Here is a 144,179-nt window from a genome sequence, read left to right on the forward strand (position 1 = left end):
TATTTTATTTTTTGTTAATTTTCAGGTACATTTTCTTGTAGTTCAGTTTTTCTTTTCCATTACTTCACCACCCAGGTACGCCCTACTTCTCCCATGCACAGTTTTTCTATTTCCCCTATGCTTTCACATTGAGGACAATGTTCGACTTTAGTTAAGGAGTGAGCATTTGCATGTGCAACTGTGCACGTATACTTGCTGGGTTTTATATATTAATTTGAAAAAGAAAAAAAAATTCAAAACAAGAAAGAAAGAAAGAGCATTGAGGAATTACACGACTATGTCATGGTTAACACTGACTTATATCCTTCACATACTTGCATATAACCTAAGAATTACACACTTGAGTCATTTATGTGTAGTTTCTCTTTATTTGACTTTGTAATTCCATGAAGAATTGATTGGTATTACACTCATGTTAATCTGGATATATAATTTCTTGTATTTACATGACATCTCATGAGGCTGAATAGACACATTCGTGTGATTCATTGCACTTAGGGTTCCCTGTGAGCATTCAAAGAACACCCATGGTGACTATGACATCTTGTGAGATATCTTTGAGCTATTTATCATCTTTTTGAGTGTTAACATCAAATCAGAGTTCACAAAACTTAATTCTCTTTTCTTCTGGACAATTCTTTGTACACTAGTCTCTGTTTTTGACTTGCTAGCCTAGAGGTGACATCTTGTGGGGAGATAGAAACCTAGGTCTTGTAGCCTACTCAAGATGTGAAGGCTGAGCCACCCCTAGAAATAGATTTAGTTCATGAAATACTGTTCGAGCTTAATTCCCATTGATGGTATGAAGACAACAAAAGAAGTGTAATGATTATCCTAATTGATCAAGAAAAGACTGAAAATGAAGAATGAGCAGAAGAAAGCATAAGTAATAGAAATGCAAATGAAATGAAATGCTAATGCCTGCTCCATAGAAATACCACAAAAAAAGTCAAGGACACGACACATGTTCTCCATATATGAAGATTCTTCAACCATTTAATGCCTCAGATGTATTCACACCAAGTTTTTGAATAAGTTGATCTAGTGTGGTCTCAGTTGGACATGACGAGTAGATGAGAAGATTCTTGGGTGAAGGACCCAACACCTCATAGATAGGATAGATCCTTTTTAGACTAGTCCACTCCATATATTTAGCGTTTGTTCCTTTTAATATGTGAAATGTTTGATCGCGACACTCCCCCTCATATATAACGAGTGAACCCATTCTTTTTGAGTGTTTTTTAGGGTATACCAATTAGGCCAAGTCAAAATGACCATTCTATAGGTGTCTACTGGTATCCTAGATGTAATGAGTCACACACATCACACACACCTCGAGAGTTTACCTGTTTATACTCGAACTTATATGACCGCATTAACTCTAAATTGTACCATTAGTTAACTTCATGTGAGTATATTGTTTTTAAATGCTATGTAATGATGAAATTTTCATGAGTGACATGCTTCGGAGTTGTGTGTGTTAAATATGAACAAACTTGTGTGAAATTCAGTTATATTCTTATATGTGAAACGATATGATTGTGTTGCATGGGCATTAATTTCATGTTTTCTGGAGTTAATGATTGTGGATACCGCCCTTGAATTCATTCACGTTATTTGCTAGAGACTAGCAAAACGTTAGTCGGGGGGTGTGATTATGCGCTTAAACTGCGTAATTAAGCATTTTAATTCGGGCATTAGGACTTATATTTTTAATTAAATGCTTAATTACTCTCAATATTTTAACAAGGTGTCCTAATTATAATATTTTGATTTTATTAAGCAATTTATGAATTTTTTGCATTTTTTTATCGTAGAAAAATTATCGGGAGCTAAAACCGGCATCAGTTCGTAATTTGTGCACAACTTTTTCATCCAAGATCCAATCGATATGATTCAAAATTCTGGAGAAAAATGAGAAGATTATCTACAATTTCTGTGTTTTTAGCTTCAAAATAAATCGGCTCTAGGAGGGTCAAAATCACCCTTGTTCTCCAAGAAACAAAAAAAGAAGAAAAAAAGAATAAATATATAAATTATACTGATGTGACTCGGCCATGCAGCCGGGTCGAATTCACTTGTTCAGATCTCCTATGGGCGTAGGGCTCCCCCTTCCCCTATTTATTTTCTTCTTTCTTTCTTCTTCAGTAGAGGCAGCCCCCACGGCCCTCTCCTTCTCTGCCATAGCTGCACTTCCTTCTCCGTTTCTCTATTCTCTCCTTCTCCCTCTCTCTCCCACAGACCTCTCTTTCTCCTTCCTTTATCCTCAGCTCTCCCTTATCTTAGACACAGTTTCGAGCCTTTGCTTCTCTTCCCTCTCTCACTCTCTCTTTTCTCCTGTTCCCTTTCTTCTTTGCCAACCCCTCCTTCCAGCACTTTCTCTCGCTGCTACACTTCGACCACCCTGTGTTGCTGCAACTCAAGAGTAGTCGAGCCACCACCAGCTGCCGCCATAAGCCAGCCAACAGCCACTCAAGCTCCTACTACTTCTCCTAAAGCTTTCTCCTACAACTCTCCAACCACAGCCATCCTCCTACCTACTACTGAATGAACCCAATCCGAGAAGCTCCACTAGTTGCTGCTACTTCTCCAAGCACTGCTCCAGACCTCTAGCCATAGCCACCCCACTCCTGCAGAAGCTGCCAAGCACAGCCTCAGCCACAACTCTCTCTCTCTCTCTCTCTCTCTCTCTCTCTCTCTCTCTCTCTCTCTCTCTCTCTCTCTCTCTTATTTTCTTTTTTTTTTTTGTTTATTGTTAAGTTGAATATTGTTATTTTTTTTATTGAGTTTATTTGATAAGTTTTAATTTTGAGTATTAGTTAAAGTGTTTTTATTGAATTTTTTTACTGTCTCAAGTAATTTTAGTAGTAGATTTAATTGGAGTTATTTGATTAATTAAGTAGGGTCCGGTTTGGTTCTAAAGAAAAAAGGAAAAAAGAATAAAATAAAAAAAAAATATTTTTGTTTTTAGAAATTAAATTAGTTGTCTTTTTTTAAAAAAAATTTAATTTTTGATTGAAACTTGATTTAGTTTAGGGTCCATCTTATTAAAGTTTGTATTTTTATTGTGTCTGGTTATTGTTTAAGTTGTTAAGGCATTAAATTTTTGTTCGAGTTCTTGGTTGCAATTAAATTTTTATTTTGGTTCAAGTTCTTGATTTTTCTTAAAGGTTCGGTTTTTATCATTCACGTATGTGTTTGATTGAGTTTCCATTATTGCGTATTTTAATTACGTGTTTAAGTTACTGTCTTTTCTATTTCAAAGTTTAATGCGTGTTTCGATGTCGGTCTGATTAGGAGTAGGTTTTTTGTTCTTGTTATTTAATTCAGTGCATGCTAGGATTAGGGTTTAAATTACATTTTCATTAATTTGTCAAAAGAAATCTCAAACAATCTAGAGAAACCGAATTTGAATTGAGTTCAGTAACTTTTTAATTTTGATTGAAAAAACGTAAAACTTGAGATTAAACCACATTCTCTGAGAAGACGTTCTAGCCTTGGGGCTGAATATTTCATGAAAGGACTCTTATACTTAGGATAGCTTCCGAGCTACTTATTTTTCGAGTGAGTCATAGCATTGACTTAAACGTTTTTGCTAAAAGATCGAGATGAATCACATTGGTGTATCCCCATTTGGAGAGGGACACTCACCTTCTAGACCTCCAATATTTTGTGGTGTCGATTACACCACCTGAAAAATTAGAATGAGCGTATTTATAAAATCAATGAATTGGATGGTCTGGCGGGTGATTGTTAACGAAATTCGTATACCCTTGGATGAAAATGATAGTAGGTTAATGCATGTGAATTCATATGCCATGGTCATATTATATCTTGCATTAGATTCTAATATTTTTGTTGAGTTTGTGGCATGTCATAGTGCACAGGACATCTGGGATGCACTAGAAAAGAAATATGGAGAATCCCAGGAGACGGAGATCGTAACTCCTCTAAATGCTCCAAGATCAAATGATTAGGAGGTGGTAAATCATGAGCTAGTAATCAATGAGGAGGTATATGATTCTAACTCAAACTCAATTGATGATTCTTACACTAAATGTTGTGATATGTCAAATGCTAAATCATCTGTTGAATACCATGATAATTTTGTTGATGATGCATGTGATGATTCTTATGTTGAATGCTGTGTTGTGTCATATGATGAATCATCTAATATTCCCTGTGATAATAGTGTTGACATTGCATGCAATGATTCATATAATAACTATGATATGTCTTATGATGAATCATGTGCTGAATTGATAAATGAAAGCATGCCTTCGTATGAAAAGTTAGATAAAACTTTATTGAAAATGAATAAATTTCTAGCTAGGTTTTATCCATGTTTGTGTAAATGTGGCATTGTAGCTTTAAGGGATTTTTCATTATGTGCATGAGGTCCTAAGGTCAATCTATGGTCATTGAACTTATTCAACCTATTATGCATGCGATGCATTAATTATTACAGACCATATTAGAGACCCAAATATTTTATATGCAATTACAATAAATAATAAACGTCATCTTCTTCTTTTTGCTCTTCTCTTTATGGAATACACCAAGCTCTTATGTGGGCTTTAAGTTCTGTCTTGGTTTTCATTTCTCCTGTATCTTATGTCCGTGCAAACATGGAAACCTATTCACACACTAAATACACACATAAGATACATGTGATTTGTCAGCATCAAAATATGGATCGGACTGAAAAAACCAATAAATATTTTTTGAGAGAAAATTTTATTAGGGTCAAATCTTTGAGTATTTATCATATACATTATTTTCAAAGATTGTAAAGATTATGTTAAGAAAAACACCCTTAATTTACTGAGCATATTTCATATCATACAAGAGTGCATATAGGTTTTAATTTGTGTACATCTCTGCTTGTATTTAGAAACATTTTATATGTACAAAAATGGTTTTATTATAAAGGTTCGGCTCAACATATGAATTGAGTTAGGGAGTCTCTGCCCCGTAAGGGAGACCAGCCGGTTTGGTTTAGTCTGGTAAATTAAACTAGGGAGTCTCTGCTCTATAAAAGAGACCAGTTGGGCTCAGCCTGGTAATTGAGCTGAGGTGTCTCTACCTCGTAAGGAGATCTGGTTATGGCTCAGCCCCGTAAGGAGATTGTAAGTGGCGTCACTCCGTCCGGTTAAAGTGAGCATATAGTGAAATTTTAGAGCTGCTGGCTTAAAGCGGGGACGTAGGCACTATAGACCAAACTTCGATAACAAATTTGTGTGTGTGTAGGGCCGGCCTAACCATAAGGAGGCTGAGGTGTTCACCTAGGGCCCCAAAATTTTTGGAGACCCCAATTTGTTTTTTTAATGTAATAATGTATTTTTGGGGTCCCAAATTTTTTTTAATGTAATAATGTTAACATTATTTATTATGCTCTCTTCCCACACATTGACTTCCCAATTAACAAGTAAATAAAATTGTATTTTAAAATGTAAAATAAATGCAATTTAATTCGTTTTTTTTTCAAGTCTTATAGACTTCCCAACTAACAACTTTATTATGTTTCTAACTCTCTATTACTCTTATCTCTTTCTTTCAGCCTCTCTTAAAAAATCTTTTCATCTCTCACACTCTCTCACTCTCATCTCTCGGTTTCTCTATGATTTTTGCTCTGGCTCTTGTGTTCATCATCTTCGGGCATCCGATTCTCTGTAATTTTCATCAACCCTAATTTTGATTTCAGTGTTTGTGCATTATTTTTCATTCTGAATTTTTTTTTTCTATTTTTTCTTAGATTTTGGAAGCTTTGAGGTTAAAGCATTGTATCCAGTAAAAATTTGATATCTCTAATGTAGAGACCCAAACCTGTATAAGCTGGATTCGTCGACGAAGGGACACGTTCGTTGACAAAGTCCTTCAGAGCCTCGTCGATGAGCAAATATTGAGTGGATCAGAGAAATATCCGGAACTTGAACTCTGCAACGAAGGGATGGCCTCCTCGACAAATTATATGGCGGATTTGTCAATGAAGATGCCACCTCGTTGACGAATTTGACTTAGTTAAAGGCCCTATATATATATCCATTTCAGTTGCTTAGAAGCTAAGTTTGCTTCCAAACTCTCCTCTTTCTCTCTACCAACAAAATTCCTTTCTCTCTCTAAGATTCTTTGCTGTTCGTCGTCCATTTTAAAAAATGGAGGGTACTGCGTGGATCAGAAGAGAAAACTCTACAATTTTAGCGGATCGGATCGTCGTTTCGAAGATTTTTGGATCTTTCCCAAAAATCGAGGTAGCGATCTAATCTTAGTTTTGATTAGATATTTGGATAGTAGTAGAAAATATAGTAAGGTTATGTTCTGTGGTTTTAGGTTTTCGGGATCCCGGGTTGTCGATTTGGCCTGTGTTCGTACCAAGTTTCATTTCGAGTGTAATGTAAGGGGAACTTGATTACAAGAACATTTTTTTTGAAAAACCAAACTGCTAAAAAGCTAGTTTATGTTATTATGTATGATTTAACTGTTTATTTGCTAAATTCTACCGAGTAGAAATGCCGGTCTTACAATTTTTACAAATTTTGGTAAAAACGAGGATTTCAGCGTATGGTCTCCAAACTTTACAAAAATCATTTATTTGTATTTATACTATAATAGGAGATGCTCGAATCCTTTACTTATTCATTTAAATAATTTTTAATTGATTTCTATCATTTAGCGGGTTTTTGGAATTAAACTTGTGTGATATATGTTGAAATGGAAATGTATGAATTTTCTATACTATTGATATAGATTATGGGAATGGAATTCAATTTGTTATACTGAGAATGTGAAAACGGAGGCCGGTGATACACCGGGCTGAATCAGCAAACAAAGAGGGGAAAATTGAGTGGAAAGGCGCCGATTTGAACCCAATGTGATTATCTGAATTTGTGAAAAATACTAGAATTGCACAGGCTACTGTTTTGCTATAAATTGTATATATGATACTGGAACCACAGCTTGTGACCAAACGAGGTTGAAAGAAATTTCAGTAAAAGGGGTTGAAAAATACTCCAGTTCGGGTGTTGAAATAAACTCCTAGGGCTAGGTATCGATGCTGACAGTGCAACCATACATGTGTAAAATTAGTATGGGTATATTAGATGGTCGACCTACGAGGAGTTAGTAAGTTTCTGGTAAAAATAAACCAGGGGTGGTTGGATCATAAAATATGCTCGACTTTGTCTGCACAAATAGGACACTGTCAGAGGCTATCAGTGCACAACCCGTGCCACGGGTTAAACAAGCAAATTGTCATACCAAGCTGGAGGTGTTCTAATAATCATATGCATGAATGTTATGTGCAGATAAATGTTATGTGATACAGTATTATAAACAAATGTTTCAAATGTATGAGTTCTTATGAAAATGTGCATATATGTAGTCACACACTATTGTAACTCTTTCTTCCTTAGTGAGAGGTGTCTCACCCTATTATACAACCTTTGTTTTCAGGTCCATCGGTGCATCATTCCTAGTAGCTAAAGGGACTGGGGGAGATTGTTTTTAGTTAGCTTACGTAAGCATTTGAATCTTGTAATAAACCTAGATGGGAGTCCTTTTTGGAGGGTTGTAATAACGAGAACTTATGCTATGTCTAGTTTTATAAAATTGTGTGGATATATAAGTAAACTCTGGTATAAGATTATTAGAAATCCCAATGGATGTTTATGTTTTTCCGCAACATTTACATCAAAGTTATGTATGATTTATACTCGTATGTCCCTATTTAGGGCGGGTTGTTATGTATCTTGAACAAGTACAGACATTTGGTATTAGTGAGTGACACCTGGGTCTATATGAAGGGCCAGGCCGTTATAGTTGGCATCAGAGCCCAAAGCCAGTCGGAAGTATGATTTGATTCATACTGTCTGGTTAAGGATATTTGCTAAACTTAGAAGTTGCTAGTTTTGATAGTCTAGAATATACCAGAGTATAGGATATGGATCTGACCTGAAGTTTTGCTTTGTATACGTGGAGACATAAGTCCATTGATAGACTTCTATGTTTTTCTAGATCAATCGAAAGGTTTAAGAAAATCACTGCAATCCATTGATGGTTTTGTTTCCTAGTAGAAGAGCAGAACTTGAGTTAGAATGGGGAGGTCAAATTTATGGAGTATGTCAATGTTAAGAATGTGAACTTGGAGAATTGACCTTATAATATGATAGTAGTAGTTGATGGGTAGGTTATTACCTTTCTAATGGATTCTCGTAAATGTTTTCAAGATGGAATCCAGGGACATCACTGCCAACGTAGGAGGCAGTAGTAGTGAGGGTGCCGGCCCTGAGGCTAGTAATGATTCCACTAGTGTGCTGCGTGACTTCGCACAGCAGCTTATAGCTGAGGTAGTGCAGACGAATAGGGGGCAGGATCGTCCTACGACTGAGTTGGGTTGCTCCATTGAGTAGTTCACCAGGTTGAAGCCCTCTGCTTTTGTGGGCGGTACAAATCCAGTTCATGCAGAAAATTAGATCCAAGAGATTGAGAAGATCCTTGATGTGTTCAACTGCACTAAGAGGCAGAGAGTCACCTTCGCTAGGTTCAAGTTGGCAGGGGAGGTTGAGAGATGGTAGGTATCTGTAAAGCAAATGGAAGAGCATCGACCGATACCAATAGCATTGACATGGGCCCGATTCAAAGGGCTCTTCTTTGAACGTTATTTTCTGGCCATAATTAGAAACGCAAAAATGGAGGAATTCATGAATCTGACGTAGAGATCGTTAACAGTGCAGTAGTACGCTACCAAATTCCAGGAGTTGTCCCGATTTTCTTCATTCGTGATTCCTGATGAAGCGAAGAAGGCCTGGAAGTTTCAAAAGGGTTTGAGAAGTGAGATCCATAAGAAGACGACGATCTTGCAGTTGTAGGACTTTGCTACGTTGGTTAATAAAGCCACGGTAGCAGAGGAATGTTTGCTAGAGGTTGCAGAGGTTCAGGTTACGAAGAAGAGGCCAACGCCTCCTAATTCTTCATCTGGAGCAGGACAGGGTAAGTGGAAGAAGAACAGTGGTGGTACGTCCCAGAATAGCATGCGTATTCCACGTTACTCTTTATGTGGTAAGAAATGCCACGGGCAGTGTTGGTTGTCTACGGGAGCCTGTATGCGGTGTGGTAGACAAGGACATTAGATGAGAGACTGTCAGATGTAGAGGAATAGTGGAGCCTCGCAGCAGCAATACAGAGGGAATGCTCCGACACAGCGTGGCGGACAGTAGGGGGTACGACCTAGGCTAGGGTGTATTTTCTAACTCCTGGTGACGTTGAGAACGCTGGTGACGTAGTCACAGGTACCATTTACATGCTTCCTCATAAAGCTGTAGTATTGTTTGATTCCGGGGCAACACTTTCTTTTATTTCCTGAAGTTTTGTTAAATTGTGTGAATTAGAAGTGCAATTGTTAGATTTTGAACTAGTGGTGGCTACACCGTCTGGATCTATGGTCGAGTGTAGCAAGGTAGTTCGGGACTTCCCGATTGAAATACAGGGGAGGATACTACTAGTTGATTTTGTGGTATACGACATGTATGGCTTTGATATCATCCTAGGGATGGACTGGTTGTTTGCCTGTTATGCCAGTATTGATTGCCACAGGAGGGAGGTGTTGTTTAGACCGCCAGGAAAGCAGGAATTTCAGTTCCTTGGATTGTGTGTGCGTTCTACACCATGTATCCTTTCTGCTATGAAAGCTAGGAGGCTACTTCTTAGGGGGTGCCAAGGATATCTGGAATTTTTGAAAGACACACCAGTAGAAAAACGAGAATTGGAGATGATTACTGTGGTACGTGAATTCCCTGACGTGTTTCCAAATGACTTACCAAGATTACCTCCGGATCGTGAGGTGGAATTTGCCATAGAATTAGCTCTAGGTACGGCACCGATATTGAAAGCTCTGTATTGTATGGCTCCAGCTGAGCTAAGAGAATTAAAGGAACAGCTTCAAGTGCTACTTGACAAGGGGTACATTCGGCCCAGTGTTTCTCCTTGGGGAGCACCGGTGTTATTTGTGAAAAAGAAGGATGGGTCGATGAGGATGTGCATCAACTATCAAGAACTGAATAAGGTGACGATAAAGAACAAGTATTCGCTACCCAGGATCGATGATTTGTTTGATCAATTTCAGGGCACGCAGGTCTTCTCTAAAATTGACCTACGGTTTGGGTATCATCAGCTGAAGGTGAAAGCGGCAGACATCTTGAAAACTGCATTTCGAACTCGGTATGGCCATTTTGAATTTATGGTTATGCCTTTTGGTTTGACTAATGCACTTGCATCATTTATGGATTAGATGAACAGGGTCTTCCATGAATATTTAGATCGGTTCGTTGTGGTATTTATCGATGATATCCTAGTGTATTCTAAGAGTGCTGCAGAGCATGAAGTTCATTTGAGGCTAGTATTGCAAATGCTTAGGGATAAGAGGTTGTATGCTAAGCTAAAGAAGTGCAAATCCTGGCTAGAACAGATTGCATTTCTGGGGCACGTGGTGTTTAAGGAAGGTGTAAGTGCGAATTTTGGCTGGAATAGATTGCATTTCTGGGGCACGTGGTGTTTAAGGAAGGTGTATCAGTAGACCCGAGTAAGATAGAAGCAATAGTGGACTGGGCGAGACCAAAGAATGTTTAGGAGATTAGAGGTTTTCTGGGTCTTGCGGGTTATTACTGACGGTTTGTGGAAGGGTTCTCCAGTTTAGCAGGTCCTTTGATGAAACTCACGTGGAAGAACGTGAGATATGATTGGACGGATGAGTGCGAGCTGAGTTTCCAGGAGCTGAAACGGCAACTGGTCACTACTCCATTTCTGACTCATCCATCCAGTAATGATAGTTTTGTTATATATAGTGATGCTTCGAAAAATGGTCTTGGATGTGTTCTAATGTAACAGGGCAAAGTGGTTGCTTACGTTTCTTGTCGACTCAAGGAACATAAGAAGAACTACCTGACACATGATTTAGAATTAGCAGCGGTTGTGTTTGCACTGAAAATCTGGAGGCACTACTTATATGGTGAAAGGTGTGAGATTTTTACCGACCATAAAAGTCTTAAATACTTTTTCACCCAAAAGGAGCTCAATATGAGACAGCGTAGATGGCTTGAGTTGATTGAAGACTACAACTATGTTATTAGCTATTACCTAGGAAAAGCTAATGTGGTAGCTGATGCTCTGAGTCAGAAGTCAGTTGATGCGATAGTCTCAGCAATGCAGGTTCAGCATCAGATCTATATGGAGCTTGAGAGATTGAGTTTGGAGATAGTGGAAGGAAACCATCAAGTTGTCTTTGCTAGCTTGTTGGTACAGCCGACTTTGTAGGAGAGGATCCGTGTGGCGCAGAAGGAGGATCCCGAGTTGGTTGAGATTACGGAAGGAATCCAGAAGGGGTTAAAGCTGGATTTCAGTATCTTTGGCAATGGGATATTGAGATTTCACGGCAGGGTCTGTGTACCAAATGATGCCGTGATTAAACGGGTCATTCTAGAGGAGGCACATCGTTCACTTTATACTGTACATCCTAGTAGTATGAAAATGTACCGAGATTTGAGGGTATCTTTCTGGTGGACCAACATGAAAAGAGAGATCACCCAATTTGTAGAGCAGTGCCTGACATGTCAGCGATCAAAGCGGAACATCAGAGGCTGGCAAGACCACTTCAACCACTTGACGTCCCTGAGTGGAAATGGAGACACGTTTCAATGGATTTTGTGACGGGTTTACCTGCGGCGGTGCATGGCCAGAATGCTATATGGGTTATAGTGGATCGGTTGACGAAGACTGCACATTTTATTCCAATCAAAGTCAGCTGCTCTCTAAATAGGCTGGCAAAACTTTATGTGCAGGAGGTGGTACGACTCCTTGGGTTCGCGATTGACGTTCAGTACGTTTTTTCACCCACATACGGATGGACAATCGAAGAGGACTATTCAGATGTTAGAGGATATGTTGCGGGCTTGTATACTAGATTTTGGGGATAGTTGGATACGACATCTACCGCTTATTGAATTTGCATATAACAATAGTTGCCAGGCGAGCATAGAGATGACACCTTATGAGGCTTTGTATGGTCATCGGTGTTGATCGCCGTTGTACTGGGATCAGGTAGGTGAGTGGCAGATACTAGGTCCAGAAATGGTTCAGCAGACCTGTGCAAAGGTCGCATTGATTAAGGAAAGAATTAAAGCAGCTCAGAGTCGACAGAGGAGTTATGCTAATATGCGTTGACGAGGGTTGAAATTTGAGGTAGGAGATATGGTATTCTTGAGAATCGCTTCGATGAAAGGGGTGATGAGATTCGGGAAGAAGGGGAAGCTAAGTCCTCGGTATGTTGAGCCTTTTGAAATCCTTGAAAGGATAGGTTCGGTTGCCTATCAAGTGGCTTTACCTCCAACATTATCCAGAGTCCATGATGTATTTCATGTGTCTGTACTGAGGAAGTACGTACCAGATCCATCACACGTACCGAGTTACGAACCTCTAGAGATCAGCGATACCTTATCGTATGAGGAAATACCAGTGCAGATATTGGATCGGAAAGTACAGCAGTTATGGACTAAGGAAGTACCTCTCGTGAAGGTATTATGGCATAACTATACAGTAGAAGAAGCTTCATGGGAATTAGAATCTGAAATACACCAAAAGCACCCACAATTATTTGATAGTACATGAATATGTAGTAGATGATATAGATTAAATGGTATAACCTTTGGGAGATTTTTGTCTATGTATATAGTCTTCCGATGTATCTTTTGTGTAACCACAATATTCTTTCGCCATATGTGAGGGTATGTAATGAATTTAGGTCAAAGTCACTTTGTAGGTGACGGTCGACTCTTTTATAAAGCCGAATTATAAGAAAAGGTTATGTTAATAATTGTTAGTAAATTTCGAGGACGAAATTCTTATAAGGAGGGGGAGATTGTAGAGACCCAAACCTATATAAGCTGGATTCGTTGACGAAGGGTCACGTTCGTTGATGAAGTCCTTAAGAGCCTCGTCGACGAAATTTAGAGCCTCGTCGACAAGCAAATACCAAGCGAATCAGAGAAATATCTGGAACTTGAACTCGGCGACGAAGGGATGGCCTCGTCAACGAATTCTGTGGCGGATTCGTCAACAAAGACGCCACCTCGTCGACAAATTTGACTTGGTCAGAGGCCCTATAAATATCCATTTTAGTTGCTTAGAAGCTAAGTTTGCTTCTAAACTCTCTCTCTTTCTCTCTACCAACGAAATTCCTCTCTCTCTCTCTCTCTAAGATTCTTCGCTGTTTGTCGTCCATTTTCAAAAACGGAGGGTACTGCGTGGATCAGAAGAGAAAACTCTACAATTTTAGCAGATCGGATCGTCGTTTCGGAGATTTTTGGGTCTTTCCCAAAAATTGAGGTAGGGATCTAATCTTAGTTTTGATTGGATATTTGGATAGTAGTAAAAATTATAGTAAGGTTATGTTATGTGGTTTTAGGTTTTTGGGATCCCGGGTTATCGATTTGGACTGTGTTCATATGAAGTTTCGTTTCGAGTGTAATGTAAGGGGAACTTGATTACAACAGCATTTTTTTTTAAAAACCAAACCTCTAAAAAGCTAGTTTATGTTATTATGTATGATATAACTATTTATTTGCTAAATTCTACTGAGTAGAAATGCCGATTTTACGATTTTTATAGTTTTTGGTAAAATTGAGGATTTCGGCATATGATCTCCAAACTTTACAAAAATCATTTATTTGTATTTATACTATAATAGGAGATGCTTGAATCCTTTACTTATTCATTTAAATGATGTTTACTTGATTTTTATCATTTAGCGGGTTTTTGGAATTAAACTAGTGTCATATATGTTGAAATGGAAATGTATAAATTTTCTATACTATTGATATAGACTATGGGAATGGAGTTCCAATTTGTTATAATGAGAATGTGAAAATGGAGGCCGGTGATACACCGAGCTGAATCAGTAAACAAAGAGGGGAAAATTGAGTGGAAAGGCGCCGGTTTGAACCCAATGTGATTATTTGAATTTGTGAAAAATACTAGAATTGCACAGGTTACTATTTTGCTATAAATTGTATATATGATACTGGAACCACAACTTGTAACCAAAAGAGGTTGAAAGAAACTTCAGTAAAAGGGGTTGAAAAATACTCCAGTTCGAGGGTTGAAATAAACTCCTAGGGCTATGTACCGATGCTGGCAAAGCAACCATACATGCGTAAAATACGTATGGGTATATTAGATGGTCAACCTGCGAGGAGTTAGTAAGCTGCTGGTAAAAATAAACCAGGGGGCGGTCGGATCATAAAAGATGCTCGGCTTTATCTGCACGAACAAGACATTGTCAGAGGCAATTAGTGCACAACCCGTGCCATGGGGTAAACAGGCAAATTGTCATACCAAGCTGGAGGTGTTATAATAATCATATGCATGATTAAAATATTGATGTGAAGATAAATGTTATGTGATACAGTATTATAAACAAATGTTTCAAATGTATGAGTTCTTATGAAAATGTGCATACATGCAGTCACACACTATTGTAACTCTTTCTTCCTTATTGAGAGGTGTCTCACTTTATCATATAACCTTTGTTTTCAGGTCCATCGGTGCGTCGTTCCTAGTAGCTAAAGGGACCGGGGGAGATTGTTTTTGGTTGGCTTATGTAAGCATTTGAATCTTGTAATAAACCTAGATGGGAGTCCTTTTTGGAGGGTTGTAATAATGAGAACTTATGCTATGTCTGGTTTTATGAAATTGTGTGGATATATTAGTAAACTCTGGTATAAGACTGTTAGAAATCATAATAGATGTTTATGTTTTTCCGTAACATTTACATCAAAGTTATGTATGATTTATACCTGTATGTCCCTGTTTAAGGCAAGTTGTTATGTATCTTGAACAGGTACAGACATTTGGTATAAGTGAGTGACACCTGGGTCCATATGAAAGGTCGGGTCGTTACATCTGAAGCCTCGCTCGCCGATCGATTTGCAATAATAATAATAATAATAATCAGGTTATATTGTTTCAATCTATTATTTCTATTGATTTATTAAATTTATTTTTATTTGTTTACATAATTTGTCAATTTATAGTTAGTGTTAATTTTGAGATTTAATTATATCAACGAGAAAATATGAATCCGGATAAATTTATTTTTAGTTCTAAACAAAATATAAATGAGAAAGATGAAAATCCTCCAAGAAATGAGCAATCAATTATAGAGATGGAATTAAAATCTAGTATGATGATAGATGATGATAATAATAATAATAATAATAATAATAATAATAATAATAATAATAATAATAGTGATAAAGATAACATTGATATACAAGAAATGCTGACTAATGATATTTCTTTTGAAAGACATTTTAAAAATATAGAGGAAAAAAATAATAATGATGATAATATTTATGATCCAAAATATTAGGAAAATATAGATACCAAATTACGAAATTTATTAGTTGAAAAAGGTCTTATTAGGGATAATGATTTAATTTTTCCAAAAGATGAAAATTCAAGACATTTTTCAAATATATATTATATTCGAAAATTATCAAATGGAGAGAAACATGATAGAAAATGACTTATATATTCTAAAGATTTAGATAGAGTATTTTGTTTTTGTTGTAAGTTATTTGGCCAAAAATTAAATAACCAAAAACTAGCTAATGAATGGTGTAAAGATTGGAAAAATCTTAGTACTAAGCTTAAAAGTTATGAAATTAGTAAAGAACATATTTTCATTATGAGTAAATGGACTGATTTAGAGTTAAGATTGTTAAAAAATACAATAATTGATAAAAATATGGAAGAACAAATTAACAAATAAAAAGAACATTGGAAAAAAGTATTATTGAGAATTATTTCTATTGTGAAAACTCTTGCTAAAAATATTTTGACATTTCCTGGGAAAAATGAACGAATTTATCAAGAGAATAATGAGATTTTTTTTTTAAGTTTAATTGAAATGATAGTAAAATTTGACCCAATAATGAAAGAACATATTCGACGTTTTCAACATGGTGAAATTCATAATCATTATCTTGGTCATAATATGTAAAATGAATTGATAAATTTGTTAACTCTTAATATTAAAAAGAAAATTATGAAGCAAATCAATGAAGCAAAATATTATTCAATCATACTTGATTACACTTCGGATGTAAGTCATTGAGAACAAATGTCTTTAATAATACAATATTTGAATCTTTCTACAAGTCCAATTAAAATAGAAAAACATTTTATAGAATTTCTAAAAGTAGATGATATGTCAGGAGAATGACTTTTTAATGAATTAATAAATATCATACAAAAATTTGAACTTGGTATTGAGAATATAAGAAGGTAAGGATATGATCATGGATCTAATATGAAAGGAAAATAATAAGGTGTACAAAAGAGACTATTAGATATAAATTCTAACGCATTTTACATTCCGTGTGGTTGTCATAGTCTTAATCTAGTTCTTTGTGATATGACTAATTGTTGTTCTAAAACTATAACTTTTTTTGGAGTAGTACAACGAATATTTACATTATTTTCTTCTTCTACGAAACAATGGAAAATTTTAACCGAATATGTACCAAATTTAATTGTAAAATCATTATTACAAACACGTTGGGAAAATCGATTAAAGAGTGTTAAGGCAATAAAGTTTCAAGAGATGCTTTACTTCAATTAGAAAAAAAACTAGCGATGATCCAAAAACAAAGAGTGAATCTTATTGTATAGCAACTTATGAAATGGAAAATTTTGAATTCTTACTAGGAATGATTATTTGGTATGACATACTATTAGCTGTTAATTGTGTTAGTAAAAATTTACAATCAAAAGATATGCGTATTGATGTCGCCATTAATCAATTAAAAGGTCTTATTGTTTTTTTAAAAAATTATAGGGAGAATGAATTTATATCTTCTATGATTTCAGCAAAAGAGATTGCACTTGAAATGAATATTGAACCTATATTTCATAAAAAAACGCATAATTAGTAGGAAAAAACAATTTGATGAGAATGCTAATGATGATACAACACACTCAGTTGAAGAATCTTTTAGGATTAATTTTTTCTTATACATAATAGATCAAACTATTATTTCACTTGAGAGTAGATTTGAACAATTTCAAACATATGAGAATATTTTTGGTTTTTTATATAATTTAAACATATTAAAATCATTAAATGAGAATAATTTGAAACAAAAATGTTTGATACTTGAGAATATTTTAAAATGTGGAACACATTCAGATATTAATGGTTTTGATTTATTTTCAGAATTGAGAATTTTAAAAGAAAGTTTGGAAGAAATGAGTACACCAATTGAAACATTAAACTTTATAAAAAAGATAGATTGTTTTCCAAATGCATTTATTACTTATAGAATTTTATTAACGATACTGTGACAGTAGCTTCTGTAGAAAGAAATTTTTTGAAACTTAAACTAATAAAAAATTATTTGCGATCAACTAATAAAAAATTATTATGCGATCAATCCATTTATGCAGAAAGATTAAATGGATTGACTATATTATCAATAGAAAAAGAAATACTTGAAAATCTTAAATATAAAACTTTAATTAGTGATTTTGCATCTCAAAAAGTTAGAAAAATTAATTTCAAATAAAAGTAAAAATTAAACAAAATATTAAGGGTCCCTAATTAAATCATTCATCTAGGGCCTCATATTGTGAAGAGCCGGCCCTGTGTGTGTGTCTCTCCATCTCATTTAGTTTCTACATTTTAAATTTCATATGTGTGTTAGAGTTTTACAAGAAGTCTGTTATGACTGTTATGAGTAGTTAAGTAACAACTTGCTTATTTTACCGTATTTATTTATTTTTCTTTCATAACAATAAAACCAATAAAATAAACCCAGCAGATCATAATCAAACTGAATCAGTGGGTACTAGGGATACATTAGAAATACATCATGGAAGCCTAAGCAGTAGGAAACATAAAATCATATACAACTCATTGTACCATTCAACGCAATACTAGAGTTTTCTACAACCATCATATAGATACATGCATCTCAAGAGTACCCAAAATAGACCTAGGGCCTCCACCCAAAATCGGTTTGACCCTAGCAAAAACATACCCTTCAGAAAGGGTAGATCAGCTGTAACTATCTCTGCGGAGCTTTATCCGCTCTGCTATCTGGGGCTCCTGAAATGTTCATATAATTTAGGGTGAGACACCTCTCAGTAAGGGAAATAAACTAATACCAATGTGTGGCAACATGAGTAATTCCGTATACATAAACCATATATAAACATATTTAGTGAAGCTGTTAGTATCATATCTGGGAAAAACATGTATAATCATAGCTTGGCAGAACATACTAGATTTCCATAAGCATAATTTATCTCATATAATAATAATATAAAAACAACCCTAGAAGGTTAGCTGGCTGGTGTCATGTCTTACCCCCACATGACTAGGTTGTATGGCCCGAAGGTGGGACCTGACAATGGCTGGCCAACCATTGTCAAGTCAAAGTAAATGTCTATAAGTACGATGGGTCTGCCAGACCTGATCCGTACACTAGGGGAGCCAACACTTCAATAAACCACATGGACTATCCATCCTTATGCTGCCCCGTATGAAAGCGATAATACAATATCATGATGATCATGAACACATAGCTACGGTACCGTGCAAGTGCAAGCCTAAACCAAGCCAACCAGGTTCTGATAATATATAACATATTTCAAAATTTGATACATTGCTATTCCATAATAATAATTGTCAATTCAATTTCATCATATCACATTTCATATAAATAACGTGAAAATCATTGGTCCTTTACGTCGACATTTCATATTTTATCAATCACGGCCCGTACACCATATCACATATCAATAAGAGGCTCGGCCCGTACACCAACATATCATATAAATGGCTCAGCCCATACGCCGTAATATCATGCAAATGGCTCGGCTCGTACATTGGCAAATCATATAAGAACATCCTCAGCCCGTACCTTGGTATATCATATAAGAACATCCTCGGCCCTTACGCTGGTATATCATATAAAACTCTCAGGCTGTATGCCGGTATATTATTTGTAAAACTTTGTATCATTTAACATTTTCCCAGAAAATAGTAATTCATAGAAAATACAACTCATGCCACTCAAATTGGGTATTACACATATTTAAAACATATCATTATTTGCAGTAGTATTTCCTGAACTTAATGCATATATATATATATATATATATATATATTTTAATTTCCCAAAATCAAATGTTGTAAGATTATACATATATTTTTATAAAACAACTAGCTTAATTTATCCCCTTACCTGATTCCTGAAAAGCCCCTAAAATAATCAGTCCTGTACTTGCAAGGTTTCCCATTCAACACCCTAAAAATGATATCCCCCAAAATAAAACTTCAGCATTTCAACGCATACTACATTTTCTACAACTGTAGAGAAGGCTAAATATTGAATAAAAGTCTTACCCTGAATTTGGGATGGAATCCAAACTAACCCCACCAACAATCCACTCCAGTAGTTTTGTAGAGAACTTCCCCAGGAGTGTTGTGGTGGCTTTAGATAGATCGTCAATCCGGCGAAGAACGGATCCAGAAATTAAGAGAGAAGGGTAGGGAACCGTAGAGGAGAGAGAGTTTCTACGCATGAAATTTTGGCCAAAAATGAAGTTTTTGCCTATTTATACACTGGCCTTCGTCGACAAGCCACGTCACTTCATCGACAAGGTCAAAAAGAGAATTTGTTGACGAGTGCTCCCCTTCATCGATGAAATTCAGACTTGTGTTATACATCCTCTTGGTATCTTCTTGTTGACGAGACACATTGTGACGCCCCGAAACCCACCAAGTGGGGCTTGAGTGTCACGTGTTCCAATCACCTACATCTGATACCATAATTATCATGCACACAGCAGAACATAAATAAATAACCTCAAATAAATACCAAAGTTCTATATAGTAACCCAAAAACAAATACTACAACATCCAGATATCTATACATATATCAATATCTCAAAATACCCCAAAAAAAGAAACTACCACAAAGACAGTCCCTACCTAGGCCTTCAAACCCGGTCTCCAGAAGAACCTGAAAAATTGTTAATCCACTAGGGTGAGACATTTCTCAGTAAGGGTGGAATAAATTATAACAGTCTGTGACAAATGAGTTTTAATATTTACATATCAAAATAAACTGATTCTCATATAATATCAATAATAACTGAGAAAATGTATCATTAATAACATCCCCAACATCTAATATCACACACATCCAATATGCACAAGTACATAATTTTTATGCAGGCGAAAGTCCCCAAGGATAAGGAAGATTACCCGCCCATACAAGTAACTTCCCTCAGCTCTGGTACTAAAAACTACCTACCAGAGCATTCACCTTACTCAGTAAGCCCTTAGGTGAAGTATTACCTCGCTGCTAGTACACACATCTTTATTATTTTAAAGGTGAAGGTTTCCGAGGATCAGGATGTCTACCCACCCATACAAGTAGCATCCCTTTGCATTGATACCAAGAAACTACCTCGTAGAGCACTCATCTTTCTCAGCAAACCCCCGGTGATATGTTTACCTCGCCGCATGCACACACATGCATTCACAATATGCTATACCATTATTTTTGTGCTATAATTAAATTCACATGCGCACAACACATCCACACAGAAATCATGCATCTCATACTTCATCTTCCAATGTCCTCAGTACGTGGCCCACACAGAACAACTGCGTACATGTCAGTACGTGGCCCACACAGGCACCTACATACTTCTTATCTACACGTGGCACACATAGGCACCACTCCCGACACAGGGTACATAACATGGCCCACATAGGCGCCATTATTCACACAGGATATAACGTGGCCCACATAGGCACCACTACCCACACAGGGTATATAACATAGCCCACACAGACGCTATTATCCACACAAGATATAATGTGGCCCACACAGGCACCACTACCCACATAGGGTATATAACATGGCCCACATAGGCGCCATTATTCACCAGTATCCAATCCCCATGACCTACCCATCATACATCAGTAGAATAAGCTCCTCGACCTGCCAATGTCCTATCCCATATAAATAACAATATGATGAGCTCCTCGACCTGCCAACGTCACATCATCATTTATATATAGGCAACATAATATAATAACCTCCTCATGCCAACATCATATTGAGATGCATACGAATAACCACACCAGTTAGTTCACACAGACGCATCAAATCATTTCCACACAGGAATCCAACAGATTAATACATTCTCACACAGTAATCCAACAGATCAATATATTTACACACAGTATCCCCACAGATTAATACATTTCCATACAAGATTCAAACATAATAATACATTCCTCATGTTATCATCATTCCAAACAACCCCTCATGTAAGCCCTAATACCACAGAAATTCATATTCAATTTATTAGAAAGTAATTGTTCTCATGCCACACGATTTTAATATCATAAGCAATTATCCCTAAATATAACCTTAAACCAAAATCATCATTTTTCCAATAATCACGCTATTCCGAAAATAATATAGATAAATAATAAATTTCATACACTCGTAATTAACCGGTTCACCTTAATAAAATACTGTTATAATTTTATTTCCCCTTACCTGATTCCCTGAATCACGCTTGCAGGGCTCCCAAACTTATACCCGCGACGCTCACCCGAACCCTGATTCAATCAAATCAATCCCAATAAAATATTTTTTTTAACCTTTCCTAATTTACAATAATTAAATATCAATTAATTTCTAAATAACCCATTTATTTCAGTTTTGGGGCTATTTCTTACAACCCCACGAGAAATTCGCTCCGCTAGACTTATAGAGAATCATCCCTAGATTCTCATGGTGGTGTCCGATTGCCCATTTGACTTAAAATTTAAGAAAAATTGAGGTAAGAATGAGAATTTTGCTTACCCCAAGAGATATGCCCACGTTACTCCTACGACAAATCCACTTCGGTAGATATGTCGGTAGCGAAGAATGGAGTTTGGTGGTATCTTCAGATTTCCGATTGGGCAAGACTCCGCAACGAAATCGTAGAAAGAAGAGGAGTGGAGAGCGTGAGAGTATATATTTTTTTCTTTCTCTCTTTCTTTCCTTTCTTATCTGTGCGTGAGAAGGAACTTTTTTTTTTCTTCTTTCCTTTTGTTTTGTTCCAGCAAGAAAACTTAAGCACTAAGTTTTTTTTTTTTTTCTATCCTTTATCCTTTCTTTAACCTTATCATATACTTATATATATATATATATATATATATATATCCACAATCCTCAAATTTCTTAATTTAATTAATTTTCTTGATAATAATAATTTTATTTATTTATTTATTTTTTTTATTTTTTATTTTTTTGGGTCGTTACACACATCCTCGTCGACGAGCCCCTCATGTGTGCTCGTCGATGAATGTAATTCAATCTTTCAAGAAAAGAAATATTTTGATTTTTGTTTTCTTTCATTTTTCTTCCTAAAGCTTGTTAATATACAACTTCTCATATTTTACATGGTATCAGAGCTTACTGCCCTTATGTAGAGCTTGTCGTCTTCATCAATTCTCTCGCCGGAAACTAGGGAAGAGAAAAGTAATCACAACTCTTCAATTCTCTTACTGAAAACTAGCGAAGAAAAAAAAATAATTACAAACAAAGCAGATGTGATTAGCCAAAGGGGATTTTGAATCTCAGAGACTAGTTAATTAAATTTCTGCCGCCTTCTTCAAATTTTCTGCATTTTTTTCTAGGATGGAAACTGAATCTTCTTTACATTATGTTTCTATGGAAAATGCTGATGATTCTTCAAGAAATCCATCGGATGATTCTTCAAGTGTTTATTATTTGCATCCATCGGATAATCCCAGAGCTCTCCTAGTAGTTTCAGAAATTTTAACTGGTGAAAACTATATTGCATGGAGTAGATCAATCTCTATTGCTCTTACAGTTAAAAACAAGATTGCATTCATAGATGGTACTCTGCCTCAATCTAATCTTAGTGATTCTCGGACTCAAATTGCTTGGTCGAGAGCCAATAATCTTGTTCTATCTTGGCTAATGAATTCTATAACAAAAGAAATTTGTGGGAGTCTGCTGTACTTCACTACTGCATATGATATTTGGGAAGAACTTAAGACAAGATATCTTCAAAGTGATTGTCCAAGAGTCTTTATTTTAGAAAAGTCCCTTAGTTCAATTTCTCAAGGATCAAGATCAGTTACTAACTATTTTAATGAGTTCAAGACCCTCTGGGATGAATATATCAGTTACAGGCCAATTCCTAGCTGTAGATGTGGAATTCTCAACTAGTGTTCTTGCAATCTTTTAAAGAATTTTTTAGACAGACATCAATCAAATTTTGTGATGAAGTTTCTCATTAGCCTGCATGATTCCTATTATATGATGCAAAGTTAGTTATTTCTTCAATCACCTATGCCTTCTATGAGCAAAGTGTTCTCCTTATTACTGCAAGAAGAAAGCCAAATGTCTCTACCTATGCTATTGGTATTTCCATAGACTCTCATGCAAGGGTTGCTACACAAACACATAGACTTGTTGCCACGAGTGGTATTCGCTTCACAAAACCAAAAACCAAAGGAAATGTCACATGTTCTCATTGTGGATATAATGGTCATCTTGCAGACAAGTGCTTCCACTTAATTGGATACTCACCTGGATGGAAAGGATCATGAGGAAAGAAAATTTTTCCTGTTCAACAAGGAAATACAAACACCAATTTACCCAATGCAAATGTTGTTTCTTCTTTGGAGTCAAATTCAAGCATCTCAATCATATTTTCTTAAGAGCAAATTCAAAACTTGCTGTCATTTGCAAATAGTTTGTCTCATACAACCATAAGTTCCAATTCCATAGCAAATGCTGCTTTTACATTAGGTATTATATCATGTCATATTGTCTCTACTGACAAAAATAGTTCCCAATGGATCATTGATACAGGAGCAACATATCATATGATTTGTTCTCCCCATTTTTTCAATTCCATTCTGTACCAAACAAATTGTCTATGGTCTATTTACCAAATGACCATTCTGCTCCTGTTGTCTTTACTGGAAATGTAAATCTTTCAACTGATATTATCTTACATAATGTCCTGTACATTCCTTCATTCAATGATAATCTCATATCTACTTCAAAACTTACTAAAGATAATTCCATTGGTTTGTTTTTCCTTTAATCCAAATGTATTTTGTAGAATCTAATCAGCTAGAAGATGATTGGTCTTGCTGAAGTGGAATCTGGCCTATATCACCTACAACAACCTTCTGTTCCAGCAAGGAGCAAAACTGATTTCAATTGTGCATCTTTCGTTCCTTTAGCAAATAATTGTAACACCAGTGCTGATATTTGGCATCTTCGACTAGGACATATTCCTCCTACCAGATTAAAAATCATTAGTGAAATAGATTCCAATGTATTAGCACCTCAGAATCATATCTGTGAAGTCTGTCCTTTAGCAAAACAAAAGAAGATTGCATTTCCTGTGTCAAATAGTTATTCAAATAAAGCATTTCAGTTAGTACATTGTGATATTTGGGGTCCTTTTTCAACTATTTCGTATTCTGGTTTTCATTATTTCTTAACAATTGTAGATGACTATTCAAGATTTACTTTGCTTTACCTCATGAAAACCAAAATAGAAACTCGCACCATTCTTACAAAATTTGTTTCTTATGTTCATACTAAATTCCAAACAACTATTAAAATTCTAAGGACTGATAATGGCCAAGAGTTTAACATGCCTAATTTCTATAATGACCATGGCATAATACATCAATTGTCTTGTGTTGAAACACCCCAAAAGAATGGTAGAGTCGAAAGAAAGCATCAACGCCTTCTTAATGTTGCTAGATCCTTGCTTTTCAATCAAAACTGCCACTCTCTTATTGGACAGATTGTGTGTTGATAGCAACACCTCTTATAAATCGAACCCCTTCTTCTATTCTCAATAATCAAACATCATACTTCCTTTTATTCCGGAAACATCCTGATTACAATTATCTTAAATTTTTTGGGTGTTTATGTTTTGCTAGCACCCTTACAGCTCATAAAGGAAAATTTCAACCAAGAGCTTCAAAATGCATTTTTTTAGGATATCCACAAAATATAAAAGGATATAAACTTTTGGATCTTGTTACTCTCAATACACTTATTTCCAGAAATGTAGTTTTTCATGAAACTATATTTCCTTCCATACCAAATAAAATTCATACACCTTTTGTCTTTCCCAATTTTCCTCAGTTTTTTGAATCTTCAGAACCCAATAATTCTTTACTTCCTTTTACATCAACTCCTCAACAAGAAAACACTGCAATTATAACCACTCAATATGAAAATCTTAGAAGGTCTCAAAGGATCAAAAATCCTCCTGCATACTTACAAGAATTTCTATTGTGGTAATATGGCCCAAACAACTTCACTTTATCAATCATCTCCCACTTCTACTCAAGGTAAGCCTCATTCCATTCTTCATTATCTTTCCACTTCTCAATTATCCCCTAAATATAAAACTTTTGTTGCTGCTGTTACTTTAACTTTTGAACCCAAAACTTTCAAACAAGCCATCTCTCATCCTTAATGGCAAAATGCCATGGCAGAAGAAATAAAGGCTCTTGAATCAAACAAAACTTGGGATCATGCTATTTTACCTCCAAACAAGATTGCAATAGGTTGTAAATGGGTTTATTGTGTCAAGTTTAATGCTAATGGCACAATTGCAAGGTATAAAGTAAGACTAGTGGCAAAGGGCTACACTTAACAAGAGGGTTTAGATTTTTTTGATACTTATTCTCATGTTGCTAAGATGACAACTATGAGAGTTTTACTTGCTGTTGTCGCTATCAAACAGTGGCATTTACATCAATTAGATGTTAATAATGTTTTCTTGCATGGAGATCTTAATGAAGAAGTATATATATGCAATTGCCACCAGGCTATTCTTCAGCTACTGACCCTCGTGTCTACAACCTCAAAAAGAGTCTCTATGGACTGAAACAAGCATCAAGACAATGGTTTTCCAAACTTTCTCATTCTTTGATACAACTTGGTTTCACTCAAGGAAAATTAGATTCTTCTTTATTCATTAAACAAAACCCCTCAGCTTTTATTGCTTTACTCATTTATGTTGATGATGTAATCCTTGCATCTAATAGCCTCAATCAAATTAATTCAATCAAGCAATTTCTCCATGATTCCTTTACCATCAAGGATCTTGGTGAGCTAAAATACATTTTGGGTTTGGAAATTGCTAGATCAACTAAAGTTATTACTCTTTCTCAACGAAAATATGCACATATTTTACAAGATAGTGGGCTTTCTGGTTGTAAACCAGCAACTTTTCCTATGGAATCAAATCTGAAACTCAGTGCAACAGATTCTTCACCATCTCTAAATGATCCTGCATCATATAGATAACTCATAGGTCGCTTGTTGTACTTGACTATCACTTGGCCAGACATAGCATACTCTGTTCAAGCACTGAGCCAGTTTATGGCTAATCCAAGCATGATATGTCTTCGAGTTGCCAAAAGGATACTCAAATATATTAAGGTTACACCAGGTCAAGGAATTTTATTGTCTACAAATTCATCTCTTCATCTAAAAGCTTATTCAGATAGTGATTGGGGTGGCTTCTTGGACACTAGAAGAAGTGTAATTGGCTTCACGGTTTTTATTGGAGACTCTCTAATTTCATGAAAATCAAAGAAACAGGCTATTGTCAGCAGATCATCTGCTGAATTTGAATATAGGGCTTTAGCTACAACCACTTGTGAAATTCAATGGCTTATCTATCTCCTAGCTGATTTAAATGTTCAACATTCGCAAGATGTCCTGTTATACACTGACAGCAAACCAGCTTCTGAAATTGCTTCTAACCTTGTGCACGATGAGAGGACTAAGCATATTCAACTAGATTGTCATTTGGTTCGAGAAAAGTTACAAGAAGGCTTAATTAAAATCATACATATTCCTTCTAAACATAACATATTAACCAAGTCTCTTGATTTACTAAATTTTCATCATCTTATTCACAAGATGAGAATGATTAATATCTATTCTCATCTTGAGAGGGGGGGGGGGGGGGGGGGGTGAGTTTTATAAGAAGTCTGTTATGGCTGTCATGAGTAGTTAAAATAGTTTATTTGTTCCTAATTTTAGTGGTCCAAATGTCAAGATATAATTGGTCATTGTTCCTTTATAAGTAAACCAATTGTATAACATTGTAATTCAATCTTTCAAGAAAAGGAATATTTTGATTCTTGTTTTCTTTCATTTTTCTTGGTGAAACTTGTTAATATACAACTTCTTATATTTTACAATGTGTATGCTTGTGTCTACTTTCTACTATAATTATTTTACGATGGACTGACATGTTCTTTCTAGTCCACTTCGCTATCGAAGACCGTCGCCCTTGTGTCCATGACCTCCACTGCCCTTGTCATTGTACATGGCCTCCATCTCCATCTCTATCCGAGCAAGAGAATCAGAAGATGGGTCACCCAGAAATGCGATGGCAACAGCCATTAGGACTTTTAGCGGTGGCGATCTTCTTCTTCGGAGCAGAATCCAAGTGCAGCAGCGACGGCTGCGACCTCGCACTCGCTTCTTACTACCTCTGGTCAGGCTGCACCCTGACATTCATATCCCGAGCCTTCTCCACCCCCATCGACCGCATCCTCAGTTTCAACCCTCAAATCACCGATCGAGACCTCATTTTCGCCGGAACCAGAGTGAACGTCCCCTTCTCCTGCGATTGCATCGATGGAGATTACATGGGTCACGAGTTCAAATTTACGGCGAGGGCTGGGGCTACCTACAGAAAGGTTGCGGGAACGTACTTTTCGAACCTCACCACCGTCGAATCGACGCAAAAGATTAACATATACGATCCCAATTTTAGATCTAATGGTGATGCTCAATTTAATGTTTTTGTGAATTGCTCGTGTGGGAATAGTAAGGTTTCGAAGGATTACGGGTTGTTCGTGACGTACCCTCTTCGGGCCGGCGAGACTTTGGAGACGGTGGCGAATGCGGCGGGGGTTCCTCCTCGGGTGTTGCAGGAATATAATCCCAATTCCAACTTCAGCCTTGGGAAGGGCTTGGTTTTCTTTCCGGGAAGAGGTGAGTTTATTTTATTTTATTTTATTTTTTGAGAAAATGATAGAAACTCTGGTGGATCCAAAAAATAAAAAATAACTATGGAGTCTGTAGTTTGATTATGATATAAACCCTATTTGTGAGTTTTGAAACAACGTAAAAATATACGTCCCGCAGTTTCTACGGAAATTAATATATAGTACACGTTATTTTAACGAGCCATGCATGCTGTAAGGCTTTCTATTTTTTATAATTTTTAAATAATTATTAAAAATAATAAAAAATTAAATATTATAAAGACATTTTCATATAGATGTTGATCGATAGTTACAGGGGTCTTAGTTATAAGAATAAATTTGATATAATTATAAGGATATTTTAGAAAGTTGTGGGTACCTAACAGAGTATTTGAGAATAATTATCGATAGTTATTGAGATAAATTGGACATTTTTAAAAAATAAAAATTTCTTTTATAATAACTAGCCGCACGCACGTGTGATGCGTGTGCTTGTGACTTTTAAGGGGCTTTGGATTATACCATGATATTCATGAATTTCATAAAAACTGCATTATTTAAGGTAGTGTATTATTTGAGTGGGTTCAAAATTATATATTGTCACATCCAATTTCGTATGACATACTTTTATTTGTAAAATCAAGAGTTTGAAATTTATGAATATCATGTTATAAATCAAAATCCCTAAAAGGCCGTAGAGCACGCACAATGCAGTAGTATTATTTATTTATTTATATTAATATTAATTAGATTGATATTTTAAATATAATTAATAATATTATTTTTATCATAATTTCACATGATAGTAATATGTTATAAGTATACATTAGTAATAAAATTATTATTAATTAAAAATAATAATAATCTTATATTATTTTTTAATAGTAAATATTTAAATTTTAATTATTAATAATTAAAATATTAATTAGTGAAATTCTTAATTAAAAATATTAATATTTTTAATTTAAAATATTTTTAAAAATAATCATATAGTACCCTATAATAAAAGTAAGTATCCAAATATTATTTGATTGAAACACAACCAAATACCATTTATACTTTCAACACTTTTCTAGTTCAGTATTTATTAAATTCAACTTTTTTTTTTTCTTTCTCAAAAGCACTTTTATGGTTTCTTACGAACTTTAAGTAGTTAAAAATCTATACTATTATAAAGGGGATTTCCCTATTTGGTGTCATTTTTCTAAAAACCAAAATTTACCTTATATAAATTATATTTTTATTTGTTAAAAAACGAATATTTATATCAATACTGCTATAAAGGGGATTCTCTTATTTGATGTCATCTTTCAAAACCCAAAATTAATCTCATATAAAATACATTTTTATTTGTTAAAAAAATGAACACTTGATCGAGGGTATAAGTTTAAAAATTACAATTCACGTTTAACCATTCTTAAAAAATTTGGGAAGTAGTTTTTTTTTCCTTTAACCTCTTCGTTTAGTTTCCAAAATGCCCCTATACTATTTAATTTTTTTATTTTTTATTTTTTTAAAATTTTAAAAAATAAAGAAGCTTAAAGCACTCACATAGTGTGTGCCACTGGGTAGAGTGGACTTCAACTTTTAATAATTTTAGTGTACTTTTAATAATTTTAGTGTACTTCTTTATTTAAATTACAATCACTTTTTTTAAATATAATATAATTTAAAAATTCAAATTTTTATTCTTTTAGATTTTGATAATTTTATTGAAATTTCTTATTTGAACTTGTATCACTTTTTACCACTTAATTTTTTAAATAATATATCATATTACTTATTTAGTTAGATGACACATGAATTGTTATACGTTTATATTACTTATTTAATTAGATAACACATGAATTGTTATATGGCCCCGTCATCCTCCTACGCTTCGGCTCTCGCCACTTTACTCTTTTTTTGAAAATATATATATTTATTAATTTTTTAGTGATTGAAATATTTTGTGTGAGTGTTTACTATTTTTTCTCTGATAAAAAATGCTATTACATTTTTAAAAATTGAACATGTCCCATTTTTTTCATCTTAAAATTCAAATTTTCATTATTTTAAATTTCAATTATTTTATTCTTTCAACTTTTGATAATTTAAATTGTAATCACTTTTGTTTAAATATAATATAATTTTAAAATTAATATTTTAAATTTAAATTTAAATTCTTCTGATTTCGATAATTTCATTGAAGTTTCTTATTTGAATTTGGATCACTTTTTACCACTTAATTTTTTTAAAATATAAATTATACTTCTTTTAGATTTTGATAATTTTATTGAAATTCGTTATTTGAATTTGGATTACTTGCTCCAAAAATATAATATAATTACACCCTGTTATTAGATTTAAAATAATAAATTATTAAAAAAACTAAAAGAAAAAATTTTAAATCAGCATAAATATTAATTATTTAAAATTGAAAATATTTATAAAATGTTAATTAAAAATACTAAATATAAAGTTTTAATTAAAATTTAGTTAATTTTATTTTAATTAGGAAATAATTAATGTTCATTTGGAATGTTAATAGTTATGTTAATTAACATGTTAATTGACGTCAGTAATTTATTAAAACAATAATATTATTATTGTTTTATAAAAAAATTTATATAATAGTTAATAGTTAGACAGTGTATTGCCCCTCAATTATTTGAATTAATTGATTATTAAATGTTAAGTATTTTAAATTTATTTAATCGTTGAAAATTTTAGGATATAGATCTAATTAAATGCATATTCTTAGTAGGTTTTTGTGTTGAAAAATACAATTCATATATTCGTCACATACATAACAAAGTATAGTGGTCATTTTCTTGAAATCAAACATTGACATGGAATCTTATATACATTCCAAAGGATCTTACAATCTCAACCAAACAAAAATATTCTGATGAGACAGACATCCTATTTTTCAGGAATGAGGTTCCTAAGAATGTCATATCATGGGAATATTTTTTATGTGGCAAATCAAACGATTCCTTAAATTATATTATTTTTTATTTTCTTCAACCTCCAGCTTGAAAAATATTTTAAAAAGAAAGAAAAATATTATGAAAATTATTTTTTCATATTTGGATTTCAAGTTAGAAAGAAAATAAAATATATACTAAATTAATGAACAAAAATTTCATTTTACACATCTTTAACATTTGTTCTTTCTTAAATTTTCGCCATATTAAAATAAATTTATTTTAAATATATTGTAGAGAGAAAATTTTAACAAAAAATGAGCTTCTTCCTATTTTCCACTCCTTTCCCTAAACAAAATCTTTGATCCAACAAGAACCCAAAGAACAATCTTCAATTCCTCATTTCTGAAAAAAATCCCTATTCTGATTAATCATGTTTGGGGTATTTTTGCTTTTTTCACACATTTTGCCTCATTGTTCTTTTGCTTGAGTCACTTTTTCTAACCAAAATATTATATTTTTAATGAGAAAATTACAAACATATTTTACTCTTAGTATTGTCTGCACAATGTTTTTTACTTGACTGTAATCAATTTGATTTTATTAAATCAATTTTCAAGCTCATCGGAACAGACAAATGCATTAATGAAATCTCTGTGAACTTGATTTCCTGTGACTAACCAGTTTCCCCCATTAAATACTTCTGAGTGTGTTCGTCACTCTTGGCCCATATTCTTATTTTTAGTGACGTCTTAAATTCACGTGATTCATGTTATTGTAATTTTAACTAAAGAAACTGTATAGAATGAATGATTAAATCCACAGAATTCAATTTTGGATATAAAAATTGGAGCATTATTTGTTTTTGAGTTGTGCTCTTTAATGCAAGAAAAATCCCTCCAAAATGCTACAGAAACAGTTCGTTGATTACTAATTTGACCAGAAAGAAATTATCTGTGTCCAGCAAATCGAGGATTGCTATAGCCTATATTGCTTGCAAATTGATCTAATTTGAAGTGAGAATTAACTGACAAGTTCAGCATTTATGATGCGAAATAGGCGCTGCTTGGATATTGTTTCCCTGAGTTTTGGTCTTCTTCCTTAATTTTGCAGATCAAAATGGAGACTATCCACCACTAAAGTCAAGGTAATTATGCCACTTTGATATGCTTTTGGAACTGAGTTGAATGTTAATTTTTTTTTTTTTTCTCTCTCTTCACCCTTCATATACTTGAAATCATTCTTCTCCCCTTTTGATATGCTTAAATCTTTGTCTAACATTTTGTATTCTGTCATCCTTTTCTGTTTTTTGCAGCACAGCTGGTTGGGATCTTCTTTGCACATTTCTTCGCTGCTGCTTATCTCATTTTTTTTTTTTTTTTTTTTTAATTTTTGTGGCCAAACTTGAAACTTTTAGATGCCATTGATGTTTTTTTTTTTCCCTATCTTCCATGATGATAGCATTCCAAGCAGGAGTCTCCAGAGGAGTCATTGCTGGCATAGCTGTTGCAGTAGTTGTTGTGGCTGTGTTTCTAACTTTTTGTCTATACACGGGATTCTATAAAAGAAATAAAGTGGACGAGGCACTTGTCTTGACAGAATATGAAGGTAACAACATTATGAATGAGCATGTTAGATCATTTGGTTTTTAAGTAGCATCTCTTTATCTGTCAGTTGTGTCTGTTTGTGGATGTTTTGGGATTTCTTGAAAATTGAGAATGTCAACAAAGACGAAGAAATCAGAATAGGTTTTCTATATTTCTTGAATGAATTCTTTGTACAAGCTAATACATTATACTTATAATACAATCGGGTATGCTAAAGATGGAAACAATCTCCTAGAATAATCTCTCTTAATAATAGACAATTCTCTACATAAATATCCCCTAAATCACTCCAAGATACTCAGGATTTCTACACTCCCCCTCAAGTTGGATCATAGATATTGATCATATCCAACTTGCAGATGAAATCATCAAAACTCTGTCGGACTAACTCTTTGGTAAAGATGACTGCTGTTTGTTCCTTGGTAGGAAAGTAAGTCATAGAAATCGTTCCTTCTTCAACCTTTTCTTTGATAAAGTGTCGGTCCACTTCTACAGGCTTAGTCTTGTCATGCTGAATTAGATTGAGAGAGATACTGATGGCTGCTTTGTTGTCATAGTAGAGTTTGATAGGGAATTTCACCGTGATCTGTAGTTCTTCCAAAAGTTTCTATAACCACAGCTCTTCACATATCCCTTGTGCAACTGCCCTGAACTCAGCTTCAGCATTACTTCGAGCCACTACATTTTGTTTTTTACTCCTCCAAGTCACCAAATTTTCCCATACAAAGGTGCAATATTGAGTGGTAGACCTTCTATCTTCTACTGATCTTGTCGAATCAACATCTATGAAAACTTCTACTTCCTTGCTTTAACACTTCTTGAAGAAGAGTCCTTTTCCCAAAGAACTCTTGAGATACATGAGAATCTTGTACACAGCTTCTAGGTGAGTCTTCTTCGGTGAATGCATGTGTTGGCTTACCACACTTACTGCAAATGCGATGTCAGGTCTGGTATGTGATCAATAGATTAGTTTACCAACCAATCTTTGATACCTCTCTTTTTCAACCGATATTTTGCAGTCTTCAACTCTCTTTACCACTTCAATGGGGGTTTCACTAGGTTTGCATCCATGCATGCCAGTTTCAATTAGGAGATCAAGGATATACTTTCGCTGAGAGACATTGATACCCTTTTTGATATAGCCACTTCCATTCCCAAGAAGTACCGCATTCGTCCTAGGTCTTTAACTTCAAACTCAGCAGTTAGAACTTTCTTCAATCTTTCCATATCCACTATATCATCTCCAGTTAGGATTATATCATCAATATATACAATCAAAATTTTTTTCTTCCCATTTTCAGACTATTGGAAAAACATAGTGTGATCTGCTTACCCTTGTTGATATCCTTGGTTCTTTGTCATCTTCGCAAATCTATCGAACCATGCTCTAGGAGATTGCTTGATTCCATATAGGGACTTCTTGAGTTTACATACTCTGTTTTCTTCACCTTTCTTATTGAATTCTGGTGGTATCGTCATGTAGACTTCTTCTTCTAACTCACCATTTAGAAATGCATTCTTAATGTCAAGTTGCTGAAGTGGCCAATCCAAGTTAGCTACCAAGGACAAGAGAACCCAAACTGTATTCAATTTTGCCACTGGTGCAAATGTTTTCGTGTAGTCAATGCCATATGTCTATGTAAACCCTTTTGCAACAAGACGAGCTTTATACCATTCAATTTTCTGATCAGCTTTATATTTCTCCATGAAGACCCATTTGCAGCCTACTGGCTTCTTCCCTCTTGGCAAATTCATAACATCCCAAGTTCCATTATTTTTAAGGGCCCGCATTTCCTCCATGACGACTTCCCTCCATTTAGGAATCTCCAAGGCTTCTTGGATATTCTTTGAAATTTTTATCTTGTCAAGGTTAGAGGTAAAAGCACGACACACTGTAGACAGAGTTTTATAAGACATGTATTTTGACCAGGGATAGAAAGTACATGATCTAGTTTTTTTTCTAAGAGTGTTAGAGACCTCATCCTCAAAACCTAGGTATTAAGGAAAGAGGGCTAAGAGGATCTTATACTGGCTTTGGAACTGCTCATAGAGATGATGTGGGACTGGACGCACATTAATAAAGAGCAATGGGTAAAATGATGTCATCAGGTATAGACTTATCAGAAGGAAGTTCATGGTCATTTGGATTTATTACCTGATTGAGATTGGGCGTGGACTCATGGTTGCTTGGAGCTATCACCGGTTCCAACTCTCTTGATGCCTCAAGTATGATATTCTCCCTGTTCTTTGATTTTGGCTTCCTGGAGTAAACAAGTATCTCATTGTTATTTTGTTTTTTTTTTTTTTTGCGTCCCCCCCTGAATTTAAGTGGTCTTTTGTACATGACAGATCAAATAATGGTGTAGTGGTGTTGACAGACTCGGTGTATGACACAGATTCATCAAACATAGAAATCAAAGAACCGATCTTCACTCCAATTCTCCCCCTGAAGAGAGTGCTTTTGAAAGTAAAGAGTGGTTTCAAAAAACGTGACATCAAGACTAACAAACAATTTTTTTGTGATAGGATCATAACATTTGTAGCCTTTCTGAGTAGGTGAATAACCAATAAAAACGCACTTAATGGCACGAGGTTCCAATTTATCCCTATTGTAAGCATGAACATGTTCAAATGCAATACACTAAAAAATTTTTAGGGAGATATTGGAGTTGAGCCAAGAGTTGGGAAAACATTCTTGGAATTTTCAGAGAGGAGTGACAAAATAAAGAACCCGACTAGGCATTCTATTAATGAGATATGTAGCTGTTAAAATGACATCGCCACAAAAATATTTTTTCATATTTGCAGTGAACATCAATGCTCTAGCTACTTCAAGAATATGCCTATTTTTGCATTCGGTGGCCCCATTTTGTTGAGGGGTATCCACAGGAACTTTGATGGATGATTCCATTTTCTTAAAGATAATTTCCCAATATATTATTGAAATATTCTGTACCATTATCAGTACGCAAGATTTGAATGAGAGTTTGAAATTGTGTTTGAATCGTGGAGTGGAAATTGATAAAAATAGAATGGACTTCAGTTTTATCTTTCAACAGGTAAACCCAACAAATACGAGTGTGATCATCAATAAAAGTAACAAACCATTTCGTGTGAGTACGATTAAGAGAGCGTGAGGGCCCCCATAAATCACTATGAATCATAGTAAAAGGTCTGGATGGTTTGTACGTGGATTTTGGAAAGGAATTACGTTGGTTTTTTGTAAGTTCACAAATCTCACACTAAAAATTAGAAGACATCTTATTTGAACGAATGGAAGGAAATAAACGTCTTAAGCATTGAAATTTTGGATGACCCATCTTAGAATGCCATAACAAAATTTCACTATCCCTAGAAACAGATGTAAAATCACAAATAGCAGTTTGACATTGTTTGCCCATATTTGCCTCCTTAAAGTAGTAGAGTCCCTCACACTCCTTATCACTGCCAATCGTCTTCCCTGATGATAGGTCCTGGAAAACACAATGAGAGGAAACAAATTTAGCAGAGCAATTAGAATCTTTTCTCAACTCGCTAATGGATAACAAATTGCAAGACAGCCTAGAGATGTGTAGGACAAATTCTAGAGTTATAGAGTCAAAGAATCAAATACTTTTACTTGCAACAGATGAGAGTTATCCATCTTCAATTTTAACTTTCAAATTTCCAACACAAGGTGAATAGGATGAGAACTGATGATAGGAATCGGTCATATAATCAGAGGCACCAAAATCAATTATCCATGGTATTTAAGGTTGTCAAAAAATTACCTTAGTGGGCTAAAGAACTAGAAGGAAGACGTGTGGAAGACTGACCCCATGCTTGAATGGTAGAGAACGTTTTATAGAGTTGCTCCAACTGTTCTCGACTGAATGCGCCATTTGAAGTGGAATTATTATTTTTCTCACCTTGTGGTTTCTCGGCTGGGTTATCAATAGCATCTTGGTAACCACGATTTTTGGGATTCTGTCTCGGCTTCCAATCTGTGGGCTTCCCATGTATTTCCTAGCATCTTTTGAGTGGCCCGACTTGCAGCAGTGCTCACACCAAGGTCTTCCTTTCTACACCTTTTGGCTTATCCCGGAAGGAGTTCCTCTTGAAATGAGGGCAGACATTTCAGGCCCATTGTTTCCGATCAGATTCGACTCCTTCAACATCACCTTGCGACGGTTCTCCTCTCACCTCACCTCCAAGAAGACTTCTCGAGTTGAAGGCAGAGGACGTCAACCGAGAATCCTCCCTCGCACCTCGTCCAAGTCTCGATTAAGTCTGGCCAAAAATTCGAAGACTCGTTCATTCTCGAATCTTTTCTTGTATTGGGCATTGTCTCCGGGCATTCCCAATCTTCCTCAATACTCAGGTCGAGTTCTTTCCAAAGATTCGTCATCTCCATATAGTAGTCTGTGACTTCTTTTTCTCCTTGCCGCATTTGCCATAGCCAAGTTTTGATCTAATAAATTTGAGAATAGCTTTCAATGTTTGAGTATGTCTCTCGGACAGCATCCAAAACATCCTTCGCCGTTGGTAGGAACAGGTAGGTCTTGCCGATTGAAGGTTTCATGGAGTTCACCAGCCACACAGTCACCATGGAGTTCTCAGACTTCCACTTCTGTGGAGTTGCAGTGTCGGTTGAGGCGAGCTTCTTCTTCTCGTCGGTAAGGTAGCCTAACTTTCCTTTGGCGTCAATCATGAGTTTGATTGATCTAGCCCATTAATAGAAATTCTTTTCGTTCAGTATCTCCACCGAGAGTTGGAAGGACGAGCTATCTAGCCCATTCGAATTTAAGGTGGACGTGGCTTCAGTCTTGCCGTTGAGAGCTTCAGAGGTGCTCGACCCTCTGTTCTTGACGGCTCTTTCTGCCATTGTTAACTAGGATTATAGCAACCCTAGCTCTGATACCATGAAATCATAATAGGTTTTCTGTATTTCTTGAATGAATTCTTTGTACAAGCTAATACGTTATACTTATAATACAATCGGGTATGCTAAAGATGGAAACAATCTCCTAGAATAATCTCTTAATAATGGACAATTCTATACATAAATATCCCCTAAATCACTCCAAGATACTCGGGATTTCTACATGAAGATGCTCAATTTCTAAGGAAATGAATAGGAAAATTTAGACAAGAAAGTGATGAAACCAAGAAGGATAATTTTATATACCATTAATTGTGAAAATATGTGATGGGGTTCTGCTCTTTTTGCAAGCTACCATGCTCGAAGTTGTGTAATTTTCTTTTTCCTAGTAAAATTGATATATTTTATGAAATGTGATATGAAATATTAAACCATGTATTGTTGTGTAACCATTTTGGGATAGACATTTTATGGCATTTTGGGTCTATTTTACTATTTTTGGACCAGCACATGCACACACATTGATTCTTATTTAATAGGTTGGCATGTTCTATCAAATTATTAATACATGTAAAACAGAAAAAGTAGTGTGAAGTAGTTTTTATACTTTGAAATTTGAATAATATATATTAACTCAGAGTGTACAATTCAAAATTTTGAACATTTAAAAAGATATTATCATACGGAGTGAAAGATAATTGGTATAATTTAAGTGTCTTTATTAATTCTAGTCCTTTTCACTCTCAAGAAGTCTTAAGCCAAATAGAATGTGCCTTGGTTTCACTTAGAACCATAATGCACTTGATTTTAAGACAGTATTGAGTTCTCATCCTTATTTGCCCTTATTAATGTGCATCCAGTCCCACATCGTCTCTGTGAGCAGTTCCAAAGCCAGTATAAGATCCTCTTAACCCTCTCTCTTTAATACCTACGTTTTGAGGATGAGCTCTCTAACATGGTATCAGAACTCTGGTTACCAGAAGGTCCAGGGTTCTAATCTTGTCACCCGCCTTTATTCTATGGCATTATTTATCATTTGTTTATCTCTCCACGTGCTATCGGGCTGCACATGCGGGGGAGTGTTAAAACTTGATATACATTGTTGACCCACAACCTAACAGTTTAAGCTTTTAGGTAAAGTGGTAATCTAACAACCCTCACATTCCAGACGTTGTTGTTTAAAATAAAGAATTTGAAGCCAAGCCAACAGGTTGGTCATGGTAGGTTGCATGTGAGGCATAATTCTGAGTATTTTCTTAATGGAAGAAGCATGACTCCCGTCTACATAAATGCTTTCTCACTCCTCTACTGCTTCATCTCAAGGAGAGAGTCAAGAGACCCAGCATGTTGAATGGCTTTTAAGATGAATTGTTCATACAATGCAAATAAATAACCACCTGACTTATGTAGCTTTTCCCACAGCACTGCTTGATACCACTTCTCACCAGGACCACTGCTAGAAATACATGGTTGTACTGGGAATTCATGGGGATTCAGACTAGGGAGAATTGAGGGATACCCTAGCTTAAAAAAGAACCGATTCACTTGCACAAAGAGATAATGTCGTGAGGCCAATTAATCAAAAGATGTTGATGGGTGGGAACTTTTTTTTTTGCAAAATTGTTTATCATTTATATTTCAGTATTGTGAGGTAGTAGTTGCATTGTGCCCCCCCCCCCCCCCACCCCCTTTATTTATATGTTCCTTAAAAATTGTTCCTACAATTATGCAGATTTTTGTGACATTTATATTTTGTATTAAGAATATTTACTTATTTCTCAATATTAATCCTTTTCTTTATGTTGTTGATTCAGTTTCTGGAAATGGCTTGGGGAAAGCTTCAGAATCAGCTGCTGTTGTTGGCGGTGCTTTGCCAGGTATTACTGTCAGCAAGTCAGTGGAGTATTCATATGAAGAGCTTGCCAAGGCTACAAATGACTTCAGCATGGCGAATAAGATTGGCGAAGGTGGCTTTGGTTGTGTTTATTATGCAGAATTAAGAGGAGAGGTTCGTCTTTTTGCTGTTAACACTCATTGTTCAAAGGAAAAACAATAACGAAGAAAAAGAAATAAAATAAGGAAGAAACAAAGAAAGAATGTGGAAAAGGTGGAAAATATAATTTTTATTTGTCTATTAAAAAAATTGACTTAGTTTTTTTGTTCAAATGATGAATGGTGTCCTAAGTCATTGCTTTGTTTCATGCACGACTTAGGGGATGCCTTGTTCATGAATTTCAATGCTTAATTTGAATAACAAAAACTTTTCATGCAATAAATAATGTAAAACAGCTCTGATGTTACCAACAAATTTGGGGGTGATCGAATGCGCCTAAAACTTCATAGGTTAGATAGGAGGTTGTCATACTAATTAATAAACGTTGATCATGTTTGGTATATCAATCTGCTTATATGTTAATATTAGGGATTTTAAGGGATCTGAGTCTAGTTATGACTTCTGGTCTGCAATATTGAGTAGAAAGCATTAAATGGAGACTGATTTTGCAGCAAAATGTGTGTTACCTTTTATCTTTTTAAATGGAATGTTGAAACAAGTGGACAATATTTTGACGTAACATGAAATATTTAAGTCCAAAAATACCGTGAGAAATTTGGAAGTAATAAAAAGTCCACAGATCACTGACTCCTTAAAAAAAAGATTTGTCTCCTTTCCTTTTTTAGGTGTTCCATAATTGTTGTCACTTTGTTAAAAAAGATAAATCAGGGAATCTGTTTGCTGTCCATATCACCCGTCTGTCATAACTGAGGCATCTAGAGTAAATGTATTAATTGTACAAACAATGGCATGAAAATGCTGGATAAAAACTCTTAAAGATGAGGTGTCGAACAGACCAAGCCTTTTCAACGATGACACCAAATTTGGGAGTTAAAATCTTTTATTTTATTTTGGGGAGGGGGGATGTTGGGGGAGCCTGATAGACGCCAGAAAGAACATCTACTATTTTTTCGGTTTCAAGCAGAGATCACACATTTGTTGACTTCGAAATTGATTGTACAAGTATTTCAAGTGCTGTTTGCATGTATCACATCAGCTGGAAGTTAAGGAATCTGCACAATGGTTTTATTTGACCTTCTAATATGGTACCTATCATATGATAATGCCGTGTCTACTCCATCCACAGATCCATTCACTTCCCTGTCATCTCATAACATTTATCAATATATTAGATCCATATTTGATTTACTTCCTCAGGCGTTTTAACCCACCGTACCCTTGCATTTCAACATGAGCAGCTGAGTCCTTTTGCCTAACCACTTATGCAGAGAGCTGCAATTAAGAAGATGGATATGCAAGCATCAAAAGAGTTCCTTGCAGAACTGAGGGTTCTTACACATGTGCACCACTCAAACCTGGTATTGTGCTTTCCCTTCGACAATTTTCCATCAAAATAGAGAACTCATTTTGCTGTTTTAAATTTTTATGAAGGCAGAGCCAAATTCTATTTTTGACAGTCAGAAAGAAAACAGTATAAAGACTCACAGCTATCATTTTTCAAATTTCCAGATTAAAATTGCAAATTCACTGTTGGCTCAGTTTTATGCCAACTTGGTGAAAAAGCAAATGCTTTGTAAACGAACTTAGTATATGCTGCTGATTAAAATAAGTTGATCAGAAAGTACAGGCATGCCACCTTGGCAGCTCTGGTGGTAATGCCTCAGTGGCCAAATTACTGCCGTCTACTAATGTAGTTCTTTCTCATACTGAATCATGTACAACAAGGCCAGATGGGAAAGTACAGATATGCCACCATGGCAATTCTGGTGGTAATGCCTCAGTGGATTAAATTACTGATGTCTACCAATGTAGTTACTTTCTCATACTGAGTCGTGCACAACAAGGCCAGTGGGAAGCTTGCTGCAGGATCATTGAGCGTCGCACCCTTTTCTTTGCATCTCGCCGGTGTGCTTATCAATGTGACAATTTTTTAACAGGAAAAAGAAAAAACCTTCAAAATTTGGTGCCACCAGATATACCTTTTTACCCTCTGATTTGAGAAGCAGTCTGGCTGGTTAATCACTATATTTTCTCTTCCCCTTTTTGCCAGATCATCCACAATGTAATCTTTTTATTTATCCTTTAGTTACATGTGGCCAATGTAGGTGCGCTTAATAGGATATTGTGCTGAGGGTTCCTTGTTCCTAGTCTATGAGTTTATTGAGAATGGAAATTTAAGTCAACATTTGCATTGCACAGGTGAGAACTATGGTGCATTTGGTTAGTAAAACATCTTATCTTCTGGCAGTAATCTAGTCTAATGGCTACAGTAGGTATTTTTCGTCACAGGTAGGGAGCCATTGCCATGGACTACTAGAGTGCAAATTGCACTGGATTCAGCAAGAGGACTTGAATATATCCATGAGCAGACTGTTCCCGTCTACATCCATCGCGATATTAAATCATCAAACATTCTGATAGACAACAGCTTCCATGGAAAGGTAATGAAAGTGCCTGCATTAGTGGGGTAGATTGAGATTATTTGTAAATACTTAAACCTGTACAGGTTGCTGATTTTGGGTTAACCAAACTAACTGAAGTTGGAGGTTCTTCGCTGCGAACGCAACTTGTGGGTACATTTGGATACATGCCTCCAGAGTAAGCATAGTTTTAATCTTCCTGTATGCAATTGTTTGTCTTTATATTTTTCCTAAGAGATCCAGCCTCTCTTGTGCTTGTTGGGAAAAATTATATGAATGATTCTCACAAGTAAAACAATGGTGCAATGCAAATAATAAATAGAAAGAGACACAAGAAATTAAATATGGTTCCCTCTAATATTGAGGAACGTCCATAGGACACGACGGTCCAAATCCACTATCACCAAATTCGTACAAAGTGGGCACAAAAGGCACAAGCCTTACGAATACACAAAAGTGTATAACAAATGGAGCAAGATGAAAAAGCCTCACCAAATGTTGTGAACAAAACTACAAAAAACCAACGAGAGTGAGCACAACCAAGAAAACCAAATATGCTGATAATAAAACACAGCCGGAGTCGCAGGAGAGAAGGGCAGCAGCAAGTTGCTGCAGCAGAGAAGACAACCGGTGCTGGCTGCAGGCGTGAGGAGCTGCTGCAGAAAATAGAGAAGACAGCTGGCGCAGGCGTGGGAGCACAGAGCAAAAAAGGCCAAAAAGAAAACACAATGGCAGCAGTGAAAATGTTGGGCTGCCCGGCTGCAGCTGCGCGTGGCTTGATCTAGAATTTCAAAATAGAATGCTCCATATTTTGCTTCCACTGGGAAGCCAACAAACATTTAAAAAAATGAACCTTTTCAAGGCATTGGGCTCCACAAGGAGGAAACCCAACAAATCTCCCCCTCCCGACTTATGGGGACGACTCCACCAATCCAGCCAAAATTCGACACTTCACATGTCTGTCTCTAGACAATGCTTTTGTCATCATGTTCAAACCATTATCATCGGTGTGAATTTTGTCAAACTGTAACAATTTCTTATCCAATGCATCCCGAACCAATGATATCTAACATCAATATGTTTTGAATTTAAATGGAAGATAGAATTCTTACTCAAATGAATTGTACTTTGGCTATCACAATAAAGAGCATACCTTTCTTGTTCCATGCCCAACTCTTTCAAGAATCTCTTTAACCAAAGCAATTCTTTGCAAACTTCCGTAATGGCAATAAACTCGGCTTCTGTAATGGATAGAGTAACACATTTTTGTAATTTAGATTGCCATGCTACAACTCCCCTTACAAAAGTCATCAAATAACCCAAAGTAGATTTTCTAAAATCAACATCATCGGTCATGTCGACATCCATGAATCCATGGAGCATAGATTTACCATTTCCAAAGCACAAACACACCTTCAAAGTGCCTTTAAGGTATTGGAGAATCCATTTTACCACTAACCAATGTTCTTTTCTCGGATTAGAGAGAAACCGACTAACAACTCCAATAGCATGAGCTAAACCTGGTCTTGTGCAAACCATTACATACATTAAAGAACTAATGGCCGAAGCATAAGGAATTTTCTTCATCTCTTCCTTGTCTTTCTCACTTGTAGGACTTTGTTTTGTACAAAGTTTGAAGTGACTAGCAAGCGGACAACCAACGGGTTTTGCTATATCCATATTGAACCTCTCAAGCACTTTTTCAATGTACCTTTATTGAGACAACCAAATTTGCCCATTTTCACAATCACGAACAATTCTCATGCCAAAAATTTGGTTTGCCGGTCCCAAGTATTTCATAGAAAAAGACTTGCTCAACTCCAACTTCAACTTGTCAATCTTGGAGGAGTCTTGTCCTACAACAAGCATATCATCAACAGAGTAAGAGAATAATATAAGTACCATCTGGAATTTTTTTCACAAACACACAATCATCCTGAGAGGTTTTTGAGTAACCATGATCAATCATGAAAGAATCAAATTTCTTATACCATCTTCGTGGTGCTTGCTTCAACCCATACAAACTTTTTTTTAATTTGCACACTAAATTCTCTTTCTCTTTTTGTTTGAAGTCTTTCGGTTGTTCCAAGTAAATTTTCTTTTCCAAGTTACCATGTAAGAAAGCGGTTTTTACATCTAGTTGTTCAACTTCTAAATTTAAGTTTTTTGCCATGCCAATAACAACTCAAATAGATGACAACTTCACAACCGGTGAGAATATTTCATCAAAGTCAATTCCTTTTTTCTGACCAAAACCTTTTACCACAAGCCTAGCCTTGTACCGAAGGTTCTTTCCATAATTTTTCAACCTAAACACCCATTTGTTTTTCAAAATTTTCTTACCAGGAGGAAGTTTAACCAAATCATAAGATGATTGTCAACTATGGACTTCATTTCCTCTTACATAGCCTCCATTCATTCAACTTTATTTTTATATTTCATGGCTTCTTGATAGCTTTCAGACTCCCTTTAATTTGTTAGAGTAACATAATCACGTGATGGATATTTAGTGGGGGTAGGGTACTACGAAAGGAAGTTGATCATGGATTATTAATAGGCCTAAATTTATTTTTCCCGTGTTGACGCTTGAGTGGTTAATGGGGATGGACTGTAAATTCGTTGGCAATATGTCTATGCTGGTGCAAATCCAGCTCGGGCCAATAATTTGCCGATCCATCATGAGATACTATAATCCATTTATCCTAAGGTCTTGGCTCTCTTGAAGATCTTCTCAGTGGAGCTTGCTTTTGAACTTGTTGCTCCCCCTTATTTTCATCTTCAACAACACTAAGAATTTCATCATTTCCAACATCTTCAAGAGGTGGATGAACATCTTCCATTATTTTCATCATATGCCAAAGGTGGAGAAGGTGACTCTGAGTCAACAAAATCATTCCCATTAGATTGTGATTGCTCAATCGTGCCAAAATCTTCAATTGTTTGATCTTCAAAAAATACAACATCCCGACTTCTAACAACTTTCTTGTCAATCAGATCCCACAATCTATATCCAAATTCATCAAGCCTATAGGCAAGAAAAATACATTGCCTTGTCTTGTCATCAAGTTTGGATCTTTCATCTTTTGGAATGTGAACAAATGCACGACAGCCAAACACTTTCAAGTGATCATAAGGGACATCCTTACCTTTCCAATTCTTTTCGGAAACTCACCAAGTAAAGGAGTTGAAGGGGACAAATTAATCAAGCCCACTGCTATCCTCATTGCTTCATCCCAAAATGATTTTGACAACTTCGCATGAGAGAGCATACATCTAATTCTCTCCACTATGGTGCGGTTCATCCTTTTGGCAATTCCATTTTGTTGATGACTTTTCTTGACGATCTTTTGATGTCTAATGCCTTGGCTATAACAATATGCATCAAATAGATCAATGTACTCTCCACCATTATCCGAGCGCACACATTTCACCTTCTTTCTAGTCTCCTTTTCAACTTTGACCTAAAAATTCTTAAACACATCTAAAACTTGATCTTTAGTTTTCAAAGCTTAAGCCCAAACTTTTTCTTGATTAATCATTAATAAAAGTAACAAAATAAAGTGCACCACTATGAGACTTAATTTTCAAAGGACCACACACATCAGAATGTATCAAATCTAGAACATTAGATTTTTTAGGAACAAACTTTGTACGAAAAGGAGCTCTATGTTGCTTACCGGTCAAACAGTGAACACAAGCTTTTAGAGGGGTACCTTTCATTTCGGGTAGAAGCTTATTTTTGAACAAAAGTTGCATTCCTTTTTCAATCATGTGCCTAAGCCGCTTATGCCATAAATTGGTGGAAGAGTGACTCTCAATTGCATTCACAACACCATTACCAATTTTATCTTGCATCATGTAAAGTGTACTAGTGTTCTTGCCTTTAGCCACTACCAAAGTACACTTTGTGAGCTTCCGTTTTCCATCACCAAAATGGTTGTCAAACCCTTCACCATCAAGCTTTTCGTTAGATATCAAATTTAGCTGAATGTCGGGTACATGTCTCACATCTTTGAGCACCAACTTACATCCAAGATTTGTTTCCAAACAAATATTTCCCATGCCAACAATTTTTGACAAACGTTCATTTCTCGTCTGAACAACTCCATAACTTCCTTTGGAACAGAAAGTGAATAAATCTTCCCAAGAAGTGACATGGAATGATGCACTAGAATCAATAACCCAATTTGTCTCTTGACTTGTTAAATTAATGCAACTTCCATTACAAACAACCATAAGATCGCCATCAGATGCAACTGAGGTTGTGTCTTCATACTTTTTCTCAAAATTTTTTTCTTTATTTTGCCATTTGAATTTCAATTTTTTACACTCTCACTTCATATGCCCTTTCTCATGACAATAGTGACACTTAATATCCTTTCTTAAAACTTAGCTAGACCGGCCTCTTGATTTGTCATTGCGGTGAGAAGATCTACTCTTGCTTCTACCTCTCCACCTGTTTTCTATCACAAGTGCCTCTGAATGAGAAGAGCCAACTGATTTTCTTCTAATTTTTTCATTCAACAAGCTGCTAGTTACTTAGTTCATACTAACAATTCTATTAGGAGCTGAATTACTAACTGTCATAACCAAAGTCTCAACTTTCCGAGAAAGAGCTAAGAAGCATTAGGGCCTGCAACTTATCATCAAAAACTATTTTCATAGTAGCAAATTGATTGATAATATTTTTCATCTCATTCAAATGCTCGGCAATAAGACCACCATCTTTATATTTCAAGTTCACCAATTTTTAGAAAAGAAAAGTTTTATTTGTAGCCGACTTTCTATCATAAAGACCCTTCAATTTTTTCCACAATTCATGTGCCAAAGTTTTGGTAGAAGCATGATGAAAAACATTATTATCAATAAATTGACGAATGACACCAATGATTTTTCTATTGAGCCTATTCCACTCATCATTACTCGTATTTTTAGGTTTTCGGCTATCACCCTCAATAAGTCCATCCAAATCTTTGCAAAATAAAAGATCTTGTATTTTTATTTTCCCAGTTACCCAATTGCTCCCATTGAAACTAATCATACGACCAACATTACCATCCATGATTTACACAAACCTAATGAGTCCAAAGAACACGGCTTTGATACCACTTGTTGGGAAAATTATGTGAATGATTCCCACAAGTAAATCAATGGTGTAATTCAAATAATAAATAAAATGAGATACAATAAATTTAACGGGGTTTCCTCTAATATTGAGGTACGTCCACGGGACACGATGGTCCGAATCGACTATCACCAAATTCATACAAAGTGGGCACAAAAGACACAAGCCTTACATATGCACAAAAGTGTATAACAAATGAAGCAAGATAAAAAAGCCTCACCAAATGTTGTGAACAAAACTCCAAAAAACCAACTAGAGTTGAGCACAACCGAAAAACACCCAATATGCTGATAATAATACACACCCAGAGTTGCAGGAGAGAAGGACAGCAGCAGGTTGCTGCAGTGGAGAAGACAACCGGCGCTGGCTGCAGGCGTGAGGAGCTGCTGCTGAAAATGGAGAAGACGACTGGGGAAGGCGTGGGAGCACAAAGCCAAAAAGGCTAAAAAGAAAACACAATGGCAGCAGTGAAAATGTTGGGGCTGCCCGGCTGCTGCTGTGCGTGGCTTGATCTAGAATTTCAAAATAGAATGCTTCGGATTTTGCTTCCACTGGGAAGCCAACAAACGTTAAGGCATTGAGCCCCACAAGGAGGGAAACCCAACAGTGCTAATGTTTTTGTCAATCTTGATAACCCGAGGATCTGGGCATATGTTATTTGTTTGTAAGAGAACCACTTTCCCCCACAAAGACAAAATCCCAAAATGCATGCTCACAGTCAAAAGAAACTCTGGGAATGGTACTTGTAAAATCTCCTTCCACTGCACCAACACCTGGTAGTTTTATCATATTTAGATGATAAGTATGGCAACTCCTGCAAAAACAACAAAAGTTATTATTCAAGTATTGCCAAGCGATACTTGTGGTCCATAGCTAGTTCTTGCACTTGTAGTAAATAACCTTTCTCCTTGAATTTGCTTGTTATATAGCCAGTATTGCATCAAAAGAGTGGGGAGGAGGGTAGGCATCAAGTTTCACACAGCCACTTATAGCCTTTTGATCTGGAGAAAAAAAAATGTTATGTATATATATAGTGAAATACAAAAAATGATAATATAATCAATCGATAATTAAATGCCAATTAATTCATAGAGTTACTAACAATAAATTTTGTTTTTTATTATTTGTTTTTGTTTTTTTGTTTTTTTTTTCGAAAACCCCAATTTTATTGATATCTCTTACTTATGGAGGTAGAATACTGTGGTTACAAGCAAGACACATGAGATTTACAAATAAACTAACAAAACCATCCCAAACATCAGAACTAATACTAAAAAAAAAAAAAACCAAAAACATTATCTAACTAAAACGATCTAAACAGGCCTATATGCAATCAAAACCAACCAAAAACAAACATAAACAAATTGCTGCAAATTGATGTCAATTATCCGCAAACGAAATCGAGAGGAAAACCCAAATGATGACAATTAAAGACGAAAGCTTGAAATACTTTATCTTATCCATACGAATGAAACATCTCATTTTACTCGGCAGGACATCACCTACAAAATATCTCCTCGTGTTGCCTTCCTCTGCTTGACGAGCCAAGAAATCCTTCACCTGATTACCTTCTCTAAATTGGTGTTTTATAGAGAACTGAAGACCTTGTAACTCCTCCTCTAACAATTCTCAAAAGTCCCATAAGTACTAGGAAGAACAAATTCTAGTTGTTAAACTTAGTGAGCCAATCAGTAATGCTGGGGTGTTAAGCTCAGTAAAAAGAAAAATAGTGATTCAAGAATGGAAGAAGAAGATATGCTGCCTGTGATATATTTTTTATAACCATTGGTAGCTTTAATAAAATATCTGTAACAGTTTTTTTTTTTAACAAGAAATTGTTTTATTTTTTTTTCTCTTTTCGTTAGCCAGCACTTGTATATAAAGTTGGCTAGGCATATGTAAAATTAATTACATATTGTAACTTCATGTTGATAATCTGAAAGAAGATGTTCAGGTTCTTGATAGATGTTCAGTTTTTTTATATGGTATCAGAGCACTGCTAGCTGAAAAGCTCTTCCATTTCTTGAATTTGCTTCTTCCTCCTTATTTCTAATTGTTTTCTTCAATTGAATTCTCGAAGGTCATTCATGGTATCTCCTGAATCGAGTAATCCAAATGTTGAAACCAGTTATTCAAGTTTTACAAATCCATATTTTCTCAATTCGAATGAAAATCCAGGCAACATCTTGGTTACACAACCATTGCTTGGAATGAAGAATTATCATTCTTGGTCCAGGGCTATGATCTTAGCTCTCACTGCTAAGAAGAAGATAGGCTTCATTAATGGCAAAATTGTTGAGCTAGATTTAGAATCTCCCTTCTATGAAAATTGGTTAAGCTATAACACGATGGTGATTTCATGGATGATAAATTCCATGCACGTTGATGTATCTAACAACATGATGTATTGTCAAACTGCTAGAGAAATGTGGCTTGAATTGCAGAAACTTTTCTCACAAGGTAGTGGTCCCAAACTCTACAATCTTCAGAAAGAGATCTCTAATATATCACAAAACCAGATGACGATCACAGAATACTTCACAAGATTCAAGAAATTGTGGGATCAATTGCTGAATCTGGAGCCATTACCAGAGTGTACTTGTGGAGCAATAAATGCTTCTCATGATAAGACTTATGCTATGAGATTTTTTATGGGTTTGAATGAGAATTTTGAGACTATAAGAACTCAAATTCTGATGCAGGAGCCTTTTCCTTTAATTAGCAAGATTTATGCTCTGGTTCTTCAAGAAGAGTCTCACAAGAATGTAAAACATGGAGGATATTACACTGCCAGGTCAGATTCAGTAGCAATGTATGCCAATTCAAAGGGAAGTAATTCTGGAAATTCTTGGAATAAAGGAAATAACAAAAGGGAGAGATTGTTATGCACTCACTACAACATGCTTGGACATACAATTGATAAATGTTACAAGTTACATGGTTATCCACTGGGATATAAATCAAAAGGAAGACCAAGTGTTAATCAAGTTACTTGCAGCCCAGGAGCAGCAACTGAAAATGTGTCAGTTCAATGTCCTATTTCTAAAGCACAATGTGAGCAATTGCTAACTTTTCTTAATACTGGGAATAATTCGGGTAAGAATTATCATGCAGCCAATATAAGTACTGGTAATGGACTACAAAATTTGGTTTCTGGAGCTGTTGATGTGTGTTCATCTGCTGATGATCTTTCTGTTGCTGGTGTGATAGCTAATATACCACATTCTCAAGCTAATAATTACCTTGAAACTATGTCAGGTGTTGTTTCTAATCCCATCTTAAATCCAAATTTAACACATTCCATTTTTTCAGCCAAACGAGTTAATCCAACTTGTTTCAAGACCACTGATTGGGTCATAGACACAAGAGCTACTGATCATATGGTACATTCTGTGTCTTGTTTCACCACTGTAATAGCCACAATAAATACTCATGTAAATTTTCCAAATGGTGAATTAGCTTTAGTCACACATATTGGAAATGTCAAAATCAACGAAAATCTCATCTTATATGATGTTCTTTGTGTTCCATCTTTTAATTTCAATCTTATATCAGTTAGCAAACTTACCAAATTTGATTCTTGTTGCCTTATGTTCTTTGGTAATTTGTGTTCATCCAGGACCTTGCTCACTGGAACACACTTGGTCAGGGTAAAGAGTGCAATGGCCTATACCTGCTGGAAGATAGCAATTCTGTTTCTTCTTTTATTTCATCAGTTTCCTCTGTTAATAAAACTCAGCCACATATATGGCATTTGAGGTTGGGACATCCTTCCAATACCAAGCTGTCTTTACTCAAGTCAAATAATGTACAGATTTGTGATTCAAGTGAAGATTTTTTTTTGTGATGTTTGTCCTCTTGCCAAACAAAAACGATTGCCTTTCAATAAAAGTTTACATACTTCCCAGAATTTTTTTGACTTGATTCATTGTGATTTGTGGGGTCCATTTTCTGTATCTACTATTGATTCTTGCAAATATTTCCTCACTATAGTGGATGATTATTCTAGATGTACATGGGTTTACTTATTAAAACACAAATCACAAACTCAATCCATATTAGAACAATTTTGTACCATGGTTGAAACTCAATTTTCTAGAAGAGTGAAGATAATTTGAACTGATAATGGAACTTAATTTATTATGAGTGATTTTTTTGCTAAAAGAGGCATTTTGCATCATTTAAGCTGTGTTGAGACTCCTCAACAAAATGCAATTGTAGAAAGGAAACATCAACATATCTTAAATGTAGCTAGGTCACTTATGTTCCATTCACATTTACCTTTACATCTTTGGGGGCATTGTGTTTTAACTGTTGTATATCTTATCAATAGGATTCCCAGTACACCTCTATCACATAAAACTCCTTATGAGGTTCTTTATGGCAGTCCTCCTTCTTATGATCATCTAAGAATTTTTGGTTGTCTTTGTTATGCTTCTACATTAGCACATAACAGATCTAAATTTGCAGCAAGAGCAAGGAGACGTATCTTTCTAGGCTATCCTTTTGGCATAAAAGGTTACAAAGTCTTAGACTTGTCCACAAATTCAATTTTCATATCCAGAGATGTGGTTTTTCATGAAAACATATTTCCTTAGATTGAAGGTAAAGCTTCAATTTCAGATCCTTTTGATTCAGTTACTGAAATTAATAATCTTGCATCTTCCAGCTCAGGAAATGAATTTTTTGTCACTCCTATTCCTATCCAAGATGAGTCTATTCCTTGTTTAAATTCTGCTCCTAATTCTACATCAGTTCAGGTTTCTGATGTATCTACTGCAGTTCCTTCTTTGCATATGCCTACAGTTTCTATTCCTATCACTTCAATACCTGTTTCTACACCAGCTCATGAATCACCATCAGCACCTATCAGAAGATCATCTCGGCAATCTATTAAACCAACATATTTACAGGATTATGCTTGTGCTGCAACTCATGTTTCTGGAGCAGCTTATGATGTGGCTGATGGACTCACTTATTCCCATTTAGAATCTTCCTATCATTCATATCTACTGGCAGTTAATTCTTTACCTCAAGAGCCACAATTTTTCTTTCAAGCTATTAAAAATCCTTTATGGAGATCAGCAATGGACAAAGAAATTCAAGCTCTTGAACAGAATCAAACTTGGGAACTTACCACATTACCTCCTGGAAAAACTCCTATTGGGTGTAAGTGGGTATATAAGATTAAATTGAATTCTGATGGAACAGTGGAAAGGTACAAGGCTAGACTTGTGGCTAAAGGGTATACACAACAGGAAGGCATTGATTTTCTTGAAACATTTTCTCCAGTTGCTAAGACAATAACTGTTCGAGTACTTCTTGCTTTAGCAGCTGCCAGGTGTTGGCCTCTTCACCAATTAGATATTAACAATGCTTTTTTACATGGGGATTTACATGAAGAGGTATATATGTCATTGCCTCCTGGTTTTCACAGTGAGGGGGGGCCTTCAATTGCTGCTTCTTCTTCACAATCATCTAATACTGTTGTCTGCAGGTTGCTTAAATCTCTTTATGGTCTGAGACAAGTTTCAAGACAATGGTATACAAAACTGTCATCTGTTATTCAGCAACTTGGTTTTATTCAATCAACTGCTGATAATTCTCTTTTTGTTCATGCCAAAGGTTCCTCATTCACAGCTTTATTGGTTTATGTGGATGACATGATCATAACAGGAAATGATCCCATTTGTGTAGCAAATTTAAAGACAGTTCTGGATGCTAAATTTGGAATTAAAGATCTTGGATCACTTAAGTTCTTCTTAGGACTTGAAATTTCTAGAGGAAGAAAGGGAATAAGCTTAAATCAAAGAAAGTTTGCTTTAGACATTTTAAAGGAGACAGGAATGATGGGTTGTAAACCTGCTAAGTCTCCAATGGAACAACAATTAAAATTGTCAAAGGACAGTGGTGAACTTCTATCAGATTCAGGCAAGTATAGAAGGCTTATAGGAAAATTGATGTATTTAACACTCAGCAGACCAGATATTACATATGCTGTGAATAGGCTGAGTCAGTTTTTGGCCAAACCGAGAGTTCCTCATATGCAAGCTGCAACAAGAATTCTGCAATACTTCAAGGGGACACCTGGGCAAGGAATTTTATTTCCTAGTAGTTCAGATTTACAATTGAAGGCATATTGTGATGCTGATTGGGCTAGATGCCCAGATACAAGGAAGTCTCTTATTGGATATTGTGTTTTTCTTGGAGATGCTTTGATTTCTTGGAGATCAAAGAAGCAATCAATGGTATCAAGATCTTCAGCTGAGGCTGAATATAGATCAATGGCAAGCACTACTTGTGAAATTACTTGGATTTTATTTTTACTAAGAGATTTACAAGTTAAGCATGAAATATCAATTTTACTTTACTGTGACAACTAGGCAGCTTTGCATATAGCTGCAAATCCAGTATTCCATGAACGATCAAAACATATAGAAGCGGATTGTCATATTGTTAGAAACAGAGTTCTAGATGGTATGATTAAAGCTTTTCATGTTGCATCTAAAAATCAGTTGGCTGACATTTTTACTAAGGCACTTGGTGTAGACAATCATATTAGAATGATCAAGAAGCTGGGTTTGATTAATATATTTTCTCATCAAGTTGAATATCCGGATTGTACTCTGAAAGTTCAAGCAGCAAGAGCTTTGCTCTTGAGGGGGGGTGTTAAACTTAGTAAGCCAATCAGTAATGCTGGGGTGTTAAGCTCAGAAAAAAGAAAAACAGTGATTCAAGAACAGAGCATGGAAGAAGAAGATCTGCTGCCTGTGATATATTTTTTATAACCATTGGTAGCTTTAATAAAATATCTGTAACAGTTTTTTTTTAACAAGAAATTTCTTTATTTTTTTTTCTCTTTTCGTTAGCCAGCACTTGTATATAAAGTTGGCTGGGCATATGTAAAATTAATTACATATTGTAACTTCATCTTGATAATCTGAAAGAAGATGTTCAGGTTCTTGATAGATGTTCAGTTTTTTTATACCAGTTCTGAGCCATCCCACCACCAATTCCGAGTCGCTTTCAATAAAAATATTTTGGTATCCCAACTCTTTACAGATTTGTACACTACTAGGAAAAGCTCGCAATGCCGCTCCATTGTTAGTACCCGACTTAAATTTTTCAAAGAAAGTAGCCTTAATATTATCCGATGAGTCGCAGATGATACCACCACCACCACAAGAACCCAAATTTCCTCTACAAGAGTCATCTATATTTAGCTTCAACCAACCTACTGGAGGCATTTCCCATACTACTTTTCTAGGAGTTCTAACTTTTGGTTTTTTCATTTTCACCTGGAACACTCCAATAAATTCTTATGTATAGAGGGTAGAGAACCCTTCACGCCTTCTGCACTTTTTTCGAGCCAAAACCTCATAGATAACCTGCATTCCCCAGCTCATACTTATCTTCCATGCAGGCTTTACAACTTTTGAGCCATAGTCTTCAAGAAATTATAGTAGGTAACAAACCGATGATCATACCTTTTTGGGTTGATTTTTTGGCACATCTGAACCATCTACTAATTTTCACCCTCCATGGTTCAACATCAAAATTTAGAATTCCCAAGACAGACATTGCTCTCTTCCATACCATACTTGCGATGGATCCCATACTCAGAACATGATTGAGAGACGCCTCTTTTTTATCCACGCAGCAGTTGAAAGTGAGACCATATCAAATCCCAGTTTCCGCACTCTCTCATCTATAGGAAAACATTGGAACATGACTTTCCACATACACAGCGATAATTTTTTAGGAAGTTCCATCCATGGACACCGCTCCCCTTTAAATCTTATCACCTCCTATGCCAAGGTGGTTGAAAATTTTCCATTTATGGAAGGCTCCCAAATAAACACGTCAAGCCCCTCTTTGTGCTTTATAAACGACAACAAAATCTCATTCATTTTGGGGACCCCTAAGAATTCTTTCAGCATATCAATATCCCAATTCTCAAACTTCCAACCGTCTTGAATATTTAACTCAGGATGCTGGACCATGTAAGAACACTTAGCAAGGGGACCTCAACCACTTATCAAACCAAAAAGAAGCTTTTCCTTCTCTAACCTTCACATAAACATTCTCATATACCTCTAGAAACACCTTTAAGATTGTCTTCCAAAATCGAGAGCCCGTAGGAGTGGAATTGGTTGAAACCAGGTGACCTGATTTAATATTTTTAGCCTTAAAGAAACGGGTCCAAAGATTATGTAACGTCATAAGTCTCCAAGCAAACTTCATGTGAAAAGATCTTTGAACGTCATTAAGGTTCCTAATGCCAACACCCCCTTCATCTAAGGGTTTACAAACCTTTGACCAAGCACCCCATATTATTTTTGCCCTACCATTACTCTCCCCCTAAAGAAAAGAAGAGAGAATTGAATTAATATTTCTTATCACCACCAAAGGAACTGAGAGAGCCATTAACGTATGAGTCGCCATGCATGATAAAACAGGTTGAATAAAGATGAGATGACCCCCTTGAGATGGCAACCTCATCTTCCCACTCGCCATCTTATTTCAAAATTTTGCGACTAATGGTTCACGCATTCTAGCAGTAAGGCGATCAGAAATCAAAGGTGCCCCAAGGTACATCGTTGGAAATTTTCCTTCAGCAAAACCCGTCAATTGAAATAGCTCCATTCTTATAGTAATGTTGAACTTGTTGGACATAAAGAGACCTGATTTCTCCTGATTTCTCCTTGTTGATTAATTGGCCAGACCAATTTTCATACAAATCCAACGCATTCAAAAGCATCTTTAAAGATTTCCTTTCCCTATTAGCAAAAAAAAAAGCAAGTCATCCGCATATAATAAATGAGAGATTAAAATAGCTCCCCTCGAAAGATAAAATCTTCCAATCCTGCCTTCCTCAAAATTATTTTTTAATAATCTAGAAAGAATCTCTTCCATCAAAATAAATAAATATGGAGATAGTGGATCACCTTGCCAAAGGCCCCGTTAGGACTTGAAAAAACCCCTCTATGTACCCTTCATTATGATTTAAAACCATGGGGTCTTAACACATTCAGCTATTAAGTTACAAACTTGACTAGAAAAACCAAAACCCTCCAAGACCCAAATAAAAAATCTCCAGTCAACCCGATCATAAGCCTTTTCCATATCCACTTTTAATACTACATTTCCCTCTTTACTCTTTCTGTTGATTGATTGAACCTTTTCCCGCGCCAGAGTAATATTTTCAAAAATACTTCTACGAGGGAGAAAAGCACTTTGCTCTGGAGAGATAATTTTATTCAAGCATCGCATCAATTGACCTACACTTTTCAAAGCTTCTTGGATCCTTCACTTTAGGGATAAGAACTAAATAAGAAGAAGTGAAAAATATGGGGAGAGGTGCTCCACTGAGAAATTCCTTGGCAGCTTCCAACAAATCCTCTTTAACAAATTCCCAATAAGATTTGTAAAATCCTGAACCAAAACCATCGGGTCTTGGACTACTATCTTTTGAGATATAATTTAGAGCTATTTTCAGCTCCATTTCCGGAGGTTCTTTGACCAAATACTCATTTTCTTCATCCGATATCTCCCTAGAAATGAGTTGGCTCAAATCAGGTAATGCTCTAATAGACTGTTCAAAGAGAAAATGTTGAAAATGCTTACCTGCACCTTCATGAATCTCCTCAAGGAATGCCATAACCATACCATCCTCTAAGAACATAGAATTAATCATCGAAGAATTCCGTTTTTGGGTAATAACCACATGAAAAAACTTGAACCCTCCACCAACCATCGCTTCTTCACAAGCTAAGAAACACAAGTTTCCTCCCTTTTTTCCCAAAAACTCCAATTCACATTTTGTAACCAGGAACTCTATCTCCTCGGCCATCAGATGACATAGACCATCATATCACATAGTATGGGTGCATTGTCTCCACCAAGGTTGTGCCTGGATTGAATGTGATCCAATCTATCTCTCTTTGAGCTAATGTAGGAGAGTTGGAGTAAGTAGGTGAGTACAATCACAGCTTGGGGAACTTACTGCTAGTGGACGCAGAAATTTTTTTGAGCAGAGAAAAATATATGCAAATAGACAAGGAAAAAGTTTTAGAAAAAATTACATTTGAAATATCCAAGAAAATCTTGAGATTGTATATAAAATATCTCAAGCAAGATGCAAGCTAGTAAATTGTATTTTTGTAATTTTTTTGTGTTCATTTTCTTTATTTAGGTTATTTTATTTAACATCTTGAGATTTTTGGATATTTTATTTAGGAAATTGTAAGAATAAGATAATAAAATAATGCAGATTGAAAAATGCTTCAAGGTGCGTTACAATGTCGTTTTCCTTAAAACATTATTTGCCCCCACCAGATGAGTGTGTATAGTCAGCAAATACGTTTTCACGATACAATGAAACACATAATATAATCTGATATCAGTTTGCATTATATACAAATGAAAACTAATCAAAAACACCGTTAGAATAATTTGAACAAATTTTCTAGAATTCTATTTCTACAGAAAATAGAATCCATATTTGATTTGAAAAAGATATAATTTGTGGAAACTTTATGTAAGAAAGAGAAGGAAAGAATGATGAATTTTCTATTTATTTCGTGGAGTTAATTATGTCTTTAAATAGACAAAATTATGCCTTGTCCAAAAGGTTGTATGTGTTCAAATTGCGAAACAGATTCAACCTGATTGCACCAGGCGTCGACCTAGTCGAAACATTCTGGAAAATCAATTATTCATTCATGTTCAGTCGATGGTACCATCGACCAGGTCGCACTTGGTCTCCTGGTCGTACCACTTGATCTTAAAAAATATAAGATTAATTCAAAGTGCTTGTGTACCAACTAAATGCCCCACTAGCGCCCTACAACCCACGCCATGCGCGCGCGCACGTGTGCTGAGGGTGCGAAGCACCGTCCTATGGTGCATTAGAATACACGCTAGCACTATCTTTTAACCAACTTTAAGAGATTATTTCACCTTATCATTTAGTAATGACCTTTCCTTTTCCACTTTTTCCAATGTGGGACAAACCCACATAACATTAAATACTCCTCATGAATGCTTTAGAAAATTCATAAATGGAAGACTTTGAAAACCCATAAAATTGTATATTTTAGAAAATATTTCAACAGAAATTAGTATTATAGTTTATTTAGGGCTTGTTTGGTATCATTGTTGTTTTCTATTTTTTGTTTTTATTGCTGCACATTGAAGAAATATATTATAAAAATGCATTTGTTTATGTTGTCAATTTTATAATTCTATTGTTGGTTTTCAACTATTTGCAAAAAAAAAAAAAAATGGAAACAAGATTTTATGGTTTTAAGTTGTTTTGGAAACTTGGGTCAAAAATTTTAATATCCATAAATAGTTTTCTTGGATTAAAATTATTCATTTTATATTCTTTTGAATTAAAATTAATATAAAATAATCACATGAATTAAATATAATTAAAATAAAAATATACATAAATTAAAAAAATAAAAATAAAGTAATTGTCATTTCCAATAAAATTTTATTGTAAGTAAATTTTGAAAGTTAAAAATTAATTAGAATAATTAAAATATTTTTTTATTGTAGCATTTTTTAATATGTATTATTTGTAACTGTATTATTTTAATCATATTTTTATAATATTATTTGATTTAAAGATGAAAATGAGCATTTTTTAATTAAGTTTTTAATTTGTATTACTTTTATGAGCATAGTGTATAGTTTTTTAGTTCCACATCGGAATGTTACGATAACCTCACTCTCTTGTATAGCTATATATACATCTCAAAGTTGTAAGCTAAGTACACCAAGTGATATTCACTTCTCCTTGTATAGTTCTCTCTCTTTTACTTTCTTCTTAGTATCATAGGAAGGTTGGGTTCCTTGTTTAAGATCCGGGTTCTCAGTTGAGCTGTATGCTCTACACTCGCTACGTGTGTGGAGCTTGTGCATCAGAAAGCTTTATTGGTAGTAGGTTGAGTCGTATGTTCTGCACTTGCCACTTTTAGTGGATCTTGTAAATCAGAAAACTCAATCTACTATTTTCCCGATACCTTTTGGCGGCTTTTCTGGTGACTTTGGCAACTTTTCTAGCAACTTTTAGGTAGCTTTCCCAGCAACTTTCAACAACTTTCTAGCGAATTTTCCGTCAAATCTTCGATTTTTCCGGCAACTCCAGCAGCTTTCGTTGCCCTTTTTTTGTCAAATTTCAATGGCTTTTCTGGCGACTCCTGTGTCTTCTGGCATCCTTTTCCTGGCAGCTTTTCCAACGACTTGCTTTGCTTTGCTGCGTTGGTACTTTTGTAGCCTATTTATCTTCTTTACAATGGCTACCAAGGATGGTGATATGCCTACCAAGGACAGTACATCCACCTATTCTTCTTTGAACCTTCCACACCTTGACTTATCTCTGGCTCAGACTGCTCTAGTTCAAAAGGTCACCGACATTCTTCTAAATAGCGGTAACTTTCATGCCTAGTCATAGTCTCTTCACTTATATCTTGGGTGTAACGACTTGCCTATTTTCCCATATATTTTTTTTTTCACATAATAACATTTATAATAATTCTAATAACCTGCTAAACTACCAAAGCCATGACCAACCTGGACCCATGGGTACTAGGGATATACCTATCATACATCACTGATACCTAAGCAGCGGAAAACATAAATTACATACATACCATCCAATCAGTCACAATACCAGAGTTCTACTAAATCTGTCATATACATATACATACATCCCCAAAAGACCAAAAAGACGTCCTAGGGTCATTACCCAAAAATAATCTGACCCTAGCTCATCTACTTACCTTTAAACAGGGTAGCTCGGTGAACATTTACTGCTGCGGGGCTCTATCTGCTCTCCTACTTGGGTTTCCTGAATTGTTTGTAATGCTGGGGTGAGACACTTCTCAGTAAGGGAGATAAACCAATATCAGTGTGTGACAACATGAGTATCTTTGTGTTATACATATAAACAGTACATGGTTCATATTTCGTAAAAATAGTTTTTATCATATCTGATTAAAACATGATTTGTCATAACATAGGTTAACATACTGAATTTCTATACAGGAAAATCATCTTATAAGACTATACCATACTGAAATATTACCCAAGATGGATAGTTAGTTGTTATCATGTATTGCCCCTCACATGACAGGGTTGTGCGGCCCATAGGCGGGACCTAGCAATGGTTGGCCGATCATGCTAAGGAAAATATAGGTGTGTAAGTACAATGGGCGTGTTCCACCTATGCCGGACTACTAGGGGAACTACAACTCTACCATGAAGTCACATCGACTGCCATCTTCCGTACTCTATTTAAGATGTGTGGTAGCACTAACATAAACATAATTGTGAACATATAGCTATGGTACCTGCTTTGTGAAACTAAACCAAGTCATCCTGATTCTGATAACATATAATACATTTCATGATATTGAAACATAGTAGTTTCATATTTCAAAGTAAAACACGACATGATAATATTTTCTTGAATCTTGACATAACATGCATAATTACGGCATTTACGCCGGCATAATTCATAACACAATAAACATGAAATTCTTGCCTTGTTTAACATAATATTCTAAAACCATAATTCTTGCATTGTTTTTATGGTTTTTCCTGAAAACTATTATAACATGCTTATCTTGGAAAAATCATAATATTTTAATATAACATAATTTTCATGTAAATTATACTCATGCCACACCAATGTAAGTAGCCTTCTAAATTCATAATTTGTTCTGAAATCATATTTTCTTATAAAATGTGTTAAAACCGTTTCCCTGTTCAACAACAGTATTCCCAAATCTAATTCTATAACATACATATTTTTCTAAAAATAAGTGTTGTATAACAATAAATAATTTTATGAAAAATGCTGACTTAATTTATCCCTTTACTTGACTTACTGAGAAGCTTACAAAATTAACCAAACCTACTCTTATGGTGTTCCCAGCTCGACACCCTGAAATTTCATTTTTTCCAACAAAATTTTAGTATTATTCTATCTAAAGCATTTTCCTTAGTCCAGAAACACCAAATACTTTATAAAACTTAAAATAACCAACTTACCCATATTTTTGGAATGGTGCCCAAGTTGGCCTAACCAACGAACTACTCTAGTAGACTTGAAGAGAATCTTCCCAGGAGTAGCATGGCGGCTTCCGATCATCGAATCGGTGAAGAACGAAGCCATAAACTTAGAGAGAAGGTGAGGGAGTCGATTTCTAGAAAAGAGAGAGAGAGAGAGAGAGAGAGAGAGAGAGAGAGAGAGAGAGAGAGAGAGAGAGAGAGAGAGAGAGAGAGAGAGAGAGGAAGTTTGCATGAGATTTCTCGCTAAATCCCCGAGTTCAGCATATTTATAAGGTGCGGATTCGTTGATGAGACACGTCACTTCGTCGACGAGTCCATGAAGGGAGTTTGTCGACGAATACTTACCCCTCATCAACGAATTTTAGGCCCTTAAATCAACCCCCTTGGTAATGTCTCGTTGATGAGACACACATCCACGTCGACGAGCCCGAGAAGCCTATTCGTTGATGAGCACTCTACGCTCGTCGACGAGACCTTGCTAAATCCTCTTTTTAAAATTCTCTTTTCCTCCTTCCTTTTATTATTTAATTACTATAATTCTTCGGGTCTCTACATTGGGGGCTGTGGCAAGGTTAAGTGGTTGTTAGGATTGGAGTTTCGCCCTGTTAAAACTAATCCGGCTCACCGACTATGGTCCATTGGCAACTATGTCATCTTGGGTTGGATATTTGCTTCTGTGGAAGACCACCTCTATAGTATGTTCATGTTTCACAATACTGTTAATAGACTTTGGTCTACCTTAACCACAATGTTCGCCCACACAAGGTGTGAGGCTCATATTTTTGAGCTTATCGGGAGCTCCACCAGGCAACCCAGGCTTCTTTGGGTTTATCTGTGACTGAATTCTTCTGCTATCTCTAGTCTCGGTGGGAGGAGCTCACCCAGTGTGAGTCTCTTTCTGAGTTTCCTACCGAGGTAGTAACTATTGAGGTAAAGTGACAGGATCGTCGGTGTACCTATCAGCTCTTGATGGGTTTAAAACTTGATTTTAAATCAATTCGGACTTAGATTTTGAACACATCCCTGGTGCCCTCTTTGTACGAGGAATTCGCAATGATTGATGGTGATGATCGGCGACGAATTCTTCTCCTTGGATTTGCTTCTTTTAGTGTGATCGAGCTGGTTGCCCTTGCAGCCCTTACTGGTGCTAGGTCTGTTGACAGCAAGACTTGATTCTGCCAGCACTACCAACGGCATAATCACACCATTGAGCGTTCCTTCATTCTCCACCTAGAGCTGCAGGAACGTTACTCCAAACAGGCCTTTCATGGTCGTGGTCGTGGTCGTGGCAAAGGTTGGGGACCTTCTAACACTGGAGTTGTTGCAGAATCTCTTCCTGCACCTCCGACTTCTCTTAGTCCTGCACCTGTTGCTGCTCTAGATTTCTCTAAGTTGCAGGCTCAACATACTCAGCTTCAGTCTCATATTAGCCTCCTTGCCTCTGCTGCACCGACTGCATCCTCCTTTATTGCCAACCACCGACTTCCTTTTCAAGCTCAATTAGAAGCTGATACACACACACACACACACACACATATTAAAACAAAGAAAATGGTTTATGCAATCAGTTAATTTACATAATTAATATTGGTCAATCTTTAGAACTTTGCATATTTCCTCTCTTAGATTTACATGGAGGTCCTGGACTACATAGTAGGGATGCATCCATTCTCTTCTCGATGGTTGGAAACAGGAATAATAGTTGGTCTTGATGTTTTCTGGTAAGAAATCCACCCACCCCAACACTATCAGCTGATACTGTTGGGCCTAAGTGTAACGACCTGCTTAATAATATAGGTTTTTTTTTTTTTTTTTTTATACTATGATAATCTACATGCTCTGATACCATACTGGGGTAAACCCAATCATTAACCTAAGCAGTGAGAAGTAGAATTCAAATAAACATAACCATATGTGAATATATATATATACAATACCAGAGTACTAACATGTTTCCCAAAATATACACATATATTTGTTTCCCCAAAATACCCTCAACTATGCTAGGATATAAGAAAATCCTCCAAAATACTCACTTCACTGACAAGGCACTACTGAAGCCCCTCTATCTGCGAGCCTGGTCTGCTCGCCTACCTAGTTCACCTGAAAAAAGATTCAACACTGGGATGAGTCAACGCTCAGTAAGACGAAATATGCTATTACTAGTGTGTGGCAAATGAGCTACTATATCATAAAAGTCTGTTTTCATATAATCATGTATAACTGAATATGTAATTACAGTACAAGTAATAAAATTCACCCCCTTTCCATGTTGCTTAACGTAACAGTATCGTAGGTTACTATTCAAAATACTTCTATTATACATAAGTATGTTCCCTGTTTCTGTAAATCTGTACATACATAATAGTAATTGAAAACTTTCCCTGTGGATAACTGTGTGTCATGATTTAACCCCTCATGACAAGGTTGTGCGGCCCGTAGGCGGGATTTACCCTAACTGGCCAACCATGAATAAATCACTATACTTCATCGGTCTAATTTGCCCACCTCAACCCATATCTGATGGGGAGTCTATCCACGTTAAGGGCCTAGGTGATCGATCTACTACCACGTATTATCTAAATAGGTGGTTGCACTCATAACATAACATAATATTTGTAGCAACGGTACCGTGCTCTGTAACTACATAGTCTAATAGGGTTTGATATTATATAATATATCTCTATATACAACTATCTGATTTACCATGATTCTGAAATAACTGTAATAACCATGATACTGAATAAACTGTAACTATATTCCATATGTCATAATACTGAGAACTGTATAATCACAACACCAAAAACTGCATAATCATGGTACTAGAATACGTATAATCATAGTACTGAAATTCGTAAAATTATGGTACTGAAATTCATAAAATATATCTCCATACTATACTTATATTCTCAAGTCACACCATACTTTAATACATAATATTCATAATTTAATAAACCATATAATATTTTAAAATTGCCTAGCATAGCATATTTCCCTTACTTGACTATTGAAAAGCCCCTATGGTTTACTAGCCTAACATCCGCAGGGCCTTCTACATAACACCCTGAAAATAACATTTTTCAAAACAAAATATCAGTATTCCTTTGCCTATATCATTCCCTATAACTGTTATAAGGTCAAAAATAGACTAAAAGGCCTTACCCTAAATTTGGGATGAAATCCAACTTCGTTTCACCGACGATCCGCTTTGGCAGACTTGCAGAGAACTTCGCTAGGAGCATCGTGGTGGTTTCGGATCATCGATTCGGCGACTGACGGGGCCGGAAACAAAGAGAGAAGGGAGAGAGACCGTAGGAGAGAGAGAGAGAGAGAGAGAGAGAGAGAGAGAGAGAGAGAGAGAGAGAGAGAGGAGCACTGAAAGTGAACAAAAATTCGAGTTTTGACTACTTATAGGGTCAGATTCGGCAACGAGACACGTCATCTCGTCAACGAGTCCTTCAGTAAATTTGTCGACGAACCCCTGTATTCGTCGACGAAATTCAGAGCAACCCAAAACCTTCGCTCGGTATTTTCTCGTCGACGAGACGTAGCTTCGTTGATGAATTTCCTTATGCGCTCGTCGATGAAGTGCTGTATTTGTCGACGAATTTCCTTATGCACTCGTCGACGAAGCCCTGTATTCGTCGACGAATCCTGGCAATTCCTTGAAATTATTATTATTATTATTATTATTATTATTATTATTATTATTATTATTATTATTATTATCTCCAAAATGTGATGTCATCGACGAAGTCTACGGCCTCCTTTGGTTCATGTTTCCATTTTCTCTCCCTTTTATTATTAAAATATTATTATTCTTCGAGTCGCTACATTCTCCCCTCCTTATAAAATTTTGTCCTTGAAATTTACTATCTGTATCTTTATCTATACACTCCATCATCCAGTAAAGAAAATAGTCTACTTATTTTATTACCTACCCTCACTTATGGCGGAGGAATATCGTGGTTATATGGGTAGTTCTGGGAGAATACAACCATAAAAGAAAATTTCCCCTAAAACCAAAATATTACCTAACCTATACTCTACATTACAATTACACTGGACTCAACAAAGTAAAATTACCATCTTAGTATATACATTAATACTATAATTCATCAAATAAATGGGGATATTTGTGTCTAATTTCATCTTCAAGTTCCCATGAGGCTTCTTCAATCGCGTGGTTTCTCCATAATACCTTTACTAGTGGTATCTTCTTGTTGCGCAATTATTGTTCTTTCCTACCTAGGATTTGTACTGGAGCTTCTTCATATGTTATAGCTTCACTGACTTCCAATTCTACATGGCTGATGATATGCGAAGGATTTGGGACACATTTTCTTAGCATAGAAACATGAAATGCGTTATGAACTCGAAATAGAGATGATGGTAAAGCTAGCCGGTCGGCTACTAACCCACTCTCAAGTATCTCAAATGGGCCAATAAACCTAGGGCTCAACTTACCCTTCTTCCCAAATCTCAAGATCCCCTTCAGTGAAGTTATTCTCAGAAATACATGATTACCCACATCAAATTCTAGTTCTCGGCAGCGTGTATCCGCGTAGCTTTTCTGCCAACTCTGCGTTGCACTGATCCTATCTCTAATAAGTCGGACTTTATCACACACTTGCTGAATTATCTCTAGACCCAAAACTCACCTTTCACCTACTTCATCCCAGAAAAGAGGAGATCTACATCTCCTACCATATAATGCCTCGTAGGATGTCATGCCGATGCTAGTATGATAACGCTTATTATAAGCAAATTCAACTAGCGGTAAAAACTAAATCCAGCTACCTCCAAAGTCCAGCACACAAGCACGAAGCATATCTTCCAATACCTTAATTGTTCTCTCAGTCTGACCATCGGTCCGAGGGTGAAAGGTTGTGTTGAATGCTAGTTGAGTCCCTAGTGCCTCTTGTAAGCTCCTCCAGAACCATGATGTAAAACGTGGATCACGGTCTGAGACTATGGATACTGGCACTCCATGGGATCGAACAATCTCCTGTATATATATCTCTGCTAACCGATTCATAGGGTAGCTGACCTTAATAGGCAGAAAATGCGCTGTCTTTATCAACCTATCAACTATTACCCAGATGACATTCTGACCATGCGACGCTGGCGGCAGCCCAGTAAAAAAAATTCATGGACATGTGGTCCCACTTCCACTCAGGAATGAAAAGTAGCTGCAACTGACCAACCGGCCTCTGGTGCTCAACCTTAACCTGCTGGCATGTCAAACACTGCCGCACAAATTCTGCTATCTCCCTCTTCATGGTACTCCACCAGAAATAATATCGTAGATCCTTATACATTTTCGTTACATTTTCGTATTACTAGGATGAACAGTGTATAGAGACCTGTGTGCCTCCTCTAGAATCGTCGTCCTGATGCTATCATCTGCAGGCACACACAATCTGGTGCGGAATCTCAAAGCCCCATCATAAAAAATACCGAACTCTTCCCCCTGACCATCTTGTACTCTGGCTATCACCTCCACTAACTCTGGATCATCTCTTTGAGTAGCTTTAATCTTTTCATACAATGTGGGCTGTACCACCAAACTGGAAATAAGCGCCGGAGGATCATCGTCCACTAATTCCACACCGAGTCTTTCTAAGTTCATCTGAATCGGATGCTGAACTATCGCTACTAACTATGCTGTGTCTCCTGATTTACGACTCAGAGCATCAGCCACCACATTTGCTTTACCTGGGTGGTAATTAATGGTACATTCGTAATCCTTAATGAGTTCCAACCACCTCCTCTGCCGCATATTCAACTCTTTCTTTGTAAAGAAATACTCGAGGCTCTTATGATTAGAGAATATCTCACACCTCTCAGCATAAAGGTAATGCCTCCAGATCTTCAGTGCGTGTACAACCGCAGCCAATTCCAGATCATGAGTAGGGTAGTTCTTTTCATATTCTTTCAACTATCTAGATGCATACGCCACCACCGTATTATGCTGCATCAGCACACGACCAAGTCCTTTCAAAGATGCGTCACTGTTAATAACATAACCATTGCCTCCTGATGGAATCGTCAGAACTGGTACAGTGACGAGTCGCTGTTTTAATTCCTAGAAGCTCTACTCACATTCTTCATCCCACACAAATCCGACATTTTTCCTAGTCAATTGCGTGAAAGGACCTGACAAAGCTGAGAACCCCTCAACAAAACGACGGTAATAACCTGCCAGTCCTAAGAAACTCCTGACTTTCTGCACATTTCTCAGCCTAAACCAATTTACCACCGCATCAATCTTGCTGGGATCCACTGAAATACCGTCCCCTAAAATCACATGGCCTAAAAATGCTACCTTCTTAAGCCAGAACTCACACTTGCTAAACTTAGCATAAAGCTTCTCTTCCCCGAGAATTTGCAACACCTGCCTCAAATGCACCTCATGCTCCTCAAAACTCCTCGAGTACACTAGTATATCATCAATGAAAACTACTACAAACTGATATAGATACTGGTGAAAAACTCTGTTCATCAAGTCCATGAACACGGCTGGGGCATTCGTCAGACCGGTCCTGAAGACTATCTTCGTGATGTCTTCCTCTTTTACTCTCACTTGATGATACCCGAATTTGAGGTCAATCTTGGAATACACCTGTGTACCCCGAAGCTGATCAAACAAATCGTCTATACGGGGTAGAGGATATTTATTCTTAATGGTAACCTTGTTTATTTCCCTGTAATCAATACACATCCTCATAGACCCGTCTTTCTTCTTTACGAACAACACTGGAGCTCCCCACGGCGATACACTAGGTCATACAAACCCCTTATTCAACAAATCCTACAACTGCTCTTTCAATTCACCCAATTCAACTAGAGCCATACGATAAGGAACCTTAGAAATTGGCCCAGTCCCTGGAGGTAGGAGTGCTGTCAATCTTCAATTCATTTTCAGATGCTTCTTTCACAAATGTTATAAATCCCTGACCTCCGTCTAGGAGTAATCTACTCACTTGCATAGTGGATACCAATTGTGTTGGAGCACGTACCTGTGAACCAACGAATTTGAATTCCTGCTCTCCAGGAGGTCTGAAAATTACTTCTTTCTAGAAACAATCAATGCTAGCGTGATTGGCACCCAACCAGTTCGTACCCAGTATTATATCGAACCCACACATATCAAACACAATAAGATCTGCTGGTAGCACTTTCCCCTAAATTTCTATCGGATAGCCCCTAAGTATCCTTTGACATCTGATCCCTGATCCTGATGGTGTAGCTACCGACAATGCTATATCTAATGACTGTGTCTCACTCTCAGATAATTTAACATAAGATGCAGAAATGAAAGAATGAGTAGCACCTGAGTCAAAAAGAACAATAACCGGATATGATAAAACAGTAAATGTACCTATCACCACATCCGTAGCAGCCTTTGCATCACCCAATGTTAGAGCGTATACTCGCACTGGGGCCACCACGAGGCGCCTGGTATCCTCCTTGAGCTGTCTAATGTCCACCCTGATAGGGTCTGGGTGTTGGGACCTGATCTTGCTGACCTGGGCATTCATGTATCACATAACCGGGTCTCTCACAACAATAACACACACCTCTGCCTACCTGGCACTCCCCCAAATGATGTCTCTCGCACGTCTGACACACCGGGTAGGTCGGTACACCCTGGTTCCCATGAGATCCTTCCATCTACCTCTTATCTCCCCTATCGCGACTCCTCTCCATGGACCCCTACTAGAGCCAGCCTGAAAACCCTGAGGCGCAAGCCTCTTCCTCTGACTCTGAGGCGCCAAACCCCTCTAAATACCATTCTCAATAATCGCAGCTTTATCTACAACCTCTATGAATGTCTGAGCCCTGAAACCAATCACCTGCTCAAACAAGTTCTGCCTTAGTCCTTCTTCAAACTTCCGTGCCTTTTTCTCTTCATCAGGTGCTAAATGTGGAGCAAAACGCGACAACTCGACAAATCGAGTCACGTATTGGGATACAATCATCTGCCCCTGTACCAAATACAGAAACTCTACTACCTTCGCACTCCAAACGATAGCAGGGAAATACTGCTCGAAGAACAAATCCTTGAATCGGTCCCACGCCACTGGAATTGGAATCGGCCTCTGCTCCTCTATCAATCGTGCTGCTCTCCACCAGCGTTTCGCCTCACCTGTCAACTTGAATGCTGCAAATGCTACCTTCTACTCATCCGTACATGGAAGTACTGTCAATGTTTCTTCAATATCATAGACCCAATTCTCAGCTACAATCGAGTCATCTCCTCTAGCAAAAAATGGGGGCTTTATCAGTGTAAACTACTCAATCGAATAGCCACATTCCTCGGAGCTCCTAGCCATCTCAGCCATCACCTGCTGAGTGACGCTACACAGCACAGCATTAGTGTCTCCTCTACCTATGTTGGAAGGTTCTGGCCTATCCTCCTCAGCATTTGTGCCACTACCTCCTGGGTCCATCCTGAAACAGAAAACACACTTAAGCAACTTATCCCCTATACAGACCTATCCTATACCAATTCAAAATTAATTACCTTCTCTGACCTTACCCAATATCCAGTTCTACCACCTAGACACACAACCCGACAATAGTTTACTATGGTTTTCCTGATATTGTCACCCTAGGAAAAACACGAAAACCACCATGAAAATCCTGTATCTAGACAACCGAACAAACCTCAAATCCTTTTCCTATACTCTAGTATTGTTTCTTCTGCACTCTAAAGTCTACAGAACCTAGCAACTTAGGCTCTGATACAAAACTGTAACGACCTGCTTAATAAATTGGGTTTTTTTTTTTTATACTATGATAATCACATGCTCTGATATCATACTGGGGTAAACCCAATCATTAACCAAAGCAGTGAGAAGCAGAATTCAAAAAACATAACCATATGTGAATATATGTATATATATATATATATATATATATATATATATATATATACACACATAAAGTTTCTCTTACTCCTGCACCTGTTGCTGCTCTAGATTTCTCTAAGTTGTAGGCTCAACTTACTCAGCTTCAGTCTCATATTAGCCTCCTTGCCTCTGTTGCACCGACTGCATCCTCCTTTATTGCCAACTACCGACTTCCTTTTCAAGCTCAATTAGAAGCTGACACACACACACACACACACACACACACACATATTAAAACAAAGAAAATGGTTTATGCAATCAGTTAATTTACATAATTAATATTGGTCAGTCTTTAGAACTTCACATATTTCCTCTCTTAGATTTACATGGAGGTCCTGAACTACATAGTAGGGATGCATCCATTCTCTTCTCGATGGTTGGAAATAGGAATAATAGTTGGTCTTGATGTTTTCTGGTAAGAAAGCCACCCACCCCAACACTAACAGCCTATACTGCTGGGCCTAAGTGTAACGACATGCTTAATAAACTGGGTTTTTTTTTATACTATGATAATCTACATGCTCTGATACCAAACTGGGGTAAACCCAATCATTAACCTAAGTAGCAAGAAGTAGAATTCAAATAAACATAACCATATGTGAATATATATATATATATACACAATACTAGAGTACTAACATGTTTCCCAAAATATACACATATATCTGTTTCCCCAAAATACCCTCAACTATGCTAGGATATAAGAAAATCCTCCACAATACTCACTTCACTGACAGAGCACTACTGAAGCCCCTCTATCTGCGAGCCTGGTCTGCTCGCCTGCCTGGATCACTTGAAAAATGATTCAATACTGGGATGAGTCAACACTCAGTAAGACGAAATATGCTATTATTAGTGTGTGGCAAATGAGCTACTATATCATAAAAGTCTGTTTTCATATAATCATGTATAACTGAATATGTAATTACAGTACAAGTAATAAAATTCACCCCCTTTCCATTTTACTTAACATAACAGTATCGTAGGTTACTATTCAAAATACTTCTATTATACATAAGTATGTTCCCTGTTTCTGTAAATCTGTACATACATAATAGTAATTGAAAACTTTTCCTGCGGATAACTGTGTGTCATGATTTAACCCCTCATGATAGGATTGTGTGGCCCGTAGGCGGGATTTACCCTAACTGGCCAACCAGGAATAAATCACTATACTCTATCGGTCTAATTTGCCCACCTCAACCCATATCTGATGGGGAGCCTGTCCACGTCAAGGGCCTTGGTGATCGACCTACTACCACGTATTATCTAAATAGGTGGTTGCACTCATAACATAACATAATATGTAGGAAAGGTACCGTGCTCTGTAACTGCATAGTCCAATAGGGTTTGATACTATATAATATATCTCTATATACAACTATATAATTTACCATGATTCTGAAATAACCGTAATAACCATGATACTGAATAAACTGTAACTGTATTCCATATGTCATAGTACTAAGAACTGTATAATCATAACACCGAAAACTGCATAATCATGGTACTAGAATACGTATAATCATAATACTAAAATTCATAAAATCATGGTACTGAAATTCATAAAATATATCTCCGTACTATACTTATATTCTCAAGCCACACCATACTTTAATACATAATATTCATAATTTAATAAACCGTATAATATTTTAAAATTGCCTACCATAGCATATTTCCCTTACCTGACTACTGAAAAGCCCCTATGGTTTACAAGCCTAACACCCACAGAACCTCCTACATAACACCCTGAAAACAACATTTTATAGAACAAAATATCAGTATTCCTTCGCCTACATCATTTCCTATAACTGTCATAAGGTCAAAAATGGAATAAAAGGTCTTACCCTGAATTTGGGATGAAATCCAACTTCGTTTCACCGACGATCCGCTCCGGAAGACTTGCAAAGAACTTCGCCAGCAGCGTCATGGTGGCTTCGGATCGTCGATCCGGTGACTGATGGGGCCGAAAATGAAGAGAGAAGGGAGAGAGACCGTAGGGGAGAGAGAAAGGAGCGCTGAAAGTGAATAAAAATCCAAATTTTGACTACTTATAGGGCCAGATTCGTCGACAAGACATGTCACTTCGTCGACGAGTCCGTCAGTAAATTTGTCGACGAATCCCTGTATTCGTCGATAAAATTCAGAGTAGCCCAAAATCTTTGCTCGGTATTTTCTCGTCAACGAGACGTAGCTTCGTTGACGAAGCCCTATATTCATCGACGAATCTTAGCAATTCCTTGAAATTATTATTATTATTATTATCTCCAAAATGCGATGTCATCGACAAAGTCTACGTCCTCCTTCCGTTCATGTTTCCATTTTCTCTCCCTCTTTATTATTAAAATATTATTATTCTTCAGGTCACTACACTAAGAATAAATGTAAGAGTTGGAGGGGGAGCAGGATGATGGCTAGTGGGGTTATCCCAGTGTATGCATCTGTAGTTCTAGTAGCAAGCATATAAATTTTATTTACCAGGGGCAAAATATATGTAGACATAATAACGTGTCAAGCTTGTAACAAAAGTTTTATTATATGTAAAATACCCCTTTTAGTTGTAAACTGTGGCGAACCTCATAGAAAATAGTGGAGGCAACTTCTCTCGCTAGAATTAGAATTTCAGGGGAAAAGGGATACAAATTACCCCAAAATGATCCATTACAATTTGCATATTTCCATGTCTATATTATTGAAACTACTTTTTCCCCGTTTTGGGAGGTTTTTTTTTGGGGGGGGGGGGGGGTGGTTGTTTTTGTTAGTTTATAAGGAAGGGTAAAGCATGCTGGGGACAGGATGAGTTATAACATCTCTGGGGGAGCACCATGATTTAAATAGGGTGGCTACAGCTGACCTAGTCCCACTCCTTTGCAACCATGAGGGATATTATATATATATATATATATATATATATATATATATATATATATATATATATATATATCCCAAGCTTTCCTTGCAAATTTGACATAAAATTTTCAAAATTTTTTTCTTTCCTCGTGTATTTCTCCTACATGGACTAAACTTTCTAGGTCTGCAACTAGCAGCACACTTGTGTTTACCAGATGAGTTCATCAACCCCCTTTCTACGCACTCACTCTTCTACATTATCTCATGTGCTATCATTTTCCACATGAACAAAATATGCTTATAAAGGATTGAAAGGGTCAATATGAACTGGCTTTCACCTCACTAAAGTTATTTGGTTCAAATCTCTCAAGACTAATGTGTCTTCTAATTTAAATATCATCCCGCGTTGCATTGGTTAGCACTGATCACCTTATACCAAGCACAATAACTAGTTCCAGACCCTTACACTCCATACTCTATATCCACAACATAATGGCTATGTCTAGCCCAATGATGAGCAAACATATTGCCCCAAAGCTGCAACTAAAATATCTTCCAAAATCACACCCTCCTCCAATGCATGAACTGTTTTCCCTTCAGTAGAGAAATTGGACCCATGCAATCACTCTCTGGGACCACTAGGTCCTAAAACCCCAACTCTAGTGCCAAACACCCACCACCTTAATCTTGCCTCGTTGATACTAGTCAACTCAATTTTCCCCCACTCAGATTTCTTTAAAAAAAAAGAAAGAAAAAAAAAGAAAAAGAAAAAGAAGAAAGAAAGAAAGAAAGAAAAAGAGGAACTATTGTAAATTCAATGACTACCCTTTAGAAAGTAAATTGCCTACATTGATGCCTCAAAAATATTTTAGGTAATCCTAGTGTGCTCCCATTTGAATTCTAGTAAATTGCTCAATTCTCCTTAATATGGGATGAGTCAAATGCACTTTGGGAGCACTAACACTTGGGCAGGAGGCTTTGCTTGAGTTAATCCTTCTGCTCTGCAACTGAAGGGATATTTTACCAGAATTCCCAAGCCTTTCTTATGGCACCAATACATAATTTTTTCATATTTTTTTCTTTCCAGTCCATGATGCACAGGAGGTATTATTTAAATGAATTCCTAGGCCTTTCTTATTGCACCAATGCATACTTTTTTCATATTTTTTCTTTCCGGTCCCTGATGCACAGAAGGTTTTACTCTAGGTGTTGGCTTGTTCCCCCCCCCCCCCCCCTTAAATGTTTGCACATATCTTGCCCTGCCTAGATAGATTTTTTGGGAGGCAAGGCACATATTTGTGCTAGGGGATTCCCACTAGCTATCTTTTTAACCACCCATAGAGGCACATCCTCACTAAAGATATTTGGATCTGTTGAGATACAAATCGAATAATGAAGATGCACAGCAGAATAAACAACAAGTAAATGTAAATAACACACAACCAAAACAAGATCAACACGAAGATTTACGTGGTTCGGTAAAGCCTACATCCATGGAAGTAATGACACACAAATTTCATTGTAGAAATCAAAATGTACACAATACACTTCTCAAATGACCACACACACTCTCAAAATATGCCCAAATGACATATATAGAGGTTCCTCTGAGGTTCCCCCCCCCCCCCCGGTTTTCCTAACCACCCAATATTTAAAAATTCAAATTTTTAAAGAAATTGCTGCAGTCCAGGTGCCTCGTTGACGAACATAGGGCTTCGTAGAGGAGACCAAGAAGAACCTTCGTCGACGAATACAAGGCTTTTGTCAACGATGCCAGAAGTCTGAAATTTTCCTGCTCTTGGTAATTATTCGTTGATGAACTTTAGAGCCTTTGTCGACGAACCTATACTGTCCCTTCGTCAACGAACATAGGGCCTTCATCGACGAGACCTATTGTGTTGCCCCCTTTATATTTTTCCCTCTTCCTTCTTTGCTTATCAAAATAGAAGTATAAGAGCCACAAATAACAATCTCCACCTTGGCGATTATACGCCCCTTAGAAGAGTCCCGAAAAACATGATCTGCTCCACCTTGAACTTGAAAATGCTAGATTTGGACTTGTCTCTCTTTTATCACTTGGAGACATGGAATAAGTCTAAGAAATGCTTGAACTTTTCAAAAGTAACTGATTTCGTCAGAATATCCGCTGCATTTACAGACATGTGAACTTTATCTAACACAAGTTTACCTGAAGCAATCAATTCCCGAACTCTGTGGAACCTCACATCAATGTGCTTGGTCCTAGCATGGTATATCTTATTCTTCGTCAAGTAAATGGCATTCTGACTGTCACAATGCAGCACCACACCATCTTGCTATAAGCCCAGCTCTCGGACTAAACCAGTAAGTCATAAGGCCTCCTTTGCAGCTTCGGCAAGTGCCATATATTCCGCCTCAGTCGTGGACAATGCTATCAGAGACTGTACCATGGATCTCCAATATACCGGTCCTCCTACAAAGGTAAACACATATCTCGTTGTAGACCTTCTGTCATCCATATCTCCAACATAATCTGCATCGACAAACCCCATCACTGAAGGACAACCCTGTTGTTTGCCAAACATGATGCCATAATCTGTTGTAGCCCGCAAGCATCTATCCATTTTACAACTTCCCAATGTTGTTTTCCTAGATTAAAGAGGAACTTGCTCACCACACTCACTGCATGAGCTAAATCTGGTCTTGTACATACCATGGCATACATTAAACTCCCCACAACACTAGTATAGGGGACCTTTGACATATCCTGAATTTCCTCATCCGAACTTGGGCAATCTACAGTAGACAACGTGAAATGATTCGCTAGAGGTGTACACACCGGCTTTGCATCAGTCATACTAAACCTCTCCAACACTTTCTGTACATAACCACCCTGAGATAGCTATAATCTCCCTGCAGTTCTGTCTTGGCAAATCTCCATCCCAAGTATTTTTCTTGGCTGAACCAAGATCCTTCATGTCAAATTCCTTATACAACAGGTCCTTTAATTGATTCACCTCAGTTAAATCTCTTGCAGCTATCAACATATCATTGACATACAACAACAAGAAAATAAGTGAGCCATCATTAAGTTTATTCACATATACGCAGCAGTCATACTCACATTGTTTGTAACCAATTTTTATCAAATAGGAATTAAACCATTTGTACCATTGTCTTGGAGACTGTTTCAACCCATAAAGAGATTTCTTCAACCTACAAACTAAAATTTCCTTTCCCAATTCAATGAATCCCTTTAGCTATACCATATAGATTTGTTCCTCCAAGTCACTGTGAAGAAACGCTATCTGCACATCCATTTGTTCCAAATGAAGATCATAATGAGCTACTAACCCCATCACAACTCTGATAGAAGTATGTTAGACCACTGGAGAAAAGATCTCATCATAATTTATCCCCTTCTTCTGTGAGTATCCTTTTGCCACCAACCGTGCCTTGAACTTCTCACCTTCCTTTTCTAATATTGCCTCATTCTTCCTATACACCCATTTGCACCCAATCGGTCTCTTCCCATCTGGAAGCTCCTCCAACTCCCAAGTTTAGTTTTACATAGTGACTTCATATCCTCAATCATTGCTCCCATCCATCTATCTTTCTCCTGGCCATGCACTGCCTTTTGAAATGTAGTTGGATTTTTGCAACTAATAAGAAAAAACATAAGACACTAACTCTTCAAACCCATACCTTGGCGGAGGCCGAATAGTGCGATTGGATCTTCTTAACGGAATATTGTCGACTTGCTGGCTTTCCAAGCTAAAGCTCCTCACAACTACAAAACCATGATCATTTCCATTGCCCTGAGCTTCTAACTCCACCTACATGATATGTTCATCACTGCCCCAACTTTCTAGCTCATGATTCTGTTCATCACATTCTTGAGTACACTTCACCATAGCCTTCTTATCAAAGACTACATCCTTACTGATCACTACCTTGTTTGCCATTAGGTCTCTTAGCTTGTACCCCTTTACGCTTATTGGATACCCCAAAAAAATGTAATGATGAGACTTCAGGTCAAGCTTAGACCTCTCCTCACTAGACACATGGACATAGGCTGGACACCCGAATACTTTCAATTCGGAATAGTCTACTGCTTTTACCATCCAAAACTCTTCCACCACTTTACCCCCTAGTGATGCCCTTGGTGATCGGTTTACTAGAAAACAAGTCATACTAACTACCTCGGCCCAGAAGTTCTTCGGTAGGCTTGCATTCAATCAAAGACACCGAGCCCTATCAGCAAGAGTCTGATTCATCCGTTCTGCCACACCGTTTTGTTGAGGTGTTCGGCGAACTGTAAAATGTATCTTGATGCCCTGCTTTGCATAAAACGTCATAAACTGAGAATCAGCGTACTCGGTCCTATTACCCGACCTTAAACATTTGATTCTCCTCCCTATCTGGTTCTCCACTTTAGCCTTCCAAATCATGAACTTGGAAAACGTACTTGATTTGTGACGCATGAAGTAAACCCAGACCTTTTGTGAGTAATCATCAATGAAACTCACATAATACATATGTTCACCCTTTGATGCAACTCTTACCGGGCCCCAAACATCTGAATGCATATAGTTAAGAATTCCTTTCGTCTTATGAGTAGCTGATCTGAACTTTTCCTTGTTCTGTTTTCCAAGAACACATGTCCTGCAAAATTCCAGTTGACATGATTTAAAGCCCTTTAAGAGTTTCCTCTTGTGTAGTTCTTTCATACCATGTTCCCCCATATGCCCAAGGCTCATATGCCACAAGGCGGTCTCATCTGATTCAGCATCCACAGTTGCAACTCCACCTACAATGGTAGTTCCCTGCAACGTATAAATATTCCCATCTAGTTTCTGCCCTTTCATTACAGTTAGATTACCTTTCCATACGATCAAGACTCCACCTTTGGACTTGTAATTAAAGCCATTACAATCGAAAGTACCAAGAGATATCAAACTCTTTCTCAACTCAGGTATATGTCTTACATTACACAATGTTCTTACAGCACCATCAAACATTTTTATTTTTACATTTCCTATGCCAACGATCTTGCAAGAAGAATCGTTACCCATAAGAACTGATCCAGAATTCACTAACCTGTAAGTGCTGAACCACTCCTTGTTCGAAGACATGTGATAAGAGCATGCCGAGTCAAGTATCCAAGAGTTCGTTAGATTATCCGACTCCGCTAAAACTGATAAAACATCACCATCTGCTGAATCTTCTTCTGAACAATATTCACAGATTTTGAAATCCCCTTATGCTTTTCAGTATTTCCCTTCTTCCAATTCGGACACTCCGGTTTCACATGCCCCTTTTTACCGCATTTATAACACCGAAATTCCTTCTTCTTCTTAGATTGATTTTGAGATTTCTGATTAGTCCAATTTTTAAACTTTCCTTTGCCTCGCTCATTGCTACCCTTTACCACAAGTCCTTCTCCTTCATCACATATCTTCAATCTTTGATGAAAATTTAATAAGGCACTTGTTACCTTTTCCAGATCAAGATTTTCTTTTCCCCAAGTAAGAGTGGTCACAAGATTTTCGTGGGTATGAGTCGAGGGCAAAAAATTTAACAGCATCAAAGCCTTATCATCCTCATCAAACTTCACATCAACCCTCATCAGATCACTTATAATTTGATTAAAGGCATTAATGTGTTGATCCAGACTTGATCCTTTTACCATCTTAAGCCAATATGAACGCTGCTTAAGAAAAAGTTTGTTATTGAGGGATTTAGACATGTACCGACTTTCTAACTTTCGCCAGATAGCTGCTAGAGAATCCTCCTCCATCACCCAATAGAGAACTTTGTCGGCCAAACACAAGCGTATTGTAGACGCTGCCTTTGCTTTCAAATCTACCCATGTTGTCTCATCCATTCCTTCCGGTAGAGTATCAAAAAAAGCCTTAGCCATTCCTTGTTGCACAAGAATGTCCTTCACTCTTCTCTGCCATAAATCGAAGTTTTCGGTCCCATCGAATTTGACTACGTCAAATCTTGTAGAAGATAATCCCGATGCCCTATCAACAATCGCTCTGATACCAATTTGTTGAGATACGGATCGAATAATGAAGATGCATAGAGGAATAAACAAAAAGTAAATGTAAATAACACATAACTAGAACAAGATCAACATGAAGATTTACGTGGTTCGGCAAAGCCTACATCCACGGAAGCAATGGCACAAAAATTTCACGATGAAAATCAAAATGTACACAATACGCTTCTCAAATGATCACAGATACTCTCAAAATATGCCCAAATGACATATATAAAGGTTCCTCAGAGGTTTCCCCCCATTTTCCCAACCACCTAATGTTTAAAAATTCAAACTTCTGAAGAAACTGCTGCAGTCTAGGTGCCTCTCATCGACAAACACAGGGCTTTGACGACGAGACCAAGAAGAACCTTCATCGACGAATACAAGGCTTTTGTTGACGATGCCAGAAGTTTGAAATTTTCTTACTCTTGGTAATTATTTGTCGACGAACTTAAGTACCTTTGTCAACGAACCTATATTGTCCCTTCATCGACGAACACAGGGCCTTCTTTGACGAGACCTGCTGTGCTACCCCCTTCATGTTTTTCCTTCTTCTTTCTTTACTTATCAAAACAGAAGTATAAGAGCCACAAATAATAGGATCGAACCTCACAAGAGTAACATCTATTCTTGTTTTCAGTATCATCCATAGTATGTTGGTGGTTGGGGTTAACCACCTAGTAGGGAATAAATTCATTCCTATTATGTGGTCCACAACCTCCAACTTACCATATGAGAGGAAAGAAGAGTCAGGATAGATTAACTGAACAATTTAATTGGCATTCAGTTATCAATTGATTATAAATGCCATTTTTTCAGTGTATTGCTCATGCCTTGGCTATAAAATAAATATAAATAAATAAAAATGCAGTGAGAAAGGCCTTTTACAGCATGTGCAAGAATCCTCACATGACACACTTCCACCAGTGATGGTAAAATAATTAGATTAGCCCATAGGTAAGAAATTTGTTAATTGAAAATCTGTAACACAAACCATAATTATCTCTTTCTTCTCCAAAGGCACCTACGGACCTAGGGTTTCCATGGCGGCGCCCGCCGGCCCTCTAGTGGATCCTCCACCAGTGGGGCCTCTTTCTAAAGGTGGTTCAGGACTTTTTTCATATGCCCATGTAGTATCACGGTCTTATGCTATTGACTTGTCGTCTTCCTTTTTCAAACTAGTCATGAGATATCCTGTTGACGTAGATGAAGATATTTGATTCATTTTCTCTGAGGCTGAGATGAACAAAGCAACAAAAGATTTCTAATTTGCTTTAGTTTTGAAATTTTTGTCCTTTAAGCCATCCATTGATGTTATCCGTTTGAATATCATAAAGTCTTGGGGCCTTTCAGAGATTCCTTCTGTTAGTTTCATGGATGATTTTCATGTACTGGTTCAGATGAATAATGAACGAGATTTTCTTTATGGATGGTCATGTGAAGGAAGAATTTTGGCTGGGTTCTTGTTTCGTCATTTTCGATGGACAAATGATTTCAATTTGAAGCAGGAAGCATCCTTGGCCCCTCAATGGTTATTTCTCCTTAGTCTTCCAATGCACATGTACAAGCCTAATTGTTTACAGATTCTAACCACGTGGTTTGGTCGATATCTAGGAACTGACAATGCTACGCTTAACCGAACTAGGGCTACAGATGCGAGAATGTGCATGGTGGTGGATTTACAGATCAAGTGGATGCTTTCCCAATTGTTGTTTTTTCAAATCAGAAAATTTGGCAGGAAGTGAGGTACGAAAAGCAAGGATTTTATTGTGAGAAATGTCATAGACAATGGCATTCCAAGGTGGTATGCCAAGTGAGTGAAAGAAAACAGAAATTTGGGGATAGACGTAAGGATACAAAAAATGCTAGACAAGAAAATCGACAAGAAGTTTGGTGTGCGAAGCATTTGGATAAAAGGAAAGAAGTTCAGATAGAATTGATAGATCTATGCATTGTTGAAGAACCTTTAGAGGTGGATCATGTTCAAGAGGGTGCAACAACATCACAAATTTTGCCAGTGGTTGAGACAGTTCCACAAAGTGAGATGGAAGAAGGGGAGTTTGTACCTGAAGAACTGAGGCCTGAAGTGGAGATTTTGCTGATGAACACAAAATAGTATGAGATTGAGCAGAGGGAGGAGATTGTTGAACTAGCCTTGGGTGCTACCGACGCTGATATTTTGATAGTGGAAGATATTATAGTAGTGTGTGATCAGTTGATGACATCTTGTAATATGGTCTCAGAAATCTTGGAACAAGAGTGTACAATCATGCCCAGGTATGTCCTACATAATTGTGGATCGGATAGGGAGGTGGAGATAAATACTTTGGAGAAACTCCCATTGGAAAAAGGCTATTGTTCAGATGATGATTTACATGTTCCGCTTATTAAGTTAAAGGATATTAATGGGCAAAGTGAGAAGAAGTCTCAACGGGTTATTACCTGTCCAAAGAAACTTGATTTATGATTAATACAATTCTAGTGTGGAACGTGCGGGGTTTAGGCATGTCTAAAAGCCGTTTACTAAAGTTAATGAGGAAATTTTTGCCTTCTATTTTGGTTCTTTCAGAGCCATTTCTAATGAAAGTTTGATGTTGCAATCGGCTGGCTTTCTAAATTTTTTGAATTTTTGTGTGAATGCATCAGTGGGGGGGTAAACTTTGGATGTTTTGGGAAGAGGAAGTGCACTTTGAGTTACAACATATGTCTGATCAAGTTATTTTGGGTATTTTTAGTTTTGTGGACTAGAATTTCTTAGTTTCATTTGTTTATGCTAAATGTCGTCAAATAGATTGCCGGGAACTTTGGAATGATTTGGAGTTTGTAAAGAGGGATGATTTCCCTTGGTTAGTGGCGGGAGATTTTAATATCATCCGTTCAGATTCGGAACGTATTGGTAGTCATATGAGGCCGTTATCGGCAATGGAGGAATTTAATACTTGCTTGGATAATTGTGGTCTTATGGATTTGGGTGTTTATGGCAACAACATGTCTTGGTGTAATGGTCATAGTGGACATACTTGGAGTTGGGAAAAATTGGATATGGTCCTCTATAATTCGACTCTTCTCCACTCTTTGCCAAATATTTATTTTGAGTATGGAAATAGGAGGACTTCAGATCATAACCCATTGATTATTCGGTTTCATAGAGATTTGCATCGGTATGGTCCTTCTCCCTTCAGGTATCAGAATATGTGAAGCACTCATCAGTCTTTTAAGTCTTGTGTGGAAGGAGCCTAGAGGGAGGAATTCCTTGGCACGAGTTTAGGTAGACTTGCTACTAAATTGAAGCATACGAAAGTTGCAATACGAAACTGGAACCAGCAGGTATTTGGACATGTGCATCAAAACATTAAAAAACTGGAGGAAAGTATGGAGGTTCTAGAGGCTCAGCTTTAGGAAGGGTATTCGCCAGAAATTGAGGAAGATTGAAGTGGTTGGAGGCGGGGGATAATAATACAAAGTTCTTTCATGCATTTGTGAACCAAAATAGGAAGAAGGCTATGATTCATTCATTGAAGCTTCAAAATGGAGAAGTGTTGGATTCTATAGAGGCTGTTCATGAGGGTGCCATAAGGTATTTTCAAACTTTCTTAATAGGTGTAAGACCTAGTCAAACAACTTACCTTAATGATATTATATCTCCTATGGTTTCTGAAGAGGAGAATATTGCTCTATGTTGTGCACCTTCCGAGGTGGAGGTAAGGGATGCTATTCTTTCTATCTCGAGAAATAGTAGCCCAGGTCCGGATGATTTTGGTTCGATTTTTTTCCATGATTATTGGGATATTGTAAAAGAATAAGTAATCGATGCAGTTAGATAATTTTTTGCTGGGTCTTCTCCTCCTAGATTTTATTCTACATCTTACATTGTTGTAACCCCAAAAGTTCAGAATCCCCAGAGTTTTGACTAGTTCAGGCCTATTAGTCTTTGTAGTGCTATCTACAAAAATTTTTCAAAAATTATTGTTGCAAGGATGATGGGTTTATTATAACGACCTGCTTAACTTATCACATAATAAACATAACAATAATAACATCAACCTGAACCCATGGGTAGCAGGGATAGCCTAACATAAATAGCGGAAACGTAAGCAGCAGTAAAAAAAAAGTTACATCCATCAAACCATTAATTACATAATACCAGAGTTTACTACATTCCCAAAATACAGTATTTGAATACAATCTCCAAAACATCAAAATAGACTTAGGATCTTACAACAAAAATCTCCTGATCCTAGATCAAAACTTACCTTTCTAGTAGGGAAGCTCACCTCACTCAATAGTGGCCACGTCCCGCCGGTCTCTCAGGGTCTCCGGAAAAAAATTAATTAGGTTCGGGGGTGAGACACATCTTAGTAAGGGAAAATAAACTAAATACAATTGTGTGGCAACATGAACATTTAAGGCAATTATACATATACAGTACATTTCATATTTCTGTAAATGTTCATCATATCGTATTGAATAATCATATACTTTCATATTTGCTAATAAATCATATCATACATAAAACATCTGTTATAACTGATAATACTGAAAACATACTCAGGATGAATAGTTAGCTGATGTCATATATTACCCCCCATGACGGGTTGTGCAGCCCGAAGGCAGGACTTGACAATAGCTGGCCGACCACTATCGAGTAAAAAATGTCGGTAAGTACGATGGGTCCGCCACACCCTGGTCCAGACTGCCACGTGGACATTCACACTCTACTGAAAGTCACATCGACTATTCATCTCCCACCCCCTCGTGGGGTGGTTAACACCAATCTGATCATAAATATCTGATCTATAAGTTACGGTACCGTGCTCCCGAACTGAACTAAACTAACATCCGGGTTTTGATAACGTATAATACATGATATTATAGCATTTTTCATCATTTCATAAATACGGCCTCGTGCCGAAATCATTTCATAAATACAGCCTCGTGCCGAACATTTCATAAATACGGCCTCGCATCGAAATCATTTCATATATGCGGCCTCGTGCCGAACATTTCATAAATACGGCCTTACGCTGAACATTTCATATACATATATGGCCTCACGCCGAAATCATTTCATATATATCATTCTGAAAATAAATCAATTATCATCTATTTTCAACATCATTTGTACTGTAATATTTCATATTCTTAAAAACATGCTTCATTCATAACAAAGTCACATCATAATACATTTCATGTAAAATAATATTCATGCCACACATATGCTGTATAAAGGCATACATTGTTTCTAAAAATCATAATTTCTGGCATCTCATACATATATACACATTTCTGTCGCCAACTGATCTTTTAGTTCTGCCAACTCTGTCGGCATCATTCGGTACGATGCTTTAGAGATCGGTGTTGTACCTAGAAGTAGATCAATAGGGAAATCTACCTCACGATCAGGCGGCAAACCTGGTAATTCATTAGGAACACATCCGTAAATTCTTTCACCATAGGCATATTGATAAGCTTCAATTCATTTTTTGACATTTCTCTCACAAAAGCCACGAATCCCAGACAGCCACTCTGGAGCAGTCTCCTCGCCAGAACAGCTGAGACCATCTGAGGTAAAGATTACACTCATGACCCTATAAATCTGAATTTTGGTTTCCCTAGAGGTTTGAATATCACTTCTCTTGCACGACAATCTATAATAGCAAAATTAGCTGCTAACCAATCCATGCCGAAGATGATATCAAACCCGTGCATATCCAGCACCACCAAATCACCGCTAAACTGGTCAGTGTAGCCACTAATAACCCGACATCTAGTGATTGTGTTTCAACCTCATACAATTTAACACATCCTAAGGACACAAACAAATGTGTGGCACAAGAATCAAAAAGTGCAATAACTTTAAATGAAAACATATTAACCGTACTTGTCACCACGTCGCCGACCGCCTCAGCATCGCTCGGCGTCAAAGCGAAAACCCTGGCTAGAGCCATATTCCTCTGCTGGCCTCCACGTGGCACCTGGTAACCTCCTCGAGCAGGTCTAGGAGCAAGAGTAGCACCAATCTGTGTTGGACACTCCCTCATCATATGTCCTAGCTCCCCGCACCTGTAGCAGACACCTCGCCCGGCACAACACTCCCCCAGGTGTCTCTTCCCATAAGATGGACAAGATGGAGATGGTTGTACACCCTGGAAACCACGATTCCTAGTCTCTTGTCTCCAGTCTCTATAATAGCCACCTCTCTTCCAAGAAGCACGGCCGACTCCTTGCTGGGAACCAGAAGGTGCGGATCTCTTCTTCTGTCTCTACTCCTCGGCCTCCAACCGATCACCAATTTCTGCTATAGTGGCTCGGTCAACCAACTCGACGAAGTCCTAAAACTTCAGTATCGATACCTGCTTGTATATTTCTCTCCTCAAGCCTCTTTCAAACTATCGTACCTTCTTCACCTCATCTGGAATGATGTACTGGGCAAAGCGAGATAGCTCGATGAACCTCGCCGCGTACTGCTGCACCGACAACTGTCCTTACTTCAAATTCAGGAACTCCTTAATCTTAGCCTCCCTGGACGAGGCTGGAAAATACCTGTCAAAGAATATTTCTTTAAACCGCTCCCACGTCATCTCCATAGGTACAGTTCTTTGCTGCTCTAATAATCTCACCGCCGACCACCATCTCTCGGCCTCTCCAGTCAATTTATATGTGGCAAATAGTACCTTCTGCTCCTCTGAACACTGCAGTGCTGCAAACACTTTCTCTATTTCCTGCACCCAGTTTTCAACGACTGCAGGATCTATCCCTCCTGAGAAAGCCGAAGGACTCATCTTAATAAACTTCTCGGTCGAGCTGTCGTGGCCTGCCGACGGACCACCCTATTCCTCCGAACTTCTGACAATTTCTGCCATAACCTGTCGTGCCACGCTGCGTAAGACGGCCTCTGAATCACTACCCACAGCGCCTGAAGGTCTAACACCCTCACTCCCATTAGCGTGGGCACTACTGCCACCAGGGTCCATCCTGAAAAGCAAATAACTTAACTCAAAACCCCCTTCTCTATACATATCATCCAATTCATATAATATATTCTCCTAATTAATTCATCTCTCCTGATCTTAATTCAAAGTTCAATCTTACAACCTAGATACCCAACCCGACGATAGTTTACCATGAATTTTCTGAAATCGTCACCTCAGGAAAATCACACAAACCATGACGGAAGTCTTGCATCTAGACTACAAAATCAAACCTCAAATCCTCTTATCCTATACTCTAGTATTATTACTGCTGCACTCTAGAGTCTACAGAACCTAGTATCCTAGGCTCTGATACCAAACTGTAACGACCTGCTTAACTTATCACATAATAAACATAAATAATAATAACATCAATCCAAACCCATGGGTAGTGGGGATAGCCTAACATAAACAGCAGATTTTACAACAAAAATCTCCTAATCTTAGATCAAAGCTTACCCTTCTAGCAGGGAAGCTCAACTCATTCAATGGCGGCCACGTCCCGCCGGTCTCCTAAAAAAAATTAATTAGGTTCGGGGGTGAGATACATCTCAGTAAGGGAAAATAAACTAAATACAGTAGTGTGGCAACATGAGCATTTAAGGAAATTATATATGTACAGTACATTTCATATTTCTGTAAACGTTCATCATATCGTACTGAATAATCATATACTTTCATATTTTCTAATAAATCATATCGTACATAAAACATCTGTTATAACTGGTAATACTGAAAACATACTCAGGATGAATAGCTAGCTGATGTCATGTATTACCCCTTATGATGGGTTGTGCAGCCCGAAGGCGGGACCCGACCATGGCTGGCCGAGCACTGCAGAGTAAAAAATGTCTGTAAGTACGATGGGTCCACACCCTGGTCCAGACTGCCAGGTGGACGTCCACACTCTACTGAAAGCCACATCGACTATTCATCTCCTATCCCCTCGTGGGGTGGTTAGCACCAATCTGATCATAGATATCTAATTTATAAGTTACGGTATCGTGCTCCTGAACTAAACTAAACTAACATCCAGGTTCTAATAACATATAATACATGATATTATAACATTTTTCATCATTTCATAAATACGGTCTTGTGCCGAACATTTCGTAAATACGGCCTTGCGCTGAAATCATTTCATATATATGTCCTCACGCCGAATATTTCATAAATACGGTCTCGCACCGAACATTTCTTATATATATACGACCTCGCGCCGAAATCATTTCATATATATCATTTTGAAAATAAATCAATTATCATGTATTTTCAACATCATTTATACTGTAACATTTCATATTTCTAAAAACATGCTTCATTCGTAACAAAGTCACATCGTAATACATTTCACGTAAAATAATATTCATACCACACATCTGCTGTATAAAGCCATACATTGTTTCTAAAAATCATAATTTCTGGCATCTCATACATATATACACATTTCAACATAATAGCGGTATTTTCCCAAACGTGCACTTTTTTTTTATAATATACAGATATCATACATGCTTTTCTAAAAATAAATTTACTCATACATAATAATAATTTGCATGGAAAATAACTGTTTTAGTTTATTCGCTTACCTGGCTACTGAGAAAGCCCCTAAAATATCCTGGTCTAACACCGGTAGGATTTCCTGATCAATACCCTGAAAATGAAAATTCTCAGTATTAAACTTCAGTATTTTCACGTGTATATCATTTCCTATAACTACTGTAAGACCAAATTCGGCATAAAAAGCCTTACCTCAACTCAGGGATGATTTTCAACGGAGTTCCACCAACGATTCGCTCCGGCAGATATGCAGAGAACTTCTCCAGGAGAGTCGTGGTAGCTTTAGATCGTCGATCCGGCGAGCGACGGAGCCAGAATCGAAGAGAGATGGGAGAGAAACCGTATGAAGAGAGAGAGGGATATTTTTTTTCTAATTTTTGACATTCAAATCTGGGTTTTTGATATTTATAGGACTGGATTCGTTGATGAGACACGTCACCTCGTTGACGAGTCCTGTAGAAATCTCGTTGATGAACCTGCACCTTCGTCAATGAATTTCAAACTTCCCCAAAACCCTCTCTCGATATCTTCTCGTCGACGAATCTTGCCTTCGTCGACGAGGTCCTCTTATACCCTCGTCGACGAATCCCCCGTGTTCGTCGACGAGGCCCTAATAATTTCCCTCGGTTATTTCTTTGAAAGTGCAATGTCGTTGACTTCCTCCTTCTGTTACTGTTTCCATTTCCCTTTCTTTTATTATTTAAATCTCATTATTATTTGGGTTGTCACATTTATTGTCTTCATTGATTTCTCCGGAGCAGGGAGCTTTTATTCCCGGTAGAAGTATATTTGAAAATATTACATTGGCACAAGAAATAGTTCATTCACTGCATAAGAAGTCTAATGGTGGTAATGTAATGATCAAAGTTGACATGGCTAAGGCATATGATATTGTTGATTGAAATTTTTTAAACTTGGTTCTGAAAAGCTTTGGTTTCTTCTAGAGATTCTGTGGTTTAGTGGCGGAATGTGTTTCCTCTCCTTGGTTCTCCATTATGATGAATGACACTTATAAAGGTTTTTTTAAACTTTCTCAAGGGCTTTGCCAAGGAGACCCTCTATCTCCTTATCTGTTTATTGTTTTGCAAGAAGTTCTTTCTTGGCTTCTAAAGAAAAATTTTATGGTGAATAAGATAGGGGCTTGCTATCATCCTCGTGGAGCGCCTTTGGTATCTCACCTACTTTATGCGGATGACATTTTTATTTTTGCTAATGGTAAGAGAAGTTCCATTTGAATGCTTATCATGACTCTTAAGAATTATGAGGATTAGTCTGGTCAAATGATAAATAAAGAAAAGTCAAGTGTATTTTTTGTCAAAGAGAATTGCTTATGCTCGGAAGCGATCCTTGTTAAGGATGACATGCTTTGTGGAAGAAGGGTTCCCTACTACATACTTGAGCGTACCTTTGGTATCGGGTCGTCTTACAACCCGTATTTTAGAGCCTCTAGTTGCTAAATTGAGGAAAAAGATAGCGGGTTGGAAATTTAATTTTTTATTTCAAGGGGGCCGCTTAACTTTAATTAAGCATGTATTATCATCAATGGCAGTTCATCAATTGGTGGTAATTGACATTCCTAATATTGTCTTCACAAAGATAAATTCTTTGTTATCAATTTTTTTTTTTGGAGTGGAGTAAATGATAAAAGGAAAAGGAAATGGTGTTCCTGGCCTAATATATGAGCCTGTTTGTGAGGGTGGTTTGGGTATTATAGATTTTGAGGAAGTAAAAAAATCATTGCATATGAAGTTTGTGTGGAGATTGTTAACTATGGATAATCTGTGGACTCAATTCTTTAAAGCCAAGTATTTGAAAAATAGAAAACACTTGAGAGAAATGAAGTTAGATAAAGGAACCAGATTTTGGAGATCGATTGCATGTGTGATACCTGAAGTATTAGAGCATGTTCGTGTTCAAATTAAAAAGGGTCAGCCTCTTTCGGATTTGATCGATGGTTAGCCTGCGGTCCCCTTTGTGCTAAGGTTCAGGAAATTAGAAACCATAAGCTACGAACACGAGATTGTTGGGATGGAGATGGGTGGAATGTTGATTTATTAATGGATCTATTAGGTGAAGAACAGGTTGAGGAAGTAATGAACTCTGCTATTTCTTGCAAGGAGGGTCTAGATACAGTAATTTGGGAACCTTCAACAGATGGGAAATTTACCACGACAAGTGCTTGGGAAATTATAAGGGATTGTAAAGAGGATTTCTTAGTCTCAAAATGGATCTGACATCCTATGTTGCCAAAATGGGTGTCAATTTGTATATGGAAGTCTTGGTTCGCTTATCATCCGGTTGATACTCGTATTTAAGAAGTAGGTGTTTAGATGGTCTATCGGTGTGACTGTTGTTCAAATACCAAGATTGAATCTCTAGACCATATGTTTTGCACGGGATCTTTTGCTCAAGAGGTATGGAAACAAGCAGCAGTGACATGGGGTGTCAGTTGTATGGCAACAAATACATGGAAAGCCAGAGTTAATCTCTGGTTTAGTTGTGCAAGACGGGCCTCACAATTAGGCATTTTGGTAGGTCTTATACCTAGTCTCATCATTTGGAGACTTTGGACTCGTTGATGCAGAGTTGGGATGGAATCAATTCATGATTCGGTGAGAACCGTGTGGCTTGATATTAAATATTGGATGAGATCCATTTCAGACAAGTTAACTAAATGTGCACCTACTTCTTGCATGGATATTGCAGTCTTTCGTTGTAAAGACCCAAAAAATTATAATGATTAAATAATTAGGAAGATGATAAATGGAATAGATAATTAAAGAATAAGGGAAAAAGAGAAGATTTAAAAGAGGAAGAACAGCAAACCTCATCGACAAGTGTTCTTCTAGAGATTGTTGACGAAGTTCAGTCCCTCGTCGACGAAGAGATCCCGAGTGAGTGAATTTTGGATTTTAAGTTTTGTTGACGAATGCACCCTCTCGTCGACGAATTTCCTTCTATGACTCGTCGACGAATCCTGTCTTCTCGTCAATCAAGCAACATGGCAAAATCGTGTATAAAAAGATTCAAGGAAGCTTCTTTGCGAAGAAATCTATTTTTCTCCAATTTTCTCTCTCTATGACGGTTTCCTTTGCCTTCTCTCTTCAAATCCGGACCAGATTCAACCTGAATCAACGAACGGAAACCGCTATGGTGTTCTAGGGGAGATCTCTATACATTTAGCGAAACAGATTTCTAAACTGGGCTTTTCGAGAAACGCTCCAAAGTTGAGGTAAAGGTTAGGATTCTTAGTTTTTGTAAGTTTAAATGTTTATTTGAGGTTTATAGGTTGAGAAAATGCTGAAATAGTAGGTTATTTGGAGTTTATCTAATTAAACTAGGTTTTTTATCCAGGGTTTGGGTGAGCGCCACAGGCATCATTTTGGGGTTCTTATTGGCGTAGTTCAAGAAAGCAGGTAAGAAGAATATATTAAATCAGGAATTTTTGTGAAATCAATTGGTAAAAATGGAAAATTTATGTATATATGTATATGATTTTTATGTAAGTTCAGAAAACCCAACCATTTAAATGGTAAATTTTTTAGCCTAGGGCTATGTTACTAGTTATATTTGCGAAAAAGGAAAGTAAAATGGCAGATTTTCTGGATAACTGTGTAAGAAATTAAATGTATATTTTTAGTGTATTAACGATAATTATGGTTGGCTTATTTTTAGTAAACGTATGATTATATGCTTTTAAATTGTGTGGCATGAGTAAAACAAAATTTCTGTGCTGAACTATGATATATGTATGAGATGCAAGAAATAATGGAAATGTATTGATAATCAAAATGGGATATGGTTTATGATGCATGTGTTTGGGATTGTTAAATGACAAGTATGGTTTGAGAACTCTGGAAAAATGGAAACTGGTAAACTGGAAAATGGGCACAGTACTGTTGCGGATATATTTGGTGGAGCTAGTGCACCCACACATTTTAGATAGTGTGTGGAGATGGGATGGTCGATTGTGCTAGGAAGGGTAGTGTCCCCCTGGAGTTTAAACCAGTGTGGGAGCAGCCAATCGAACCTACAGACAGTAGAATGTGGTTGATTTTGCTTTGGTAGACCAACCAGAGTTTAAGTCCAGCCTTCAGACCACACAACCCGTCATGGGACGGAAGCATGACTATGATCTTCGATCGGTATAGAGAGTTCTAAACGCATAATTGTTATTTAACCATGGATAATTTTGAAATGGCAGAAATGAGAACAACGGATATGGAAACTGGTAAATAGAAATGATATGGACAAGAATGATATGGAAATAGATTATAAGAAATATGGAATATGAATGTGAATGTTATGAATGATACGAAAATAACAGATATAGAGTAAAGAAAGAAACGTATTATATATGGTATTATTACATGTATTTGGGGCGGGGTATACTCTTTGCCCGAGGGCTTGCTGAGAAAGGCAAGTGCCCTGATAGGTATGGATGTAGCTGTAGGCTGTATAACGTGTTAAGGCAGAGGGAAGCTACTTGTATAGGCGGGTAATATTCTCGGGAACTTCTTGTGGTAAACTTTTGTATGAATGTGTGAGTACGAGATAAAATAATCACCTGAGGGCTTACTGAGTAAGGTAAGTACCCTGATATACTTCAGTTGTGACCGTAGGTTTCTTAAAGGGGTGCTACTTGTATGGGCGGGTAATCACCCAAATCCTTGGGAACTCTCGTTGGTAAAATACCTTGCATGTGTTTGAGTAGAAACAGAGAATGGTTTTATAATTATGATTTCATTTGAAAATAATGAATATGTATGTATATTGTACACAAATCTCATGTTGGCCACACACTGCTTTAATGTTTTCTGTCCTTAGTGAGATGTGTGTCACCCCATAGTTGAATTTCATCTTTTCAGGACGTTCACGGGATTGAACTTAGAGAGCTTGGGGCTTTTGTATTATTTTTGTAGAGAGAGAGGGTATAAACTTTGATTATGTTTTTGGGTTGTAATATATTTATTTTTTCAGAGGTGTATATGGATGTTTGTGAATACTGGATGTTGGGTTATGTTTTGAGATGTATATAGGTATAGAAACTCTGGTATAATTTATTGAGGATATGTTTTTATTTCCGCTGCGTAGTTGATATAGAATCAGGTATTATGATATCAGATATAGGTGAGATATATTGGAGATATATTTTGTATAACACTCCAGCCCCAGGTTTCGGGGAGTTACAATTTGGTATTAGAGCATAAGGTTTTGGGATTCTGCAGACTTAAGGATGATTAATACCAGAGTGTAGGAATAGGTGATAATGAGGATAGGAGATGGGTAGACTAGGTGTTGAGAAGTTTAGGATTTTGTTTTGTAGCCTAGAGGCAAAAATTCCTCGACGATTTCATGTGATTTTTCTGAAGCAGTCGACGGCCTCTGAAAAGTCACGGTAAACCTTAGATGATTTCGTTTCTAAGCTGTGAGACTGGTCCTGAATCGAGAAGTTAGATGTATATTGGAATTTAGATTAATGATTGTGTTGATAGGGTTATGATAATGGAATTCTTATCCCTTTTCTATTCTATTTTCAGGATGGATCCCAAGGATGAGGATGTAAGGGTTGAAGGAAGAGATGATTCAGAAACTTCCAGTGAAGAGGATATCAATACCTCTACGATGCTGAGGGGTATAGACCGACAGGTTAGGGCAGAAATGAGGAAGGATACTAGAGAGTAAAACTGTCCAATGGTAGATCAGGGCTGTAGCATCTAGGAGTTTATGAGGATGAATCCTCCTACCTTTAAGGGAGGACCTGATCCAGTGGTTGTAGAAAACTGGGTTCAGCAAATAGAGGAGATACTCGAAGTACTTGACTGCAGGGACGAGCAGAAGGTCCGCTATGCTGCATTCAAGATGACAGGGGATGAGAAACAGGCTTTCTGTGAAGCATCTAGAGGAACAGAGGTTAGTAAAGATAGCTTTGACGTGAGATCGATTCAAGGAGCTATTCTTTGACAGGTACTTCCCCTTGTCCACCAAAGAGGAAAAAATTGAAAAATTCACTAATCTGACATAGAGGGAATATGACTGTGGGGCAATATATAGCTAAGTTCGTTGAACTGTCGCATTTTGCTCCGTTCTTGATTCCAAACGAGGCGAGGAAGGCCAGGAAGCTTGAAAAAGGCCTGAGATGAAGGCTTTATGAGCTTGTTATGGGGTTCTAGGTCCAGAATTTTTTAGACTTGGTAGACAAGGCTTCGGTGGTGGAAAAGTGCATCCAGGGCGGTACAGAGCCATAGAGTAGAAGAAGAGGCTTGTACCTTCTAGTTTTTAGGCCGAGGGTAGTCAGGAATCGTGGAAGAGAGAGAAGAATATTGTGGGGCCAAGGCAGGAGATGGCAAATCGGAGTTATTCTGGTTACTAGGATAATCAGTCTTACTCCTTATGTCAGAAATGTAATAAAAGGCATAGGGGTTAATGTTGGACCGGGAATTCTAATTGTTAGGTGCGGTAAACTAGGGCACATCAGGAGGAACTATTAGGAATTGCTGCCTATTGTACCTACACCTAGTCAGATTCGAGGAAATCAGCAAGTACCTCGAGGTGGTGGTGGACCAGCACTTGTCTACACGATGGTCCTGGACAAGGTAAATAAAGCCAAGGGGGTAGGTGTGGATTTATGTTTAAGATAATGATGATTTTACTTAATTATGGATGATGCAAAAGTTTATTTGGTGATATTACTGAACTATATGGAATATAATGAGTTGACAATTGTAAGAAATGGGGAAATGAATGATTAGCGAAATTTCGAGGATGAAATTTTTTGAAGGAGGGGAGAATGTAAAGACCCGAGAAATTATAATGATTAAATAATTAGGAAGCTGATAAATGGAATAGATAAATAAAGAATAAGAGAAAAAAGGGAAGATTTAAAAGAGAAAGAACAGCATACCTCATCGACGAATATCTTGTCTTCGTCAACGAGTGTTCTTCTAGAGATCGTCGACGAAGTTCAATCCCTCATCAACGAAGAGATCCTGAGTGAGTGAATTTCAAATTTTAAGTTTCATCGACAAACGCACCCTCTCGTCAACAAATTTCCTTCTGTGACTCGTCGACAAATCCTATCTTCTCGTCGACGAAGCCACATGGCAACATCGTGTATAAAAGGATCCAAGGAAGCTTCTTTGCGAAGAAATTTATTTTTCTTCGATTTTATCTCTCTAGGACGGTTTCCTCTGCCTTCTCTCTTCAATTCTGACTTGGATTCAACCCGAATCAACGAACGGAAACCGTTACGGTGTTCTAGGGGAGATTCTCTATGCATCTAGTGGAGCAAATTTCTAAACTGGACTTTTCGAGAAATGCTCCAAAGTTGAGGTAAGAGTTAGGAATCTTAGTTTTTGGAAGTTTAAATATTTATTTGAGGGTTATAGGTTGAGAAAATGTTGAAATAGTAGGTTATTTGGGGTTTATCTAATTAAACTAGGGTTTTTGATCCAAGATTCGAGTGAGCGCCACAGACATCATTTTGGGGTTCCTGTTGGTGTAGTTCAAGAAAGCAGCTAAGGGGAATATATTAAATCAAGAATTTTTGTGAAATTAACCAGTAAAAATGGAAAATTTATGTATATATGTGCATGATTTTTATGTGAGTTCAAAAAAGCCAACCGTTTAAATGGTAAATTTTTGAGCCTAGGGCTGTGTTACTAGTTATATTAGCGAAAAAGGAAAGGTAAAATGGCATATTTTCTGGATAACTTTGTAAGAAATTAAATGTATATTTTTAGTGTATTAACAATGATTATGGTTGGCTTATTTTTAGTAAACGTATGATTATATGCTTTTAAATTGTGTGGCATGAGTAAAAGGAAATTTCTGTGCTGAACTATGATATATGTATAAGATGCAGGAAATACTGGAAATGTATTGATAATCAAAATGGGATATGGTTTATGATGCATGTGTTTGGGATTGTTAAATCGCAATGTATGGTTTGAGAACTCTAATAAACTGGAAACTGGTAAACTGGAAAATGGGCACAGTACTGTTGTAGATATATTTTGGGGAGCTAGTGCACCCACACATTTTAGATAGAGTGTGGAGATGGGATGGTCGATTGTGCTGGGAAGGGTAGTGCCCCCCTAAAGTCTAGACCAATGTAGGAGTAACCAATCGGACCTACTAACAGTAGAATGTGGTTGATTTTGCTCTGGTAGGCCAACCAGAGTTAAGTCCAGCCTTCGGGCTGCACAACCCGTCATAGGGCGGAAGCATGACTATGATCTTCGATCGGTGTAGAGAGTTCTAAACGCATAATTGTTATTTTAACCATGGATAATATGGGAAATGGCAAAAATGAGAACATGGATATGGAAACTGGTAAATGGAAATGATATGGACTAGAATGATATGGAAATAGATTATAAGAAATATGGAATATGAATATGAATGTAATGAATGATACGGAAATAAACGATATGGAGTAAAGAAAGAAACGTATTATATATGGTATTATTACATGTATTTGGGGCGGGGTATACTCTTTGCCCGAGGGCTTGCTAAGAAAGGCGAGTGCCCTGATAGGTATCAAATGTAGCTACAAGCTGTATAACGTGTTAGGGCAGGGGGAAGCTACTTGTATAGGCGGGTAATCTTCCCGATTCTCGGGAACTTCTGCCGGTAAACTTTTGTATGAATGTGTGAGTACGAGATAAACTAATCACCTGATGGCTTACTGAGTAAGGTAAGTGCCCTGATATGCTTCAGTTGTGGCCGTAGGTTGCTTAAAGTATCAGAGCAGAGGGGTGCTGCTTGTATGAGCGGCTAATCACCCCAATCCGTGGGAACTCTCGTTCATAAAATACCTTGCATGTGTTTGAGTAGGAACAGAGAATGGTTTTATAATTATGATTTCATTTGAAAATAATGAATATGTATGTATATTATACACAATTCTCATGTTGGCCACACACTGCTTTAATGTATTTCGTCCTTACTGAGATGTGTCTCATCCGATAGTTGAATTTCATCTTTTTAGGACCTTCATGGGATCGAACTTAGAGAGTTCAGGGCTGTTGTAGCATTTTCGTAGAGAGAGAGGGTATAAACTTTGATTATGTTTTTTGGTTGTAATATATTTATGTTTTCAAATATGTATATGGATGTTTGTGAATACTGGATGTTGGGTTATGTTTTGAGATTTATATAGGTATAGAAACTCTGGTATATTTTATTGAGGATATGTTGTTATTTCCGCTGCGTAATTGGTATAGAGTCAGGTATTATGATATCAGATACAGGTGAGATATATTGGAGATATATTTCATATAACACTCCGGACCCTAGTTTCTGGTTTCTGGGCGTTATATTCGTGTTTTGGATATTCAAGTAAAAAATGTGAGTGTTCGTCTTCCTTGTGTAGTCAGATGGTGTAAACCTGGGATAGGTTGGGTTAAATTGAATGTGGACTGAAGTTGTAGAGGTAATCCAGGTAATTATGGTAGTGGAGGCGTGATAAGAGATGAAAGAGGATTATTTAAAGTAGTTTTTTTCTCATTACTCGGTTATGGAACCAATAATATGGCTAAATTGAAAGCGATTATTATAGGGTTTAATCTGTGCAAAGATCTTGGATTTGGTCAAGTGGAGATATCTTGTGACTCTACTTTGTTGGTTTAGTGGATTAATTCTGTGAAGTTTTCGGCTTCGAACTTATGGGAATTGTGGGAAGAGCTTGTGTTAGCATTGAGAGGCATACATTATAAAGTGGAACATGTTTACAGAGAGGCGAACCAAAGTGCGGATTTTTTTGCCAAGCAGGGTGAATCTGGTATATCTCGATCATATAGTTTCCAAGATGATCTTCCACGACAAGTGAGGGGAATGATTTGATTGGATTTGTTGGGATTTCCTTCCTTGCACTCGTGATGCTTTGTGCTGGTAGTTGTGAAGGTTGCAGTGGATGGTTTATTTCTCGAGATCTTCTGGAGTTTTGTTTGTTTTCCACTTATAGTTATATAGTTCTTATTTATTTGTCTGGTTGTTGGTCATTGGTTTATTGGTTTTGAATAAGTTAGTTAAGTCAGTTTTAGATTCTTGGGGTTTGATTTTGTTAATCCCTAAGTCTCAAGGTTGTAACTACAGTATTCCTCCGCCATATGTGAGGATTTTTTAATAAACTTGGGACGGGGCCACTATGTGTGGGGCTACCAACACTTGTAAATTTCGATACCTTAGATCTGCTATGCAAGCTGAAGGAGAAATTGAAGATGATGTAATGCATAGAGTTAAGGCAGGATGGTTAAAAAGAAGAAGTACTTCAAGTGTCCTATGTGATCATAGAATACCCTTAAAATTGAAAAGGAAGTTTTATAGGACAGCTATAAGACCAGCTATGCTATATGGATCGGAATCTTGGGCGACGAAGAAACATAATATCCAAAAAGTAAAAGTTTTCGAGATGAGAATGCTTAGATGGATGAGTGGTGTAACATTGAAAGATAAATTAATGAATGAACATATTCGTGGTAAGTTAGGTGTAACTCCTATAGAAGATAAGATAAGGGAGGGACGACTCAGATGGTATGGACACTTGCAATATAGGTCTTATAGTGCACCTGTGAGGAAGAGTGTCTTAGTTACTCTGAGGGGTAGTAGAAGAGGTAGGGGTAGACCTTAAAAAACTTGGGAGGAGATAGTAAATAAGGATTTAATCTCCTTGAATCTATCAAAAGAAATGGTCCATGATCGCATAAATTGACGAAAAATAATTCATATAACCGACCCCACTTAGTGGGACTAAGGCTTGGTTTTGTTGTTGTTGTTGTTGTTTATAGGTAAGTGTGGAATCTAAGCCCAGCGCTCCCTTGAGGTGGTTTGACTGATCCCATCCCTAGAATTCTTTGCCTCCTAGTGTGAATTGTTTAATTTGGGGGCAGTTATTTAATTTACAAGAGGACGCTCTGTAATACTTGGCCAGACCAGATGCTGGCAATTGTGAAATCTTGGTTGCCGCAGTTTACAGGTAGACACTTCCACAAAGATTAGTCATCTCAAAACATACAGATATTAAAATCCAAGTCAAGAGAATTGAATATAATTTTTTTTGGAAAGGAAGTGCTTAGCTGCTGGGATGGCTCGTGGCTATCTGCTAGATGAACTGAATCCTCCAGGTTAAGGGGTGGAGTGCTCATCTTTGATGTTTGAACACACTATATTTTTTTGTTAGTGTTGTGTTCCAGTTATATAATCTATATGTTAAAAATCCATTTGAGTATCTGGGCAGATGCCATTCTGTTACCACTTGGTGTGGTTTTAAATGTTTCTAAATTCTCATTATTATCATTTTTTCCCTTGCATTTCAAAAAAGGGCTGACAAATCCTGGTGTGCATGTGTGCAGGTATGCTCAGTATGGTGATATTTCCCCTAAAATAGATGTATATGCTTTTGGAGTTGTCCTTTACGAACTTATTTCTGCTAAGGAAGCCATTGTCAAGGGAAACGAATCCATAACGGAACCAATAGGGCTTGTTGCTTTGGTTGTTTATCTTGGCCTCCCTCGGGTCTTTAGCAACTTCATAATTTGCAAAAAACTGTTTGAACATTGACTAAACTAAAATTCCATTGCTGTACAGTTTGAAGATGCTTTTAGTAAGCCTGATCCAGTAGAAGATATTCGCGAACTTGTTGATCCCAAACTTGGCAACAAGTACCCAATTGACTCAGTCTATAATGTAAATAATCGAACCAACTAAATGGCAAAACCATTATGTAGTTGTACTTCAATTGTAGTGAGTTTATGCTGGTTTTTTCGGGTTTTGCAGGTGGCGCAGCTTGCAAAGGCTTGCACGCAGGAAAGACCTCAGCAAAGGCCTAGCATGAGGTCAGTTGTGGTCTCACTCACGGCACTTCTGTCCTCAACTGGGGATTGGGATGTTCGTTCCCTCCATGAGAACCAACACCTACTCAATCTAATGTCTGCAAGGTAGCCTCTGGCCTGCACAAGAAATTCGTATCTTTCCAGCACTGCCTCGGAGGATCTGTAGATTATAATTCTAAAAGAAGGCAAATATTCATCATCCCGGACTATAAAGCTCCTCGCTTCGCAAGGGTAAGGGGAAGGTCATTACTGTGTACGCAGCCTTACCCCTACTTTTATATAGAGAGACAATTTTCTTGGACTCGAATCCATGACCAACTGGTCACAGAAGAACAACCTTACCACTGATCCAAGACCCGCCCTCATATTTTAATATTGGAACTTGAATCTTCTTCTTCGGGAATTGTTGAATTGGGTACTGGTATTTGGTAATCTGCTTCAATAATTGCAAGTAAAGAGCATTGAATTTACATAACTAAAACTGTACTCCCCATGCATCTGGACACCGCAAGAACACCAACCCCACCCCTGGAAACCTTTTACAACACAAATTTAGGCCATGTTTTGGTTTGTAAAAATGACAATAGAGTAGGAATAGAATGAAATAGAAAATTTGAATGAAGAAAATCTAACAATTATAAATTCATTTCTACCTTATTAACCTTTTTCAACACAAATTTACCTTTTACAACACAAATTAAGGTCATGTTTGACTTGTAAATTGAAAATAGAGTAAGAATAGGATGAAACACAAAATTTAAATGAAGAAAATGTAACAATTATAAATTCATTTCTACCTTATTGGACATCCAAACCTCACATAACTTAATTTAAGATCTAAAATCCTCACTCCCCGACACAACCTAAGAACATGAAGAAAAAAGATGAGTGGCCAGTAAAAATAGTATTGAGATATAATAGTTTATTTTTAAAAATTAAAAATAATGTGTAGAACTTTGTATTATTCATATTTTTCTCGACCCTCCTAGGATTTGAATCTAAAACCTTAAACTTGAAGTCTCATATTTTAAGAGAGGATGCCTTCTAGAAAAACTGCATATTCTTTAATAAACCATCAAATTCTTATACTGCCACTGTTTTATTCTTAAAAATATAGCACTATAATTTTGAATTGAATTTTAAAATGCGTGACTCGTGAATTTAATCTAAAAATAATAATAATAATTTATAGCACAACTTTTTGTTGCTAAAGGGAAGGCTAAAAATGTAAAAAGAAATAAAAGAATTTGGCGTAGCCAGTTGTAGTTGAATCTTGAAGAAAGTACTGGTATAAATTATTGCAGCGCTGCAAACGAGCAGAATTTAAATAATGGCTAAATTTTAAATAATCTCACGTGTAATTATTTCTAAAAAGTAGTACAAGTTTCTTCTGTAATTCATAGAAATTTATCTCTCGTTGCACTACTTAACTCTGAAGTCTAAAATACAACAGTAAAATAAAAATTCTGCAACATATTTAATTATTGAAAATATTTTTTACTTTTTAATTTCAGTTTTTAAAAATTATAAAAATAGTATTTTGCTTTTCACGTTGCTAATATTTATATGAAGAAGAACTTGAAGAGCAATACAAAATATTATGTTGTTTCAATATAATTATTTTTTTCAAGAAAAAAAAATCAACATTAGCAACATACAAAATCAAACTTATTATTCATGGGAGCTACGTTTATGGCTTGAGAGAGATTTCCAAGGACATCCTAAATTTATGATTTTGGAGAGTTCTTAAATTTGGATTTGCACAAATTTTAATATAATTTTATATTAAATTTTGTTTAAATTCACTCAAATTTAAATTTAAAACCTGGAATTCAAACTCGCAAACGCAGCGTTGAATGTCATTTAATAGTGGTCATTATAGGAAGAATAACCTACCCATCAATATAGGACGTTAATGTTGGATCAAAACTTAATTACGAACTTATATGTGAAACAATTATGTGTTGTGGATTGTCTAATAAGGATAGACCTATTTAAAAGTGATCGGTTATTTTGGATAATGATGGGCTTTAATGTATCTGATAAGTTGTGGACCTTTAATGTGTAGATACTTTAGTGGTAATTTCCATTTATTATGATGCGCAAAAACGAAAATACACATACATGGCCAACGGTTATATATAAATAGTGGTTATGGTCCCCCGATCGCATGAATGGTTCCAAAAAAATTTCTCTTTTGTCATCCCATCGCCAGAGAGAATACAAAGAATGCCAAAGGAATTCTCTGGACATTACGTGTTGATCTAGAAGGTCATCCACCCGGCTCGAGACATCTTGGAACGCCATGGATTCAGGTGTTCTTTCGCATTTAGTTTAATGTTCTTGATGATTTGACATGACTAATTCTGGCTTGATGATGGTTTTCATCAATCAAAAGGAAATATTTTTAAGATCTTACAAGTGGTATCAGAGCGGCTTCATGTTAAATCATTGGGAAATAGTTTCTCAAGTTTGGTTTGATTTGAATCAAACTAAAAGGGTGTTCTTGTTTGGGCCTTCATTATCTTCATGTTGACAGAGTAAATTTTTTTAAAAAAAATAGCTTTTCAGTTCAATTAAGAAATTATCAGATCTTGTTTACTTGAAAGATATTTTTGTTGCGGTTTAAATTTTAAATTTGAATTTAGTTATTTTATTTTGAGATAAAGATTTAGTTTGAATTTTTATTTTATCTTTTAGTAAATTCAAACCAAACTAAAATTATGACCCAACAACTTTTTTTTTTTTAATTATTGAAATTGTAAGAACCCGACCCAAGAATTTTGAATTAAATAAATAAGAAAATGGAAGGAAATTTAAAAAGGGAAAATTAGCAGGGCTCGTCGACGAGGCTCCTTCTCTCGTCGATGAAGTCCCTTCTACATCTTGGCGACAAGATTCAGAGGTTCGTGAATGAGTGAATGCCGAGAGATTTTAGGAATTTTGAAATCTCAGGATCATCAACGAGGCCAACTCTGTCGTCGACGAACTCCCTTCTTATGCTCGTCAACAAGGACGCCATCTTGTCTACGAGGCTGGCCGGGTCAACTAAGTTATAAATATCTATTTCATTACTTAATGGAGAATAAACTGAAATCCTCTCTCTCTCTCTCTCTCTCTCTAGAACTCGAACCAACCCTCTCTCTCTCTAAGATTCGGGCTATCTGTTACCTGAATCGACGATCCAACGTTACTACGTGGATCAGGAAAGGAATCTTTACGGTTATAGCAGATCAGATCTTCGTTTTGAAGATTTTCGGGTTTTATCCCAAAATCGAGGTAAGGGTCCGATTTCGTTTTTGGTTCGGTAGATATATAGTAGATAGAATTATATTAAAGTTGTTTTCTTCAATTTTTAGGTTTTGGGAACTCGGTTCGCTGTTTTGGAGCCGTTTAGTTCGTGTTTTGGTTTTCGGGGAAAGGTAAGAGGTTTTTGTTTATATCAATTATTTTTGTAATCTGAATCAGTAAAACTGTGGTTTACGATTATACGGATGTTTTGGTTACTTATTTGGAAAAATCTATCAAGTGAAATTATGGGATTTTCTAGTTTACAGTTTTTGGGAAAATTGGGGTTTCAGGTATCATCTCTGTTTCTATTGGAAAACTTTATATTTGTATAAATTGTAATGTAGAGATGATCGTACCTTTGATTATGTTAAACTGTATTTTCGAATTATATGTTATAAGATTATTTGTTTATCCAAAAAAGTGTGGAATGAGATGATGAATTGAATGATGTGTTTTGTGGAAAAGTATGCTGGTTAACTACCATAGGCTGTGAGTTGTTGAAATGAGATATAGGAACATGAGTGCCAAATTGTTTCAGGTTTTGTGAAAATGTCAAGTCAGGATAATACCATGGAGGATATATCAAAGCGGGCCGGATTAAAACGCCATAGGCTAAGATATTGAACCGAGTCAGAATAATATCGTAGGCTCAGATGTCCGGCTTTTGCCGAAGAGTGTGCAATACCACTAGACAGGCAGGTTTATACCGAAGGGTGTGAGAACACCATATCTGCACCGATTCAACGTTGTGGGGGATTATGCTATGCCAAGTTACCAAGGGCACCGACTTTTTCCAAAGGGTGTGAAATACCACCAGACAGGTCGGCTTAGCTCGAAGAGTGTGACGACACTAGATCGTATTGCTTTGTATCATATGTATATTGGGACTATATTGTGAAAATACTGGAATTGTGAAATGTTTATGTTTTATGTTGAAATAACACTCATGTATCCACACATTGATATAACTTGTTTCTCCCTTACTGAGAGGTGTCTCACCCCTACCATACAAACGTATTTCAGGTCCTTTGAGCAGTCGACACTAGCGTCCTAGCATTTCAAGAGCGTGATTGTTGGTTAGCTTTGTAGGAGTACTTGTGTAAGTACTATTCTTTTTTCGGGTTGTCATTTTGCGTTATATAGACACCTGAGGTATGTTATGTATTTTGGGAATTAGATCCTATTTTTGTATAGACTTTGGTATGGTATTATGATGTAATAGGTTGAATTATTCCGCTACGTATATTGTGTATGTGATTGTGGATAGGATATACGTGAACCCCACGAGGGTCGAACCCTTATATTGTGTAGTATCATAGATGGTTGTATGATATAGGGGCATGTTAGGTTACTAAATCACACCCTGGGGCTTATTTCCGGGTTCGGGGCGTGACATCTTGGTATCAGAACTGATCAAGTTGTTAAGTCATGTAGGTTTGGTTAGGCGTGATTTTGTGAACATACCAGAGTATAGGATGTAGAAAATGGGTAGGTCGAGGGTTGTCTTGTAGCTAGATAGGGATTAGTTGACGGTGTTCTGTGTTTTTCCCGGAATGACGATTTCAATAAAATCACGGCAAACCATGCCTGAGAGTCTATAAGTTAACATGATCATTCTGCAATGATTGTGTTAATTGTGTTATGATATAGGAATGCTAATCTATTCCTATACTATTTTCAGAATGGAGCCTAAGGATAGTAACTGGGATAATAGTTCAAAAGGGACTGCGAGTGAAGGATCTCCTTCCGTGCCTCGGGGTTTGACCAGACATATTATGCGAGAGATCGAGTGAAGTGTTAGAGGACGGGAGCGTCTACCTACGACTACGGGTTGCACCATGAGAAGTTCAACCCGCATGCATCCTTCAACGTTTACTGGAGCATCCGACCCGATTGTGGCAGAGAACTGGGTGCAAAAGATAGAAAAGATACTGAAAGTTCTACATTGCACCGACAAGCAGAAAGTTCTCTATGCTATGTTTCAGTTGGCAGAAGAAATTAAGAGGTGATGGATGGCGGTGAGTTTGCTTGAGGAGTAGAGAACTGATTCATTAGGGATGACATGGGGCCATTTTAAGCAGGTATTCTGTGATGACCCAAAAAAAAAATATATATATATATATATATATATATATATATATATGATTAAAGTACAATAATAATAAAATAATAAAAATGGTCATTTAGTTAATATCAATATATAAGTATTTTTCTGTAGGATCCTTGATTCCATATTTGATGCCTAAGAAAGACCTTATCTTAGCGAGTGCTCAGAGACCATTGCGGCTCAGTCGCTCCCTGGAGGTCGGCCTGGTCAAAATGGAATTTCATAGGATAAACAGGATAGACACTATTTGTACACGTAAATAAGTATATATACATAAAATAGTGTTTTGACAGACATAATTTGTCGAAATACATAATAAGATAATAATAATATAGGTATCATATGTGGGGCCCACAATACTATGTGGGGTCCACATGAGTCCCGGAGCCACAAGACACTGTTTATATACGTAAATAAGTACATAAAATAATGTTTTAACTGATATAATTTGTAGAGATATATGATAAAATAATAATAATATAGGTATCCTATGCGGGGCCCACAAGATTGTGTGGGGCCCACATAAGTCCCGAAGCCGTATGGAGGTTTTCACAAGTCTCAAAGCTATGTAGGATGCATAAAATCGTATAAGAGTTATTCGAGTTACGTAGGATCCATTCGGGTCTCGAAGTTGTGTGGGGCCCACAAGACCATGTGGGGCCCACATGAGTTTTTAAAATTTAAATTTAATTCTTGTTCAAAAATAAATAATAAAATAAATAAATACTTAAAATAGTTTATAAGTAATAACAATGATAATAATAATGACAATAATGATTAAGAAAAATAATAAAATAATAAAATAATTAATTAACTAATTGATTAATTAATTAGGTAAGTAGTTAATTAAAAATTTATTTAGTGGGAATGGTGGCAAGCACTCCCACATGGCCTCCATCCCCATCCCATACTCAACCCATACCTTGCCCATCCCTTGCCCATTCTTTAATTTTAAAAAAAAAATAATTTCACCCATCTCCCCACATTTTTATAAATTCTATTTCTTCCCCAAAATTTTCCTATAAATAGGGAGCTCTCAACCTTTATTTTTCACAACAATTTTCCAAGGAAGAGAAGGATTAGTGAGTGAAAGAATTTGTGGTGGAGAGAGAATTTTTGAATAAATTCTCAATCACCCACTTTTTCCGATCTCATTTCTTAAAGATAATTATTGTGTTCGTAGCACACAGTAAAAGAAGAAGGTAAGTAAATTTTGATTATGTTAGTTTCTTTTTATTTTAAATTCATACCCGAGCTTATTTTGTACGAAAATTTTAATTATGTTACTTAGTTCCACAAAATTTCCATGAGTTTATTTTTACGCATATTTAATTATACCAGTTCTATCTTTAATATACTTGCATATATTTTTGGGTTAAGAAATGTTCCAATCCCCTCGGGTAAATTTTCAGCATTTCTTTCTATTCAAAAATAAAATTATATATATTTTTAACACAAAAATTGTGTGGCATGAGTTTATTTCTACGTTACATTTTTTTTATGTAAATATGAGTAAAGATGAGATTTTCACGATATTATTTTAAATTGCATAAATTATAATAAGATGATTTTCAAACCCCTTATGGCAACGAAAGTTCAAAGTTACAGATGCTCGGTACCGCAGCTTAAAGTTTATACGGATCAGAGTGCACCCACACTGTTTACAGAGTGGTTATTTATGTTAGTGGATTTCTCCTGAGTGCACACCTGGTTTAAGTCCAGGACTTAATAAGGAAAATCTCACTTAAAGTTTACGTACGTTGATTTAGTTTGGTCGGCCAGCCAGCTAAGTCCAGTCTTCGGACCGCACAACCCAGTCATGGGGGTAAACATGACTTACGGCAAACAGGCCTAAGGGTGGGTTTTTATAATATATGTTTATACACATTTAATTACGTGTACAAAGTTACTGATGATTTGAAGGAAAAGTGTAAGTTTACGTGAAAAGGATCATTTTGGTACTTAAATGACGATCTAAGGAACACGTATAAGGAAAAGTATATGTTTATCATTAAATATTTTTACAGTTTTAAAGTTAAAAGTTTAATTTAGCAGTTATAGTATATGATTGTAAAAATTTACTGTTGAAATTGATGACAAAAGTTTTATGCAGAAATCTTTAAAGTTATGTTTATTCTAAAAGCAGTCTTGAAATTATAGTATTAAATATTATTTTACGAAATTCTTTAAAAGCTCATTTTGACCACACACTAATAATAATCTTATTTACTTACTGAGCGTCGTCTCACCCCAATCATATTTTATTTCAGATAACTCTGAAGGACATGTCGGAAATCAGGCTTAGCAAGCAGGCTTAGCAAGCATGCGGGTGGGGATTAGAAAAAAATAAAGATTAATTAGAAATATAGTATGATTTCAGATATTTACGTTTGTGTAATTTTCTTCTTTTGAAATAAATGATTGTAATATGGAATATTAGCGCTCTGGTTTAATAAAAATTGAGTTTATTTGCTTCCGCTGTAAATTAGTAGTAAGAAGTTAATATCCCAGGCCCCTCGGGGTCGGGGTGTTACATATTCTTCGAGAGATACTTCTCAGCTTTCGTACGTGATGCAAATATAGATGAATTCTCGAGTCTGACTCAGGGGACCATGACAGTGCATAGTTACACAATTAGATACATCGATTTGTCTTGCTTTGTGCCGTGTATAATCTCGAATGAGTACAAAAAGACTTGGAGGTTCAAGAAGGGTTTGAGGAAGAATATTTATAGACTAGTGGAAATGCTGCAGATTCGGGAATTTTCTATTCTGGTGGATAAAGCCTCCGTGGTCGAGGCTGGTCTCCGGGAGGATGAGGTGGCACAGGATAAGAAGAAGAGGTCGGTACCTTCTGGTTCATAGATTGGTTTTAGACAGGGACAGTGGAAGAAGAGGAACTATGGTTTGGGTAATCGTTAGGGTACAGAATCGCGGGGTCCACAGGAGGACCGATCTCGTAAGCGTTGTACTAGGTGCAACAAATGGCATGATGGTGAATGTCCATCGTTTGTGGGTAACTGTTACCGATGTGGAAAACTAGGCCATGTATCCTGAAAATTTCGTACACTAATGAATGACACACCTGCACGGAGTCAGAATCGAGGAAAGAACGAGGTGCCACAGGGAAATATAGCTCAGGCGAGGGTGTACTAGCTTACTCTAGAAGATGCAAAACACGCTAGAAACGTGGTGATAGGTACCATGTTACTGCTTTCAAATAGAGTTGTTGTATTATTCAATTCAGGAGCAACCCACTCCTTTATGTCTCCAAATTTTGTGAAACTGTGTGGGACTGAAACCCAAGTAAAAGATGAGGGGTTGTTTGTAGCTACACTGTTTGGGAGTGTGGTGATCTATAGGAAGATGCTAGAGAACTGTCCAATGGTAATTTAGGGAAGGTCGCTACCGGTGAATCTGGTAGTTTACAACATGTATGAGTTTGATGTTATACTGGAGGATGGATTGGTTATTCTCCATTTTTGCTGTGATTGACTATTATAGGAAAGTGGTGGTGTTCAGACCTCATAGGGAGTAGGAATATGAGTTCCTAGGATCATGTGTATGTTCGATGCCACAGATTCTGTCGGCTATGCAGGTAAGAAGGTTAATCTTGGACAGTTGTCAGGGGTACCTAGCTTGAGTGAAGGAACCACCTCGGGATGATCTGAAACTTGAAGATATCCAAGTTGTTAACAAATTTCCGAATGTATTCCCGAAAGACTTACCCGGTTTACCTCCTAATTGTGAGGAGGAGTTTGCTATTGAATTACTGTTAGGCAAAACACCAATTTCTAAAGCTCCATACCAGATGGCTCCAGTTGAACTTAAATAGTTAAAGGAGCAGTTGCAGGAACTACTGGATAAGGTTTATCAGACCTACTATTTCGCCATGGGGAGCTCTAGTATTGTTCGTAAAGAAGAAGGACAGGTCAATGAGAATGTGCATTGATTACCGTGAGATCAACAAGGTAACAGTGAACAATCGATACCCGTTGCCTCATATAGATGATCTGTTTGACCAGCTGCAGGGAACGCACGTTTTTTCAAAGATCGATTTAGGATCAGGGTATCATCAAATGAAAGTTAGGACTGAGGATGTTGCAAAGACTGCTTTCAGAACCAGATATGATCACTACGAGTTCTTGGTCATGCCATTTGGGTTGACTAACGCTCCAACGGTATTTGTGGACCTAATGAACCTGGTTTTCCATGAGTACCTAGATCAATTCATAGTGGTATTCATCGACGATATTTTGGTATATTCTAAGAGTTTAGAAGAGCACGAAAACCATTTGAGGTTGGTACTTTAGGTACTACGGGAAAAGAAGTTATATGCCAAGTTGAAAAAATGTGAGTTCTGGTTAAAGTAGGTTTCATTTCTTGGCCATGTCATGTCGGTAAGTGGTATCTCAGTTGATCCAGGTAAGATTGAAGCAGTGGTTGACTAGGTGAAATCGAAGAGCGTGCAGGATGTTTGAAGTTTCCTAGGTCTGGCTGGGTACTACCGGCGGTTCATAGAGGGATTCTCTAAGTTGTCTAGCCCTCTGACATGGTTAACGAGGAGGGATGTGAGATTTGATTGGACCAATGAGTGCGAGCAGAGCTTCCATGAGCTAAAACACTGACTAGTCACTGCTTCGGTTTTAACCATCCCATCTGGGGACAGTGGTTTTGTGATTTATAGCGACGCATTTTTGAAAGGTTTGGGATGTGTGCTGATGCAATAGGGGAAAGTAATTGTTTATGCTTCTCGAAAACTCAAGGAGTATGAGAAGAATTACCCCACGCATAATCGGGAATTGGCGGCAGTGGTGTATGCACTGAAGATCTAGAGACACTACCTTTACGGTGAGAAGTGTGAGATCTTCACAAACCACAAGAGCCTTTGTTGACTTTATGAGTCCAATCTTGTTATTGAAGAGATTTATTGACAATTAAAATTGAATGCAAAATTTGTGTTAATTGGTCTTCATTTGTCATATGTCTGTACTTCAAATTTAAATTCCATGCATATACATAGGGGGAGCCTGTTGGCTTTGCCCACTTTTGCAAATTGTTTTTGTCATCATCAAAAAGGGAGAAAATGTTGACTCTATGAGTGAGTCTGATCCTGTTTTGATTATGACAAAACCAATGTTTCTCACCTATGTACTGAGCTTCTTGAATAGGTCTATCCTTAGCATGCACTATTGGTAGGAACTTAAGCAAGTCATACGGACTGTGAAATCAACCTTCATTTATAGTGTCTGAAGAATAGAAAGAATGAAGAATTATTCTCTATTGTATTTGCATTCTTTTTTAATTGGTTTGTAATAATTGATATGGTCTATAATAGTGCATCTGCATGCATGATAGGATTTAGTGCTCAACAAGACCATAGGGACCGAATGACCTTAGGGCACCCTTCGGTAGACCAATACCAGGTTTTTGGGCGTACTTGAAAAGACCTTAGGTCCTAACATATATGCACTAATAAGTCCCCATTATCATTCGCAATAAGGGGATCAAATTTGAGATAAAATGGACTTAAATGGAAAAGGTCGAGAGGGTTCGGGCGACCGAACCCAAGCAGTGTAAAACGGCTCGGGCGACCGAACAAGTCAACATGTTGACTTCATGTTTCGAGCACCCAAATCTATATTGAGCGTATCTTCCTTGGGCACCCGAACCTGTTTCAGGTTCCTTTTCAACTATTCGAGCGCCCAAACGATCACATTCAAAATGGGCCCGGGTGACAGAATTGGCTGGTTTGGTTAACCAAACTTGGAACCGGGCACCCAAACCTCGGACATTTAGTTACTAACTTTGGTTCAGCCAATTGGACCTCTATTCGAGCACCCAAACCATTAAATAATGGTTTTGTGATTGAGTTTGTTCGGGCACCCGAACCTCAAGCCAAGCACCCAAATTTCTCGGGTAAAATTAATTTTTACTGAAAATTAAAGGGGTTAACCAAGGTTAAAATATTAAACTCATTTAAAATATTTTTAATAATGCCCATTGAGTCCCCAATGGTCATAATTTTGCCCTTGCCTATATATATCTTCTCATTTGCAAAATTAAATATTGATTAGTAAGATTATTAAGGAAAAACTCTCTCAAATTTTCAAATCTCATTTAACTCATACTAGTTCCATACACTCTCTATTTTGCTATTCCCTTGATAGATCAAGTTCCCAAGAGTGTTATTGAGTGTTTTACATTGCTAAAACTCTAATTGCTTGTTGATTGATTATTTTCATTGAGAGTTCTTAACTAGGGTTTCCCCCCTAATTTAAACAATAAATCTTTGAGCGAGAATACCCTTATAGCTAGTGAGTCTTTGCATCTTGATTGCAAGACTCATCAAGTTTGTGGATTTTGATTTGCAAAAATATTATTCTACACAAGCTTGCGCATTATCTTTGATATTGTTTTTTGCCAGCTTCAATCCAAAATATCTATTATGCTATACATTTAGAATATCCTTGAGATATTTAATTTGGATTATGTTAGACTTCCTTTGATTATTTGTGTGTTGAATATCTTATCTTGAATCAAAGGTTGAACTCTCACATATACATACACTCACACATCTTAGAGAGTTTACATATTGGATCTCACTTGAGCATTAATTTCATATCATCTGTGAGTGCATATTTATCTGGACTGTATTGTAGTACATATATGCTTGTGTAGAAGCACTTAAAATTGTATGAAAAATTTTATATTCATTGATTGTATTCCAAGCATGGCATGAGGGGGCGGTAATTCAACCCGGAAGGATTGTTTGTAAAGGTTGAGGTCAGCCCTATGCTAGTTGACCTGATTGTATATGTGCCGCTCCACTCGTTAAGTGAGTCTTATAGTGTAATCCTTATGCGGGTGTGTCAAGGCGGGGATGTAGGTAGGATTGGCCAAACCTCGATATCATATTCGGTGTTACATTTACATTTCCTACATTATATTCTACTGTGTGCTTGATTTAATTTCTTTGCTGAATGTACTACATATCTAATAGACACAAAATTGCATTGAGTTGAGAAATACTGAAATTGCGTTGTATGCTTTGAATATTGGTAAATATTTCATATCTACAATTTCATATATACTTAGACTGTCCCTACGTTGTGTAATACTGCTACTAGATTAGTTTAACTTAGGAGGAAATTTTTAAATACCAATTCACCCCCCTCTTGGAATTGCACCAAAGCTAACATATAGTTTGTTATGAGGTATCTAATCATGGAGTATAGCTGCAGAATTTTGTCACAGGGCTGCGCATAGTGGATAGTATTGATAGACCACTTAAGTTATTTTGTGACAATAAATCTGCAGTTTTATATTCCAACAGCAACAGGTGCTCGACGAAGTCGAAGCATATAGACATCAAGTTCCTAGTTATTAAAGAAAGACTTCAGAGTGGTCAGTTGTTTATAGAGCATGTTGGTACAAACTCCATGGTTGCGGATCCACTTACTAAGGGATTGCCACCTAGACAGTTTCATGAGCACACTACTCAGATGGGTGTCATATTTCTAGATGATGTTCAGTTTTAGTGGGAGTTTGTATTTTATGGATGCTCTTTCGATTTAGACATGTTTTCTTTCTTTTTTTTTTATTTGTTCCAGTTTATGGATTATTTTGAGGTTATTTTTTTTTAAAAATAAAGTTTGGTTTTCACACTCTGATTTATGTTATGGGTTGATCTCACTAAAGTTTAAGGTGGACCAATTGGAAATAGGCATGTTAAGATCACATTGTATGAAATTTCCATGCTACACATCCTCATCATGATCCATGTCATTCAGTTGTATTGGCATATGTGACCATCGATGGGTTGAGTTACAAATATTATAACAAAGGCCGTTTTGATCCTATGTTAGTATAATTGATGGACCGGATTGGTTATAGATACATTTCAGTATGACAACAAAGTTGAGCTCATTCGGTTATTTTTGCAATACATAATTATGAGGTTAAACATATAGCCCAAATGGGAGATTGTTGGATCAAAATTCAATTATAAGCTTATATATGAAACTGTCACGCCCCGAGCCCGCAGAAGGGTCCTAGGTGTGAAAATAGTAACTCAACCTGTCTCTATATCAATTAAACATACATGATACAATACTGGAAGAGGGTCCGACCCCGTGGGGTTTACGGAAGCCCTACAAAACATACATATACACATCCATACTCATCAAATACACAGCGGAAACTGTTCAATCTATCCATATAACATACCATACCAGAGTCTATACAACACTAGGGTATATGTTCCCATAATTACAAAACATACTCTGGGTGTCTACAAAAACCATCACGACAACCCAGTTACAAAACTCATACCTATCTAGGCACTAACTGTAGCTAAACGACACCCCCGCTTCCGGATGCTAGGATGTTAATTTCAGCTACCCGAAGGACCTGAAAACATTTGTATATACATTCGGGGTGAGACACCTCTCAGTAAGGAAGAAAGCAGGTTATATCAGTATGTGGTATACTAGTGGTATTTTACATAAAACATAACACCATACAATACGATACAGTTTCGAAACATTTCCATACAGTTCTATACAGTTCCAGTATTTTCACAAATCCATTCCAGTACATACAATACCCAAACATACGGTTAGTGTCGTCACACTCAAGCAACCGAAACCCTTTGATAACCGAAGCCTCAAAGCGGTACGTCACCAATACAGTGTAGCTCACACCCTTTGGTGACCAACTAGAACACACTGGTGATATTTCACACCCTTGGATATAGAGCCGGACACTCTCGCCCATGGTAATGAACTGGTACATGGCGCAGTGTATGGTAATTAGCCGCCACATAGCTGTTTCAGTGTACGGTAATTAGCCGCCGCTAGCTGATTTCATAAAATCTGGAATCATTTTGGAACTCATGTTCCTATACTCATTAGCATACGGTAATTAGCCGCCACAAGTTGTTTTACAAAATACCTGGAACAATTACATACAACCATACATTCTACACTTATTTGATATACCGTAAATTATATCGTTTTCCAAGTTAAGCATACATTTTTATACAAATAGGGATACGGTCACCTCAATAATACAGTTTAAATACCACATATAGTTTTCCAAATAAAGTAGAGATGATACCCAAAAATCCCAATTTTTATGAAAACTGTAACCCGAAAATCCCGCATTTTATTCGATAGATTTCCCCAAATAAGTAGTCAAAACATATATATGATCGTAACCTATAGGTTTACTAATCCTGATTTCAAAAATAAACTGATATAAACAAAATCCCCTTACCTTAACTTGAAATCGAACCACGAACTCTACGGCTCCCAAAACTACGAATCGAGACACCAAAACCTAAACAATACAGAACAATACTTCCTTACAATTCGTACAACTACACATATTTCGAAACAGAAATGGAAACTAAGCCTTACCTCGATTTGGAAAAACCTGAAACTGCTCGAAACAAGATTTCGATCCACTATTTGCGAAGAGAATCCTGCCCTGATCTACGCGGTAACGTCGGATTTACGAATCAGGCGACGAACAGCGAAGAATTCTAGAGAGAGAGAGTGATCTTCAAGTTCTAGAGAGAGAGAGGGAGAGGATATTTTAGATTTCTTAGCTTGGAAGTAATGGAAACTGATATTTATAGCCCTTGATTCGGCCGTCCTCATCAACGAACTGGCATCCTCGTCGACGAGGTCATATAAATAGCTCGTCGACGAGATAAGGACCTCGTCAACGAACCTAATATTATCGGTTTCACGAAATCCCTCGGCTTCTCCTTATCGATGTGTCTCTGAATTTCGTCACCGAGCAGCACCTAGACTTCGTCGGCGAACTCTGGCTTCGTCGACGAACTCTGCTCAATTACCAATTTACCCTTCTTTTATATAATTAATCCATATATCACTGTTCGGGTTCTTACAAAAACAATTGTATTGTGGACTGCTAAATAAGGATAGGCCCTATTTAAAAGTGATCGGTTATTTTAGATAATGATGGGCTTTAATGTATCTGATAGATTGTGGACCTTTAATGTGTAGATACTTTAGTGGTAATTTTCGTTTATTATGATAGGCGAAAACGAAAATACACACACACACACACACACACACACACACATATATATATAGTGGTTATGGTCTCTAGATCGCACGAATGGTTCCAAAAAAATTTCTCTTTTGTCATCCCATCGCCATAGAGAATACAGAGAATGCCAAAGGAATTCTCTATACATTACATGTTGATCTGGAAGGTCATCCGCATAGGTCGACACATCTTGGAACGCTATGGATTCAGGTATGCTTCCACATTTAGTTTAATGTTCTTGATGATTTGACATGATTGATTTTGGCTTGATGATGGTTTTCATCAATCAAAAGGAAATATTTTTTAAGATCTTACAATTAACAGTTACTCCACATCAACTTGGGGTATTCCATATAGCGGTAGTATGCGATAGAATCTAAGGGCTAAGGGCCGAACAACAGTACATACTCGGAAATATTCTATAAGAGAATTACAACTGTATTACTTATAATTTATCTCGATATTAACTCAACCATCAGAGAAGACTCCTAAAGGCTACCAGGGATCTCCAAAATTCTTTTTATTTTTTTAATCACAGATGATTGTCACAATTTGTGAATGAGGTGATCATAGTTCATTTTTTTTTTAATTAACAACTATATTTGTATTTTCTTCTTTACCTTTCTTGATAACTGGATCTAAAAAAAAAAAAAAATGTATGTTTGTAGACTTGAGCAAATTGCAGAATTTTCTTTTGTGATTTAACCCAAAAAAAAAAAAAAAAAGAAATCATTGAAATTGCCAGAAATAATAGTGTGAACAATGCTCCATCTCTCCTAGATTTTTAATCATATTTTTGTCACAAACTTATAAATGAAGCTGCTGAAAATAGGCATGGTGGGTGGGGGGCCATATGTTCTTGATTGAGGCAAGTCCACTATGAAGGCTAGAAAACAAACTGCCACACCTAATTCTAACTACATTAAACCTTTCCTTTCACATCCATTTTCATAACACAAAACGTCACTGCCTTCCAAAAACAGTGCAACACAATCATGTGATCTTATCCCCCCCTAATATTTCACATCTCTAAGCTTCCAAGATAATTTAAAAAATTTGTTGAATGGGTTCCGTCCCTATGCTTGATGGTCTAATTAGAATTGCTCTTTCCTGTTTGATTTTCCCTAAGTTTTTTTTTTTTTAAAAAAAAAAAAGGGGAAAAAAAAAAAAAATGAACCCTGCCTTAATCACCAAAAGATATTTTTGTTTTTTTTTTTTGTTTTGGAGAATAGTTTGAGCCAAACCAAAAGTAGGTTGAGTTTTTTTTTTTTTTGGGAGTTTTGAGTTTATTTGCTCAAAAAAATTTGAATTCAAGTTTAAAATTAAATATTACCATTGACTTCAGTGGCAACTTAAGAGAAAGGTGAATTGGGTTTAATAAAATTAATGCGCTTGATTATACAATTTAAAGTAATTTAAACAAATTAAATAAATATACAAATATAAAGTAATGAAATCAAAGAAAAGAAGAAAGAGATATGCAAATGCTTTTTATTGTGATTCATATCCCCACCTATGTCTGTTCTCTCAAGATCAATTACCCTCATCTTGAGGCTCTCCTAATCTCCTTAGCTTCATGGGTGGCAAGGTCATCAATTACACGCGAGGACTCTCTGGAGACCAACGAAACCAATTATACATTATTTTGATGGAGGTAAGGATGCCAAATTACAAGAGAAATTACAAGACAAATTTGTTCAAAAGGAATGATTTACAAATTTGAAGCACAAAAGAAAAGAAGAAAAAATCTCTTAAGAAATATAAAAGATTATGAGAGATTAAGAAGTGGGTAATATAAGGCACGGGAGAGATTAAGAGAAAGTAAAAAGTTTGAGCATTTAGAAATTCAATATGAATAACTTCTCTAATATTCCTTAGATTTTGGACGACATATATATAGAGTTTAAAGAAAAACTAACCATTTTATTCCTGTTACGAAAATTTTCAGGCTAGGTCGGTTGATTGCTTATCAAGACTAGTTGATCGCTTACTAATTGTTAGAGAGAAACTTCATACTATTGTAGGCAAAATTGTGTATTCTGCTTAACTATCCTTAAAGGCTAATCGATCACCTCCAACTTCTATCTAGAACAATTGACTGCCCCCTCTAGGCCAGTTGACTACCCCCGGGCTGCAAAGCTTAATTTGGTCTCTTTTAATTGTCAATTTTATAATTTTAGTCCATTAGTGTCATATCTTTAATATTCTTAGAGTTTACAAGATAAAATAAATTACAACTACGAAAATAAAAAATAAAAAAAATTGGATTTTAATTTTTTAAATCTTCTTTCAATTCTTCAACTTCAATGGCTTAATCTTGTTAAAAAAAAAAAACTTCAACACAAAGTCATTAGTACACAATAGTTTGTTATCATCAAAATTAGGTTAATGAAATCTTGGGACTAACATTTACTATTTATTCAATTTTTTTTGTCACAATTCCACATTGAGATATATTAAGAAGATTTCAAGTAGGCCCCCACGGGCATGGCGCGGTGAAAAGGCATTAGCAAGTAAAAAGGAGCATCGGGGGTTCAATTTCAGGTAAATACACTCACGGAATCAGCGGTACCTGTGGATTGTGAGAGTTTACTCTGTGAGCCAGTGAGGACCGTGAATGGTGAGAGCTCGCTCTATGAGCCAGCGGGGACCATGGATGGTGAGAGTTTTCTGTGAGCCAGCGGGGACAGTAGATGGTAATGGAGATGTATCCCGAGAGTTGGGTTGACTGAACGTCCAACTGATGCACATAAGTCGTGTCCGCATTTCGGACTTTATCCTGATCAGTGAGAGCTGGGGGCGGAGGACGCTAATCCGTAGATTTGGTGCCACACTAGGGGATCCAAAGAGTTCATTGGTGGCTGGAGTTCCTATTCAATCAAACAAAAAAAAAAAAAGATAAAAAAAAGAAGAAGAAGATTTCAAGTATACAAGAAGGATTACGCTTCATTTTATGAAACATTTTTTACAAAATATAAATGTGAAGGCCTACATTTTATTGGAGTTTGTTGAGATGGTTATGCTTCGACATGACTCACCAAAAAATCAACTTCTTAAATCAATCTCATACTCAAGTTTAATTACATTAATATTTTAATATATATAAAGACACACACCCAAATGAGAGTACATATGATAGCTTCACCACTACTTTACTTGTTTGGTGTTATTGTTGCACCTAAGAATTGCTATTAAATTTTTTACATAAAATACTAACTGCAATTACCAAAATCATTTTAATTCGATAAATCAAAATAACACTAATCTTTTCTTTGAGAGCTTATAATTTGAATTTAAATAAATTACAACACATAATTAAATTAAGTTCTATGGAGATTTACACAGATATATATATATATATATATATATATTTATGATTTGAAAACTCATACTTTTAAAAACAAGTTGGACTTTATTAACTTTATTATCAAAAGATATAAGAATAAAAAGAAGTAATATTATAAAAATAATTTTATCTTTACAAAAATATTATAAAAATAATCTCGATAGACTATAAATTTTTTTTTATTTTTTACATGTTAAATCGAATTCATGTCTTATAATAGACGCACCCAACGAAATGTAGTTGGGTTTTTAAATTCCACATTATAGCAAAACGAACCCAATTAATGTAATTTTAGTTTTAATTTTATTATTTGACTGCATCAATTGAACCTTATTTGAAATTAAATATTTAAAAAAAAAAAAAAAAAAAACTCAAATACAACATTAACTTATACTTGTTTACTTCAGGTCAATTTTACGAACAACGAAAAATAAGTCTCATCAAACCGTTCGCACATATTTATTTGGAGCCACATGGTCTGCCAGCTCACCTCCGCGGATCCCACGCGGGACTCACACGCCAACGCCCACGAATCCACTCTGCTTCCTACTCGCCAATCTCCTCCAGCTGGGCCATTCTTATTGGTTTGTACATTACACGCACTAAACCGCTCAAGAAGTATAAACCTGACAAATTGTAGCCGTTAGAGATTGCCACGTGTCCCTTGCCGACACGGACCTCACTGGGGGTGGCAGGCGAGTCGTCAGCCATACTGTCTTTAGTAATCATTTTTAATCCAATCTTATACGACCATAACCCCCAAAACGTAACACCAAATCCTTCTTTTCTTTCCTTTTCCTTCCAGCCAAACAATTCGCGGCTAGTTGTTTTCTCACTGTTTGGTTATCCGAAGGATCACACTTCGCCGGATTCTGGAAATCTCAGTCGTTTACTATATTCTTCTTTTTGTATCATGAAAAGGCGCACTTTTACTTGCACTACAGTTTTCCTGGGAAAGTGGTTCGGGAATGTTCTTGCCTTGGTTTGCCCTTGAAGCAATCCAAGCACTCTCAGATCGGCAACGGAGGTCGTTTGTTCAGTTCTTTTAGGGTTTTGGCGCGTCAATCAGTGAGCAGAGCGTAGAGGAATAGCGTAAGTGTGTGAACTTTATAACTTCGTTTTCTTGGAATAATAAACTACGTGAGTTGAGGTAATTGAGTTTAAAATTTGCCTTTTCTGTTTGGCTGCTGGGAGAACAGAGCGAGAGGAAAGGAAATGAGGAGATTTTACGACAGAAAATTATAGTTTTGCTTCAACTGAGCTAAAGTGTTTGTGGGACTTAATTTTTTTTTTTTTTCCTTTTTCTATATTTTCTCAATTTCTCTGCGGCCGAATGGAGGAGTAATAAAATTGGAGCACTCTAGTTGTTTGAATGATTTTTTCTCTTCGTTTCCCTTGTTAATATCCTAAATCAGCTTTTTACTGTTCTCCCTTGAGGGAGAGTAGATGAATTCATCGGTAATTCACTAAGGAAGGGGAATGATTAGATTCAGATGCCCCGTGAAATCCGCTCATTACTGCACTGCGCCCTATGCTGTTTGTTTAGGCTACAAAAAATCTAGGCCGTTTGCTGCCGCATTTTCTTACTTCTCAAATTCAGTTTATTGATTTATTCCCTGATTTAGTTGTGGCAGCTGGCAGTATTTTAGCTTCAATTAATGGATTAGGAAAATATTACTTTTCTGCTTAGTTCTGTATCTTTTGCATGCGTAGCCAGTCTAGGACAAATTTGCTTGAAAATTATTTCTAATTTGAGTTCTTTCTTCTGGAGTTCATTTGGACAGTTGTTTAATTCTAAAGCCCATATCAGAAATTGGCCGCAATAGATGTTTCTATTTTAGACACAGTAACAGGATTTGAAGTTAGATTTGTGTGACACTTTGCATCTAAGTTCTTGTGCATGTTCTGTTACTGACACACTGATATCTTACTTGTATCGCAGGGTGATACAACTTTTTCTGAAAGGTTAATAGATGGCTACGCTTGCAGATATAGGGCTTTCTGCTGCTATCAATATCCTCAGTGCTTTTATATTCTTGGTGGCATTTGCTATTCTTCGGCTTCAGCCTTTCAATGATAGGGTTTATTTTCCGAAATGGTACATTAAAGGATTAAGAAGCAGTCCAACACAATCGGGAGCATTTGTACGCTTTGTCAATTTGGACTTCAGATCATATGTTAGGTTTCTGAATTGGATGCCAGATGCTTTGAAAATGCCAGAACCTGAACTCATTGACCATGCGGGATTGGATTCTGCTGTTTACTTGCGGATATACTTGATAGGGTATGCTGCATTAGATCTTAATAATTCTTCAATCTTCATTTTTTTTCCTTGTTCCATTGGTTGCTTCTTCCAAACAACCATGCATAAATGCTAACCTAGAAAGTAGAATAAAAAAGATCATCCATGCTTCTTTTCAACTATTCCAACCCTAAAATTTTCATTTTATTTTCATCTCTATTGACAAGCTAATGGGAGATCATTCATATAGTAGGATAGTAATGTTACAATGAACATTCCGAAAATGATCCAGCCCTTTAATAAGCTCATAAACATCTTGTTCAAAGCAAGGCCAAAATAAAGGACAAGAAAAAAATCCAAACCTTTTTGTCTTCCACTAAAGGGATGATAGGCCAATAGAGACCTGTCATTCTGCATCTTGGAATTTTGGATTGGAAACTACTGATGATCCACCCAAAGTCTTTATTAATGTTCATTTATACTTGGGTAGATGGAATCTTGGGTCAATAATTTGTAGTTGAGGTGTGTGAGGTTTTGTGAAAATATAGATAAGAGTGGATAGATAGATTTTGGTGCGTCATTTTGGTTGGCCAAGAAATAGGAACGTTTTGGAAGTGCTATGTAATGGTGTAAAATTTTGGAAATGAATGTAATTGCTCTAGAGATTAAAGCAAGTCCATATACACCTCAAAATGAATTTTGTTCTCCACTCCTTTATTATAAAAGTCTTCTCTCTAAACTGCATAAATTGAATATAAAAATCCAAAAGTAGAAAATGCAATTGCCCTCTATGTGGATGTGTTGTCCCCTTTAATGTTGTGCTGGCTATCTTTTTTCCCTGGGAAAGAATACTATTTTTGTGCTGTGTGAATATTATGTCTGTTGAATATATATTCAAGGTTCTTGGCTGATTGTTTTGCTTTAACTTATGCAGGCTTAAGATCTTTGTTCCCATAACATTCCTTGCACTTACTATCCTGGTGCCAGTTAATTGGACAAATAGCACTTTGGAGCTAAGCAAAGCAACTTACAGTGACATCGATAAGCTTTCTATTTCAAATATTCCGCTTGGATCCTATAGGTCTGTTGTGTTGCTATTGTTCCATATTGTAGCTTGCCCTTTCTGTATATTTATGATGATCATTTTGCATATTGAATCTGCATTAGTCACAATACAATCTTTTCCCTATTTATTTATGCATTTTGGATTGCTTGTAGTACCTTCTGACACACACACGCACATTCACTCATGCACTCGCTGACAAGTTGCTGTGCCACTTGAAAATGTGTTTTTTTTCATTTGGCAGGTGCTTTGTTAAACAGCACACACTGCCATAATACTTGCATTATAATTTTGGTCCACAGAAAACTTTCAAGGATGAAACGGGCAGTGCAAAGAATCACTGAGGCAATAGGGAATATGCCAAAAGATGGTTATTTTTATGCGGTTTCTTCTGAGTTTCTTTATACCTATTTTTTGAATAACCACATATTGTTCTCTGCAAATACTAGTTTTTCTTTATCCCCTGTAAGTTCATGTCCATAAGAATGTTAGTTCTTACGATTCAGATGTCATGATTTATGAAGATAATTCTTACCTCACTAGATTTTCTGTATATATGATTAGAACTCCGATTTTAGTAAATTGTTTAAACAATAATTGGTATGTTTTTTAATTACATTAAGAAAAATATTAAGAGCCATATATATGAAGTAAGTCCCATTACAATTTTTGTTTTTGTTAGTCCCCAAACCCAATGCTTCGGAGGCAATTGATTTTCCCTTTTTTTCTAAGCTAGCTTTGGCAAGTTGGAGGGGGAGATATTTTTCTTTTTAGTACATGTTATCATATAAGATATGATATAAGAAGAATACTTTTAAAAATGAGATAAAACTAAGCAAAAAATTTTGGCACTCAGTTGTGATAATTTTGATATGAATCTGTTTCAGTAAATTGTTAACTTTTGTATTTTTAAATCACTTTAAGAGAAATTTTACAGTGAGCTACATAAATAAGGTAAATTGCAGCACAACTCTTGTATTTGTTAGTCCTCTGAAGCTTGGGGGGAGATTGATGCTCCCTTTTAAAAATTAGGAAATAACACATATGATAAATCTCAGCACAAAAGTTTGGCACGCAGTTGTGATTATTTCGATTGGATCAGAATATGATAGGGACTGCATTGATATGAAGCCAGTTTAGCAAAATTGTTCAATCAATAATTTAAGTGTTTTTTAATTATTTTTAGAGAAATATTACAATGAGCTACTTAGATGAGGTAAATTGCAGCACAATTCTTGTTTTTGTTAGTCCCCTGAAGCTTGGGGGGAAATTAATGCTCCCTTTTTTGTTTTAAGCAAACTTTCCTAAAAGAAGAAATTGAGCATGGTCTATCTTATTATTTTACTAAATAATTTTCTCAGCAGTTACTGCCAATAGATTTTTTGATTTTATTATGCAAAAAACGTTTATTGATCCCCTTTGTTTTCAAGATAATCATTCGCTGAACAAGTCACTCAATCTATAGTAATTCCCCTGTTTACGGTGGTTGCAGATTTTGGGCTCATATTGTGATGGCCTATGTGTTCACTTTTTGGACATGCTATGTATTGCAAAAGGAGTATGAGACAATTGCGTCAATGCGATTGCAGTTTCTTGCAACAGAAAGACGCCGTCCAGATCAATTTACAGTAAGATGAGATTCATTCTCATTGAAGTCATCTAATTTGTGATTTTTTTTTTAAATTTATTTTATGATTATCTTGAATTGTTTGTATTTTCTTTATTAGAATGCAAATAGTGATCTGTGAAGGTTGTAGACTGATTTAAGATTTGAGCTGTATCAGATTTGAGAATACAATGCAACGATTGAAATTCAATGGCACTGAAGCATATATTAATTAATAAATTATACTTTATTAATTAGTAGTTTCATCAGTTTGAAGATGTTGTGTGAGTCAAAGATAAGGTTGAAACATGATCACAATAAAGTGCAAATAAGTCAATAAACTACACTTTGGGTAATTTGAAGATTTTTCCACAGTTGTGAATATAATTCAAAGTATCCATTTTCTTGCATACAAATATTAAATATATTTCTTTCTTTAGAAATTTTATTATATAAAGATTTCCTGCTATTTACCATGTTAACTATTTTAGCAATACGGTGGAGCTCAGTTGCCGAACTATTATTAGCCTCAAATTTTTCAAAAAATTTAACAGTATAGAGTTCAGTAAGTGCTAACTTTAAATTTGTCAATTATTTTTTCTTCTATTAATTTTTTTTTGTTGGAGTATTTCTTGGCCATGCATGGTCATCTTGACTTTGACGTTTAGATACAATGGCTACCATGTTCAATGCTATTCATGAATCTATTGATGCTTGACTGTTGGCTTCTCCCGTTGCTTCATAGTATGTGCAAGAGAGATGCTGGAGATAAGAATGCAATAGGGACTTGCCTGAGAGGCTGGCCATGGTTTTGCAGTAACTAGTCTGCTTTTGGTGAGAAGAAGTGGGGTTCCCTGATATTTTTTCCAAATTCCAAACAGGGTCTTAAGGACTCTTGTTGACTACCACACTACGAATTTCTTCCTTACAATTTCTATTGATGCTGCATTTGGGGCATGCATTTCAGACTTTGGATTTGGATTCGGGTGTATTTAGAAAAAATTCAATACAATTTTGTTACATCTGTCCAAATACACACAAATCCAAATCCAAGACCTCTCCCAAACATAGGGTGTGGGAACATATAAGTTATTTTACAATTTTATTAACAGAAAAACTAATGGAGTTAAACGGCATTTTGCTCTTGGACATTTATGTGTAATATATATATATATATATATGCAATGTATATGTATAATGTATCTATGTATGATGTATATATGTATGATGTATATATGTATGGATGGATTGTAAATTGAGAAGGCTAACCAGTTATACATACTTCCAATACTTTGAAAATGCATGTCTATAATAACTTTTCTAATGGAATATGGTTGTTTACAGGTCCTTGTTAGGAATGTGCCCCAAATACTTTGAAAATGCATGTCTATAATAACTTTCTTATGGAATATGGTTGTTTGCAGGTCCTTGTTAGGAATGTGCCCCCAGATCCGGATGAATCTATTAGTGAGCTTGTGGAACATTTCTTCCTGGTTAATCATCCAGAACACTATCTCACCAATCAGGTTGAACCCAGCTTGCTTAACATTCCATGAGAATTTCTTGCTTTCCATTGCCATATCTTTTTCTTTTTTTTTTAAATTTATTTTTAGGATCTTTATGGTAAAGTCTCTGTTGGATTGGAATATTTAGATGATGGAGAAAAAAGTGAAAGTGAGTTGAGGTACCAACAAGGTTGCCCCATCTAGTATGTTTTTAGCCCCCTCATGGAATCTTTAAGGGGGTTTGATCATCCATACCCTCAAGAATATTTATTTTTTTATAAGGGGGTTGATAGGGGGCTGAACCCAGGACCTCAGTCGCATAAGAGGAGGCACTCACCATGATAACCACAGTTTGGGCATATAGAAATATCAAGTCTCATCAAATTTTAAAATCTTTTACTTTAAAGCCTCGCGTGAAATTTGAAGAACATTAGGGGTAGTAACAGAAAATATGAAGGAATCCAAATTTTTCATACTTGGTTATGGATAGTGTGAAAGAAATAATGTATAGAACAAATCAGTTAACAAAAAATTGATTTTACAAATTATTAACATTTACTTTTTTCTTGATCTTGAATCATACTAGAACAAATTTATTTTTAATGGTATTTAATGTAGAAAGAAAATATAATAGAAGATGGATTTCTTCTTGTTTCTCTTTCAAATTTTTTCCTCAAATAAAATAATTGATCCAAATAGCACCTAAATAAATTTTAATTATTTATATACTTATTAATTAATCACTTTTTTACCCTTTTAAATAAATTCAAAGTATTAATTCTCTCGTTATTACGTAATATTTTTTTTATCTTTTAATGATAATGATAACTATCATCCATGCAGCATCATCATTAATCCTTGTTGTAATACATAAATATATGTGTACACACACACACGCACACACACATATCATTAGATTCGACCACCGATTCAACCTGCCAGTCCCACCAGTCAAAACAGATCCAGTGGCTTCACCAGGCTGCTCACAATAATTATGAGAATATCACTATAAATTCTCTGCATAGGGCAAAATTCACAGCATCAATGAAGAAACTAAATTTTCCTAGATAGTAAAATTTTCATTTATTTCCTTTCTTTTTTGTTAAGGCTCATCATTGAATATAATTTATGATTGTTATTTAATATTTTAGTTTATTACTAAAACTATTTTACTCAGGTTGTATGCAATGCAAATAAACTTGCAAAACTGGTCGAGGAGAAGAAAGGCAAGCATAATTGGCTTGATTACTATGAAAATAAATATTCTCGAAACCAGTCAAAGAGACCTCTTATCAAGGTACTACAGTGTATTGCAATTTGCTCTGTGGCCTCATAATTAACCCCTTTATCTTACATGTTGAACCCTATTTATGCTATTTTTGGCTTCTGATTTGTGACCTAATTCTGCACATGTTTTCCCTAGCAGACTGGTTGTCTTGGCCTTTGTGGAGATCGAGTGGATGCAATTGAATTTCATGCATCTGAGATTGAGAGATTATCAAAAGAAGTAAAAATATTTCCCTTTTAACTTCTTATTAGATATTTATTTTTCTGAAGTTAAACTGTTTGTTATTATAGTTTTTCCTATTAGTCCATAGACATGCTAGGTGATTTATGTTTTATAGGAAGAGCCTTGGCCCAGTGGTGAGGGTGTTTCACTCAAGCCAGCGGGTCACAGGTTCCAAAATCAGGTAAACAGCCTCTACAATTGTGGAGGTAAGGCTGGATAAATCATGCCCTCCTCTGATCCGTGATATGGCACACAAACTTTGTGTGCTGGTTTTTAGCATATTTATCTTTTCAATTTGAACTACAAAATAGTTTTTTAGAGTGGTGCAGTAGTTTCAATGCCCTCCTCTGATCCCTGATGTGGCACACAAACTTTGTGCACTGGTTTTTTGTTTTTTTGTTTTTTGTTTTGTTTTGTTTTGTTTTTTGTTTTTTGTTTTGTTTTGTTTTGTTTTGTTTTTGTTTTTGTTTTTTTTGTTTTTTTGTTTTTTGTTTTTTTTTTTTTATGTTTTTAGCATATTTATCTTTTCAATTTGAACTACAAAATAGTTCTTTAGAGTGGTGCAGCAGTTTCAATGCTATGATGATGTTTGTTCATTTTAAATTGTTTCCTGTATGAGAATTTCAGTAATTCTTTAGAATCTTGCTGCAGTTTCAAAACTTTCCCGCTTCAAATTTAATGTAATAATGGCTATATGCCCCCATTGTCGTACTAGATAGCTATTATTTGACTAGTGAATATCTCATTTGTGCTGAATTTTACAAGGATTGCCTTAAAAAGGCATGCTCCACATCAAACTACAGAAAGACATGTCTTTAGAAGATTCCTAAAAATAGGCAGATTTGATCAAGGTTCCTAACCTTCATGGTTTCAGTGCCCTTACCCAGTAATTTCTCATAGGTATGTTCTGTACTAGACATTTTTGACATTTTGCCAGTGTCATTAATTGATGATTACACAATTTGAAAGATGATTCTAGACTTAGGAATTTAAAGTAGGAAGAGATAATGAAGAATGATTATTCTGAATTGAGGCCCAATAATGGGAAGGGTTGAAACTTAGAGAGAGATAATATTATATGATTCCTTATTTGGCTTGATGGAAGTTGAAATCATCATCGACAAAATTTGAGATTCAAATTTAAGATAAATGGTCTAAAATCACCACATGCAATGACAAGGTGGAGAATCATGGAAACTAACCAAGATTGCAATAATCCTTATTATCTCTTGAGCCATGGCATGCAATTAAGTTTGACTTTCTGTGATTGTGGGTTATTGGATGCGATTGGGAGTTAGGCTGCATAGAAATAATGAGAGGTAATGGAGATTGCTGAGACAGGAAAATTAGGCAATCCATAGGAACTCAAGTGTCAAGCGGAAAAGGGGGGGATGAAGTCAGGATGATATAAAATTGAAAAGTGATAGCAAGGGTGGTGCAATGAAGTCCTTTCTTATGCAGTAGCAACGGTGGTGCAATACTCCAGAGCAGGAAGCTTTGGGCTAGTGAGGGTCTCCGGTGAGAATGAGGACCAAACATGCAAATTGGAGAGTGCTAAGGGTGAGGTTATCATCCAACAAGAGGAGGTTGTCTCCAACCCAACTACACAACCCCCTTCCAGCTTACCCTGCGCCTTCTCTTTTATCACCAATATGTGTTGGGTTCTTATGTTTAAAGAAAGAATATCAATCCCACTTATTGGACTGTTGGAACTTGGATTTGTTGAAGATTTGCTTCATTTTACTCCTGTGGTTTTTGTCTATTTTATGCCTTCTATTTTGCTTTTAAAGTCCAATTTAATTTTGTTTAATGGATTGCTTTGTATTCAGATAGCTGCAGAGAGAAAGAGGGTTGTGAATGACCCTAAATCTATCATGCCGGCGGCATTTGTTTCCTTCAAAACTCGGTGGGGTGCAGCTGTTTGTGCACAAACTCAACAATCCAGAAACCCGACTATATGGTTAACTGAGTGGGCACCAGAACCACGTGATGTATATTGGCAAAACCTTGCTATTCCATATGTTTCACTCGCAGTTCGAAGGCTTATCATTGCTGTCGCATTCTTCTTTCTCACCTTCTTCTTCATGATTCCCATTGCCTTTGTACAATCCCTAGCAAGCATTGAAGGAATTGAGAAGGCTGCACCCTTTTTGAAGTTCATTATTGAAGTGTGAGTGTCCTTGTCTGTGTATGCTTACATAACATTCATGAGTTCCTAGGTCTAACAGACTAAATTTTGTTTTACCTTTCATAATAATCATGATTATAGTTGCAAAACTATACTTGAAATGCTTTTTTGTTTTGTGTTTTTGCATGCATTAATAATTCTCTCATATCCATTCTAGAAGTGAAATCTATTGACATGTTTAGTTGACATATTGATTGCATTATCTATTAATGGAATTCCTCATGATTTATCTGTTAAAGCTTGATATACATTATTGACCCACAACCTAACAGCTTAACCTTTTAGGTAAAGTGGTAATCTAACATGGTATCTGAGCTCTGGTTACCAGGAGGTCCTAAATTCTAATCTTGTCGCCCGCCTTTATTCTATGGCATTATTTGTCATTTGTTTATCTCTCCACGTGCTATTGGGCTACACGTGCGGGGGAGTGTTAAAGCTTGATATACATTGTTGACCCACAACCTAACAACTTAAGCTTTTAGGTGAAGTGGTAAACTAACATCATCTATATTAGCCATTTTCTTTTTCTGTAGATCAACACTTTTCCATACTAAAAGACCGTATATGTGCACGTGAAAGTATTTAGAGGAATTTTGGAGTGATTAATCAAGCTCCTTTGTGTTTGTCGTAAGATATTTTTCCCATTTGTGTTGTGTTAATGTGCTGTTACAAATCAGTTTTATTTCTTTTTACTCCTTTGTTTAATTTGATTTTAAGTGTTGGCTGTCAGGTGAATATTTAGGAACAATATTGCAAAATTTTGGCTATACAAGAATCTTGGTTGTTTAGTCATCTTTACACAAGTTTGTGCTAACAGTACTCTAAATTATTATGCAGGGGATTCATCAAGTCATTCATCCAAGGTTTTCTCCCTGGGATTGCTTTGAAGATTTTCCTTATCATTTTGCCCATGATATTGATGTTCATGTCCAAATTTGAAGGCTTTATATCTCTGTCATCTCTAGAAAGAAGATCAGCATCTAGATATTATCTTTTCAATTTTGTGAACGTATTTCTTGGGAGCATAATCACTGGAACCGCATTTGAACAGCTAAATACATTCATCAAGCAGTCAGCAAATGAGTATGTTATTCTTTTATAAATGAGTTGCCTTGTTCAGTATTTCCTTGAACTTTTTGCAGTGCATAATGTTTATTTTTTTTGGGGGGGGGGGGAACTACAAGCATGCATGTGTGTGTGTGTCATGTTGATATATATTGGCTTGCCTATCATCAGAAGGAATATTCATTTGAATGTTGAGGCTTGTTAAATTCAATTCAATTAAATGAAGATAACAGTAACTGCAAACTGATGTTTCAGTGATAAAGTGCTACAAAAATTCAAAGAAGGATTCAACTTATCAGAGTTAATTGTACTAAGAAAATGTGATCTCTTTGACAAAAAAAACTTGGTCTGGTTCTCTTGCCAGGTTATTTGGTTCATTAGCTATTTGTGAAGAAACTATGGTTTATGCTTGAAGTGAGAGAAACTTTTGATATAAGCTCATTGCTGGCCAAGAACTGTTAGCTGCAAAACTGCATTTGTTTCTTCTTCCCCATATATTTTCAATTGTAGCCCTTTTTAATTCCCATGGTATGTGCGCCATCAATTGTTAACTGTTATCACACAACTGGTGGGGCTAGAGCATCCTCATTCAAATTGTTTCTTCTCTCTCTTAAGTAAATCATAGTTCTTCATTTTTTGTTGCTAATGTCACAAAGTAAATATAATTTTCCCTTGTGGGTTTTGAACTGGCACTCTACCTGATCATAGTGTGCTTCGTTTAATTTGAGTGTGTAAACTATTTAAACTCTTACCTTGTTTGGTCCTCATGTAACCTCTGACAACATTAGTTATTTCATTTCAGTAGTACATTTTTGTGATCTTCAGTTCATTTTTGCAGTATTCCTAAAACAATTGGCGTAGCAATTCCAATGAAAGCAACTTTTTTCATAACGTATATAATGGTTGATGGATGGGCTGGCATTGCTGGGGAGATTTTAATGTTGAAACCACTGATCATATACCATTTAAAGAACTTTTTCTTAGTGAAGACTGAGAAGGACAGAGAGGAGGCAATGGATGCAGGGAGTCTTGGCTTCAACACTGGCGAACCTCAAATTCAATTTTATTTTTTACTAGGCCTTGTTTATGCTGTGGTGACACCAGTTCTCCTTCCTTTCATATTAGTATTCTTCTGCCTGGCTTTTGTTGTATTTCGTCATCAGGTAAAGTTTTGCCATTTTCATCATGAAATTTGACATATAAAGGTCTAAAGGATAAGAATTTTACAAACATCTTTATGCATATTATTTCATGTACACATCATTGTCAATCAGATGATTAGAATCCTGCTTCATAGTTGGGTATGACATAGAAAATCTGCTGGGGCCAAAATCAGTATAGTTTGATGATTTGCACCACTAGATTAAAATTGAACTTTTAATCCCGTAGAAAAAAGAGGGTTCAAATTCTGACAAGGACAAGGCATTTGGAAATTCGTAGTTCTTAAATAATTATTGTTGCATTCTATTGTCTCATCATGAATCATTATGGGCCCTATCATTATATTGTTTGAACATTTTTAGAAGAGATGCTAAATCATGTGGGTTGGATAGCAGAAGGTAATTATCAGTAAAAATAAATGTCTCTAAGCTGACCTAAAAAAGTGCATGGTTTTTTGTGGAACTACACTCACATAGGCAAGGTTGTGTTCGAGTTTTTTCTCGATTTATCTTTTTTTTTAAAAATATATTAAATAATACCTTTTTTGGGAAAATAATTCCCGGAATGACTCTGACGTAATCTTGCTACTTCAAGTAGCGAGATTTGCCACATGTCATTCCAGGAATTATTTTTTCAATAAAAGTATTATTTAATATATATTTTTTAAAAATGATAAACTGGGAAAAAACTCCATGGAATCCTACAAATGCAACCAAATTTTTTGCCATTTGGAAATTCATTGATTTTTGTGTATGAATGAGTGATTTGATTATTCACTGTGCTCTCACCAGTCTGTATTGAGAGAGAGAGAGTGCTGCTTTGGTTCTCTTGGCACTCTTCTTCATGGGATGGGAGAGATCATTCTTCTGAGCACATATGGAAGAATCTGGCCCTATTTCAACACCACTTAGATAAAATGAACATTGAAAACATACATAAAAACTTCTTGATTATCCATTTAGGCCTTCACTTTGTAGGGGTATGGACCTAATTGTTCCTATGGAAGTCACCTAAAACTTGTGTGTTACTTGGTTTGCTCTTTAAAAGATAATAGCTTCAAGGATGAGGCAATATGCTGCTAAAACTTGTAAAGAACATTTCCCTTTTTTTTTTTGGGAAAGAAAAGATAGAGCAGAAGGTATTTGCAAACCTACTCTAGCGTGAAAACACAGGAGTGCATAGCCATTGTCATTTTTTGAATTGATTATTTCATTCTCTATTTTTTCTTTTTTTATTTGAGGTGGTGGTTACCATTGCATCAACAAATCCTTGAAATATCAAGAAATGTATGTTACACACAATTTCATTTAAAGTGGAGAATGCTTTAAACTATGTTCCGGTAGTCGGCACTTCATGCAGTAATCAACTTGAAACTCCAATATTGCATTTCATTTATAGAACTGTTCTTGTTGATTGTTTCTTACCTATGGTTTGTGTAATCTGTCATCTGTATATCACACTTGCTGCATAGTGTTTCATGTAAGAAACTGATTTTCCTTCTGGAAATTATTAATCCTATCCTTTAATTTATTTGTTGAACTTGCTTAGATAGTCCTTCATCTGGAAATTTTATATTTTTTTATTTTGTAAGAAGTCTAATCTTCACAACTGTCTACAGTACCTTATTGCATTTTTTTTTTCTCATGAATCTATGCTGGCATTGCTGTAGCCAGTTAATTATTGCCCCATGTATTGTATAGCAATTTGCTATGTTTAAACTTTTTTCCCTAAAGAATACTTGTGTCATACTGCAGATTATAAATGTTTACAACCAAGAGTATGAGAGTGGTGCAGCATTCTGGCCTGATGTCCATGGACGTATTATAACTGCATTGGTTATCTCACAGCTGCTACTTATGGGACTGCTGAGTACAAAACATGCTGCTCAATCAACACCATTTCTTATTGCACTTCCTGTCTTGACTATATGGTTCCATAGGTTCTGCAAAGGCCGTTATGAATCAGCATTTGTTAGATATCCATTACAGGTATGTAGGAATCAGAATCTACAGATTTGTTGTTTTGTTATTGCACACATTATAGCTAAAGCTTGCAGTGATTGAGCATTGATCATAGCGCTGGCCACCTGCGTATATTTTAGATTGATCATTATATTACAATTGTGCTTATGGTAACACCTTTAATATTGTACTAACTGTGAGGTTTATTATTCAAGAAGATAATAATTTTGTGTTATGAAGCAACAGTTTTGAAATCAATATAAGAAGTTTGTTCACCTGCTTTTCTGACTATCCGTGTGAACGCGATTTGTGTATCTTGTTTATGTTAATGTTTAAATTTTCTATTCATAGTTTTTTTTATGGATATATGTATGGTGCCACTTGGTTTTGTGGTTATACTGATTTTAGATATCAACATTGGTGCAAATTGCTCTTACGCTGTGTTTGGGAGCATGGAGTTTAGGCTTTTGAATTTGTATTTGGGTAGATTTGGACAAAATTCAATGCAATTTAATATAACATTTAGTCCGAGTCCACACAAATCTAAATCCAAGCCCATTCCCAGACAGGGTTATAGTCTTGAAAAGAAGGGAGATACGAGGGAAAAGGAGGGAGAAGAGAACAAAAGAATAGGGGAGGGAATTAGCACACAGATGGGATGAGGTTTGGATAGCGTGCGGTTGCAGTGGCAAACGTTTGAACCTAGAAGTTATATTAGAGCTAAGGTTACAGGTTCAATTATTGAGCAACAAGAACAGTTGCCATTGGAAGATTGTTGCCTCTTGGTCAAGGTGTGGCACCAATCAGCCCACATGGCAGAGACCTAGGTATTGGGTCAAGTCATATTCAGACTGTAGTGTTAGGCTGCTATAAATATAATAAAAAAGATTTGGAGTAGTATTCTTACTGTCAGCTACATGCAGTATCAAAACCAAGATCATGGGTTTGATTCCCAGTGCCACAGGCAGTTGCTTAGGATCTTGGCAGGAGAAATACAAAAAATGGACAGAAAGGAGGATGATGTTTCTTTCCTCTTACCTCTGCACGGTAGGATAACGGAAATTGGGAGAAAAGAAATGAAAAGAGCATATAGTTTGTGGTTGATGGTGCTAATTAGATAAACTACATCACTTAAACTCATCCCTCTAAATGGTCCATCACCCAAATCAGGAGAATTGTCTGGCCATCTGAATGGCTGTCTTTTGCTTTCTTTCCACCAGTTTTTCTCTCTATGATGTATGATTGCATGAGCTGAATGCCAACTTTTCTGCTTACCCTTTCTATCTTTTCACTTCTCTTCCAGGCATAGTATTAATGCTGCTCTACACTATTGACCCTATTAAACCAAGAGATAAATCTGCAAATTTTTGTTGAACTATATATTTTCCATTGAGATTAGTCTGGTAGCCAATATATGAGAGAACAAAATTGTGTGCAGTGATTGCAACTCGTTTTTGGTTTGCACAAATTTGGATCAGTGGTGCAACGTATGTGTTGCAGTCCTTGATCTGATTAATAGCTGGAGAATGCTATTGAAAAAACCTCCCATTTACCTTTTCTGTTGATCCTGATGCCATATTTGAAATGTTTGCTTGGTGCCTTGATTGACTAGCATGTTTACCATATTAACTACTGTTCTGATGGCTATGACTGATATAAAAACCCCCGATTCCTTCGTATTTTGCAATTACCTAATTTTCTTTTTCATTTCTTCTTGTGCATGCGAATCAAACTCTACTAATAATTTTCTGTGTTGTCCTAAAACCATTAGGAAGCAATGATGAAAGACACACTGGAACATGCAAGGGAACCAAACCTGAATCTGAAAAGCTACCTTCAAAATTCTTATCTGCATCCAGTGTTTAAAGGTGGCAATGATGATGAACAAGAGGAAGTTAACGGAAAGTGGGAGCCGGAGAGTGTGCTAGTTCCAACCAAGCGCCAATCCCGGAGGAACACCCCATTGCCTAGCAAGTTCAGTGGTTCATCCTCTCCGACTCTGCCCGATACAATTCAGGAACCACCACAGCCTTAAATTTTAGCTTTGTTCCTTGATCTCATTTTAAATTATGAGCCCCTTCAAAATGGTTGCAGTTGAAGGTGGCATTGTATATTAGACCAGCATTGAGGAGAATAGCTAGCATAAGTTGTTGCATATATATATATATATACAGAGAGTGTGTGTGTGGACGCGTGCAGAGTAGGGTATTCAAACTGCTGCAAGGAAGCAGGAAGGATTGGATCTTTGGCGTGTGAATTCTTATCAACCAGAAGCAAAGATTGTGGTAGTTTGTCTCATTTTTTCCCTCACAACTGTTGTAAATTGACAAATAAATGTATAATTTGTAGAAGTTGTTTACGATGCATTTTATATTCAATTTTGTATCTTAATGCAATTTTTTCTTTTTAGTGCATTGAGGTTTCCATCTAATATCATTTATCAATGAGTTACTGAATTTTTTGTTTTTTTCTTTAAGGTGGTGTTTGGAAAAATGGATTTTAATTTGTGTGGAATTGGAAGAAATTTAATATAATTTTATATTGTATTTATAAAAATTTATATAAATTTATATTTAAGGTTAAAATTCATATTCCCAAGAGAAATATCAATTTTTTTCAGCTATTTTTATTTTTATTTATAGAATATTTACAATATGGGAATAAAATAGTATACCGAGATTTTGTTTTTTGTTGTTTTTTTATTTTTTGGGCCCTGGAGATAAATGTCAGTACAACAGGCAAGTATTTTTATTTTTATTTTAAATTAATCTACATTGTGAAAAGGAAAGAAATACAAATACTTTTTTTGTTGTTTGACTTAAAAATAAAAAGTTATTTTGTGGTTCTAATATGATCATTAAACATCCTTGTGCTCTCAAACAATGTGTGAAAGTACAAATTTTATTATTTTTAATGAATATGAGGTGATGAAAATAGAATTAACATTTATGCAAATACTAAAGTACCAAAGATGAACTTGCAAGTTAGGTGTATGTGTAGATCGAGCATTAATTTGGTGTGTTTATTTATTTATTTATTTATTTATTTTGATCATAAGGGTAAATGAATTGATCAAAATGTATATTGACATAGTTTACTGGGCATACCCAGGTATAGGGGAGATGTACAAGTCCATTTTAGATTGCAAAGCAATAAATCATAAATCAAATTTACAAAAGAACCTGGGCATCCCCAGGGGTAGTGGGCCAATTACAACATTCCAAAACTCATAAATCGAGATCCATTATGAGATTGCAGTCATCCAATTGTGTGTAGACGAAATATGTCATAAACCACGAGCTCCTTTGAGGATATGGATTTACCTTCAAATCTTCTTCTGTTTCTGGTGTTTCATAGGAAATAAATAGTAGAGGCCAGACCAACTCTCTTGCCTACAGAATGTATCCTAGTGCCCTTGACCTCTTTTCATAGTCATTTCACTGCAGCTCTCAACATTGACATAGCCCTGTTAAAACCCGGCCATTCTTTAATTGTGTTCTAGACAAGGGAGGAGAATCTGCATTTGAAGAAGATATGATCTATGGATTCAGACTCCCGACAACAAAAGGCACAGTTCAAATCCCTATCAAAACCAGTGAGTTTGTCACTTGTAAGCAATTTCCCTTTAATTCCCAGCCAAAGAGTGAAAGCATGCTTAGGGATACTTCCACTTTTCCACACCTCCTTAGACCATGATACAGTAGTTCCTTTAGCTCTCTAGAAGTTATAACATATGGACGAGTTGGAGTGATCAAGATCTCATTTCTCAAAAAGCTGTAGTACTGCATCAGGTTGATTGGCACATCTTGACAGAATCTGATTCTTTATGTCAATGGGCTTTTTGAACAATGAGGAGTCTTCATGTTTTACCCCAGCCTCCCAAAGACTTGTACCTTTTAGGTATATTTGGTTAACCCACTTGGACCAAAGAGAGTCTTTTTTTGAATGTATATTCCATAGGGCTTTTGTGAGAAAAGTATTATTCCATGCTTTCAGTTCCATCACCCCCAATCCACCTTCTGATTTTGGCATACAAACTTCCTTCCAAGCAACCAATGACTTCTTCCTCCCCCCCCCCCCCCCCTCCCCCCCCGGCCGTCCCCCCAAAAGGAAGGCCCTGCATAATTTGACAACATGCTCCAATACTTTATTAGAAATTGAATTGATAGCCAAAAGCATTCAACTCCCAGGATGACAGAGTTAATTAACTCTAAGTTCCCGACATAAGATAAAGTGAATCCAGGCCATCCCTTGAATAGATCAAAAATCCTATTAATCAGGGGAGAGTAGTGGCTTGAGTTTAGTCTAGATGCAGCCAAAGGGATCCCAAGGTATCGAAATGGGAATGCCCTACATTAACTCCAGTAACCTGTTTAATGCATTCAAGGAGCCTACATGAAATAGGTTAGATTTCATACGGTTAGCTGTCAAGCCAGAGCATTCTAAAAATCCTTTCAGACAGTCCATAAGGGCTTTAACAGAAGCAAAATCCCCTCTAGAAAAGAGTATCAAGTCATCAGCGAAGGCCAAGTGTGCGATCTTGAGAGTTTTACATTTAGGATGAAATTTAAACTCTAGGTTATCCTCCAAGGACTTCACCATTCTTGAGAAATATTCAAAACATATTACAAATAACAGTGGGGATAGAGGATTGCCTTGTCGAAGTCCCTTTCTCCTTTTAAAAAATCCATACATACTGTAGAGATCCGAAGAATTATTGCAATTAAATAATAAAAGTAAGGAGAGAAAATGAAACTTCAAAGGGGGACTCAGTAGGGTCTCATCAGCGAGCGCAGAGCGTTCGTTGACGAGCAGTCTTCTTGGGCACGTTGACGAGGACACGTGTCTCGTCGATGAGAACTTACCGAGAGGACTGATTTCAAGGCCTGAGATTCGTCGACGAGGGTTATGTGTTCATCGACGAACCTCCTTCTTGGACTTGTCGACGAGGTGTCGTGGTTCGTCAACGAGGCCATGTGGTTAGCCACCTATATATAGCCGAAAATTCATTTTCAGCGAGAGAAATTCATTTTTCATGTTTTCTTTCTCTCTCTAGTTTGGTTCCTTCCCCTTCTCTCTATGATTTTCGCTCCATTTCTCCCCGTTTCAATGATCAGAAGTTGTCACGATGATCCTGAGGAGATTCTCTACAAGTCTGCCAGAGTATATTGTCGGTTTGGGCAACTTGGGAACCATCCCAATTTCAGGGTAAGTAGATTATTTGGGTATTTCCAGTATTACTAGGTTTATCTGAGCCCATATTTTGTGTTGTATGAGAATATACTAACATTTGTGAAATAAAAATTAGGGTGTCATGATTTCAAGGTCAGGGTGTTTTTGGGACCTTGCAGGCATGGGTTGAGGACCTCAGTGGTTATTTTTCCAGGAACTCAGGTAAATTATAGTTTAGGGAAATATGAATAGGAAGATTCAAGAAATGTGAGTATGATGTTTTTCTGGAATATACAATGTTTTACTGGGGAATTTGTATATATGTAATTACAGGATTTTTGAGGTTAATACGTCGAGGGCGTAAGGGTTGAATTGGAGGCAAGCCTCCCAGTCAGATAGGTAAGAGATATGTGTTATGTTAGGAATTTTAGAATATTTATCAGTAAATTATATGTTTTTCCAGATTATTATTTAGCATGCAAATTATTTGTATATTAGAAGATATAGTTTTTAGAATATCAAATATTTATTTATTTAGTTGTGTGGCATGAGACATTTTCAGATTATATAGAACTATGAATTACAGTGTATATTTTACAAACAGATATTATATAGACAGATATATTTTACAGAGAGATATTATAGACAGATATTATACAGATAGATATATTTTACAAACAGATATTATATAGATAGATATATTTTACAAACTGATATTTTATAGCATGTATAGATTACCATGTTTTCCAAAATGTTAAAGCCATAACACTATGATATACAGTTTATACAGTTTAGATATTACAGATCAGTTATTACAGCTATTATAGTTCAGATATTATAGTATTTTCAAAATAGTTTTCAATGTTATGGTTATTTTGGAATCATGATGAAACAACAAGATAACTATATATATTAGTATTATACAGTATCAGATCCCTAATGAATTATTTTAAAAAAATTTAGTCAGCTGAGCACGATACCATTTCTAATACAGATCAGAGTGCAACCACACATCTCAGATAGAGTGTGGAAGTTTTCCGCTAATCGTGCCTAGAGAGATTGCAAGCTCCCCAATAAACTGGGTTTAGGTGGCTGGTTTGACGAGGTAGATACTAATACCATACCCCATAGTGATTGCAAATGGTCATTCTGAGGATTGGTAGAGTTATAGTTGACTTATCCTGGTGGGCCAACCAGAGTTAAGTCCCGCCTATGGGCCGCACAACCCTCTCATGAGGGGTTAAATCATGACGTACAGTTTTCTAGGGTAAATATCATAGTTATGTATATGTGTACAGTTTTACAGAATATCAGCAGATATAGTATGATACTAGAAGTATGAAAAAGTAGAAAACTCATATATGAAAATTGTATTTTAAAGTATGATAGATGCAAGTTGTATTGTATGTTGTTTTACCAGCTTTTACAGTATCAGATATTATCAATATAGTATTTATAAAACTCAGTTGCGACACACTAGTAATAACATATTTCCTTTTACTGAGCGTTGTCTCATCTTAGTGATTTAACATTTTTCAGATGATCCAACTAGACAAGCAGATCAGGCTCACTGATAGAGGGGTTGTTGCACTACCTTAGTTGAGGGGTAAGTGTTTTTAGGGAGATGTGTTTTTGGGTAGTTTTCTAGTGTCTTGGTGGATTTTACTGGGAGATGTGTTTTTGTGTATGTATAATTTAAGGAATTATGGAATTCTCGTATTGTAAATATGGATGTACAGTTTTATGTTTTCTGCTGCGTAGCTGTGCAAAATGAACAGGGTTTCCTCAGTGTTCATTTGGGGTCTAAGATGTTATAGTAGATAATCCAAGGGTATCGGAGTAAAATAAAGTATATAGTAAAGTTTATTTATTTGAAAAAAAAATTATATAGATTTTCGAGTCGTTACAGTTTATATCAAAGCCTAGGTCACTAGGTTCTACAGACTTTAGAGTGCAGCGGAAAACAATACCAAAATATAGGAATGGATTTTGAGGAAGGATAGGAATTAGGATAGAACAGAATATCAGTGAGGAAATATTGGTGAAATTAGGATGAGAATTTAGGGTTCTATTCTACAGTCTGGAAGTAGGAAATTCGGGGTGGTTTTTGTGATTTTCCTGGGGTGACAATTTCAGGAAAATCATTGTAAACTATCATCGATTTCTATTTCCATATAGTAGGATTAGACCCTAAATTAGCAATAGGAAGTATGGGGTATTTTAGTTAGAGTAGCATTGTAAGGTTCGAATTCTCAGAATAATTTGGTCTTATTGTAGGATGGACTCAAGAGGTAGTAGTGCCCATGCTAGCGATGATGATGGAGCAGGGCTATCTGGCATGGGAGGCGGGGACTCAGATGCTGTATTGCACAGAGTAGCTTAGTAGGTCATGGCTGAGATTGCATGGAGCTCCAGGGAGCAGTGAAGTCCATCTACTACGCAAGGGTGCACGATAGAAAATATCATGAAGATGAACCCTCCAGCATTTTCGGGAATAGCTGATCCTGCAATTGCAAAGAATTGAGTGCAGGAGATAGAAAAGATACTGACGGTACTCCACTGCACCAACGAGCAGAGGGTCCTTTACGCCATGTGTTAGTTGGCAGGAGAGGCCGAGAGATGGTGGACGACCACGAAATTCCTGGAAGAGCAGAGACCCATTCCAGTGTCGATGACCTGGGCCCGATTTAGAGACATATTCTTTGACAGATACTATCCTGCCACAGTCAAAGAGGCTAAAATACGAGAGTTTATGAGTTTGACCCAGGGATCATTGGCAATTCAGCAGTATGCGGTGAAATTCATCAAGCTGTCATGATTCGCTCCATATATAGTACTAGATGAAGTTAAGAAAGCCAGAATGTTCGAGCGGGGTTTGAGATGAGATATATACAAGCAGGTGGTAGTACTGAAGATGCATGATTTCTCTGAGCTAGTTGACAGAGCTATAGTAGTAGAGGAGAGTGAGCAGACGGGTGTAGAAGTACCAAGCCAAAGGAAGAGACCCACGTCACCGGGTTTCCTGGCAAGTCCCAGTCGGGGCTCATGGAGAGAAGACTGATATGGAGGAGGCCAGAGATAGATGATGGGGCACAACGGTGTTCAGGGTAGGCAGATTATTCCTATCTGTTCTAGATGTGGTCAGAGGCACCTAGGTGAATGTCAATTGGGAGAGAATGTCTACTATTGGTGCAGGAGATTTGGTCATATGGCACGATCATGTCGGAGACCACTGATTCACACACCAACTTATAGACCACTTCGAGGTGGTTATCAGGAGCCTCGTGGGGGCCAGCAGAGGAACACAACACTGGCGAGGGTTTATGCATTGACGTCGGGAGATGCTAAGATTGTCGGAGACGTCGTGATAGGTATCCTCACTATTTTACCATATAAAGTTGTTGTTTTATTTGACACAGGTGCCACCCATTCCTTTGTATCGGTAGGCCATGTTAAAGTAACTGGGGTAAAGGCACAATTGTTATATGTTAAGTTGTCTGTAGCCATGACGATGGGATCTATTGCGAAGTGTAGGAAGGTACTTAGCAACTTTCTAGTGAGCATTCAGGAAAAAGTACTACCAGTTGATCTCGTGATATTAGATATGCAGGGGTTTGAAGCAATATTAGGTATGGATTGTTTGGCAGCTAATCATACCAGTATAGATTGCTATCAGAAAGAAGTGTATAACGACCCAAATTTTAAATGAAAATTTAAATAATAAAGAAAGGGAAATTGGGAAAAGGAGTAGAAGGAAAGCTGCCAAGCTTCGTCGACGAACATAGGATTTCGTCGACGAAGGCTTTAATAATTTCGTCGATGAGGAAATACCGAGAGGGGGGGGATGAATCGACTGAATTTGGTTGACAAAGGACTGAATTTCGTTGACAAAATTAACAAGAATTCGTCGATGAAGGTCGGGCTCGTCGATGAATTTCGCTGTTCTATAAATATGGAAATCTGGATATTTAAGCTTCTTAAAGAAGCTAACACACACACACACACACACACACACACTCTCTCTCTCTCTCTCTCTCTCTCTCTCTCTCTCTCTCTCTCTCTCTCTCTCTCCTTCGGCTCTCTCTCTCTCTTCGTTTTTGGGCTATTCTTACGCCGGATCAACGATCCGAAGTCACCACGACGCTCCTGGTGAAGTTCTCTGCGAATCTACTGGAGCGGATCATTGGTGAAAGTAAGGAGGAAACCATCCCAAATCCAGGGTAAGGCTTTATACTCGATTTTTGGATTTGTGACAGTTGAGAGAAGTGTTGTATGCGTTAAAATATTAAAGTTTAATACTGAAAGTTTCCGTTTCCAGGGATGTTGATTGGAAACGTTGGGAATCATCCCTGAGTTGAGGTAAGACTTTTAAGCCGAATTTGACTTAATGGTAGTTATAAGAAATGTTATACACGTTGAAATACTAAAGTTTAATTCTGTGAGTTTTCATTTTCAGGGTGTTGAGTTAGGAACCCTGCGGGTGCCGGGAGGATTTTTCTTAGGGGCTCTCCAAGAATCAGGTAAGGGATAAACTAAGCTAGTTTTGGTTTAAGAAAATGCATGTATTTATATATATAGCATCTAGTTTCAAGAAAAATAAATTTAATTATATATATACATGATTTATGCTTGGAAAATATTGTAAAATGATCGTATGTTGAATATATATGAAAATCTGTTAGTGTGGCATGAGTATAAAATGTTATGAGATACTATTTCTGGAAATGTTTTATGGGATGGACTTTTATGATGGAAAACCGGTGTATGGGCCGAGATTTTTATATGATTTGCCGGCGTACGGGCCGTGCTACGTGACTATGATTTGCCAGCGTATGGGTTGTGCTATGATGTGTTTGTTGGCGTACGAGCCGTGCTATGATATGTTTACCGGCATATGGGCTGTGCTATGATGTGGTTTTTTGGCGTACGGGCCATGCTATGATGAGATTTGCCAGCGTATGGGCTGTGCTATGTAAATGTGTAATATTGGCATACGGACCGATGATTTTTATGATACACATATATATGCAAAATGATATGATTAATATGAAAATAAATGATATGAGATATACATGTATCATGATTTTAGTATATGTATATGATATCAGAACCTGGTTGACTTGGTCTAGGCTAGCACTTGCACAGTACCGTTGCTCTGTGTCCATGGTCTTCGTGATCATGATATCTGTGTTAACGCCGCTGTACAGAGTGGTGTGAGATTGGATGGTCGATGTGGTTATTTTCAAGAAGTATGCTGTTATCGCTCCTGGTGTACCGACCAGTCTGGGTAGACCCATCGGACCTATAGACTACTGTTTGACTTGGCAGTGGTCAGCCAACCATTGTCAGGTCTAGCCTTCAGGCCACACAACCCAGTCATATAGGGGTAATACATGACAACAACCATCTAACCTACCATGATTATTTTTATGTTATTATTATTATGATATGAGATGAGATATGCTTATGAAATGTAGTATGTTCTACCATGTTTTGATATTCATATGTTTTTCCCAGATTTGATAAATAGTATTGGATATGTTATGTATGGTATATGTAGAGTACGGAATACTCATGTTGTCACACACTAGTATTAGTTTATTTCCCTTACTGAGAGGTGTTTCACCCCCTAAATCTTATACATTTTTCAGGAGCCCCTGATAGGAGAGCAAGAAAAGCCTCGCTGATCTAGAGCAGTGTTTGCCCTCTTTGGAAGGGTAAGTTTTTGGTAGGGGCAGTTAGGTTTTTTTGAGAATGGTCCCTAGATTTTATTTTTGGGATGTATATACTGAGAGAAAGTGATTGTAGTACTATGGTATGTTATAATGCATGTTATGATGAGATGTATATGATTATATGTTTTCTGCTGCGTAGGCTTCTGCTGTACGTTCTGTTTTATCCCTGGTACCCATAGGTCCAGGTGGATGGTGACTTGCTGAGCTGGAATGTGAGATGTGTGGTATTGATTTTATGATTTGATGTTGTTATAAAAAAAATGTGAAAAATGAGCAGGTCGTGACAAAGTGATTTTCAGACCCCCAAGTGAGCAAGAATATAGATTTATGGGTTCACGCGTATGTGCCTTGCCACAACTAGTGTCAGTTATTCAGGTGAGGAGACTGATTCAGGGTGAATGCCAGGGATATGTAGCTTACATAAAAGAGCTGCCGAAGGAAGAATTGAGACAGGCTGATATTCTAGTGGTCAGAGAATTTTTAGATATTTTTTCCAGAGGAATTACCTAGTTTACCACCAGATCGAGAGATCGAATTCACTGTGAATCTGTTACTAGGGTTAGCACCAATATCTAAAGTGTTGTATAGAATGGCTCCAGCTGAATTAAAGGAATTGAAAGATTAATTGCAGGAGTTGTTGGATAAAGGATTTATCAGGCCAGGTGTGTCACCTTGGGGAGCCCTAGTTCTGTTTGTGAAAAATAAAGATGGGACCATGAGGATGTGCATAGATTATAGGGAAATAAATAAACAGACAATCAAGAATAAATATCCTCTTCCCAAAATTGATGATCTATTTGATCAATTTCAGGG

The 144,179-nt window shown here is 36.6% G+C and overlaps 2 protein-coding genes across 2 annotated transcripts; both read left to right on the forward strand.

The window, feature by feature from the left end:
* Positions 1–27,433: 27,433 nt before the first annotated feature.
* On the forward strand, positions 27,434–99,786 carry LOC131153015 (chitin elicitor receptor kinase 1-like). The gene is made up of 12 exons (XM_058105029.1): positions 27,434–28,154; positions 32,170–32,203; positions 32,372–32,379; positions 32,530–32,645; positions 39,287–39,532; positions 40,807–40,896; positions 41,644–41,737; positions 41,828–41,979; positions 42,045–42,136; positions 98,853–98,991; positions 99,088–99,186; positions 99,277–99,786. The coding sequence occupies exons 1-12, from the start codon at positions 27,524–27,526 to the stop codon at positions 99,439–99,441; spliced, it is 1,866 nt and encodes a 621-aa protein (XP_057961012.1). The 5' UTR covers positions 27,434–27,523; the 3' UTR covers positions 99,442–99,786.
* Positions 99,787–118,887: 19,101 nt separating this feature from the next.
* Positions 118,888–134,873, forward strand: LOC131153016 (calcium permeable stress-gated cation channel 1-like). Its single transcript, XM_058105030.1, has 12 exons — positions 118,888–119,250; positions 120,101–120,442; positions 121,335–121,481; positions 122,956–123,091; positions 124,494–124,595; positions 125,752–125,871; positions 126,001–126,081; positions 127,914–128,254; positions 129,110–129,355; positions 130,176–130,500; positions 132,253–132,486; positions 134,231–134,873. The coding sequence occupies exons 2-12, from the start codon at positions 120,132–120,134 to the stop codon at positions 134,492–134,494; spliced, it is 2,307 nt and encodes a 768-aa protein (XP_057961013.1). The 5' UTR covers positions 118,888–119,250; positions 120,101–120,131; the 3' UTR covers positions 134,495–134,873.
* The last annotated feature ends 9,306 nt before the right edge of the window (positions 134,874–144,179 follow it).

This window comes from Malania oleifera, chromosome 4 (assembly GCF_029873635.1).
Source record: "Malania oleifera isolate guangnan ecotype guangnan chromosome 4, ASM2987363v1, whole genome shotgun sequence".
Classification (NCBI taxonomy): domain Eukaryota; kingdom Viridiplantae; phylum Streptophyta; class Magnoliopsida; order Santalales; family Ximeniaceae; genus Malania; species Malania oleifera.

Coding starts and splice junctions, on each gene's coding strand:
- LOC131153015 (XM_058105029.1), top strand. CDS start 27,524: ATGGGTCACCCAGAAATGCGATGGCAACAGCCATTAGGACTTTTAGCG. Junction 28,155..32,169: donor GGTTTTCTTTCCGGGAAGAG/GTGAGTTTATTT, acceptor TTAATTTTGCAG/ATCAAAATGGAGACTATCCA. Junction 41,738..41,827: donor TCAACATTTGCATTGCACAG/GTGAGAACTATG, acceptor TTTTCGTCACAG/GTAGGGAGCCATTGCCATGG.
- LOC131153016 (XM_058105030.1), top strand. CDS start 120,132: ATGGCTACGCTTGCAGATATAGGGCTTTCTGCTGCTATCAATATCCTC. Junction 121,482..122,955: donor ATTCCGCTTGGATCCTATAG/GTCTGTTGTGTT, acceptor CGGTGGTTGCAG/ATTTTGGGCTCATATTGTGA. Junction 130,501..132,252: donor TTGTTGTATTTCGTCATCAG/GTAAAGTTTTGC, acceptor GTCATACTGCAG/ATTATAAATGTTTACAACCA.